Below are 144,179 nucleotides of genomic sequence, written 5' to 3'. Positions count from 1 at the left end.
AGATATTTCAATATCAAGCTAACAATTTTTCTATCACGAGGTTTCATCTATATACCAGTAGACTTACAGTAAAAGACCATTTTGTATCAAAGCGTCTATATAGTATATAAATGTATCTTAGTGATATAGGAAATTGACAGACTGTTATAGTCAAATGTCGTTATAGTATAGAACATTTTGCTTCATGATATATCTCTACCCCTAATAATACGATTATTGTTATCATAAGGCAGATGTTGCGCTCCATAACAAAATATATATTTCGGTCGCCGTAACTCATTTGCCGATCGAGATGTTATATATGTGCTGCTCAGTAAAAATACGGCATGATTTTACAGTCATATATATTTGAATGCTAGAGCAATCGTCTTATTTAAAAAATTACGGATTGTAAATGTATCAAGTTCCCGATTGTGACTTCTTGTCTGAGTTGGTTTAAATAGTGGGTGATGCATACATAGTATGAATTGGAATTCACCAACTCCAACTGACTCCATGATAGAAAATTGACATCGGTAACAAACATTAACTTTTAGCTACCTCTTTACAAGCAGAACCAAATACAATGAAAGTTCTAACTATGTACTGGCTTCCGAAGCTGCACAAACCCATTAAAAATATAGATTTATTTCGTATTCAAATCATTGTGCCACTACTTAATTTAAACTAACTCTTCTACTTACTAGTACATTTGGTAAAATTTAAAACCTGGTAATAAAGTGTTCAAATAAGGCCTCTGAAAATAGTATAATTAATAACTTTATGAGTGTCAAAAATTCGGTAGAAGTACTTGATAAATAACATGCTTTTATTGATGATTTCGAATCTGTTTAAAGTTTAGATTTTTCAACCCTATTTACCAGTTTGCCTCATAATCTAATTAAGAACAAATTCACACACCTGATTAAATAGGCATTTAAAAAGTTGCATTTTTAAGTAAAAACAAACAAAAAAACTATGTCAATTCACCTACTTTATACTATAACTGCCCTCGATTTTTTACTAGATAACATTTTTGTTCGCAATTAAGATTCTGTATATCGTAAGGTTATTGGAATTCCCATGGGGACTAACTGTTCACTATTTTATGCGGATCTGTTTCTGTATTGTTATGAGTTACAATTTATGACTAAAATCAGCAAAGACCCTTTGAAATAAAATATGATTCAAAAGTTTTATTACACTTTTAGATATTTAGACGATATATTGGCTTTCAATTATGACGACTTCAGTATGTACGTACACTAAAGAGATTTATCATGTCAAACTGACTTTGAATAAAGCTAATACTAACAATGAACACTGCCTATTCTGGATCTTGATATCTTTACCTTTAACGGGAAGCTTAATACCCAAATTTATCATAAAAGAGATGATTTTTCATTTCCTATTGTTTACTATCCATTTTTAGATGGTTACGTTCCCTTGTCACCATCTTATAGTGTTTATATATCTCAACTAGTTCGATTTGTCCGTGTATGTAACAACGTATTTGATTTCAACGTAAGAAATCTCTGTACTACTGAAAAATTATACACCAGGGTTTTCCCTATCACAAACTAATCAAAACATTTACTCAATTATATCATAGGTTCAAGTACATATTGGTAAATAAAAATCAACATGCAGACATCGTATTCGTTCATTAAGTCATTACGGATTGCATATTTTGGTATTGATATTGATTCACTCATAGGGTATTTGCATCGGAACTAAACACTTTTATTCTAAAACCAGTTGTTAACATTATACGGGTTATGTTTTTCTCATATATCTTATGATGGTATGATACTTAACGACTAACGGGAGGGATTGTACTTGATTAACATATGATAAAGACATAATCTTTCAATCAGTTTAATTGAGATCTGGGGCTGGCTTGTCAGTAACTGCTAGTAGCCTTGTTCATTTATGAATCATTGTCAGTTTGCTTAGTTTCTTTTGTTACCTATTCTGACATCGGACTTAAACTTCTTTTAAACTGAGTTTTACTGAGCGTTATCATACGTGTTTCTTTAGTATACATTGGCTAGAAGTACAGAAGAGGATTGAGATCTTACAAAACATGTTTAACCCCGCCGCATTTTTGTCAGGAGCCTCTGGCCTTTGTTAGTCTTGTATGTTTTTTTAATTTAAGTTCATCCATATGTTTTGGAGTTTAGTTTGACGTCCATTTTCACTGAACTAGTAAACAATTTTATAAAGAGACTAGCTGAGGACCACCTCCGGGTGAGTTATTTTCTCGCTGCGTTGTAGACCCATTGATAATGGTTAAACTATAGTTAAAACCCTTGATTGACCCTTTGAAGCCGTTTATGATTACATCAAAAATGAAAAAAACAAATGAAAGGTAATGTGTAAAAAATGCCTGTAAGAATAAACTATTTATAGCTTTGTTCTAAAATTAACCACAATGTATCGTAAATGGAACGTTAGTGAAGTAATCTCCTAATGTATCTAGTTTTTTTCATTCTAAATGAAAATTGTTTGTTTTTCGCTTATACATTTAGTTAACATTGAACTTAAAATGGAGGAGTACACATCTGACAAAGAGTGTTGGTGCTACTTGAAACTTCTGACATTCATCCTTGGAATCGGAATGGAGGTACTGCATATTTATTTTGAGCAGAAAATTTTAAATGGTCAGGAATTTTACCTATTTTTAGAAAACCATAAACATTACTTTTTTCACGAATGTTATCCCAAAGTTAAGTGTTGTCAGTGTACTGGAACTATGCTTCCTTCGACTTCAAAAGTTGGATGTTTGAATACAAGTCAGTTTACGTTATTGTTTGATGTTTCATCGACAAATGGAATGATTAATTGTCAAACAGAAAGACATATTGAAAAAGACCTGAAGTGTTTGTGCGGAATCGATGCAAAAAGAACCAATGACGTAGACTGTATGGATATAACCCTTATGTATGCAATTATGAAATGGTGTTTTGTAATCAAACAGAAATCCACACACGGGCAACCAACATATTTTGAACCTATCAAGAATACCAGAAATCTGTTGGCACATATACCTGACAAACGAATTTCGGAGCCCGATTTTAACAGCAAGTGGGATGAAACAGAGAACGCTATTTTAGGAATAGCTAACACTGTGGGAACTATTTTTGCAAAGAAGATCAAACGGGAGATAGATAAATTAAAAAAAGCTGAATTATCAATGGAAAAAATTGAAGAAATCATCAAAAGCAACGCTGATGATATTAAAAAGGTAGGGACAACACGAAGTATTTACAATAACGTATATATATATATATATATATATATATATCTTACATAATTTTGTAGGATCCATTACTATAGATAATTTAGCTGATCTGTAACAATAACATCTTCATGCCTTATATATCATGTACTGTAGTACGCCGCTAGATTAAAACTGACGTGGAAAGGTAACACATGACCAGCGAAAGCTCTTTTTTTGAGAGCCCAGGTGGTCGTGTGGTCTAGCGGGACGGCTGAAGTGCAGGCGATTTGATGTCACGATATCACAGTAGCATGGGTTCGAATCCCGGCGAGGGAAGAACCAAAAATTTGCAAAAGCAAATTTACAGATCTAACATTGTTGGATTGATGTTTAGACGAGTTGTATATACATTATGTACACAGCCATGTATCACCATCATTGATGGCGATCCGATCGATACATCTGTTGTAGGGTTGTCACTGACTCAGACGTACTTATATATATATATATAAATATAATTCTTACTCGAATCATAATTTTGCTGACTTGTTAATTGGTTTTAGTTCGTTTGATCTGAGTTTGTCATTGGTCATGAAATCGACAATAATGACGTCTAATTTTCTTGCTTGCCCCCAAAATTCCCAATTTGGCGTAATAGACATATGATTATTTAAGCAACCTTAATGCTGCATGTTTTTAACTTCGAAACGTACCAAGTCAGGACAATGGCAGTTGTTATCTTACAGTTCGTTTCAATGTATGTTGCATTGTCGTTTGGTTTAAAAGTTAAATTATTATCGACAAAAACAAAGAATTTTTGACGGTAGCTGGTACTGAATCAGTAAAATTCTTATTTCAAAAGTTCTGGTCCGATTACCTTTATCAACAAATTTGTTCACATACGTAAAAATCAAATTTGAACCATTCTTATGACTTTTAATTTGGTTTCATTTATATGTTTCGGAGTTAATTGTGCAGTCAATTTCGTTGAACTAGTATACATTTTTGTTAAGGGGTCAGCTGAAGCCAGCCTCCGGGTGCGCGATTTTCTAGTTGAGGGGAACCCATTAGTGGCTCCGGTTTTGGTCGGGTTGATGTCTCTTTGACACATTCCCCGTTTCCATAATCAATTATATTAATATTATAAAAAAAAAAACTTATGGCCAATGATACCTGGCCTTTCGGTCATAAAACTTTCGAGCATGATTTTTGTACTCACGACTCGAAAATCAACCAATCAAATTGCTGGATTTCATGTTTCGAGCATGATTTTTGTGCTTTGAGCACTGAGCAAAGTGTTATGCCTTCAAGGCCTGGTGAGGATAGGGCTATGGTCAGAACGTAATCGAAACTCCTTTTATATTTCAACACTATTTTTTTTTCTAAGAGTACGCACATTATTTGTGTAACAAGCACATGTGGGTTTCCTTTAAAAGTACAAAAATAAATGCTGACAGAAGTATTCATTATTAAACAAAAACATATTATCTTACATTGAGGATGTAGAAATAAAAAGATGTGGTATGATTGCCAAAAAGACAACTATCTACCAAAGTTTTAATGAAGTGGATGTAAGTAGTCAAATGTAACAATGAAAAAAACCGATACCGTAAAGTCGGCTATAAAAGGCTCTGACATGTACCATTTCTAGATAACTCTAAAGACATATTGTTATATACATATGCATTTTTATGGCTCTACAATCTGTCGACTCCTGTATCTTGGTATTGCACAAGGTATGTTTTTCTCTGACTGTTTATGACGTCTTTACACTAAACCCATTAGATGTTGGATGTGTATGATTGAAAATTTAGTTTCAGATGCATGATTTTTAATTATTTGTTGTTGGCTTTGAACTAGCTGCCAGTAACTGCGAGTACTATCAGGTCTGTACTTATTGTCTTTTTGTTGTTGGGAAATACAAGCACTCGTTCACGTCCTCTCTGTATTTTTGTTATATGTATTTCTATTTGTATCCATCTGATGAGTTAATCCTTTTTCAAATGAAGTTCATAGTTCGTTCAAATGTTGTACTGTTATACAACTGCTCCGGGTGAGGGGAAGGTTGGGACCCCGCTTTCATGTCTAACCCCGCGATATTCTGAATGTATGTGCCTGTCCCATGTCAGGAGCCTGTAATTCAGTGGTTGTTGTGTGTTGCTGTGTAACTTATTAATAATTTTTCGTTCATATGATAAATAAACTGTCAAACGGACACCCCACTTTGGCAAGCATTTACTGCCGGTCTGAAAAAGTCCAAGTGACCATATTTCTATTCCCCAGTGACCCTTGGGGTGTCGATTTCTTGAAGGTAGTCCTTTACATATTTGACCATAGTAGAAATTTTGTAGAATCATTGTTAGGAAAAGTGTTTCCAGGCCAAAACGGGGGCCAAGTAGTGCAGGCCGGAACTATTTATTGGTTTTTTTTATAGGGGGAGGGGGGGGGGTGTATCGTACCATTTACCACCATTGATGCTGAATTAAAAAAATGTGTACCATTTGGCTTGCTGGGGAATCGTAGCTCTTATATGTTTTTTATGACTCTATGATCCGTAAATTGTCAAAAATATATCACAAGGATAAGAGTTTCGGTTCCATAACTACCTTAACATCGGCTACATTTTTACATCTGTAATAAATTAGTATTTTGTATGTTTTTCCAGAGAAAAAAAAAACCAGTTAAGGGCACTTTATAGCTTGCTGTTCAGTGTGAGCCAAGGCTCCGTGTTGAAGTCCGTACTTTGACATATTATTGTTTACTCTTTACACATTGTGACTTGGTAGGCATCCATTCAAGATTTAATGAAAATTGAATTAACTGATGAAGATATTAATCGAGCAAAAATACATTTAAATGATTTGAAACTGTGGAAATATCCAACTGAAGAGTTGGAATATGTCCCGTGGTATTAAAACTCAGGAAAACGACCAGAACTTCTACAAAGAAAAGTGACCCGGTACGATACGCCTATTTCTTTTGTTGACATGTTTTACCTGAGCTACAAATAGTCGGTCCTTTAAATATTGCAAGGTGAACTATGTCACCAGGCTTTGATTGGCAGTTGACATTTAGTGACACACCTTTTCATTGACACATTGATATTTATGGAAATTATATGCAATCACATACACACATACACATAATCAAACAATATTTAATTTCAACTGTTCGCTTATTCACTTTATTCTTCTAATTATTAAAAAAACAATTTTTAAAACAAAACAAAAAAGATTTTGATAAATGTTTGTTTAACCCAATTTAACCTATATGATCCCAAAACATGTATGGTCAGCTCATACCGGACCGTATGTGTATACTCATACAGTTGGACCGTACGCGTATTGTCGGACCGTACGAGTATACGTATACGGTCCGAAGCGTACGTTCTAAATACTCATATGGGCTGGAAAATTAAACAAAAGAAAAATAACTTTAGTTCTTTATTATTTTTAGAATTTGCAGGTCCATTTTGAAACACAGAGAAAAGAATTCAAAAGAGACAATGATGAGATCGTTGAACGAGTAACAAAAGCTATGGGTAAATATATTGTTACTTGCTGCTATATTTAAATAAAAACAAAACAAAAAGGCTTGAGTACAAGTACATACATTAAAGTAAATGTCACCTGCTGCGTATGATTTTTATTTCTGTAAGGAATATTTTGACTCAACGATGTACATGATGTAGGCAGCTATATTTGTTCTCATATGCATAAATAATTACAAATAAAGAGTTTGCCAGCTGGGTTTGCACAATCTCATTTTTTTGTAGTCCTTTGCAGAATGTGTTCACTTTTTTTTCAACTATCTTCCCTATTGCCGTGTGTTAAATTTTCCCTTTAATAATTTCATATTGTTTTTATATTAAAAAGATGAGAACAAAACAAAATGAAATAATGTATGAACGATTGTTGTTCTTGAACCTGAAAATGTTATTGTTTTTATACAGGTGAATTATTATTAATCAATACATTTGGAAAAATGGAATTTCAAGTAAAGTCACCCAAAAAATTATTGTCCACTTATTCCCACCAGGAGATGTTTGATGCACAAGGTAATGTAGGAATTGTGTAAGGTTTTTTCTGATTAAATTTATAGAGCGAGCAACTTTTTGATAGCTTGTAGAAAAGCATGATTTTTATTGAATTCCTATTTACTGCCGGATAGGAAAAAACATTCCGATACCGAATACAACTTAAGATAACTTCCAGGATATACGAATGAACAGTAATGCTTAATGTCAACATTTGTTTTTATTGTGATTAAATCGAGTAAAAAGTATGGATACAGCAGTCTGCGTTTCCGATAGACATAACGGAAAACGATAAGAGTAAGTTAATTTATTCAAATTTATGAGCACGAAAATAAATAAGATATAACAAAATGATCTGAAAAAAAGTCCTGTCGTTCAGTTGTCAATTTAATTATTGTATGGAGTTATACTATTTCCATAAATATTATATAATTTTTCATGAAATGCTTAAATTTTAAAATCATCCGAATACAATATTTTTGTTTTACTAAACGTGTAACAAAGGCATTGAAATTAATTTATATTCATGACCCGTTATCGATTCAAAAATCAGATTCAGTGGATAGTAATGACGTCATGACTATTTACAAATAATGTCAGCTTGATACATCAGACATGTGAATCTGTATCAAAGTATCAATAAGTTAAGAAATTAAGACACTTTAGAAATCCACCAATAACTTCTGGAGAATATGATATGTCAATTGTTTTTCACTTAACATTAAAAACAGAATAAGTTAATTTTAATATATTGTTTTGAATATAATGCAGACACCAAGAAATGTCGTGTGGAATGGAGACTTGAAACACCAGATACATGGAACTTAAAAGAAATAAAAGAAACATTGACGAATTTGTCTCCAGTATCAGGAACATCTTTTGAAATAGAATTTGTTTATATTGGATCCTTGGTTATAAAAACATTAGTTCAGAAGGAAGTTCTGGTTAATCAAGATCAAATGCAAGAATCGGTGCATTCGTTTTTGGAAAAATTTGTTGAAGTTTGCAATATCAATACAGATGTACCAACAATCATCCAAGTAGATTTGATTATAGATCCCTGTGAATTTTATGACAAAAGTAAGAACAATTTGATAATTTCTCGATTTTTACTTATCTAATGTAAGTCAAATCAACATAACTAGATTTAAGAGGATGTGGTATGATTGCCAATGCGACTACTCCCATCCAAGTCACAATTTAAAATTGTAAAAAAGTAAACCGTTATAGGTCAGAGTACGGTCTTTAACACGGAGCCTTGGCTCACACCAAGCAAGCTATAAAGGGTCCAAAAGATTACAAGACGAAGTGTAAAACCATTTAATCGGGAAAACCAACGATCTAATCTATATAAAAACGATAAACGAGAACCGCTTATGAAAAACGTCAACAAACGACAACTACTGAACATCAGATTCCTGATTTAGGACAGATGCAAACAATGGCATCGGGTTGAAACGTTTTAATGGTACCAAACCTTCACCCTTATCTGAAACAATAGTGTAACATATATAATACGAAGCTCCCGATAACCAAATATGTTATAGGTTATGTATGTTTATGTGTGAGTGTCTTTTCTTGGTTTACACTATGTTGTTAGGTGTAATACCACCTATTGATTTTACTTTATTAGTCTTTGTTAAATTTGCTCTTTTCAAAATATTGTGCAGAATTTATCTTTGTTCCAAATAAAGAAATACCTGGCATTTGTAAAGTTTTATTCTGTCCACCACTATAGACAAAATTTCAAATAACGTTTTATCGCATATAATTAAGAAAATAACCATCACTGAAAGATAACTATTTAAATCTTAACCCCTTTTTAGCTAACCCGACCCAAAAGGGCCAAATGAACATTCACACCATTAGGCGTCCGTCGTCCATCATCGTCTGTCGTCGTCAGTTAACTCTGACAAAAAAAATCTGCTCCTATGAAACTACTTGGTCTAATGAAACAGAACTTGGCCTAAATAATCCTTAAAAATGTTTCAGATGACCCCACCGGTCGCTATGACTAAAGACTAAAAAAGGTCATAGGAGTAAAATGCAGTTTTTGTCTTAGAGCTCTGAAGCTGAAGCACTTAGAGTAAATCTGACACGAGGTAAAAATGTTTACCAGGTCATGATTTATCTGCCCTGCAATTTTCAGACGCATCAAACAATCGGTTGTTTAGTTGCTGTCCCTAAATTGGTAATTTTAGGGAAATGGTGGAGTTTTTGGTTATTATCTTGAATATTATAGTAGATAGAGATAAACTGTAAACAGCAAAATTGTTCAGCAAAATTAGATCTACAAATAAGTTAATAATCAGAATGATAAATTGACCCCAAAAAGAGTTATTTTCGTTTAAGGTCAAATTTTCACAATTTTTTCGTAAATATTTGTAAGTTGTTCCACAAAAATTATCCTCTACAAATACTGGGCCAAATTTAACCAAACTTTATCTAAATCATCCTTAGAGTATCTTGTTTTAAAAAAAATGTAACCGATGACCCTGTCCATAAACCAAGATGTCCGCCACAGCTAAGAATAGCACATAGGGGTAAAATGCAGTTTTTGGCTAATATCATTGAAACTTAAGCATTTACAGCAATCTGACATGGGATAAAAATGTTTATCAGGTGAAGATCTTTCTGCTCTGAAACTTTCAAACGCATCAGACAAATTTATATAAGAGGCATGGTCCATAAATGTCAAATAACAGTTTGTTTTCCATTTTTGTCTCTCATCATGAAAACTATGATATTAAGAGAGGAACAATGTTTTTCTGTAATGCCTCATTTGATTTAAATTATAATAGATAAATAAAAACTTTGAATCACAAAAATGATTGGCAAGGCAAGATCTATTAATAGGGCAAAGAAACTAATAAGACTAAAAGGTCAGTTTTACAAGATCAACACAATAGAGATTTTTGTCAAGAGTCTAATCGCATCTACAATGTCGGAGAGTGTGCTTAATGTTTGATATGCTCATAGACCAAGGTGAGCGACACAAGCTCTTTAGAGCTTATATATAACCTTTGTACAAGCTTTAGTAAATATGTAACTTCAAGTTTCCAAAATTTTCTATAGAAACACCAAATAAAAAAATGATGGTGCTTTGAAAAGCTTAGATATATGTTTATTACCAGATTTCTTTTTAACTGCATTAAATTTTAGGATTAAACATGACATGCACGACATCTGCCTACCCTTCCAGAGAACCTGAAATAAATCCCAGTTTTTTGGTGGGGTTCGTTTGTGGTTGTACCCCTATTTTTGACACTTTATTCACGCATCTTTGTCAATATTATGGAATTTGGTGCGACTGTCGTACAAGTGAGATGTTTAGTGCTATAAAACAAGGTTCAATCCACAATTTTTCTTCATTTGAAAATGCCTGTACCAAGTCAGGAACATGACAGTTGTTTTCCATTCGTTTGATGTGTTTTATCATTCGATTTTGTCATTGATTAGGGACTTTCAGTATTTTTAGTGATTTCACTTTTTTCCAACAACTATCAAATTCTAAGAATATTTTTTCCCTTTTTCGCATGCAACCGGATATGACGTACTGTGATTTGATGGTAATACCCCTACATATATTTGCCTATCTTTGACGCTGTTACATGATGTTAAAATAGACAAATTGATAAAATAGTGTTTTGTAACAGAATGTTTTTGATTCGAGTGTCACTGATGAGTCTGTTGTAGACGAAACGCGCGTCTGGAATAAATACAAAATTTCAATCCTGATATCTATTATTATTATGTTCCTTTGATGATCACGTGTTTCATTTTTACCTCTCAAATAATCAATTTTACTCCACAGTGTCTATGTCAACTAAAAATATAGATAAATACACTGATACCAGTTGATAGTTAGATGTATCAAATCGATATAGATAAATTATCAATTTTAAAGTCCCAGCCTTTGTGAGGACTTTTGAATTTATAATCTAACTATCGACATTGGATAAATTCGATAATCCACGAATAACTAGGTAAGAACTGATTATCTCATGATTATAAAATAATTTTTCATTTTTTGTTTAACGAAAAGCCTATTGAGTGCCTTCCGCATTCAACAAAGTTGTCAATTTCGTAAACACTTATTATTATGTTTTATTCATCTAGTGGTTTGATAAAGGTTATGACACCTAAATTCATCGAATCATCTTCTGAGATCATCGACAAACACAAGTTGATTAATTTATCTTAAACAATGGTTCGAAAAGGGTTAAATTGCCACAGAATTAGAGAAAAGTAAAATCACAAAAATACTGAACTCAGAGGAAAATCAATTTGGAAAGTCCATAATCACATGGCAAAATCAAAAAACAAAACGCATCAAAAACGAATGGACAAGAACTGTCATATTCCTGACTTGGTACAGGCATTTTCAAATGTAGAAAATGGTGGATTAAACCTGGTTCTATAGCGCTAACCCTCTCACTTTAATAACAGTCTCATCAAATTCCGTTACATTTACATGATGCGTTAAATAAACAGTCACAATTAATAAAATAGTCAAAATATGGGTACATCAGTCATCATCGTATAACAATTTAACAGGAAAGGTTTTATACACACATTGTAAATATACTGGTAAAAAAAAACGATACCCAATTTTTTTACATAATAATTCTTATTAATAAAACATAATGTATTGCGACTAGTTGTATATTCGAAAATAGTAATTCGTTCGTAGATTACGGCACTTTCGTTTTTGTTTTACCGGAAAATAACGTCATTTTAGCGTATTTTTGAATTTTGAGCGTATACGGGTTATAAATTTAATGAGGGTGATTAAATATCCGGTCGACACAGGTAAACAAAAGGTGATTGAAGGTGACCACCAAAAAGCTGGTTTCAAATGCCATGTCTACCGCACAAACACCTGGGAGACATAATCCAAGGATATCTGCCCAAACTGTACGCAATAGGCTAAGAGAGGCTAGTTTGCGTTCACGTCGTCCAGTAGAAGGAGCCATTCTAAAACAGCGTCATCGAACTGAACGGCTACGTTGGGCAAATGCACGTCTGTATTGGAACGGTGTTAAGTGGCAAAACGTCATTTTTAGTGATGAGTCCAGATTTACGTCGAAATGATGGAAGAATGAGAGTGTACGGACTGCAAAATGAACGTAATGCAGACACATGCGTATGAATGTGATCACTTTGGTGGTGGTGGTGTGATGGTATAGGCAGGAATCACGCATTGTGGGCGCACGAACTTGAAGTTCATAAACAAAAGTCTTACTAGAGTTCGTTATCTTGACGAAGTTCTTTCTCCAATCGTTCAGCCATTTATTGCAAGGCATGGGAATCGGCATACTTTTCAACAGGACAATGCTAGGAACCACGTGGCACGTGTATGCACACAATATATTGGGCAGAATAATATTGATATTCTTCTATGGCCAGCTTTATTGCCAAGTCTATTACCCATTGGACATTTATGGGTTGAACTTGACAAACGCATAGGCAAACATCATCAGCCACCCGAATCAGTCAACCAGCTACGAGCCGCCTTGGTGGAAGAGTGGAATAACACTCCACAAGCATTTATTCAGAGTTTGATTGGATCAATGAGCCGGAGATTGACTGCTGTTATCAACACAACAGGTGGCCATACGCGATGTTAACTTTTTAACTTTTGGTTTTGACAAAGACATCTTCAAACAGTCCGTGAAATAAGGAAAATGAACTGTTAACTGTTATCTTTGTTCAGTTTGTATGCTTTTATGTTATTGTTCCTTAAAATACAAAACTCAAAAAACATATTTGAAAATAAAATAGATATTTTTGTTAAATTCTGGGTATCGTTTCTTTTTGTGGCTAGTATATATTGATGTAACTTTTCAGAAACAGAGGCAGAAAATGAGTCGCCGAACGTCAAATTGATGAGGAAAGAACAACCAGCATGCGTTTATTGCAACCAAATTCTTGAATGTCAGAACTGTAAACAGACACCACCACCATTAGAGACGTTCAGACCTGGTTAGTATTTTGAACTGTTACGATCATACTATTAAAAAAAATTATATGACTCGCCAAATATGCCGCAGAGTATAACATACCGTTTTATAATTCTGATTTGTTTGTTTCGAACACTTATGTTAAAAATATAAATAAAAAAAACAAAAATAACCTGCATGATGGTAATGAGCTATGAAATTAGCGTTAGAGATTTTGGTCCATCTTGTGTTTGCCTTCACAGATAACTTTTTTAGCAACCAGATCATGTATATGGCACCGTATTTTTTAAATCATAAATCAATTCAATTGTCATCGGTGTAAATGTTAAAAAAAAAACCCACCGATAACCATTTAAAATTCAACATTAGCCACATGTTTACGACATACATATGTATTTTGCACTGATAAAATTGTATGTGTAATATCAACTAAAAATGGTATGAAAAATAGAACTTAATTTGGTATACCAGTGAAAATATAATTTTATTCGATTGTCAAACTTCTAACCAGTTTAACAGTTTTGGATTTTTAAAACAAATTGCAATATGGTCATCATGGTCATTATTTCAAATAAATTATACTAGGTGGAGAGTAACGCTTACAGTCAGGTCAAAGTAACAGGGTTGATTTTTTAAAATTTTCTTTGGTATAACGTCAATCTTCTCAATTTGATTTGTATAATACCTTGATGATGGTATGATACTAAACGGGAGGGAATGTGATGCAGACATTGAGGTCTAGAACTAGCATGTCAGTACTGCTAGAAGTCCTTTGTTAATGTATGTTGTAATGTCATTTTGGTTACTTTATTGTGTTACCTGTTCTGACCTCGAACTCAATCTTCTTTTTAACCGAGGTTTACTGTGCGTATTGCTATGTGTTTGGTTTTTTTTCTACATTGGCTAGAGGTATAGGTGAGGGTTGAGATTTCACAAAAACATGTTTAACCCCGCCGCATTTCTTTGGCATGTCCCAAGTACGGAGCCTTTGTAAGTCTTGTATGATTTTTAATTTTAGTTGATTTGTTTGATTTGGATTTAAGCATGATGTCTATTATCACTAAACAGTACACATTTTTGTTAAGGGGTCAGCTGAAGAACGCCTCCTGGTGCGGGATTTTGTCGCTGTGTTGAAGACCCATTGGTGGCCTTCGGATGTTGTCTGCTCTTTGGTCGGGATGTTGTCTCTTTGATGCCTTTCCTATTCTTTTCTCAATTTCATAGTATATTTATTATGACGTTAAATGTCAGAAAACCAACATTTCATATATATATATATATTTTAAATTTGGGCATATCTTTGTACATGTACATGTATTCTCTTCATTATTATGCCATGATATATACCCATGAATTTTACTTTGCAAGAAGTAAAAAGGGTGATTCATTTTAATGTTTAGCTTCCTATATTTATATCAGCTATTTCCCTTAAAAACTTGAATAAGAAAAAAGGTTTGCAAATGTTTCATTTTAACATTTGCGTTATAAAAAGAAATATATATATGTTCCGGACCATATGAGTATTTGAACCATACGCGTATGGTCATGACCATATGCGTATACTCATATGGTCCGACCGTACGCGTATGGTCGGACCATATGAGTATAATACTCGTTTGGTTATTAACGGGCTGGACCATATGAGTTTTTGGACCATGTAGGTTTTTTTTTTAAATTACATTATAAAAGTTTAAAATCTCCATCTTAACAAACAATGATGATCACATGACAATGTATTATTATTATAATTCAAATACTACGCAAAAATTGATATAGATGTTAGTTTTATCGCTAATTACATTCTTGCATGTAAGCTTGGTGTGACATTTACCCACACACGGTATCATAGCTTTTTTTGCATTTGCAAGTCTTGGTTGTGCACGATCCTTTTCATGTACGCGTATGGCGTATGGCGTACTAATTTATAATCCTGGTACCTTTGATAACTATTTCAATTACACCTTTTGTTTGCGAGTAAAAAGCTATCCTTTTTGTAGCTGCGTACAGTGATACCGAGGTCTTTGGCTATTCCGATATGTCTACGGTGTTTAAGAAGCTAAAGATCTCAATTATCATAACATAGATATAGGAAGATGTGGTGTGAGTGCCAATGAGACAACTCTCCATCCAAATAACAATTTAAAAATTAAACCATTATAGGTTAAAGTACGGCCTTCAACACGGAGCCTTGGCTCACACCGAACAACAAGCTATAAAGGGCCCCAAAATTACTAGTGTAAAACCATTCAAACGGGAAAACCAACGGTCTAATCTATATAAACAAAACGAGAAACGAGAAACACGTATATATTACATAAACAAACGACAACTACTGTACATCAGATTCCTGACTTAGGACAGGTGCAAACATGACTGCAATACACCATATTCACAAGACAACTTAAATAAACTATGTTACTTTCCAATGACTTCTTATGTAACATTTCATTAAGAAATTTTTGGAATTTAGTTTTTTAAGTCGACATATTGCCAATCACTCGCAAAAATGACCATCGGTAATGACCATCGGTAGAAAATGAGTTTATCATAGTTTTGACAAGTAAGTAAAATTTACAATTATAATATAATAATAAAATTACCTATATCATGTATATGATAGCGTCTTTTTAATAAACGAGTTATGAAAAGTTTACAAGTAATTGAAGAAAACTGACACAGAGTGTTTATTACCCCGACCATACGCGTATGGTCCGGAACGTATATAAAATAATGTCCCGATAATAGGTTTTGTTTCTATGTTTATTTTTTTAATATTGCTAGTCGTCAATCTTGTTACTTAGTTGGACGTTCATTAATTTCATAGACTACTCTTATGTTTTTGTGCTCCTTCCTGAACATTTTAAGATTAAGATATATAGATTCCACCTCTGCAACAAATGTCTTATGATATTTCTTCATTCGAGACAGTTAAATTTTAATATTGAAATCACGAGACTTGCCGAGCTTTTTTGAGACACACGAGTTACAGTGGAATCTGTTTCTCTGATTTTTATCTTTCCTGTTCAAAGATTTGCAGAAAGTTGTGTTCTTTATATGTGAGATCTTTTGGGCAACGTCAACTTTTTTCATGACGTCACAATGAGAAATTCAGAAGAAACAATAAATTGTGTCGTCATAATCAAATTTTGACCAACCAGTTGCCGAGAACAAATATGTTTCTAGTGAGGAGACATACTTTTCTCACACCAATCAAGAAAAGTGAAACACAAAAATTAGAGATTTTTCGGCTGTAAACTGGAAATTCTACAGACATAATTATTAAAAAGAGACCAATTCTAGTTCTCCTATTTTAATTTTAATTTTTTTGCCCCGCACCCCAACCCCCACCCCCCCACCACCCCCACCTTTACGATGTTTATTGTCCAATCTCTTTGGCCATGTCTGTTGTGATGTTTTGGATTTCAATGAACGTAATCTATGTATTACTGGGACGTAAATTATTCCAGGATTTCATTTCAACAAATTACATAAATAAAGGCAACAGTGTATTATTCCGCTGTTCAGAAGTCATAAATTGATTGTAGGAAAACTAATCCGGTTTACAACCTAAAATCGAGGGAAACACATCAACTATACTGAACGGCTTTAGAAACTCAACACTCGTTTTGTTGATTTTTTTTACCAAATCTTGTTTGATTCTCTGATAACTTCTGTCCTTGCTTATCATACTTCTTTCTCCTTACAAAAAATCAAAATCTGACTTACCTGTGGTTATTGAACATACCGAATTTTTAAGTCGCACGAATTTCTTAAAGCGAAATTTTGGACCCATGAAAGATTGTTTCAGTTTCTTTTGCTTTGTCAAACAGTTCCTTAAATCCTTTGCCTCACTTAATTCAGTTTAAAAATGTTGCATCCCCATTTTGCCAAGCCTGAGAAATAAAAAACTGAATTATCCCTTAAAAATACTGCAAACATGAAAACATAAACGTGCTGCAACCATACTTTATGACTTCAGAAACTCGTCTTACTCTCCTTCCGACAACGAAACAAGTAGACTAGATTTGTTTCTAGCCATCAATGAACAAATCAACGTGTAGTGACAATGAAACGTCAACAGAATTTGAATACGCAACGTCATTTGCAAGACATGTTTACGGCCGCAACGTCAACTGCTAATCAAATTGCCGAGTGTCATTGAGTACAGATTCATGCCATAAATGTTTCCCATAAACTGAATTACCAAAGAATCGACTGAAGGAAAACCTTTAAAGCCCTCAAGTTCTAACCGCATAATTGCCAAAAGCAATTAATGGGTCGAACAAATGTAAAATCAGAAGGTGTAAAACAGAACCTAAAACTTGTCAGACAGTATTTGTTGACCTTTCTGACAATCATTTTGGCGTTTGTAACAGGCAGTCATCGCTTTTGACGGTGACACATTCATTCAAAAACAACACAAAAATAATCTAGTGTTGCGTTTCTAAAGCCGGTCAGTATATAAGTGGAAAACAAAGAAACAACAGAAACACTGAAGTGAACAAAAACAACAATGCAACACACAGAGAAACGAACTATAAGATAACAACTGTCATATTCCTGAATTAGTACAGGACATTTTCAGAAAAAAATGGTGGGTTGAACTTGGTTTTGTGGATAGCCAAACATCGGACTTTTATGGCAATGTTAAATATAATTCTAAAATGACACCATTACATGAGAGGAATACAGTACAAATAAATGCAAGAACATTCAGGACAGAGAAATATACAAATACACAATACAATATACAATAGACATTTCGACATGTTAATTACAGACTAAAAACGAACACGTTAAACAACATAGGACAGCACAAGCAGCACAGCAGAACCGCGAACTGTCTTTCACACGACTGGGTTAACGCCACAAAAGTGACGTGACATGTAAATTTTAAAAAAAATTTGATACTGTTCAAGATCAGATTTGTAACTATATCATTTGATGTATTTGATTATAATTACAAGAATATTAATATAGAATAGTGTTAGAAATCAGATAATTAATTGTATTATCTAGCTATGTCGTAATATTTTCTTCCAAATCAAACTGTAGAACAAATAAATACATATATCATGTATAATTGCTTTAAACAAAAAGCTTCGAAATGAACTGGGTGATTCATTATCTTTAAGAATCTTTACTAAATGTTTTACATATAAATAAAGATTATTACATTGATACCAGTTGATTATCGGATTTATCCAATCGATATAGATAAATTATCAATTGTAAAGTCCCAGCCTCGGCGAGGACTTTTTAGTTTATAATTTAAATATCGTCATTGGATAAATCCGATAATTTACATCTAATGATTATAAAATAAATTTTCCTTTTTTGTTTAACGAAATCCCCAATTGAATGCCTTCCGCATTCAACAAAACTGTCCATTTCATTAACACTCGTTAATTTTTATTCATTCTGTAAGTTGATAAGGTTATGACCCTTATTTCGTCGAATCATCTCATGAGATCACCGACAAACACACGTTGATTAATTTATTTTATACAATTGATTTGGAAAGGGTTAAACTATTTTGATATAGTAAACGTTTTGGTGAGGTTCCAGTCTGAATTTTACGAAAAATTGTTTGATAACTATTGATCTTTCCTTCCTTCATTTGTACTTATAACCCATATTATATTGTATAACTACTAAAACCGTTTGTTAGTGCTATTGTGTAGCTTTGGATTTCACTACCACTTATCTTATGAAAGATATCATTTTGATGTTATCTATTCAAAATATGGTGACTGTTGTTTTTCAGAAAAAACATCTTATAGGTAAACAGTAAATATTTTGACCCAATTCAAAAGGAAATTGTCCAGTGAATTAATTTCCGAATGCTCAAATGTATTATTCAATTTTAGATCGTCCGATTTCTAAAACCCGAGTTTAAACTAGAAATCTAGAATTGTACAGTTTTGGTTTTGTATCACTTTGGCCTGTTTGCATTATAGCTCTTCATCTTTTCAAACAGCTTAAGTTTTTCATATACTTTGGCCACTAGCATCACTGACAAAACATTTACTGTCGAAAAGCGAATTAGGTGCAGACAAATTAATTCCGTAAATGTTATTAAACACATGTGGGATGTCGGTCACAATATTGACTATATAACACAAATATTCACAAATGAGTGTTGAAATAAAAAGTCACGTTAGCTTGATCATCTTCTTTCAGTCACAGAAACTTCGTCAATTTTGTCGACAGACTCTGAATTCGACGAAAAGTTGGAAGGTATTTATAATTTTTCTTTTCTATTATTTATCTCAAATATCAAAAACACAGACACCTTCAGTTAGTGCATTATCATAGTTTGCGGATATCAATGTCACGGAAGTTGATAATGATACATGCAGATATGTGGCAGTCTTATTCCTCATTGTGAATTGTTTTACTACTTATCTAGATAAAGACGAAAGATACCATGCGTATAGTAGAACAAATATGTAGATGAGCAACTGACATCATGGCAAGAAAATGAAAATAGTAACGGGTACAACACCAATCAGCATTACAAAAACAACAACAATGACCGAGAACTAAAAATCCCATCAAATCAACCATACAACATATGGCCTTAGCAAAATATTATTGAAAGGGGCACTAGACATCAAATTCATATTCACTTATTTGACTTAAATTCTCATCTTTGATTTATAACCATGCAAAACATTTATCATAATTATGAAAAGTCTAAATTAAACAATTTACAGGGCATGACCTCGATAATATGTAGCTTCGTTTCGTGTCTATTTAGTCTTAATGTCATCTTATTAACTATCGGGTTGACCTTTGAATACTTCCGATGGTCATATAAGCGATATTAACTTAAATATAGATATAAATAGAAAGTAAACTCGTGCAATTGGATTTTTCTAGGTCTGTTTATTTCATATTATAGATTAAAAATATACATTACTCATTTGATGATTTGTTGTGGATCGAATCAGTCAATCAAATGATTTACCTTTGTTTCACTTTCAATGTTGACATTCTATTCCTTTAAATAACCGAACACGCACAATTCAAGCGCTATCCAACTCTAGATCAGCGTTTAAATTGAAGTTCACACGAAAATGGGTTCAATAAGGTCAAGTTATTCTTTTGGAAGTAAATAATTCATCATCAATGTTTCTTAGAATAATTTGACAAAATTGAAGCATACTGGCTGCAAAATTCGAATTATTATATCCCTATTTCTCTTTCATTAATGATTGAAAACAAAAACAAATCATTCTTTACATTTTTATATATATATATATCGTAGCTAGTTCTTGTTTAATATTATTCATTTAAACAATGTCACCATTGACTTTTGTTCCTCAGATAAACCCGATACAATATTATAAGTTTTTTTCTGGTTTTCTGGTAATTATTAATCTTTTTTTTAGTTATTTTACTTATATAAAATGGTGCAATATTAAATCTTCGGATATCACCGCCATGAAAGAAATCGTTTATGAGATAGATAAAAAAAAAGATGAAAGTATTATTCCAGGTTTTGAATTATTGTAAACAGAGGCGAAAGATACTAAACGGATAATCCATAGTTAAGAAAAAAATAATAATCCAAATAAGGAAGAACATTTTATTATGCTTTAAATATCTAATTTAACTTCATTGCCATTCAATTTAGATCGTCCGATCTCTAAATTGCTAGTTTAAATTAATGCTCTAGAATTGTATTGGCTTGTTTTAGTTAGCGTTGTAATTGATGTTTTACCATCTCCTTTCAGTCGCAGAAACTTTGTCAAAATTGTCGGGAGAATCTGGATTCGTTGAAGTGTTGTCTGGTAATTATTTTATCTGCTTTTCCTATTAATTGTACTTATATCAAATATTTATATGTTATCTGTCGTTAAACGTTGTGTGGTAATTATTAATCAGCTTTTTTAAAATTATTTTTACTCATATAAAATATCATAATTCATAATGATCATTGATAATTACAGAAACCTTTAAGTATTGCAATATAAAATCTTCGGATATCACTACCACGAAAGCCATCGATTATGAGATAGTCTTATATAGCTGACAGTAGTATTCCTCTTTTTGAATATTTGTTTAATTTATGTAAAAGGAGGCGAAAGATACAAAAAATGGATAATCAATAGAAACTGATACTAATCAAAATTAAAAAGAAAATTTTACTATGCTTTAAAGATATAATTTTTACTTCATTGCCATTCAATATATATCGTCTTATTTCTAAATTACTTGCTTTAACTATACTCTCGAACTGTATAGGCTTGTTTTTAATTATCGTTGTTATTGATAGGCTTGTTTTAATTATCGTTGTAACTGATGTAACTATCATCTTCTTTTCAGTCGAAGAAACTTCAAAATTTTCAGAAGAATCTGGAGTTGTTAGAGGGTTGTCTGGTAAATATGGTATAAGCCTTTATAAAATCAAAAATAATATTTTATAATTACAGACCATTTTAGTTGGTACAATTTTGTAGTTTTCGGATATTCACAACATGGTTATATAGGCCTAACTGTATATTTAAAAAATAATTTACCTTTGCATGCTTTCATAGACAGTTTTATATATTGATGCACGTATTAAATTAAGTTAACAGTAGTTTATCGATGTTCAGTTATCGTAAATCGATTAGGATGAGATAAATCAAGGGCAGTACACATAAACCGGGGATATCACATGACCTCAAAAAGGAGCGACTCCGGTGAATCGACAGGATATGTATCTGCTCCTATGCACGCATCACGTTAATGATGTATTTTTATGTTTTACTATGAATTAAAGAAGGAGCGGAGTATATGCAAATGCCGAATATCAAAATAACCATACGACAACAGTTACTATAGAGCAACGTAAAGGTTTCAACATCAGTACAGTTTCCGAGTTTATTAGTATCACACAGTTTGTGAATATTGAATAAGAAGACCTATCTATAGCGCGTAAGGAAATCTGTGATATGCATTTTAAAGATACTTTTAACAAAATTCAAAGTCATATTAAACTGAGTACGATAGCATCATTCTTGATTCTTAGAATACGATCAATTCTTTTTTCAAACTTCAACATTAAACAATATTTAAAGATCACATAAATACATGTTACACTGATAACCAGAAGGAAATTTAAGTTTTACAAATTGAGTAAGCAAATGTCCGTTTTGCCGTAATAGTTGATCATGATATTGTTTATGAAATTTAGTACTTATATTTTTCTGTATATCTGATCTTAATTATTGACCGTCATTACCAATAAATTCTTCTATTTCACAATGAAAATATCGTAAACATTGCTGTTATTAATTTATAAATAGAATAAGATGACAGAAAGGAATTTTAAGGCAAAATTTCTACTTGTACAATATACAAGTATCTTAATTATTGCAATTATTATAAGAATTACATCTGCAAAAAAAGAAGCACTTAGATTTTAATACATAGTTATATATGACACTTGTCAAAGAACTGTAGCTAATGAAATTCATAAAATCATAGCTGTTGTACATGTATAATATTGTTTATAAGTGAAGATAATTTTCATTTTTATTGAGATGTGAATGTTCACTTTGATTCATTAGAAACATTTTAAAGTTTACAAGGTTAACCTTTTTTTACCATAAGTCCATTTCAATTAAAAGCTAAATTTTATGAAATAATAAAAGATAACTCTTGTCCAATTAAGATATGATTATATGCAGGATACTATGCTGAGGTCTGTACCATTGAAATGGTTATAATATGTATTAAAGTGTCAACAAGCATTTCTGTAAGTTCCTAGAATGTAAGATGGTTGATTTAGAAATATAAATAAACAAAGAACATGTAAATTGAGTGATAATAATATTAGTAAATATATGCAATCTGATATAGTATGCCTATCAGAAACACATGCAAAGATTTTTTTACAATATGAAGGATATAAATGTTTATTGAACTGTCATGTTAATGAATCTAAGAAACCAACTTTTATTAAAAGAAGTAGCATACATGGTACTCAATTGGTTGATTAATCAGTAAAAGATATAATTTGGTTCAAATTAGACAATAGGTTCTTCAAATTCAATAAAGATTTACATTTGTGTTTTGTGTATATTACTCTCAAAGAATTCTTCTTACACATTAAAGACAAATTGCGATAGAATATTTTTTGAAAAATTAGAGAGGAATATCTCAAAATTAAGTCAGATGGGAGATATTATTGTAATGGGGAATTTAATTGATCACATTAACGAATGAGATCATGATTGTATAGTAAATGACTCAAATTATGTTCTTGACCTAATTATGTGGCAGATAATATACAAAAATTTCGTTATACTGAACTACATCAAAACACAAATGAATATGGAAAGAATATTGTTGACTTCTCCATTGATGCACAACTGAAAATTGTAAATGGTAGAACCATTAGTGATTCAATAGGGAAACTAACATATCACAACTAAATTGGAGCTTCAATGGATGATTATTGTATTTGTAACTCAATTTTTTTACAAAACATTGTGAGTTTCAAAGTGGATGAATTCAATCCTTCACTTTCTGACCACTGTCATGTGCATGTAAAAATTAGATCTCATATGTCTGATACAATTTTACAAGATTGTTTAAAGAAAAGTAGGAGAAACATTAGATGGAATGATATTTAGGATTTTTTTTGCAAGTAAAACTTTTTAAATTTTGGTTTTAAAAAATTATGTAAATTATGTGAAGATTTAGAAAATATTAATAAAATACTTGATAAACAAAATTCTTGATTATGTGAGAGAAAATGAATTAATCAAACGTTTGAAAAAGTCGTGCTCAAGTTTTTTATGTTTCATAATTTATCCTATATAATTCAAACAAACACATATTAACTTTACACAAATAGACTTATTACCAGGTGAAACTTCTCACCATTAGTTCTTTGGGTATTTTTTGTCGGAAAAGTTCCAATGTTTACATATTTTCATTGTTTGTCAATCAAAAATCACTAACAAAAATAATGACCAACTGTACAAACCATAACAGAATCATTTCGCTAAACGCTCCATAAAATTTCAATGCTAGTGTCCGTGATGTTGTTAGATAATTGATGTTCACTTTTTGTTGTTTTATCATTTTTGTTTTTGTTGTGGTTTGAAAATTGTATTAACTTGATTCCTTCATTTTCAGATTTTCAAGAACAGTCAACACAGAAAACAAACAACTATTTCAAAATAATTTTATTGATAGCGAGTATGGCAACCATGGTTATGAAAAGATACATAACTGAAAAAATTCTAAACGGCAAACCGTTTGAATCATTCTTAAACGAAAGTACTACAAAACACTCACTATTTCATTGTAACGAAAAGAAACGATGTTGTGCTTGTCCACTGAATATCAAAAAACTTACAAAAAGCTTCAATCTAACTTTGAGACGCTTGATGAAATTGTATGATTATAACGACAAAAATAAAAATTCGTTTCATACACTCTATAAGGATAAAAAAATAATCCAAGTATGCATTTGCGGTTATACAGCAGTAAAAACAATTGAAGTGAAAGATTTAGACATAAAATCATCTATCTGTATAATGAATGCAGAGGCACCGTCTGAAATTGGTCATTGGATGAAACAAGTTTTAAATATTAGAAATGAGATGTTTAAAAACAACGATTCGCAAGAAATATCTTCAGGTCAGTTTGCAGCATATTGGAAAACGGTTGTAGTATCCGTTATGGGTATTTCTAACCGAATTGGAGTAGAATATGCTAAAGAGATGCGCTTCAAAATTCTAAAATTATTGAAGTATTCCTTGAAAGTCAATGCAGGATTTGAATACGAAAGATTATGTACTGTATACTGGGAGACCAAACGTACAGATTTGGAGGTACATTTTATTTTTAATGACATCTTTTACGATCAAATTTTGCGTTGCCTTGCTAGTAAAACACATATAATTTTCTTTTTATTAATAAGTGATTTTTAATGCATTGATCTCACTTCCCTTTTGAAAAGACAGTTAAAAACCTGTTGTTTTTTTATTTTATTTTGGTGAACATGAACAACTGACCAAAAAAAAAAAAGGGTAAATCACTAGGGAGGTCATAGTTTTTATACCCGTGAATGCCCCTAAAAAGAACAAGGTAAATTGTGTTGTATATAATGATATATGCTACTGATGAAGTATAGTCGCAACTAAGGATCGATCTCATTTAGTATTGTTTTTAGGGTGCCGAAAATGTTTAGCATGATCCCACAAGTTCCTGTTAGAACCCTATTTAAAATTCTATGTTAATTTTGCTTTCGCAAATTTACTTGTCAAAATGATTATATTCAGTCCTATACATCGAGTTTCGATTGGTTTAAAAGCATGTTTGTCAATGGAATCTTAAACTCTGTATTACCAATTCTCAAAAAGATTTTCTTATGTAAAAATCTGAAATGGCCCATTTCTAAACTCTATTGTACTGATTTCAACTCAACCTGTCTGAATTGGTCTCAAATATACTCGATATTACTCTAATGTAGTCTGAACCATACTTTTTGAACTTGTACTTATCCTTTACTCGACCAATACATAACCATCACATATGTGTTCGAACCATACCCGACAAAGTTTTAATCATTGACGACAAGTCTAAACCATACTCGACCAAGTCTAAACCATACTCGACCAAGTCTGAACCATACTCGCTCTAGTCTGAACCATACTAAACCTAGTCTGATCCATACTCGACCTAGTCTGAACCATACTCGACCAATTCTTAACTAACATATCCCTTTGTGTGTATATATGTATATTATATATTTCTGATTTATTTTAACAACACATTTTCCCTTGGCTACAAATTTGAATAACAATATCAAATCAAAATGTTGATGATTTTCATCTATTTATGATATTAACTTCTTAATCAATCAATTTATGTTTTTTAAACTGAACTTGTGTATCTATATTTATAGAATTTGTATCTCTTCAGATGATAGTACTTTTCTTCTTGAAACAATAAAGCGCTCAAACATACCGCTAGGGAGTTGAGACACAGGCATATCATATCGGTAAAATAATTTGTGATCCGACTGTATGATTTCAGTTGTTTATCTTTATAAACCAGTGGTGCACTTGTGTTATAAAAACATTTCTGTAAATTGAGTAAGGCCGTGTTCACACCAAACGCCGTGTAGAGTAAACATGTTTACAATTAGTTTAGTGTAGTGTACACTGGTTTCACATTACATTTGTTCACATCTATACACCTTGTTTAGCTACCTGTACATAAGATTTGTTCCCACTTGTAAACTATATGTCATTTAAATGTTCATTACGTAGAACTGAATTCAACATTTTTGGATAACTTTTCTAGCGGTAAGGGAATAACCATTTGACTTCAAAAGGAGGGTGGGGTGGGAATGGAAATATTCAGATCCCCAATTTGATAAAAAAAAAATGGTCATACAGATGATAAAAAAAATATTCTGAATCAAGAGTTTCCCCATACATTATATTGTTAAATATTGAAAAAAAAGTATTTGATCACCAGCATCGAAAAAAAGGAATAAAAACGCGCGAAAAAAAAATCTGACTCAGATAAAAAAAAAAATAACCCTCCCCCTTTTTTTAAGTGAAGTGGTTGCTACTTTATGAAAGCCATTTTTAAAATTTGCAGTAGTTTGAATATACGAGAGATGTCTCGATTACGCATTAGAAAACGTTAGCTGCAGCAGCGTGCTTACAGCCGAAAAAAAGGATTGATATATTAGGGATCACTACATTTTTATCTTTTCTGTTTGTTTTAAATGGTATTTCTTCGCCAATTAGTATTTGGTAAAGGAATAGGGTAACGGTTTTTTTTAAATTTATTTTAAGTGTTATTTAACGGATCTGAGATACTAGACACACATATCATTTACCTCACACTTTTTTTAGTCATGCATTTATGCGTGAATCGTTGTTTGAGTAAAGACCAGTGGCGAATATTTCTGTGTACGTCAAGTCGATTCGGGAAGACCTTTTCAAATGAATTAGGCAGCAACTATTTACTTCATTTTTTGGGGAGGGGAGGGGGAGCGGGTGGGGGGATAGGGGCTTGGGCTATTGATTTTTGTCAGGACAAATTTTGGTGACAAGTCGAAATCAATTTTAGCATTATATATAGTGGCAGCTGAGGGTGAAACAATTAAACAATTTTTTTCAGGGCCAAAAATTGGAAACATTTTTTGTTTCCAAAACAAAATCCAGAGCTCACCACCTCAACCCCCTTGCCTTTATGTTTTATACTCAACTATAACCCCCCCCCCCCCGCCCCGAAATTCAATTGGTTGCTGCCTTATGGGTTCGGCAATGATGCTGCTCTGAGTCTTGATCAGGGGTTAATAAAGTACGTTAATTTTTGTTAACAAAAAAGTCTGTAAAATTTAGACAACAATTGGTGTAGAGAACTATACTTATAATTATATTATTGTTATCTGTAAGTCTAATTAAAGAACGTGGCACGACACCTTTTTTGCTTGAACATAGCATCGGATATGTTCTTCGTAAGAACGGTGGTAAAATAAGTCATCACAAATTACCCATTTGAATACCGATTTTAGGAAGTGTCCCTCAACCTACATCTTAAATGTTGTCGAAGGAAGAACTTTAAACATTATTTATGTGAAATATAGATAGATAGATATATAGACAAATCCGTTTTCTACGTTTTTTTTCCAAGGATGTTTGTGAAAGTTTTGTATTCAGTATATGGTAGGAGAATTGTATCGTCCTTTTTATGTTAATACTAATGGAGAGATTTGTAATTTTCAAAAATTTCAACTTTCGGGGGTGATTTATGGTATATTTAAGATTTCAAGATTAGCTGAGAATTTCAAATTCTTGTTTCATCACATAGCGTCGTCGTCCGTCGTGCATCTTCCGTCGTCTTTTCAACTTAAACATTCTTCTAGGAACCAACTAGCCCTACAGTAACAATCAAACATTAACCACAATCATCATTGAAGAACGATTTGGGGGATTTTGTTTGTTTATTAACATGGCTGAAAGGGCTCAAAATAAAACAAAGAGGAAAAATGCAGCGTTGTATCTATTATCTTGAAGCTCGATTTAGACAGAAAACATATGACAAGAGCAAAACGAAAGATTGTTAAAATATGATTACTGTTCACGAACATTAAACTAGCAGATAACTTTAAGTAACAGTAATTGTCCTTAAATGACGATTTTTGCCATTTAAAAACAAATGCCTTTCTTCTTTAAGTGTCATCATGGTACTAAAGATACTCTACATGTCTAAAAATAGAAGCAAAAGAAGATCTCTAATAATAAGTCAAATAGTCGAAATCGTCAGTTGATTTATTTTAGGAGTAATGGTTCTTAAATGTCGATTTTAAGGCTTTTCCCCTGAAAATGAAGAAAATCTCATCAGAAAGAAATAATTCACAAAAAAGATCAACAAAAAAGAAATTTTGGTCACGAATTATATTAAAGTGTACAATGTTAAAGATTGACCAATGTTGAAGATGTACATTTATCAAGCTGATCCGATTATGCTATGTAGAGCCTCTCGTTTATGCATTTCCAGTAGATTTAGTAATAACAAAACAATATTGTTTCATGCTATGTCTGGTAGGGCAACAACAAATGTGTCGTGAAGAGATTGGGACATATCTACTACCTCAGGCATCTAGAAAAGGTTCTGGACTCGTGTATCATACGTTCAATGATTTTTAATGCATTTTTGATTGTATAACCGAGCAGTCTTAATTTAAACAATTCATTAGAAAGGTTGGTCTGTCGAAATCAATTGAATATTGCCTTATCTGTTATATATTTTTTTTGCTTTTGATGCCTGAAAACATAACTACATATGTATTCTAAATTGTTATGAAAACTTATGGATGTACATTTTGTCGATACTGTTGACGTATAATTTGTAAAGGTCACGCTGATCTCAGATTTTTCATGATGTCTAAAATTGGATGTGAACTGATTTAAACGTTGGTCTTGGAAAACATGATGTGTGGTAATTATCGTTGGTTGCTGTCGGTCATATTCCTGTTCCTTATTTAATATGAGAAAGGCGCTACCTTAAGGGGGTACCCAACACTATACCCCAAAAAAATCCTGTCGTTTAATTTTTCTTAATTTTTTTTCATTGATAAACTAGGCCAACCTAAACATCTTGTAAAAATTTTAAAAGATTTGAACCATAGGTTTAAAAGATTTGGCAATTCAAATATGGCATCTTTTGCATACTAGTATCGCCCAAAATTGGAATTTTCTGAAATATGGGTATAGGGTTGAATTTGTAAAAAAAAAAAAAAAATAATCCTAAATTGACAATAGCATAGCTAATAATGATAGCTGAGGAGAATATTAGTTCACTGATACCCCCTTCTTGTTAGTTTGTTATTCCGGTTTAAAACATTTGCCAGAACTTTAATAGGGGGTATCAGAATTAGCCCCGAAAAGTGAATACTGTGCTTCTAGTATTTGAAGAAGAATTTTTTTTTTGAAAAAAAATGTGTCGTTTAATTTTTTCATAAAACTAAGCATTTGGAGTGCTATACTAGTCGGTTGTTCTAGCAAATTTTTTTTAAAATTTAACCGTTAAAATTTTTGGAATTTTAGTTTAAATTAGGCCCCACCCTCAAATTGGTTCATTAAAATCTATTCAAAAAGTACATAATGGCCATAATTTTGTTTTTCTTTTGAACTAGGCCTTAGCTATTTGGCATGTGGATGTATCATCACAGGGTTAAGAGTCTGGCATCATGATGACCTTTGTGTGACCTTCAAATGTGACCTCAAGGTCAACTTTATGGGTGTTATTACCGTGAAAAACACAACCATGCAGGCCATAACTTCTTTGCCTTTTGACCTAGGCCTTACATCTTTGGCATGTGGATGTATCACCATGAGGTGGTGTGCCTTCTTAAAATTTTGACCTTCATATGACCTCGAACTTTGACCTCAAGAACGATATATGTGTTTTTTTGGTAAGAAACACTTGTACAGGCCATGACTTTCATGTAGTTATGAATTCATATTTATTTGAAAAAAATCATATAACAAAAGCTTTAATCGACCATACAACAATAAAGACACATTTTATGACATTTCAAGCCATTCAATGCACACGGAATACATAATGGACATGTAGTCACATAGAGTTGTTTGAAAAGGGAATCGTTTTTATTGAAGCGCAGTGTGCGTACTTATATACTCAACAGACAGCGAAGTGAAAACTTTCTAGGAATCAAACAATAGGAGGAGTTATGCCAAATAACTATATATATACCAATAAAGGGACAGACGGACAGGGGTAAAAAAAAATCCCCCCCCCCCAACCGACAATCAGTTGCAGGGTGGACAAAAGGATGCAATTGATTTTTGATTTGAGATACGAGCTGTTGAAATTAAAAGCATGACACACCAAAAGTACACATGATACATAGCCAAAAGCTTTAAAGTTGGCAGATGCTTTACATGATCAAGATTTCAATTTATTGGTCTTTTGGACAGATTAAAAAATATACGATTCAAAACATAACGTCAAAACCATTGGTGCAAAGAATTACAGCTTATGAGAGATGAAACAGAGCTGACTGTGCAAAATCCTTATACTGTTAAATCAAGTTCGTTAAACATAGACCATTTTTTAGTATTTCTGCAGAGGTTTATAAACATAACAATTAGATACAACTGATTTTTAGTTAAAAGCACGGCAGTTACAAGTTTTACATTATTTTTGGGCCCCTTATTATGATAGAGAATGATTACTCTATTCGGTAATAATCTTGAATTGAGACTTGAAAATAAACATTGTCACTTGTCATTTCAATAACATCACACTTTCTTTTTTATATTTATTTCAAAATTCCAATTGATAAAAAAAAATCGGAAAGATACACAAACATGACAATGGAACAACAAAAGAAAATAACAAATTTTGCTATCCCTTCGAAATTGAAGTTTGATAAAGCGAAAATAACATGTTCTATTTATATCATACATGTGTAGTTTCAGTTTCAACTATGATTCTAAATATAGACTTTACTTTCCTTAAAATTGCGGACGGAATAGAAGACACCCGTTAATTTTCTACACATGTCAAGATAAAGGTTGGAAAAAGATACTAGAAAGATAAAGTTTTTTTAGATGAATTAAGAAAGCAAAAATATGTGTAGTGTTTTTTGGACTGAATGAGATGTTTTTTTCTTCTTTTTGCCTTGGTCCGTGACATTTTAATGATGCACTGGTGGTTGAGTATCCCTCTGGGTACCTTCAAACTTTTTACATGAATATAAATCATTCAATAAAATATTCAATTGCACTTTAAATAATATGACAGCAATTATAAAATCATGAAGTATTCGTAATCTTTTTTTACATTACTACATGTACTACTAAGGCCATAGTGTATTTTATTTAAAAATACTAGTTTCGTTTAACCAAAAAAAGCATGGGAAGTCAATTCAGTTTAAATTTTGATTTAATCAAGTTGATAAGAAGATCTACGAACATAAGCAATGTGTTATTGTCCAGGGATTCTTATTTATTTGGTTAAAATTTTATTGTCAGAGAGAGCTACCATTTGAAGGGAGGATAGGAGGGGTCCTGATCCCGAAATCCGGGCTTAAAAACATGAAATCCCGAGGTCCTGAATTTAGATAAATTTAAATCCCGACATCCCGATATCCGAAAATAGAATTTCGGATCTTGAAAGGGTCAATCCCTAAATCTTAACATTAGAAACTCTCGACCCCAGAGTCCCGATAAAGGTCATATCCACCCTCATTTGAGGAGGGGGGCTTGGATGAAATTTGAGAAAAAGCAATACAGGCTTTGGAACAAACAAAGGCAGGATCAGTAATTTAGAATATCAGGATGACAATTTATGAAAACAATTTCAGTAAACTAATGAAAATTACAGGTCCGTAAAGAATGAAAAATAGAAAATGCAGGACAATATACTGATGAGTTCAACTATAAAAATAAAATGCAGGACAAAATTTTATAAATCCTAGCCCCCCCCCCCCCCCCCCCCCCCTCCTTAATATCAAATGGTAGCATCCTTAGACATTTTGCACCTTTATTTCATTTTATGTAAGATCTACATGTAGGCATTGCCAAGTAAAAAACGAAACAGTTATGGTCCCTTCTCTTTCTGTTTCCATCCTTTTCAAACGTCCTTCTTTTCTTTTGGTAAATTTATTTCACTTTGAAATTTCCCTATTATGTCTCATTGAAGGTTCATTTATTGAAAATGATTAACTTTAAATGATTTTTAAGGATTAAATGAATAACAAAGGGTGTACAGCTGGTCTTAGCAATAATGTAAACATTCTGATCATGATCTTTTAAAAGCTTGCATATCCCTTATGAAATTGAAAATGTTGCTGCAGCATTGCCGTAGCGTTGCGGCTTTATAGCTGCAACCTAATCAGGTTGCCAGAGGATTGTTGCCGGAGTAGTGCCGGATGATGCTACTAGCGGCATTGTTCTGGCATCATTGCGACACTATTTTTTTTAAAAATTAATGAGCACCACAATATAGCCAGAAAATTTGATGATGTCATTTCCTGCGTTTGTAGCTATTCCCTGTACTAATGTGTTAGAAATCAACCATGTTGCTTGTGATTATAACTGTATTGAAGAATTTTGTGTTCTAGCTGGGTTTTTTTTTTTGGAAGATTTGAAGACTTGTAAGTAAACACATATCAAGTAATTGCATGTATAGAAAAGATCAATCTTGCATTGTGTATTTCAATAACATGGCCTCATCTGAGTTCACTATACATGTATAGGTGAAATTTGTGGTGGTTTTTTTTGCAGCAGTTCAATTGCATACTTGTAGTTTGGTAAATAACACAATATTATATGCTAAACTAAGGGCACATTAAAAATTTTCATTATTTTTTATGCAGATACCGCTGACATTTATTTTATGTGCCTGTGCATAAAAATTTATAATGCATGAAGGCATGTCATATATATGCATTGACAACTTGTTTTTGCTGGCACAATTAATACATTTTATACAAAGCACGGCCTATTCACATGTTTTGTCACTAAAATGATGCAAGAATATAGCCGTATTAGCGCCGCAACAGCGCCACAATCATAATGCCAGAAAACTAATTTGCATACGAAATACGCTATAGCCGCATCAGTGCCGCAATATGATGCCAGAATATTGCCGCAACGGTGCCAGAATATAGCCGCAATTATGGTGCCAGAAAACTAATTTGCATACGAAATATGCTATCGCTGCATCGAAGCTGCAACAGTTTGCAGCAACAAAGCCGCAGCATAGCCATACTGCTGCCGCAACTATGTGCCAGAGGGCTTATATTTCCATAAGGGATTGCACATAATTTTAAAACGCAACAATGAATCAGACAATGAGTAAGAGTTATCTTTTCTTAGGTGTTCTGTACCCCCCTTAAATGCCAGCTTTATATACTAAGACAATGTCCTATGTATTGATGGTTGTTTGTTGTTTAACGTCCAGTGGCAAATATTTGATGCATGTTCAGAACGAATGTCGAAGGCTACATTAACGTATTGTTTATGTCTAAAAGAAAGTTCAGATGGAAAATGTTTACATGTAGGGAACAAACATAGAACTTGAAAAGGCATGAGGGGTTATGCTATTTTTCCTGAAAAAACATTCTGATTCCAAAATTGATGAATAAAAAATCTGTTCAAGCATAGGACAAAAAAAATATTTTGAATCCAGATCTTTACCAAAAATAATTTTATCTATCAGGTATGCAAAATAAATTTAACTTTTATATATCTAAAAACATAAAAACTTCCCAAACCGCACATATGTCAGTTTGTACACAGTATTTTTTTAGGTGATAATTATTATTAAGGTCATATTTGCCAATTTGACTGTTATGATAAACCTTAATACTAGTGTTAAATTTTGACTAAATAATTTTAATTGATATCGCTGAAGGGTTTCGGTAATAAAAATCTGACTCGAATAAAAACCATTTGTATTTTGATCATCTCAAGTTTGTGAGTTCTACATAAATATCATGTACTATTAAATTCTGAGTCGGTTTTAGGCCATAGTTATTACATTTTTAGTTTTACAAATTTTTTTGACAAAACCAATGGGTAGGAGGACGAAAAAAAACAACAACAAAAACTGCTGCTGCTGATTTTTTTTTTAATACCAACCGTCAATATCAAAAAAAAAAAAATTATTTCATCAGGAGATTTTCTACTAGGGTTACAACTATTTTTTCTTTTCTTGACAAAGTTTAAATTGAAAATCAATGTTCAACAGCTTACTAAATCACCAAGAGCATAAATTTAGATTCTTTCATGCAGTTATGAACTTTTTTTGCATGAAAAACACTGGGTCGGAGGAGAAAAAAAATTAAAAATCAATATTTTTAATTTTATTTTTTTTCCTATTTGGCAAAAATTAGGGTAGGAGGGTTCGTAAAACTAAAAATCAAAAAACTACGGCCCAACATGGTTTTATGTCCTTTCTTGCATATATTTGTTTTTGTTTATACATGTACATGATGTAGCTTACTTTTCAAGTTCTTATATGACAGCAAAATAAAATTGAGAATGGAAATGGGAAATACAAGCATGTCAAAAATTTGCTTTCCAGTAATGCTTAATCATGTCATAGTTGTTTTCAAGAAGACACATTTGGTTTTAGACAATAACTTGAGTATAAGATAATGGATCTCCATGAAATTTCACTAGGAGGTTCAATACACAAAAGGAAGATTAGAATTGATTTTTGGGTTATGGTACATTATTATTGGGGGTATTTTATTTTTTTATTTTGTGATTTTCTTCCAAAAATTACCTTATTTACATTGATTATACTTATCTAGTATATATATATATAGATACAACAAATACTGATTTGGCAGGAGATGCACTTAAAATAGGGTGTTTTTAATATTTTATCTGTAATTTGTGTATTTTTCCTATGATATGTACTTCTTGATAATGTCTCTGTGAGTATCAAGATAAAGAAAATATATTTGGTAAGTATATATTCACAATTGACATGCGCCAGTGCGAGGCAAAAAGGATCTTCTTTCCCTTTAATTCCAAATATTGCACAAGATTTTTTTCTCTCACAAAAACACATGAGTGGTAAATAAAACACTTGTCATTGTTTGACACTTTCAGCAATAAAAATTTAGTTTAGCCTGTTTAAATGTTTCACTGATTGTATGAAAATTATAACAGAAAATGTACAAAACTCTTGATAAAATTGCATTATCTGCAGATTTATTGATAACTTTCCTCAAGATATATTCACAAGGACATAGAACTAACATATTGTATTGAAATTGAAAGGGGGGGTTCCAGGGGTCAGAACCCCCTTTTTTTGGCCAATCAATGCATTTGAATGGGCCCCCTCCCCCTTTGTCCTGTGTTGGGAACCCCCCCTTTTTAAAAATTGCTGGATCCGCCCCTGTATTGTCCATGCTATTCTGATCTGAGTTTTTATTCATACATACATGTATACTGGCATGGCTGGTGCTGTTTCAAGTTGTCTTCTTTTTCGGTTTCTTCAGAAGTATTTGTTTAACCTGTTCGGTCACTATGAAGTGTTACAACTCTTATTTAGACGCAACACATAAATAGTGACCAAAAAGGTACTGCTTTCACATGAGAGAAGCTACAAAAAAAATTAAATGTACACATTTTCAATATTTTTGTAGGACTTATTATCTTATGAAATTAAGGAGATATGTAGTAAGAGACTTCTGCTGAATAGAAATATTTGGGTCTACCTGCTACCTGTTTTCAAATTAGTCCATATTGAAGTTTAAAGGATCCAAAATTAAAATATGTTTGATTTCAACTGACAAAAAAAATTGTGTTATTTAGGGACAAAATCAAAAGTTTAATGTAGGATAAAAAAACTTAATTCAGATAGTTTTATTTACTGACCCCCCATCCCCCCTCTTAACTTAATTTGGTAAAAATTGATTGACCCATATGGATATATGTAAAATCAATGTAAGTTAAACAAAACTTGCAGCAAGTTTAACCCCCACCCCCAAACTATTTGAATTCAGTTTTTTATCCTTCATTGATCTTTTGATGTCGACTCCCTTATATGCTCAATATACATCTGCGGTCGTATCAGGCTGTGCATGGCAAAGCATTTTATTGCCTTTAAGTTTGTACTTTTTTGTTTGTTTTGGTCATGAAAATAAATTTGCAGTTCTGTTGTGAAGTTGCTAACATGAAAGTACACAAATTGCATCTATATTGTGAGTTTTTTTCACCAACTTTTTCTATGAACCAGACAAAAGTTTATTTTGTGCTTATTTTTTTAGAATATCCTTGTTTACAATCTAGTTACACGGTCACCAATTTAATTTTGAGTTCATCCAGAGTCATAGAAAAATGGGTTTCAACTGACCTCCAAACATTCCATGATTCTGTAATGAGGTCAGTACCCAAATTTCATACATCATTACATTTTATTTCAAATCCTTAAAACTGGAATTAAACAAATATTTTGTTTTATTAATTTATTTCTTCAAATATTTCAATAAATTTGACATTATACCATGCTTAAACTTTATGTTTTGAAGAAAAGGATGCTGGTAACAAATTTAATTTACTCATTTTAAGAAGATGATAATTAGATAACTTCACATGGTGAAAGAAAACTTGAAAGATTTCCAGGTTTTTTTTGTTGAATAGGTGCAATTTTAGTTACTGAGACAGAGTACAGTTTTGGTACTGTAATGTTATATAACCATAAGTGTGTATTGCTAAATAGGTTCAAATGTGAACCTGATAGTGATATAGTGATAAAGTACTTGGTAGAGTGAAAATGTTTTTTGATCAGGTTTAAACTGATGCATAAAATATACAGGTGACTGTTGCAGCTTGAATGTTTAAGGATGTAGCCCACAAATATGATAATCTCCAAAGTAATGTATGCCCTGTACATGTATATACCTATCAAAGTCATGGTATTATCATGGGTTATATTATGAAACTAACTCCCATCTTCCCATAAATCTAATTTTGGACAATATGAGAGCATACAATATATAGTTTGTACTTAAATGTACTACTCAGACTGAAGTCTCCAAGTCTCCTTTTATGATTGAACTAAGAAAGAGAAAACAAAACAGTTTCCATCTCCTGGGACTGTATCTATTAAAGGGATCTACTGTGACATAATCATTGAAAAGATTTGTTGAGAGTTTGCCAAAGGAAGTTATGAAAATAAATTTGTAGCTGTGAAGTTGCTAACATGAGAGTACCCAAATTGCACATTTATTGTTAGTTTTTTAACCAACTTAAAAAAAAAACAGACAGATTGTGAATTATGGGAGGGGGTTATCCATTTAGGGGGGGGGGGGGGGGTAATCATTAGTTTTGAATTAGTCTGTGGGTTTCAATGACTTACCGTGATCAACAGTATAACCAACGTCATTATCACTGTTCTTTGGTATGGTGAATTATGTGACAGGTGAACATAAGTAGTCATGGTCAACCACAACCGGTGCACTGGAGTCTACCCCGCATGCCGCATGGCCATTATAAAAAAAAATCCGAAATGTATTACTTGCAGAGTTTTTTACTGTGTTCCCATGACTGGACGGAACTTTTACACTAAATATGTTATCGTTTACTATGATTTTGTGACTTTTAAATGCAGTACCTGTTATTATTTAGGTGATTTGTTTTGACCTCACTGATAATGGAATGTTGTAACAGACGAAACATGGCGTCAGATGTTGTTGTCCTAACTTCGGTAATTTCCGTGGTACGATAAAATTTAAATAAACTACAAAAGTTACCAAAATTTCTGAATTCTTGTTTTTGCAAACAAATAAAAATTCATGACGTAATTAACATCGAAATTATTCCGATCTGTCCCGTTTTTTCAAGATCGCGTTGAAACGAGAATTTTGGCAGCCATTTAAAAAAAATAATCGTACGAGATTTAACGAGAGTGACGAAACTTTTCAGATGGGTCGTCTAGCAAGAGTTATCGTTCTTTGTCCCAAAACGATGCTTCTACCATAAGTGCCAGCATAGCTGTCATATAAATCGGTTTGATTACTTTAGCTGTATTTGGCAAAACTTTTAGGAACTTTTGGTCCTCAATGCTCTTCAACTTCGTACTTTATTTGGCTTTTTAAACGTTTTTGATTCGAGCGTCACTGTCTTTTGTAGACGAAACGCGTGTCTGGCGTTACTACTAAATTTCAATCCTTGTATCTATGATGAGTTTATTTGTCATAAATTAGGGCGATGTTTCTGATCTGAATTGTTTTCAGATTTTTCATGTTGGGGCTTTTTACAGCTGATCGTATGAGTTTTTATGAATCTTGAAGGCCGTGAAATATTCTATATTGGCTTTCATTAACGTTACTTTAGCTCTGTTTGATCTTTGTTCGAATTGTATTTCTGTTTAAATTTTTTAGTCAGTTGTGTTGTATGTTTTTGTTGTATGTTTACGCAGTTGTTGCTGCTGGATCCAAAACTATTGTCAAATTAACCTAGTATGTTTGTTTGGGTTTTTCACAAAATTTTGTCAATGTTAGTCGTATTTGGAACCACATTTTGAAATTTTGGGTCCTCAATGCTCTTCAATTTTATACTTGTTATGCCTTCTACTCATTTAGATCTGAGCGTCCCGATATGTCTTATGTAGACGAAACGCGCCTCTGACGCATCAAATTATAAGTCTTGTACTTTTTATAACAATTATGTATTCGTTGTTATTCTGTGGTGAACATGTCGAAATGTCTTATTATATTATTTATTTTGTATTGCGCTGTCCTGAGTGTTCTTGCATTTATTTTGTACTGTATTTTGTCATGTTATGTTGTCATCTTAGCGGTATATTTAACATTGCCATTAAGCGCGAGGTTTGGCTAGCCAAAAAAACCCAGATTCAACCCACGATTTTTTTCTTTAAACGTCCTGTACAAATCATGAATATGGCAGTTGTTATCTTATAGTTCGTTTCTATATGTATGTTGCATTGTCGTTTGTGTTTTGTTGCTCTTCATTGTTTACTGGTTTTGTTGTTTGTCTCGGTTTTAGTTTGTAACCCGAATTTGTTTTCTCTAAATCGATTGATGACTTTTGAACACGGTATTCTACTGTTGCCTTTAATCAATAGTTTTTCATAAATATTGAATATTATGAAACATGTTTTGGTTGGAAACTGATATTGAGCGTAACAAAACACGAAAAAGAATAACGTGCTACCTTACGTTTTATGTCTAATGCCTGTCAACAAAATGACAGTTCTTATTTATATTAACAGCAAATATATAAAAAAGAAAGTACTAAGTACAAGGAATTACGAACGGCAATGTATATATTATCCACAAATGACCAACAGAAGGACAAATGGAAGTTCTTGCGTAAGTAAATATTTTGATCTTTTCATTTAAAATTACATTTATATTTTCGTATCATCATATATGACCAGAATGTACCCTATCTAACATCACTCAAACGTAGTAACAGCACTCAAACTTAGTAACAGCAATTGCAACATGACGTGATCAATCGCTACATCAGCAAAAAGAAAATGATTAAATGCATTTATTTAGAACCACGCAAAACAGTTCTGAACCAACATGTACATTAAAAAACACAATATGCAGATCACCGTAAACAATTGTGAACTATCTTTAAATCAACAACAGACATCATATCCCCTCTGTCTATAATATATTATCATGGGACAAGTATGTTAGTCGGAATTTTCTAGTCAGTTGTGATGTATACTTACACAATTTAAACTGAAAGATCTCAATATTGTCACATTTTCATGATACGCCTGTTAAGGTTGTTTCCCAATTTTGTTACTTAACAGAACTTTAAACAACTGTTATACTATAACTATAACCTTCCGTTTTCATCCGGAAATTCCCGTACTAAGTCAGAAATGTGTCATTTGTTTATTACTTGTTGATTGATATCGTATGATTTCGTATTTTTTATGAACTTTCCCTGATGAATATACCTTGGTGATCGATATTTTTGTTGTACTTAGTTTTAGATCTTTGAAAAGATACAAAGCATACATATTTTCTTTGATGAAAGTTTGACGTCTGTATCAAAATGTGTTTTCATTGATGATAAATCAATTCAGTTTTACGATTTTAGATTATGATTAGTAATCAATGAAATATTTTTATTTAAAGCAAAAATAGAGACGGAGATTAAAAAATACAAACATAAAGAGAAACAATGATCAGAACTAAGTCGGAATTAGAACAGGATAGTTTGCTAACATATATATGCTGATTGTTGTTAAAAGACATACATGTAAAACGATATTTAAACAATAAATTGTCTAAAAAAAATTATATTAAGCATTTTTTAAACTTTTGTTCACACATTGTTTTCAAATAAGATGAAATTTTATAAGACTGTCATACAAGTGGGAGGTTAAGCTAGCTATAAAACCCGGTTTAATTCACCATTCTCAACATAAGAAAATTTTGTACAAGAAATATGAAAGTTGTTTTCCATTCGTTTGGAGTTTAAGCTTTTGATTTTAACATTTGATAAGGGACTTTTCCGATTTGAACTCTCCTTTTAGTTCGGTATTTTTGTTATTTTACTTTTATCTACTCCTTAAATGTTATTTGTATTTTCAGATGTGACTCTTGTGTTCTATTTAACTGTTTAAAATGTGTATGTATAGTTCTCGTTGTTTACAGTTTACTTTGAAACACCTGTCATCAATGATTTATCATTATTTGCTTTTTTTTTGTTTATAAAGTGCCAAAACAGACAGTCAAGAACCAATCTTTACAATTCGAAAAGAAATTGAACATTGAACGATCTAGAAGTAGTTTGGCTGTTGATATGTCTCCTTGTCCATCCATCTATCCAGCAGTCGTCGATTGTATCCTTATCAATGGTCTGGTCGTCATTACAGATTATAACAACAGACAGCTTCTTATACACAACATTGATAAACACATGAACCGAACCATCCAACTTAAAGGACAACCACGATACTTGTCAATAATAAGAGATAACCAAATCGCTGTATCTTATTTTAAGCCTGTTGCATTGGCCAGCGGTAAGGTAGGAAACATAGATATTATTGATATTAACAATGGGCTAATAAACACTTTAGAAAATATTTGGGAAGCTGGATGCATGACTTACCAAGATGAACTGTTGTTTGTTATCATCGATGGAAGACAGATAAAGGTGATGAACCTGACAGGTGAAATTGTCAGGTGTTTTCCTTGTCCGTCATTACACATCAGTAATATTGCATCTTGTGAAAACTTGCTGTACTTGACTGATTCAGGAATAAACAAATTATTCTGCTGTGACTTGTTTGGGAACCTCAAATGGGAGTTTAAAGATGACAGCTTGAAAATGCCATCTAGTGTTACATTAGATCGAAATCACAACGTTTACGTGACCGGTGACCGTTCCAAGAATGTTATAATAGTATACCCCGACGGAAATTTTTGTACGGAACTTCTATCCAATGATATTGATGTGTTGTTTCCTATTATAATACGCTATGATACAGCAAACGACAATTTACTAGCGTACAATGTCTTTTGTGGCGATGCATTTATACTTGACATTAAAACATTTACTGGAGCCTGTGATGACAATATGTAAAAAAAAAAGACGCAGTTACCTTGCAATGTGCATCTCCAGCCCACGGTACATTTATAAATTCAAAATTTATGATATCAACTACAGTTTAATAATATCAGATTATTACATGTCATTTTTCATATCGCATGTATTATCAGCCCTATGTTCAATATCAGCCCAAGAGCCACATGGCTATATACCTACTGAATACTGTTTGGAAAAGTCAACTTTTTCAAAGTAACTTTCTAAATTATGTTTGAAACTTTTAAAAAATGCAATTATTTAATAATTTGTTTGTTTTTTATTTTTTATTTTTTATTATTATTTTACACAATATACTTTTCAATATCCAAATAATTGTTTTGTACACTACATTGCAATGTTTTTCTCTGAAAACGTAGCATTGAGGTGTATTTTCCGGAATATGCCGAGAATCACCGGTATGCCATGCCATAACGTTACGGAAAGGCATGTGATAACAATCGAAGAATGTGATAAACTTTTCATATCAGCCCGTTAAGCACCAATTCGAAAAATATGGAATTTACGTAAATGTAATGCTATTATCATACAGTAAAAATCATTTGTGTGGTTATGCAGTTGTAAACTTGAATTCTACTGGCTGCCTTGCCATCTGCTAAATAACCATGTTCGCCGTACACAACCCAATCAAATTGTCCCAATAGAAGAAACCTTCTTACAAAACATGTGCCTGTAGCCAATCAGAAATCGCGTTGTAATATGTTGACCTTTAACCAACGTGCTTAAACTATTAACCTGAAATCATGTGCTCTATAAAAAGAACAAAGTGAAGTACACGCTGTTTTGTGATAACTTTCGTGTAATGCCCTACATAAAGCCAGTTGACTTGTTAGCCTGTTCGCTTGTGGAATTTTCCACTGGTTGACATCTATACATGCATATGACGCAATCAATGGCTTTATTAATCTAGAGAAATTCAAATAAAATATATTTAATATACATCTGTGTATTATATTATACAAACTAAACAGTAATAACAGAGTTTAAAAAAAAGGTTTTCGTCCAGAAAACAATTAAAAATATAAATAAAAAAAATAAATAAGATGGAATGAAATAAAGTGAAATGCTCCCGATCACATTAAACAAAACGGTAAAAAAAATGTTCTAAAACTATCAGATCTGTTCTTCTTCTTCAAATAAAGTCATTCTTTTTTATAAACAATAGTTACGGAACAGTTGTTGAAAACTTGTGGACAAAGTGTAGTACGATTTATGTTTACGGCAGTTTCAGAAAAATCGTTAAACAGTTCATTTAGATTAACACCTTGCAATGATTCATTAAATGACTGTGTGCTGTTTCCTTGCTGGGTTGTACTTAAATGTTTTGGCTTAAACGTATTGCATGGCAAAGGTCCACTAAATGGCAACGGCGGCGCTTTGTGTTCCTTAGCAGATGTATACAGGGTCTTTTGTCCAACGTTGTAAGTAACGGAACTACGTTCTGTGCTCATAAGTGTGGTGCTGGCTGTTGTAATATTCGGTAGAGGAAGAAATGTGGAAGAAGGACCAATTTCTAAAGTTTTAGGAGGCACTGAGCTTGGTAAAGCACGAATATTTGATGATGTTTCACCAGCAGTTAAAGCTAATGCTTTAGAAGGTTCAGTGATGCTTTCTGTTAACGTCTGTCCCATACGTATCTTATTATCATTATCAACCCGCTGATACAAAGAAAGGGATGCTACTGACTTATGTCCAGTTACGGCCATGATCTGTGCATTGCAATATGAGTTTTTAGCTAGAACAGTAGCCCCGGTAGCACGGATTGAATGGTTAGTGTAAATTTCAGACAAGTTGCACTTCTTGCTCAGGTATGACATGAAATTGCCAAGCGTTTTTTCGCCCACAGGAATGTTATAATACCATGAAGGGTCCTCTTCCCAAAACTGATCTTTTGGTCTCTGCCATAGTTTGTCACACTCTGGATTTAATTTATTTACATACTTTTCAAAGGAGGATACGGGGCAATATTCAGAACCGGAATTTTCTGGCATTATCCCTGACGTTTTTTCTTTGTCACTGCTGCGATGGTTTTTTGTCAATTCATCTAAAGTTTTAACCACATATTTAAGCCCCGTCTTCGGATCTTTTTTTACAGAAAACGTGGATTTTGTCATTTGTGGCATATTTTCCATTCCCCGTCTACAAAAATACAGGCGAATATCAAACTGAACTTTATTTTGAAGTCCAAATGGAGTATTTGGTGATAAATATATTGAGGTATACATTTTTCTTCTGTCAGTTTCGTCAATAGACGGATAATGCTCGACGTCTCCTAATCCCATGCGTTTAAGTTCTGCCATTGCTGCTTTAAAATTTTCTCTGGAAGCGCTAAAACTTTCATCATTCACGATGTCAATTTTTTTATTGTACGGTGGAGCCTTTAAATATCTATTCAATGAGTATCTCAAGCATTGCAGTGAATTTGTTTTATAACGATTTCCATCAGCTTTACGCACATCCATATAAAAATGACCCAACACTTCATCTAGTTTTAAGGTGTCATACTGTTCAAATCCAGGATCCATTTTCTTTACTTTTAAATACTCCCTGAAAATAGTGGCTGCTGCTATATTCTGCTTTATTGTTTTGTCAGCACTCATTTTCAAACGTTTTTGTTCAATTTCTTTATCACTAGTATCAACAAATCGTCTTTTACCAGACTCCATTATCAGTTAACATAAAAACACATGAAGTATGCACTACATGGAAAATCAATAGATCATCAGGTTACACGATACACAATAAGAGTGAGGTCAGTGGGCGGAGTTAACATGTTGCGTAGTGAAATCAAGGACACTTGTGTATTAAACGTTTAATTAATTATATACCTAGTACGGTTAGCATAACCACACAAAAATGTTATCATGCTTTGACCCAACTAGCATGATTATTTATAACCATGTTAGTTGGATCAAAGCATGATAACTTATAATGTTATATGATAATAACATATATTAAACAATACACCACAAGTATATCACACATATAAGCTAGCTTTATAACAAGGTAGTCATGAAAATCAACCAAGGGAAAATAGGTTGTGTATAATTTGTAATACAAATGAAATAGAAGATGAATTCCACTTTGTACTAGTTTGTCCGATTTTGGCTGATATAAGTATATATATATATATATATATTTATTAATTTCCAAAATGTTTTAATAGACTTGTATTTGTAAAAAAATATTTATCAAGTATATTCATTTTCATAAAGTCATAGTGACAAAATTTCTTCTCTACAGCATTTAGCTTTTTCAAAAATACAGCAACATTTTTCAAAGTGATTAATTTTTGTTGTTCTAAAAAGAATAATTAATGTATGTCTGTTACAATTACTTTGACACCATAATGGTAAACAAATTCTCCTTATATCAGCCAAAATCGGACTAACTAGTACAAAATGGAATTCATCTTCTATTTCATTTGTATTACAAATTATACACAACCTATTTTCCCTTGGTTGATTTTCATGACTACCTTGTTATAAAGCTAGCTTATGTTTTGGACACATAATTGAGAAAAAATATAAGGTTATATGAAAGTTTCTGTATATTTTCATTTATACAAATATAGTCTTTAACTTTTGAGTAAAATACACATTTTGATGAGTTACCAATGTAATCTGACCAAGTTTGTATGTTTATATCTTTAAGTCTATGTTTAAATAAGTTCATTAACAGTTTAGTATCTCCCACACATTGATTTTCCAATACAACACCAAATCCATTTGAAAATAATAATCTTTGAACTTTAGCATGTTTAGAACACCAATTTATACGTCCATGTTAAGTCATCTTATACATCATACGGTAGCATAGTTTTGGAAGTCTGCTATCCTAAATATCTGCTAAATAGGTTTACACACATAATTTATGCATAGTTTATGACGGCTACAATCACCTCTTGCTATATGATTATTAGTCTTATGGCCCATTCCTAGGAGCCATTTACAAAATTTGTTTTGAACAGTTTTAATGTCTTTTACTTTCTCTGTACCCCATAATTCTGCACCATATTAAAGAATTGGTACAAACATGGAGTCAAATAATCTAAATCCAAGATTCATATCTCTAGTTCCAAGTCTACACATACAATGTTTTAGAGCTTTTTCACACTGCATTTTTAATGTTTTGCAACAGTAAGTCAATTTCAGTCTACTGGAAAATATATTCTTCATTACTTCTAATAACTGACAACTTTTAAAAGTTCATTTTTGAAGTACCACTTCTCGTTTTTAGAAAATTTACCTCCATTTTTAAATGCAACAATTTTTTATTTGTCCTTGTTTGTAGTCATATTCCACTTTTCACAATACTTTTTTAAATTGTTTAGTGTTCTCTGTAGGTCAATTGGTGTATCAGCTGTAAGTGCAAGGTCGTCCGCGAAGAGTAGAAGCATAACGTTCTGGAAGTTCTCATGTATAAAAATGTCATTTCCATCACTTTTCTCAATTTCATTTGCAAGTTCGTTTATATACATTGCAAATAGGTCCGTGTAACACTTATCAATTCAAAGTTTTAAAAAGTTTTGAAATTTTAGATTTTTGGAATTTTGATCAAAGTTTTAAAATATAAAAATTTCAAATTGTGTTAAAGTTTTGAAATTTTGAAATTTTAACCAAATTATTAAAATATCAAAATTCTAAATATCGTTTATAAATTTTATATTTTAGAAACTTGATCAAACTTTTAAAATACTAAACCTAACGTGCAATTTTGATTATTTCACTTTTTGAAAGTTTAATTTTTTAAATGTTTGCTTAAAATATCAAAAATATAAAGGGGCGAAAAGAGGGGTACCTGTAATCACTGATGTAAACACGGCTCTGATCAGAACTATTCTTAGTTATAAATAAATAGCATGAAATATATCAAATCATTCTTAATAACAAAATAAATAATGAAAAGAAATAGTGTTTTTTTTTATGAAACATATTACCTCATGATTACAGACATGACATGGGATAACAGTATCCTGAAATTTTAAGGTTGTGCATCTATCAAAAAAAATATAATTAAACCTATTAAAACCGGAATCAACTACGTTGATTTAAATCTCTTATATAAGGTTTAGCGTTTGAGATAAATAATTCAAAGCTATTTTGTGTTCCCAGTGCCCAACATTTAGGAGTATCAGTGAAAAATGACCAACTCGAAGTAAACCATATAGTATTATTCGCCTTTTTGACGTTCCTGATGAAGGTAGATCCAGAAAAAGCGCTTCGGTCGCATACAACTTAAAACGTTTTCCTTTCTTGTGTATTGATTGCAAAAGCCATGATGATAATATACTGTCTTTTATGATTTGTTTCAGTTCCAAGAAATGATACGGATCGAGGAATACTTAATATATAGCGTTGCAGTGAAAGTTGTGCTAGGTGTGTTTCCGCTGGCCCCTAGACAAAAAAATGTACTGGTTCAGTGATTATAGACGTAATACTAAACTCCGAAATATAACAATGAACTAAAATCAAAATCATACAAAGACTGAGAAGGACAGAGGCTCCTGGATTGGGACAGGCGCACAAATGCGGCGGGGTTTAACATGCTTCGTGAGATCACAACCCTCCCCCTATACCTCTAGCCAATAAAGAATGAAAAACACACAGTAATACGAACAGTAAAACGCACTTCAATAGGAAATACAAGTCCTATGTCAAAATAGGACACAAACTAAGAAACTAATCAACATGACAATGATAATAAAATAACAAAGGGCTACTATATATATAAGGCTAGCAGTTACTATCATACGCCAGCTTCAGACCTCAACTTATAAACTAATTGAACGGTTTTGTATGTCTTCATTATGCAAACTCTCTCCCTGTTGCATTTATTGCTAATTTGTTCCGGAACATTCATGAAATATTTCTCACTGGCAACAAAAAAAATCGATAATTTAAAATAGGTTGTTTACATACAAATTACGAAGAAACGTAAGATTCAACTTCCGAGGACAAAGTTTCCCTTTTATTAGTAGATGGATTTAAATATGTATTAACTTCACATTGATCAAACACCTCTTTAATTGTTTCGTTCTTATTTTTCTTGAATTTCAAATTTCAGTTTCAGCTTTCCGTAGGTGAATTCTTTACTTAAAATTCAGCGTTTTACATTGTACTGGTTTTTCGAGAGCAACATAAGTGTACGGCCAAAAATGGAAAAAAAATCCATCATGCAGCTGACAGTGTGGCTTCTCTTTGCACGCCCCATTCTGACTGGATGTACATGTGTACTTTTAGTTTGCTCAAAGTCGATTGTCGTGCGATAACTTAAAAATACCCAAATAACAAAATGCAAATACGGGACAATGATATCCCTTAATACAAAAAAATCTATTCCTTTTGTTTAAGAATTGAATGCTTCTTTTTGTAAATTTATGGGGGTGTAAAAGCGTTGACCGAAGTACATTTTGTATGAAGCGTGGAAGCGCTTCATATTCCGCGCTTCATACTAAAAATGTGCGCACGGTCAACGCTTTTACAACCCTATAAAGTTACAAAAAGAAGCATTCAATACTTATAATTACATTTTTTAGCTATGATCATGAAAATACGAATTTTATAAATTTTGTATATTATTCACCTGTGCACTATATTGTGGGACCACGTGCTATCATGAATGAAAAGTTTTATTGAGTGATGCAATTGCTTACGGAATAACAAGTGATGTGTCGTTATCCAATCAAAATAAAGTATTATAATGAAACATACATCTAATGTAATTATTTACTATTATAAAACAGGGGTTGATTTCGAACCTATAATGGAGCTACGTGTATGATAACCAGTCCAAACGTTGTCTTTAAGGGAGCAACCATTTAACTTTTAAAGTGGGTGAGGTTGTGTTGTCGAAGCACTAACAATTTTATTAAGTTTTTCATCGCTATTAATCAACTTGTCTGGTTCAAAATTTAACACTAAAAGGCATGAATAATTTTTCTTTTCTCCTCTGCTGGCACAGAATATTATATAATCAAATTAGGGATCAGAATATTTTAATGTACCATTATCGAAGCCCCTAGTGGTAATATCAAGTAAAAAAACAGAGACTATCAAAATATTGGTTCCCCAGAAGATTACCATTTATCGCTGATAGAAACTTTTGAACACAATTTTCAACTTTCAAAATGCCGGCACCTACAACTGGATAGATGGGTTCTTAATGTAGTACAGCGGCAACTATTACATAAACATGAATGCAAGTTGGGTGCTTAATGTAGTACAGCGGTAACTATTACATAAATATGAATGCTCGTGAAAATAATGTTTATGTATGGAACGCCAACACTGTCTTGCTATGACCATTTTCATTATATGATGTGCTTTTACCTTTATATGATGTGTATTTACCTTTATATGCTGTGCTTTTACCTTTATATGCTGTGCTTTTACCTTTTTATGATGTGCACTTGTCATTATATGATGTGCAAAAACCTTTATATGATGTGCAAATATCCTTATATGATGTTCAAATATCCTTATATGATGTGCAAACGTCATTATATTATGTGCAAACATACTTATATGATGTGTATATATACTTATATGATGTGCAAATATACTTATATGATGTGCAAACATTCTTATATGATGTGCAAACATTATTATATGATGTGCAAACATTATTATATGATGTGAAAATGTACTTATATTATGTGCAAATATCCTTATATGATGTGCAAATATACTTATATGATGTGCAAAGATCCTTATATGGTGTGTACATATCATTATATTATGTGCAGTTACCCTTATATTACGTGGAAACATCTTTATATGATGTGGTTGTGTCATTATATTATGTGCTTGTAATCTTATATTATGTGGTTAGGTTTACTTTATTATATGATGTCGAAACGTCATTATATGATGTGCTTTCATCGTCGATATGGTCAATGAACATGATTACGATTAGAATGCTTACTGTCTACGTCATATCTGATTCCGATCTGCTTCTGTAAACTATTAACCCGGCTCAAATATGTGTCAATCGCTAGCGATAGTGCAATTTATAGGGAAAATGAGACAAAGCAATTTAACAAAATCAATGTTTCAAAAATTTCGGTTGAAGATTAAGATCAGTTAATACAGGAGCTAGTTGAAGAAATTCCCGGCTGTGGAGAAAATGTTAACACATTTAAGAGCCTTTTATAGCTTGCTATTCGGTTTAAGCATATGCTCCGTGTTGAAGGTCGTACTCTGACCTATAATTGTTTCCTCTTACAAATTATGACTTGGATGGAGAGTTGTCTCAGTGGCTCTCATACCACATCTACTTATTTCTATTCATTGCAAAAGACACCATTGAAATCACAGTATGTTTCAAAAATATTTCATAACAATAACAATATAAAATTATCTACTTATGCATACTATGGCGAGATGGTTTGTTTTATGAAATGTTATTGAATACTAGTAATATTAATATGTAAATGGTAAGATGTATAATGTAGTATTGAATATGTACAATGATATTAAATCTAGTATATCATTTAATCTATGCTACTAAAGGAAGAGATCGATTTCATTGAGCCGCAACTCCTCTAATACCATATCAAGTCGGAAATATGTGTGATAGGACTTTTAATTTGTATTTGAACCAATCTTTTTTCCACAGAAAACGCTAATTATGTGAGAAAATACCACAACAATTTCGAAGACTGCAAGCTTAGTCGACGTAGTGCCCACGAAATGCGAAATGGCTATGTGGGTGATTATAACAAAAGAAAAGTGGTATCTTTGCTAATGAGACAACTCTCCACAATAGACCAAATGACACAGAAATTAATAACTATAGGTCACCATACGGTTTTTAACAATGAGCACATATTGGCATATACAGATTGTTTATTTTCAACTTATTTTAATGGAGATTTTTTAAATACTAATAAAATTCTGAAATATGAGTTCTCTTGAACTGAATTTTAATGTGCGTATTGTTATGCGTTTACTTTTCTACATTGGTTAAAAGTATAGGGGGAGGGTTGAGATCTCACAAACATGGTTAACCCCGCCGCATTTTTGCGCCTGTCCCAAGTCAGGAGCCTCTGGCCTTTGTTAGTCTTGTATTATTTTGATTTAAGTTTCTTGTGTACAATTTGGAAATTAGTATGGCGTTCATTATCACTGAACTAGTATATATTTGTTTAGGGGCCAGCTGAAGGACGCCTCCGGGTGCGGGAATTTCTCGCTACATTGAAGACCTGTTGGTGACCTTCCGCTGTTGTTTTTTTTGTTTGGTCGGGTTGTTGTCTCTTTGACACATTCCCCATTTCCATTCTCAATGTTAGTATGTCAACAGATTTGGAGTAGCGTCAACGATTTCTGAGATATGAAGGGTTGATTCCTTACGAAGTGTTTTAGATTTTTTTTTTCGTCCGATTAGAACGGATTTTACCGTTGTGGTTCTTACTTTGATCCTTTTCGGTAATGGCAACGGATTTTACGTAGACGATACAGTTATTGAGTTAAAAGGGAGAAAAAAAAACACTGAAAATCACACTTTGCCACACTTTTTCCAATTTAGGGTATTTAATATTTTTATTTTCCAACCGAGATGAATGGGGTGACGCCCGTCTTTTGCATTTTGTTTCACTTTTTCGTCTCTTTAAAAAAATAGAATTAAAAACATTAGGTTTGTCATTACTGTGTCCACCTTATTACTGTGTCATCACTTTTTGTTTCAACACTTGCCCGCTCGCTGGCATCTCCTTGTATCATCGGTACAGCGGATATAGGTACTAACCAAGGGGTCGTGATTGATTTTTCTTCTGACACGGTACGAAAATCTTTGTACTGTTAACATTATATCAATATGTACTTCAATCTTAAAATATTTGTTGTTTTAAGAAATGATTTGGTGGTAGGTTATTGATTAGAGAAGTCTCACTATTTGCCCAAAACAAGAATCCTTACTAAAAACATGTGCAAATACTTGTCAAAGAAGTTGGCGCTCGTCTCATCCGATATGATTCTATATTCATTGCATCTCTTTTTCTGATAGAAGGCCACTGTTGGCGTTGAAATATTTTGTACATATGTTATTTTTCGATATTTTATTCCGACAAGAAGCGTTGTGTATAGCTGACCACATGAATCCTTCTGTACGGTGCATAGTTAAATAAATGTACGGTATATAGCTTTTCACGTTTCGAAGTACCTATAAAGCTATATCCGCTGTACCGATGATACACGGTAGTAATTATAATTCGGAATACTTTGCTTGCTTGTGACAATGGTGTTCGACAAGGAGAAAACGTATCACCTCTCCTATTCTATTTACTTTTGATTGACTAAAATAATTTCGTAGTGACTAATAATATCACAGGACTTAACAGAGCTATACCAGAAGATCTGGAAAGAAAATTAAAAATATATCTTAAGTGTTTTGTTAAATTGTTTGCAGATGACACGGTGTTGAACTTGTTGGCTGAAACAGCACAGGACCTGCAGACTCAACTCAATGCTTCCCATGATTATTGTAAGGCTTGGAACTTGAAAGGAAAGTTGACAAAATTAAAGTCTTAGTGGGGTTTTTTTTTGGACGGAAGCCAAAAAATCTTCGATTTTCTCTCAATTATACTAACATTGAGATGATAAAACAATATAACTATATGGGAATTGTTGTTACTAAAACGGGAAATTTTAATATGACAAAAAATATTTATCCGATAAGACTTTAAGCCATGTACGAAAACTTGAAAACAGGAAGGGTGTGTAAGATTTCTGTAAAATGTCAACTTCAGCTTGTTCGTTTATAAAAAAAAATATATAAACACGTGCGTTTGTCCACCAGCTGGCTCAGTAATTTTGAAACCTGTCTCTCTCTCTTCTTTTGTATAGTAAACTGTAAATAGTTATTATTTTTATCTCTGTATACTGATGTCATAGATTGACTTTGTGATACTAAATATATAGATTTAGAGGACATAAGTATACCGGTATGGATGATTGATTGACTGTTATTTAGCGCCACTTTCAACACTTTCATGCTATTTCTTGGCGGTGAGTTTATATAAGTGGAGAGAGCAGAAGTGCCCAGAGAGACCCCCTGACCTTCCGAAGGAAGAATTGTATATCTTACCCGGACACATTTTTCCGATTCCGAGCCGACCAGCTTTTTCTCTTAATCCTTAATCCCGCGTGCTTATATAATTAGCTTGGAAGCAGCATGTAAATATGAATTTTAATGTCTTTGGTTTTGACCCGGCCGAGGTTCGAACCCACGACCTCTCTCTCTTGAGGCGAACATGCTACGACGAAAGTACCACCACTAGCTATATAGACATGCAGTAACCCGCAATATAAAAGGTTTCGTGGGAAGCCGCTCATATACTAGTATTCACCTCTTGACTAAATTAAACAGGGCTAACGTACCGACCATTGATATTTTTTATGTGAAGGGGGGAGTTGTTTTGTAAATGTTGGATTCTAAATTTCTTAAAAGAGATTTTGTCTATGTTTCCATTTAAGATGAGGAAAAAATAAAACAATGATGAAACTTAAAAAAAAGATAAACCATGTTTTTTTTGGTTTATATTTAATTTCGAACAAGGAAATACACGTGCTCCTTCCCTCAAACTAGAGTCGGTGTCTAACACATTTATTTATTAATATATAATGTACAGATTATCTGTTTAAGCTTTGGATACAAGGATTTGACAACACGTCATTTTATTTTCTGTCCTTGTATATATTACATCAGCCAATAACATTTCAGCCTTTAAATTTTTGAGGGTGTGTATCAATCCAACAAAACCATAGGATTGAGCGTTTTTAATCTGCTGTCTAAATGAACTTAAAACACTGCATTTATTTATTTTTTACTGAGACCTGTTGTTCTCTTACAGATGGAGAGTAGTGTTTTGAATTTTTCAAAGTGAAGATTTACGGCAACGGCTTTTAAATTTTGCGTTTATCCTGAAAACATAATATATTTAAAAAAAAAAACCAAATAGTGCAATGTGTCTGAATATACTCTATAGTAAAGGTACTTTTTGGGCTGTTTTGGCTTTTCAGAGTTTTGTTGTTTTATTGGCTATTATCTTGATAACTAATAATAGAGAAACCTTTTCTTGCAAGGTATAGACAAGAACATATATAATCAAAGTACTGAAGTATGAAAGTTGTTTGCGACTTTTCAGGTTTTAACAATTCAGGTGAGCAAAACGAGGCGTAAAGATTGATGCCTACGGTTGACGAAGAATTCGGCATAACATTATACCGCGGCAATTTATAACTTTATACAATTAAATGCCAGTTTTCCTATCCCCTCTTGTTTTTTTGGTAACAAATGACCGGTTCCTTATATGAGCAATCACTCTATCAGAGTCCGTTTTATTCCCAATTGTTTGTGTCTATCTTAAGAATATATAAAGAGAAACTCGAACGGCTAAAGTAATCAGAAAGGCAATATTTACTTAAATGAAAATACTAAACTTTGTGTATTATCTTCTTATAGAAAAATTACTAACGTTAGGTATACCGAAATTGACAAATATAATGCCTTCCCTCGTTAAAACGATCATAGAGCATGACATAAAAGAATTATTTATTAAATTTGATAACCTTAACCGTATTGTAGACTCCGTATGTTTATTATTAAAGACTTGCGATTTAAACAAAACTTTGCAATTCATTTATATTTTTACAATTTTCCAACAATACCAGATGTGATTTTTCGCATCTTAAAACGAGGTATTAACATGCCAAGGTTTATCTCAAAGCTCAACCATTTTCCAAACGGTAGCAACAGATTTGATCATAATTAGTAGTAACGGTTACTCCGCAGAAGCAGATCGGAATCAGTTATGACGTAGACAGTAATCATTCTAATCGTAATCATGTTCATTGACCATAACGACGATGAAAGCACATCATATAATGACGTTTCGACATCACATAATGAAGTAAATAAAACCACATAATATAAGATTACAAGCACATAATATAATGACACAAACACATCATATAAAGATGTTTGCACATAACATAAGGGAAACTGCACATCATATAATGATATGTACACATCATATAAGTATTTTTGCACAGCATATAAGTATATTTGCACATCATATAAGGATCTTTCAACATAATATAAGTATATTTTCACATCAAATAAGAATGTTTGCACATCATATAAGTACATTTGCACATCATATAAGTATATTTGCACATCATATAAGTATATTTGCACATCATATAAGTATATATGTGCATCATATAAGTATGTTTGCACATCATATAAGTATGTTTGCACATCATATAATGATGTTTGCACATCATATAATGATGTTTGCACATCATAAAATGATGTTTGCACATTAAAAAAGGATATTTGCACATCATATAAAGGTGTTTGCACATCATATGATGACAAGTGCACATCATATAAAGGTAAATGCACATCATATAAAGGTAAATACACAACAAATAAAGGTAAATGCACAACATGTAATGAAAAATGGGCATAATAAGACATTGTTGGCGTTCCATATTTATGGTATACGTTTATATATGATATGAAAGGTTTCAACTTTTACAAAACCAGAGCTATACGTTGGATTTAAAAGTTTTTACTTTATTTGGCCTTTTCAATTTTATTTGACTTTATTTGCCTTTTTAACTGCATTTGGTTCGAGTGTCAATGATAAGTCTTTTGTAGACGAAACGCGCGTCTGGCGCAAAAACCGGCAAAAATTATATTCTGGTATCCATCTATGATGAGTTTTTGTAGATACCTTGTAACAGTATCTTGGTTCCAATTTGCTGATATTGGATCTTAGTACCGTCTTAATTATAGCGTAAATAAGATTATATTAAAAACCTCCCACACTGTGGACTAGCACAACCTTAATTAGGACACCATGCATTCAGTATCATAAAACCAGCAGGTAAAATGGTCAATATCAGAGCCGTACGTCTGGTTTTTAAATAGATTATCTTCTTTTAAGAAATATTAATTTTGTCATCCAATTTTTCAACGCTTACAAATGTCCGTTTTATTTCATTCATAAACTTTTAAGTATCAGTATGTTTTTAATTCATATTGTTTCGTTTCGTTCCGCTTTTATTTCGTTTCGCTTTTTACAGGTATCCCTCTTATTGCCCCTTTTCTATTTTGATATTTTAAGCAAACATTTAAAAAATCAAACTTTCAAAAAGTGAAATAATCAAAATTGCGCGTTAGGTTTAGTATTTTAAAAGTTTGATCAAATTTCTAAACTATCAAATTTATAAACGATATTTAGAATTTTGATATTTTAATAATTTGGTTAAAATTTCAAAATTTCAAAACTTTAACACAATTTGAAATTTTGAACTTTGATCAAAATTCCAAAAATCTAAAATTTCAAAACTTTTTAAAACTTTGAATTGATAAGTGTTACACGGACCCAAATAACCATGGACTTACATTACAACCTTGTCTCACACCAGAGGTACATGTAAAAGTGTCTGATAATCCATCAGTTGTTTTTACTTTTGCTATGACATTGCCATAAATATTTTGTAATAGGTTTCTCATTCTACCATGTAAATTTTTACTTAACAATATATAAAAAACTATTGATGCCATCAAAGGCTTTGCTAAAATCAACAAATGAACAAAAAAGAACACCCTTTTTCTTTGGTAAATATTTCATAATAATACTACACAGAGTCAAATTTTTCATTAAATAATTTTAAAACACTGGCAGTAATGTTGAAGATAAACATTTTTAAAATTCCCCTGATAAACCTTCTTCACCTGGTGATTTATTATTTTAAAGCTTTTTTTATTTCTCTTGAAATTTCCCCACAAGTAATACATGTAACACTGTCTAAATATGAAAAATGTTCATCAATACATAAATCACATTCAGTATTGTGAGTCTGTACAAAAGTATCAACAAATTCAGCAAAATTTACATCTTTAAATTAACTAATACTTCAGGGTTCAAAAGGTCAGAAAAATAAGTCTTCGCTTCTTCATTGGAAATGTTTGACCTAGGTATATTAGATTTACTTATAACTGATTTTACCAATTTCCAAAATTTACAAGAATTACCAGTTTTAGCATCATAACATAATTCAGTTTTCTTATTCTCTTTGTGTTGTTTTTGTTTAGTATCACACAACTTGCTAAAATTTTGCTTTGTTTTAACATATTCTTGTATTATGTCAGCATCGCAAGTTGCTCGAAAATCATTTTAATAATTTACACGTTTTTCTTTTCATAGACACACATTTTGAGACACAATGTGCATGATATCTAGTTCGTTACATTAAATCCGATGTTTTTTGTTATATTGCTGTTTTTGTTGACAGAAACAAGTTTTTTGTATTAACTTGTAGTCTGAACGATTTCAAAGTAAGTTGGTAAAATCTTTAAAAATCTTGATTGTATATCAATCAATCACCATGTAAAGGCCTAAACAGAGCAACTATTGCAGAAAAGAAAATGTCAATGTATACAATCAATTGTTGTGCTCACTTTAGTTATCATTGATATGGTCATATTTATACATTAACGGTTTACAAAACGTTAGAATTTTTGAAATAGTAAGGCTTTTCTACCTCAGGAATAGATTACCTTAGCTGTGTTTGGCAAAATGTTTAGGAATTTTGGTCCTCTATGCTCTTCAACTTCGTACTTTATTTGGCCTTTTTAACTTTTTGAGTTCGAGCGTCACTGATGAGTCTTTAATAATCCTGGTATATGTGATGAGTTTATTGGCAAATAAATAAGATACACACATTTGATAATTTGCAAATAATTGAATATATGTATTCAGATAAAATTATGTAAATAAATAAATAATATTTAACATTATTTAACAGTTCAACATACCCAGCTTTATCTTCCACCGTATAGATATAAGGTATGCCTCAATGAAACAGAGACAATGACATTGTTCATATTTGTATACAAGACTTTTCATTTTAATGTTTTTGTCTGCAAGAGACAATACAACAAGGTTAAAGAAGCCAATGGAGTATAAAGGCAACAGTAGTATACCGCTGTTCAAAAGTCATAAACCGGTTGAGAGAAAACGATTCCGGGTTTCAAACCAAAACCGAGGGAAACACATCAACCATGAGTGGATATGAAATAACAGAACGCAGAAGTGCAGCATACATAGAAACGAACTATTAAATATCAGCTGCCATATTCCTGACTTGGTACAGTATCTTTGAGTTGATCACAAAGAAAGTTTTAATTCCGATATTATACACACCCAAGCTCAGCAGTGTTTGAATACGGTTAATTATTTTTTAAACATTTTACATAATTGAACTATAACAATAAATGTATCACTAATTATGTATTATGGTGATCAAAGATAATCTTATGTGAACACTCATGGAAAATGAATGTCATAAATGTATACAGTGGTTAGTGACCGGAAATTTAAATACACGTGTAGTGTCAGATTTAAAAACTCTTCAATCCATATGAATCTCCGAGATCATGATTTAACATATCTGTTGATAAAATGACTTTGAATGCCTTTCATAACCTTGGGACAGCAAATTTAATTCGCGTGACCCGAAATTTCGACTCATCCAATTTCGAGTCGCAAGGAGTCGAAATACATACATCTTTGTAGAGTAAAGTTCAGGACCACGAGAAAAAAAACAACTCATATGAAATTTCGAGTCAACCAAATTCGAGACAACGAGAATCGACTTTAGTTTTGTTTATAAGGAAATCCACATGTTTGCGTTAAATTTAAAGTACCCCTGTTATAACTACTGTGAACGACAGGTTTTAATTTTTTTTTGGCAAACGACATAACATGGCAAAGTACATGCCTAGTCGATTTAATTATCAGAACATAGCCGGAAAGTGTTGATCCGTATATGAACGAAAACGCGGACGTGGCTCATCAATGGTTTGCTTATGAACGAACGTATTAGATAAATATGAAAATTAAGTTATATCTACAAAAAAAGATGTCAGTTGACTTCATTGCACTGAACACTACGACTCTGCATGGTGCAGCAGTCGATTAATTATATTCTCAAATTTTATGTGTGTAACGATGTTGATGATATATGATTGTCAAGTGGCACGTTTGATGTTCATCTTAATGAATTGAAAAACATGGTCGTGTTTACACCACAAAATTTACTACGAGTTACAGACAAAATGATATAGCTTTGAAAAGTTGGAGGCATGGCAGGATCTCGATATATAAAAGTTATATGCAGTGTATTTTTCACAAAAATGAAATCTTGCCTTGATTTTGAAGTTCATTGTCGAGCCTTCGACTTAAGTCGAAAAAGCGAGACTAAGCGATCCTACTTTCCGTCGTCGTCGGTGTCGTCGTCGGCGGCGACCACAAATATTCACTCTGTGGTTAAAGTTTTTGAAATTTTAATAACTTTCTTAAACTATACTGGATTTCTACCAAACTTGGACAGAAGCTTGTTTATGATCATAAGATAGTATCCAGAATTAAATTTTGAAAAAACAAAATTCCATTTTTTTCCGTATTTTACTTATAAATGGACTTAGTTTTTTCTGCGGAGAAACATTACATTCACTCTGTGGTTAAAGTTTTTCGTATTTTAATAACTTTCTTAAATTATCCTTGGTTTGTACCAAACTTGAACAGAAGCTTGTTTATGATCATAAGAAAGTATCCAGAACTAAATTTTGTAAAAATAAAATTCCATTTTTTCGGTGTTTTACTTATAAATAGACTTAGTTTTTTCTGCGGAGAAACCTTACATTCACTCTGTGGTTAAAGTTTTTAGAATTTTAATAACTTTCTTAAATTATCCTTGGTTTGTACCAAACTTGAACAGAAGCTTGTTTATGATCATAAGAAAGTATCCAGAACTAAATTTTGTAAAAATAGAATTCCATTTTTTCGGTATTTTACTTATAAATAGACTTAGTTTTTTCTGCGGGGAAACATAACATTCACTCTCTGGTTAAAGTTTTTAGAATTTTAATAACTTTCTTTAACTATCCTTGGTAAGTACCAAACTTGGACAGAAGCTTGTTTATGATCATAAGATAGTATCCAGAAGTAAATTTTGTAAAAAGATAACTCCATTTTTTCTGTATTTTACTTTTAAATGGACTTAGATTTTCTTCCAGTTAACATTACATACAGTCTGCAGTTAAAGTTTTCAAAACATTTATTAGATTCATTAACTATCCTAGATTTTTACCAAACTTGGACAGAAGCTACTTACAATCAACAATCAAAAGATAATATTAAGAGAAATATTTTTATTGGTTTTTGTCCTCAATTTTGCTGAGCCTGCGATTTACAGCAATAGTAGGCGAGACACTGGGTTCCGCGGAACCCTTACAATTTTTTTTCTTCCAGTAAGCATGATATAGTAAATAGTTATAGATATCAAGCTTATAATAGTAAAATTAACAAACACTTTTTTCATTTGATACGGTCCTCTCAGTTACACAGTTTAAATCACCTATTGTTTGCTGACGTCTATTGTCCATCTACTGTCCATTTAAACAATACTACTCACAACATGTATTATACGAGGGGAGCTTCTCAAAGCTCTTTACTCAATTACTTTATTTTGGCACCCTCTGCTGGAATGAATAGCAAAATTGAGAAAAGTTTATAATTTTTTAAAACATAAAATGCATTTCAAATTCTATCATCTAGTTCCTGCTATTCCTTAACACGTGTCTATGACCACAGGTTTGTCTGTACTCAGAGTAAAATTTGAAATGTAAATTAGCCAAAAGATTATGATGATCCTTAATGCATATCAGGAAGAGAGCATATTAATATAATATGAATATAAACCCTGCTTTGTACTTAACCGAGAAGCTTGACTTGATTTTGGTTGTGCTATTTCATAATGTCGTGGTTCTACTTACTCCTACATGCCATGTCATAAGCGAAGAAGCAACACACACCAAGTTACAAGTCTCCAGTTTGACCCGATCCTTTTTAAATGAACGACCAACGACATTCGACGCATGCTCACTACCAAGAGACTCCTGACAGGGAAACGATGGGTAAGAATCTAACCGGGATAGTTTCATCATTGTTCAAAGATTTAAAAATGAAATACCTCGTGCATTCTTTCTGTATTTTTTGTTATTTTTGGATAACCATATAAAAGTATACCCTTTGCACATTCATATCATGAGTAAAGGTACCATGAGGAGAAACATTGAATGCTAGACTTTAGAGTTTATCCTTACGACCATTAAGGTTGCTTGTATGTCTTCCTCCATCTTGGATCTTGGAAAAGCAGATAACAATCGGTCTAGATCTTTAACAAAGTGTTCAAATTTCGAGAGAGGTAATTCATATACATGTAAAACTTTTATCAAAGATGCATATGTTTTAAAACATTTATTTGGATCTTTGCTTAATATAAGCTTGCCTATTAAATAGTGAAAAACACATAAAGAATTTAATTTCAATAAATCATTATATGTCTGATCAATTAGGAAAGACATAATAAATAAGCACAACAGTAGTATACCGCTGTTCCATAGTCATAAATCAATTTGACTGAACCAAATCCGGGTCACAAACCAAAACCGAAGGAAACACATCAACTACAAGAGGAAACCAACGTAACAACAGAAAATATTCATTCACTTATCATGCAAATGTAAGAGTTGTGAAGTATTCGTAAACAATCAGTCTAAACACAAACGCCAATAGACAGGTAGAGTATATCATAAGGTCCTCAACAATAGATAATAAATAAGTGTCTAGATATTTATATCGCTGCGATAATAGAACAGGTGAAACATTTTTAATATAGGTTATCGTAAATCTTCAGTCAAAACCGTAGAAAACAAACATAGTTAGATATAACTTCAGATTACGAATATAAACATTGGAAAGTGTTAAACAAGTTTTTTAAGCACCCAACATATTTTATCTGCTTTATAGAAATACTCGTAGCGAAAGGTACCTGACGCACATTGTCGAAATTACTTATACAAGATACAAGAGGTGAATTTGAAATCACCCCTAAGTAAATCAGATGTTATTTGACTGTTATGAAATAACTTTTTCACAGATGACCTTGGATATGTTTCAATTATCGAAAATAAAATCTCGTCTTGTCCACGAATATGACTTACCAAATGAGACTTATCACCGAGTTTATACAACTATGAGCAAAACGATAGGTGCCAAATGTGGAGCGGAATCTGCTTACCCTTCAGGACCACCTTAGGTCGACCCAAATGTTTGTATGTCGTGTTTAATTATATACTGTTGTTTGTCTGTCTGTCTGTTTGTTTGTCTTTTTCACTTTTTAGCCAAGGCGTTTTCCATATATTTTAAACTTATTGCTTTGCATGTCCCTTTATAATCTCTCCCCTCTCTTTTTCAGTGACTGCAAAAACTTTTAGTTTGGTGATTTGTATCAATTGTTTCTATGTTGGTCACTGAAGTGCCTGTAGTATTTGAATTAACCAAATTGCTGCTGGTTTTTTTCAGTTTTTTCTTGTGGTGTGTTGTTGCACAACTGTCCAATAGGTAGGGTAAGGTTGAGCTTTCATAGTTTTGTTTCCCGCTAAATTCTTTATGTACCTGTCCCCCTTGTCATCAGCCTGTAGTTCAGTAGTTGTCATTAGTTCATATCTATGATATTTATTTGACGTAAATCGTTAACTATAAATAAGGCCGTACGTTTTTTCGTTTGATTATTTAACGTTTTTGTGTTGAGGCATTTATATCAAATTTGGCTTTACGGGTTGGTTTTTTTTTCTCGTTGTTGAAGGCCATTTGAAGGATTCGAAAATAATAAAATCCTTCCATCTTTTTTCGTGTACTTAATTCTCGTTGATTATACATGTAACTGTTTAGAAGCATTTAAAGACAACTCTAGAAATATATTTCGGACGTGTCCTCTCAAGTTGTGTTGGGTTTAAGCCGGGCGAGGTTTAAATATATATATGGATAGAACGGTATCATATCATGCTTACAACGTTTCTCGGTGAATTTCTAACAATTTTGCCATTTTTGTGTTTTAACTTTTGAACTGACATCCAGGGTTTGGCCGTTAACTGGTGACGCTTAGCGCCCGTCGGCAACTGGAATGCAAATTTAAGAGTTTTCTATATTTACTGCTGAAATTTACACAAAGGAACTAACATGTATTTAATAAAATGTAGACGATAACAACTATGAGATTCTATATTAAGATATTCCACGGAAAACTCTACACTAAAATTAGCAATAAAAAGAACGATTTTTCGTTTTCGCGCGATCGTTCTCTAATGTCAAATTACCCTTTTTTAGGTGATGTTTCACTGGAACCATATAATGATGTTTTTATATCATACCTCGTTCGCTATCTCCGTGTGTGATTTTAATGAACTTGACCTTTGTATAACTGGTTAATTATCTAGTCAGGGAATGCGTTACCATAAATTATTTACACCCTTCACTAAATTCACCCATAGATTCAACTATTTGGGTTAGACATTTGGTTAGAAAAAAAAATTCAAACGGGATAACACGTCCTAATTTTTACGAAGATATTAACCAAGCCTGGTAATTTAGATAGGATCCCTTAAATAATACAAAACTATGAAATTGAGAATGGAAATTCGGGAGGTGTCAAAGAGACAACAACCCGACCATAGAGCAGAAAACAGCCGAAGGCCACCAAAGGGTAGTCAACACAGCGAATAATAATCTATATTATAAAGACATTTAGTATTTAGCTTCTCGTTATAGATATAGATATCAAGATCCCGGAAAGGGCAATGTTCATTGTTAGTATTAGCTTTATTTAAAGTCAGTTCAGCCGAATACATATTTCGTGTGTACATACTGAAGTCGTAAATATTGAAAGCCGATATACGGAATTTCCAAGCGAACAAAAATGTCATGTAGTAAAAACTCAAGAGCAGTTATAGTATCAGAGCAGGTCCAATTGACACATAGTTCTTTTGCTTGACGTTGTAACTAAATAATTACCTAAAAGAGTTTAAACTTATATATTCACATTCTAAATTTGTAAAATGCATGCTAATTTATCTTTTAAAAGGAACCTTACATGTAACCTTGTAAAATTGAACATAAAAAATAAATTGTTTTTTTGCTATTCTATTTTTAGAACTGTGTTATTGTTACTAATAATGGAAAAAGGAGAAAAGTCTAAAAATTGTCAATTTTATATCTTCACTAGTTCAAAAGTGAATATTTTAGCAGAGCATTAAAAAATGACATTTAAATTAACTTTACATATTGATCCATCCTAGAAAAAAAATTTGGAAACTTTTACCGTACCAATTTCGAGAAGTTTGGATTAAGAATGTCAAGGTCACAGTTCGTAAATGGAGACTTGTTATCCCTGTTCTGATGTTTTTTGGTATAATTTATGTTAATCTTTAGCAAAACTAACATAACTTCATATAATCTTATAATAAGAAAAAACTTTGATATTTATGACATATAAAGTTCAAAAGGTCAAAGGTCAAGGTCATTTTTTGGAGCTAAAATCATCAAAAATCTTCTTTTTTGCTAAATTTTCAAAAGTATATCTACCTATTGGTCCCATAATCTTCACAACCTTTGTCAATACAGACCATTTGATGATATTCAAAAGATCATGGTTTGGTTTCAACATTTAGGGGTCATCAGGTCAAAAGGTCAAGTAATTTTAGGAGCTAAAATTAGACAATGACCTCCTTTCTAGCTCAATTTTCTATAGAAAACTAACCTTTATGTACTATAATCTTTCATTTCATTTGTTAATTATGATAACTTTATGACATGCATTAGATAAAAGATTAACTTCAACCTTAAGGTCAAAAGGTCAAAGGTCAAGGTAATTTTAGGACCGGAAATATGAAAATTCTCTCCTTTTTGCTCATATTTCAAAAGTATATAATAAAAAGAAGATGTGGTATGATTGCCAATGAGACAACTCTCTATAGCTACAAGAGACCAAAATGACACAGAAATTAACAGTTATAGGTAACTGTATGACCTTCGACAATGAGCAAAAGCCTATACCGCATAGTCAGCTATAAAAGGCCCAAAATGACAATGTAAAACAATTCAAATGAGAAAACTCACGTCCTTATTAAAAAAAAATGACACATACATACATAATGTGGAGGGTTTAAAAATGATGGACAATATATATGGCTTTGCTTCATGTTTTCGATTTTGTCCAATGTGCAACACCCGACATCATATGACATCATTAGGGGTTCAGACTGAAGATGCATTGTCTTATATTTCACACCAGCATTTACTAGAGCTTATTAAAAATACCCCATCATTCCTGTTCAACATTGAACTCAGGTAAATTATCTGCCTTGAAATATTTCAAAAAGTATTCATCCTACTTCATGCACATAATAAATAATAGAAATAATCTTCTTCAATGATATAAATAAACTCTATAACATTTCAATATTTATTTGTACATTATCATGAAAGTATAACATGGTCATGATGGTTCGAGGGATACAAATAAATATTATCATATCTATATATACAATGTACAATCAATATCAAATCTTTTGAATATTAACATTGATCAATAAACCATGACAATGAGATCAAGATGAATCATAAGTATACCAAATTAAGCAGACCTATTGCTTTTTGAATCTGATACATGGACTTGACCATGGATACATAACTTTTTCACAGATCCATGAAATGTGGTCAATGTCAATGGAAAACAGTTTTACAGACATGAGGAACTTTCAATTCATGCTCATTGCAACAATAGATATCATATTATTCGCCATGGAGAGAATTTACATTAAAAACATTAATAAACAAGAGGCTCTCAAGAGCCTGAATCGCTCACCTGAATTTTTTTGGTTTAATCTCTCATCAATGATTATTTTGGCTTTTCAATTTATTTAAATGTTCTTTGAATCGTCCTATTTTCTTCAAAAGCAAAAAAAAATCATTTTCTCCTTTGTTCTATTTTAGCCATAGGAGCTATGTTTCTTGACATACAAGGAAATGAAATATAAAATTTATACTAGATACTCTGAAACTCTGAAACACATTTAGCCTAAGTTTGGCTGAAATTGATACAGCAGTTTCAAAAGAGAAGATTTTTTAAAGTAAGTCAACATGATGAACAAATTGTGAAAAAAAGTCTTTAAAGGGCAATAACTCCTAAAGAGGTCAATTGACAATTTTGGTCAAATTTGGTCTTATTTGTAGATCTTACTTTGCTGATCATTTTTGCTGTTTACAGTTTATCTTTATCTATAATAATATTCAAGATAATGACCAAAAACTGCAAAATTTCCTTAAAATTACCAATTAAGTGGCAGCAACCCAACAATTGGATGTTTGATTCATCTAAAAATTTCAGGGCTGATAGATATTGACCTAATGAACATTTTTTCTCCATGTCAGATTTGCTCTTAATGCTTTCGTTTTTGAGATATAAGCCAAAAACTGCATTTGACCCCTATGTTCTATTTTAAGTAACGGCGGCCATGTTTTTTGACGGATCAAAAATCAAAGCACACACTTTGTGCAGGATAATCTAAGGAACAACCATGCTAAGTTTTAACCAAATCCATTCAGTAGTTTCAGAGGAGAAGATTTTTTAAAGTTAGCATATATGATGAACAAATTGTGAAAAATTGTCATTAAAGGACAATAACCCCTTAAGGGGTCAATTGACAATTTTGGTCATATTAACTTATTTGTAGATCTTACTTTGCTGATCTTTTTTGCTGTTTACAGTTTATCTTTATCTATAATAATATTCAAGATAATGACCAAAAACTGCAAAATTTCCTTAAAATTACCAATTAAGTGGCAGAAACCCAACAATTGGATGTTTGATTCATCTAAAAATTTCAGGGCTGATAGATCTTGACCTAATAAAGATTTTTACCCCATGTCAGATTTGCTCTAAATGCTTTCGTTTTTGAGATATAAGCCAAAAACTGCATTTGACCCCTATGTTATATTTTAAGTAACGGCGGCCATGTTTTTTGACGGATCAAAAATCGAAGCGCAAATTTTGTGCAGGATATACTAAGGAACAATCATGTTAAGTTTCATTCAAATCCATTCAGTAGTTTCAGAGGAGAAGATGTTTGAAAAATTGTTAACGACGACAGACGACGACGGACGCCAAGTGATGAGAAAAGCTCACATGGCCTTTTTGTTTAATCAAAAGACTTGCAAGTACAATCAATTGGAAAAAAAAACAGATAAGCATTAGATATCAATATTTTAACAAAAAAGAGATTGTAGCTGGAGTGGGCTGGTGGAAAAAGCAAAATCCACCCAGGTTGTTGTGTAGCACTGATCAAACATAATTGAATAAATATTAGCTAACATACTCAATCAATTGTTTCAAAGTTCATTACAATGAAGAATGAAGATGTATTCATAGGTCCCTCAACATTTGAAAATGTCTGCTTTGGTGTGGTATTTGGTATCTGGTGGATATATCTGCATCTTGATCTCATAGGCTAATTTTTACAAGAAGCAAATTATAGTTTAACTAATATGTAAACAGCAGAGTAATTTGAGTTCACTTAGTAATAGGCATTTTTAGTTTGATAATGGGTAATTTTTTAATAAAGTTCAATCTAGTTCATCCCTGCCACTTTCTGTATGTGCCTGTCCCAAGTCAGGAATCAGTAATTCAGTAGTTGTATTTTAATGCTGTATAACCAATAATTCAGTAGCTGTATTTAGTCTTCTCCTTTGAATTGTATAAATTTATAGTTGATTATGTAGTATGGGTTTGTCTTTAAATTGTGTAAGGTTGCATGGTGACTTAAAAGGGTTCCTTTATATGGCATGTGAAGTACATGTATTGGGGAGAGTTTTCATATTGGCAATCATACCACATCTTCTTATTTTCAAAATGGCTTTGTACCAATGCAAGCATTGGGAATATTTTATCCAACTTTATAGATTTGATTTTCAACTCTACCCATTATAAGATAAACATGATAAATTATGGACAAATAGAGAAACAAATAGACTAAAATTCTGATAGTACTGAGTAGTTCAGATTTTAAACAGGTTAGATAACTCTCTAATACATGTAAACATGGAACATGTACATATGTGTTCATGTTTCATATATATCTTTTTTAAAGACAAGGCATAATATACATGATATTACAATAAACATGAACATGTATTTTAGAAAACTGCTCTATTTATTACCTTTGCCCATCTGTGTTTGTCTGTGTATTCATGGTATTAGGTAAATGTAGCATAAGTTCTCCACAGTCATATGCATTAACAAGGTTAACTAGCATCTCTGAAATTTAAAAAGTTCCTTGTCATCATTGATACATTGATCATATACATGCACATGTACAAAGTATCTATATATAAGTTCAGACATATGTTTCAAATAATTTTAGGTACAACCATTTATTTCATTCATTTTTCAATGACACTACAATTGACAACAAAATTGCTATCAATCTGAACACAAAAAAAACCTGTGTATTAGGTAATGAAAATACACATGATTAGTCTTTATACATGTATCATGTTTTGATTATTTACTGACCCCTAATGTACATTTGAATTAACAGTGACAGATGGCAGAAATACATATATACAACTGAACAAATTACAAGGTGCATGTATCTTCATGATCATATAAATGAAAGAAGAGTAAAACATGTATGCTACATTTCTTGGGATTATATAAATCAAAAATATCTCAGATAATCTGCAACTTACCTAATCAATTGTGTTTTGTAGGTTTGAAGGGATTAATGTCACATCTTAACAAGGATGGTTTCTCTAAAAAATCAAATATAAATTTCTGTTACAAAAATGTTTTTCATTTTGATAGCACATAGATAAGGAATGTATAAATGTAGCAGTACAATGTACATGTACATCCTTTGTACATGTATATATGTTTGTACAAATGATCTTATCGGGGCCTTTTATAGCCGACTATGGGGTATGCTCATTGTTGGAGGCCGTACGGTGACTTGTAGTTGTTAATGTTTGTGTCATTTTGGTCTTTTTGTGGGTAGTTGTCTCATTGGCAATCATACCACATCTTCTTTTTTATATTTGTTAGTGTGTTATACAAATTTTCTTACCAAATATAATAAAGTGAAAACTGGACATATGATATATCTATATTAAAAAAACACATACATGTTATAATAAAATAATCATTGTTGTAAATATGCTATTTGCCAATGTACATGTACATGATGTAATAAAAAGAATAAATAGTCAAAGAATTCAAATATTGACATGATTGAAAAGCTTTACAACTTGTGACTTTACAACGCTGAAAATTTACTCAGGAACAATGCACCTTGGTGAACTTGTGTCTTATTTGCTCAGTCGTTGAATATTTGCATGATTTGTCTGTATTTAAATTTTTCGACTAGTTATTGTATTAAAATAAATTAAGTACAATGTATAGTATGGATATCAGATTAAAATGGGAAGTACATGTACATTGGTTTGTTCATGTAAAGTATCAATTTCTTCTTACACATGTACATTCACAAAAATTAAACAGAAAAAAATCCCAGATAATGAGATATATATACATGTATGAACGGTCAATTGTTTGTTTGCTCTTCATTAATGTTTCTTTGTATCCAACATCATGTACATGAGCATTAAACTTTTTATAAAATACTGAGATATTATCAAATGCATTACTATAGTCATGGATATGGATAAACAGCTTTCTCACAAATCGAACAGCCAGATGTATGCTGAATAACTTCTTTGGAGAACAATTTGATACCAAAATCGGCTTGCCACAAGGGTCAGTACTATCACCCACCTTGTTTAACATATTCATAGCTGATATAATGGATAACACAAAAGGAGAAAATTGCAAGTTTGCAGATGATGGCACTTTATGGCATAATGGGAAAGACATAAAGGAAATGAAAGAAAGAACTTCAGAGGATGTCAAAACTATTTTAAAATGGACAGAAAAATGGAGAATTAATGTAAACCTGGAAAAGTGTGAAGTATGCCTATTCTCAAAAGGCAACACAGATGCAGAGCAGAAAACATTAAAAGTCAACTCCTTCTCCTATAGATATAGTCCAACACCGAAGCTACTTGGAGTAACTCTAGACGAGAAGCTTAAATTTGACACCCACATCAATCTGATGCAGAAGAGGGCAAATAATGCAATATATGTAATTAGAGATATTAAGGGCATGGGAGGAATATCAAGATCAAAACTACTCCAAATATACAACAGCATGGTTAGATCTATCATGGAGTATGCATGCCCAGTCTGGCAAATAACATCTGCAGAGAATATGAAGAAATTAGAAGCTGTACAAAGAAAAGGCTTGTCAATATGCCTAGGACTACCAGGAACATCAGGTAGAGAAGCAATGGAAGTTGAAGCCAACATACAACCCATAGATCTCAGAATAGAGGAAACATCAGTACGTGAACTGGCAAAAATACAATCAAAGAACATAGCAGAACCAATTACACAACAACTAGAACAGTATTTAACAAACAACGCAACTTATGAACAACAGGATTCTCCATTTGGTAAAGCTATAAACCAATCCATAGACATGTTCAAAGCCACGAAAGTTGACATCAAACTTATAGAACCAGAATTCACATACAAAGCTGGTGTAGATGTCATGCTAAGGAGATCACCAAGTTATTGGAGTCGTCTAGGTAGCTCAAAGAACAGAACAGCCGAACAAACTGTTGAAAGTAAACAGGTTGTAAAGGACCTATTAGGAGACAGCACAGACTCAACAGTAGTGGCATTCACTGATGGTTCATGTCAAGGTAACCCGGGACCATGTGGGGCAGGAGCAGTAGTATATTCTGGAAATAGCCAAGGCATAAGTCTAAAGAGGCCAGTAGCTAATAGAGGATCGATACTTCTTGCTGAACTAGTAGCCATACTAATGGTCCTGGAGCACTGTATAACGACTATAAAAGACCAGTTTTCTGAGCTTAAAATACTGTCAGATAGCCAGACTGCTGTAGGCATCTTGACTCTGAACTGGAAATCTTCTAACTACATCGACACAATTACTGATATCAAAGACTGCATGGGAACGCTCTTAAGACACGGCATACTAACAACCCTATCTTGGATCCCAGGCCATGCTAATATAGCCGGGAACGAGATAGCGGACCAGTTGGCAAAAGACGCTGCAAAAGAGGCCTCATCACTAAATGATCAGTATAATGTCATAACCATGTCAGATGTAAGATGTGCAGTCAAGATGTCTACAAAACTCAAATGGCAAAGCAGATGGACAATTAGTGAAACTGGAAGACAGCTTTTCAACCTAATTCCTATCGTTGGTAAGGACGCACAACTAGACAAGCCTAACAACCAAATAGGAAGAATATTGTCAGAAATAAGAACGGGCTACAGCAGACTTAACAAATACAGAAACCAAATCGGTCAATCCCTCACGCCATATTGTGAATGCGGAGAAGAAGAAACATCAGAACACTTCCTGCTATACTGCCCAAGATACCAACAAGAAAGAGAGGACATGCGAAGACAAATGGAACTACTTAACATCGATCCAACAAATATACAGTCAATACTAGCACCACCAAAAAGAGAAACCTACGAAGCAACATCGCAAATTGTAGGGGAATATATTACAAAATCAGGGAGATTCCAAGAACTTGCAATCCCTGATTCCCGATCCTGCGCCTAAACAAGTATACCAAAGTACCGCGAGATATTACCTCGAGCAACGGTGTACCATAAGAGGAGGAAGATAGCACACAGAGAACAGTAGTGTCAATTATTGACCTTAGGATCAGGATCAGGATTAGTCATGCTAGTATATATATACCATGTATACATGAATCAATTAATAAGTGTTGATTAGTGTCTGTGTCAATGTGACAAGTTAAAAAGCCATTGGTGGTTCATGCTACATGATAATCATACATGTACATTGTACATGTATGTGTACCATGGCAATTCAACTTTTGAACATGTTGAAGCAATTGTGTTGAAGGGTAGCCTTGGCTTGAATCCCTCAATTATCTGATAGCACTTTTGTTTATAGCTGCGGTATCGTAGCTCTTTAGGTCCTTTTGTTATTTTTTGACTATTTGCGGACCATAGAGCTACGGATTTTTCCTATTTCAAAACGTTCGGAATTGCGACCCAGGTTCAGGTCGCACTTATTTCCCTAAAATTTATTCTTTATAATCCATGCAAAGCTTGTCAATATATCTAGTTCGTTTTGTTAGATATTTTTCTATGATATGACGTACCTAATTATGTTTGAATATTCATTTCCTTAACACTATTATCTAATTATTTCCATTTGTATACATTCTCCGCCTATTTTGTTCGGCCATATTAAATCTCGTGGTGACGTCACGAAAATCAAGAAAAGATAACTCAAATATCCTCGATCTCCTATGTTGGACCTTTGTTCCGAATGGTCGATGTTGACGGATGTGTGTAGTTCGAAAGAGAGAAAAAAATCACCAATTGTTTATTATTTACTGCACCTGTTCACAGATTTACAGATTGATATGGTTTTGAACATTGTATTTATCCATGAGTGACCTATAGAAAACTTTTTTACATTTACATTTTACACAAAAGTAAGGTTTTTTGCCTGTGACACTTTTTCCCGCCATTGAGAATCTCGTTCAAAAAAAAAAAAAAAAAAACCAAACTTGTAAACAAAGGGAATAGCTTCATGTCTGCTGGCTTATTATAATCATCAATAACATTTGCTAGATAGCTCTATATATAGTCATATAACCTGCAGCAGCTTCATTATTATATTGTTTTCTGTGTGCTTTATTTTCCTGCATTTATGTCCGAGATAAAACTAGAAAAGTTTAGTAACAAACCTATTATTGAACCTGAAGGTGTAAAAACCTATACACCAATTATCTATTCGGATAGCAAAGGCACATTCCTGAGAGATAACATTTTCCATCCACTCCAAGAAAACATTGTATGAAACTGTTTTAAAGGCTCAAAATCTCGTGATTCAGTAAAGTGGCTGGAAAAGAACATTAAATCTTTAGTTCTCGAATACAATAAAATTTGGCTATATATTTGGATAGGTACTTGTGACATAACTACTTTGGACCGTTCTACATTCCTCATAAGCTTAACCTCTGAAGACACCACTGAGATCGTAGAGCAAGTTACAACAAATTTTCAATTAATAGCCCAAATTATATCTGCATATCCTCAGTGTAGAGTAACATTTCTTGAAATACCAATATATTCTATAAGGAAGTGGAATTACTCTCATGGGCATATGAACCCAATTGAATTTCTTCAACAGGACAAAATTCTTGACATACAAGTCTCATCTCTAAATTCAAGTATCAAAATTCTAAATACTTCTCTCAACAACTTTTCTCCAGACTTCTCATACGACCTATACAGGACTTCTAGATACAGTACACATACGGATAAAGGTAAAGGGTTACACAAAACCAGGAAATACTTAAACACAAATTTATATAAGGACGGCATCCACCCAACTCCTCTTTTGGCAAAAGTCTGGTTAAAGAAATTCACTCTGAGAATTATCAGAGACTGCTGGATCTAAACTAAAATCATAGACTTTCGGTAAGTGTGGTTGTTCCGCGCTATACCTAGAATCTAAAATATCTACTTGTAAATCTACAAACAAATACAACAGTTATCTACTAGGTCAGTGTGGTTGTACCGCGCTATACCTATCTTCAAATCAGATAACCAGCCATCAAAGATCCTACAAGAAAAATCCATGTTGTAACAAAAACTGTATGAGTCTGTATATATACACTTATGTATTAAAATAGTTTGTTTATACAATAAATGCTGAGCTAACAAGTTTACATTTTGTATCGTCTGGTAAGTGTGGTTGTACCGCGCTATACCCAGTAATCATAACCTTAGTAGCATACCTGCACATATTGGTCAATAAAGTTTATTTCCATTATTAACCTGATCTCTGGTAAGTGTGGTTGTGCCGCGCTATACCTAGTCACTTAAGCAGAGGGTAAGGAAACCGTAGCTGTCAAAGCATATTCCAGTAGTTAATTCTTCATTACGTAAGACCAAAACAAACAAACTTCTCCTGGTAAGTGTGGTTGTGCCGCGCTATACTCTATAAAAGTTGTGTTTTAACAAAACCTAGGGTTGCAAAGCATCTCTCAGTTTCTTTTCTGGTTTTTTGGTCGCGGGTTAGTGTGGTTGTACCTCGCTATACCGCATCAATTAAATAGTGAAGTAGCAAAATATTGGTGGAAAAAGCATCTCTTCTATTAATTACCTGAATAGCTAACAACATTTACTTGTCAAACTCCACCTGTGGTAAAGGTGGTTGATCTGTGCTAAAACTTATCATAAAAAGAAAAATACAAAATCTTGGGCTGAAATCTAAAGAGCAAACACGTACGAGTTCCCCGGGGTAAGTGTGGTTGTTCCGCGCTAAACCTTATATAAAAAATTAATAATAAAAATAGCACTACATTGTTTGTAGCATAACATGGCAGACAGTAGCACCATTAATGAGGTGGGCAATAGTCAGTCTCTATCACTGCGTCGCAGTCAAAGATCAAATACAAATCTAAGGAGATCAGATCCAACACCAAATCATGTCGATAATAAAATACCTTCCTTTCAGAAAGACTACCAACTCAATGTTAATAAAGCTATCAGCAAGAAATTATCAGGTTGCTCAGATTCTATGATCAGATATGAAATGAAACAAGAGAAAAATCTTTGTATTCAGCTTAACACATCATCATATCTTATCTTTAAACAAAAGCTTTTTGAAATACTAGAAGGGGATGACTTTTTAGAACACTTTTCAGTCTTAACAGAGAGAGTAAAAGATAAAAAAGGCCATGAAATAGAGATAAGGCTTAAGGTATCTGCCCAAAAGCATGATCATGCTAAGGCATACCAGAAATATACCATAAATTTATACCATTCACAATCATCTGCACTAGTTAATGGACCCAAGGCAGACTTATTTATGGAAACTATCCTCCCGCAAATAGAAAACCATCTATCACAATATGAAGTCACCATGGGTGATATGAACAACAAAATTACTCAGGCGATAAGTCACAGTAATATTGTCAGAAATCAAACTCAAGATGACGATGACCAAGCATACAAAAAGGGAGCTTCATTTATTGATTCCCCGTGTCACCGTTCTACATTCCTCATAAGCTTAACCTCTGAAGACACCACTGAGATCGTAGAGCAAGTTACAACAAATTTTCAATTAATAGCCCAAATTATATCCGCATATCCTCAGTGTAGAGTAACATTTCTTGAAATACCAATATATTCTATAAGGAAGTGGAATTACTCTCATGGGCATATGAACCCAATTGAATTTCTTCAACAGGACAAAATTCTTGACATACAAGTCTCATCTCTAAATTCAAGTATCAAAATTCTAAATACTTCTCTCAACAACTTTTCTCCAGACTTCTCATACGACCTATACAGGACTTCTAGATACAGTACACATACGGATAAAGGTAAAGGGTTACACAAAACCAGGAAATACTTAAACACAAATTTATATAAGGACGGCATCCACCCAACTCCTCTTTTGGCAAAAGTCTGGTTAAAGAAATTCACTCTGAGAATTATCAGAGACTGCTGGATCTAAACTAAAATCATAGACTTTCGGTAAGTGTGGTTGTTCCGCGCTATACCTAGAATCTAAAATATCTACTTGTAAATCTACAAACAAATACAACAGTTATCTACTAGGTCAGTGTGGTTGTACCGCGCTATACCTATCTTCAAATCAGATAACCAGCCATCAAAGATCCTACAAGAAAAATCCATGTTGTAACAAAAACTGTATGAGTCTGTATATATATACTTATGTATTAAAATAGTTTGTTTATACAATAAATGCTGAGCTAACAAGTTTACATTTTGTATCGTCTGGTAAGTGTGGTTGTACCGCGCTATACCCAGTAATCATAACCTTAGTAGCATACCTGCACATATTGGTCAATAAAGTTTATTTCCATTATTAACCTGATCTCTGGTAAGTGTGGTTGTGCCGCGCTATACCTAGTCACTTAAGCAGAGGGTAAGGAAACCGTAGCTGTCAAAGCATATTCCAGTAGTTAATTCTTCATTACGTAAGACCAAAACAAACAAACTTCTCCTGGTAAGTGTGGTTGTGCCGCGCTATACTCTATAAAAGTTGTGTTTTAACAAAACCTAGGGTTGCAAATTAAGCATCTCTCAGTTTCTTTTCTGGTTTTTTGGTCGCGGGTTAGTGTGGTTGTACCTCGCTATACCGCATCAATTAAATAGTGAAGTAGCAAAATATTGGTGGAAAAAGCATCTCTTCTATTAATTACCTGAATAGCTAACAACATTTACTTGTCAAACCCCACCTGTGGTAAAGGTGGTTGATCTGTGCTAAAACTTATCATAAAAAGAAATATACAAAATCTTGGGCTGAAATCTAAAGAGCAAACACGTACAAGTTCCCCGGGGTAAGTGTGGTTGTTCCGCGCTAAACCTTATATAAAAAATTAATAATAAAAATAGCACTACATTGTTTGTAGCATAACATGGCAGACAGTAGCACCATTAATGAGGTGGGCAATAGTCAGTCTCTATCACTGCGTCGCAGTCAAAGATCAAATACAAATCTAAGGAGATCAGATCCAACACCAAATCATGTCGATAATAAAATACCTACCTTTCAGAAAGACTACCAACTCAATGTTAATAAAGCTATCAGCAAGAAATTATCAGGTTGCTCAGATTCTATGATCAGATATGAAATGAAACAAGAGAAAAATCTTTGTATTCAGCTTAACACATCATCATATCTTATCTTTAAACAAAAGCTTTTTGAAATACTAGAAGGGGATGACTTTTTAGAACACTTTTCAGTCTTAACAGAGAGAGTAAAAGATAAAAAAGGCCATGAAATAGAGATAAGGCTTAAGGTATCTGCCCAAAAGCATGATCATGCTAAGGCATACCAGAAATATACCATAAATTTATACCATTCACAATCATCTGCACTAGTTAATGGACCCAAGGCAGACTTATTTATGGAAACTATCCTCCCGCAAATAGAAAACCATCTATCACAAAATGAAGTCACCATGGGTGATATGAACAACAAAATTACTCAGGCGATAAGTCACAGTAATATTGTCAGAAATCAAACTCAAGATGACGATGACCAAGCATACAAAAAGGGAGCTTCATTTATTGATTCCCCGTGTCACCCAATTACATCGAAATCTGATCTATATCAGGAACACGAATATTTATGTCCAGTATGCAATGGAAAAGCAGATAAAGACACCATAGAATGTGAAAGTTGTGATCACTGGTTCCACTATAGCTGTGTTGGTTTAACAAAAAGCAAGGTAAACAAGATTGACCCAAATGTACCTTACATATGCAATGGTTGTAATGAGAACGAACTATATAATGATGACCGTACAACGCATCTAAATCCTAGCATTTTACCTCCACTAGCAAACACCCATGAAAACCAACCTTCAGGCTCATTAATTAAAACATCAACCACTGAAGTTATCATACCAAATCCATCCACTATCAGAAAAAGAAATCCATACTTGTTGAACCACTCAAAACAAGCTGAAAATGTTAATGACCAAACGTCAACCAAAGAGTATAGCAAGAGTAAGAATGACCAAAATGCACCTGAGAATTGCATGTACCTCAACACTCCTATTGACCACTCTGTTGCAAAAGAAACAATCAATATTCCAATTGACCAAAGTCCTTTCGAAGAAACCACCAATATCCAGTATAATGTAACATCTATGAAGGAAACCAATACTACTCTGAACAGCAACAATAGTGTAACTATAAATAAGATAGCAAAAACTCCTAACTTGTCAACTTCAACAAAACCAAAAACCACTTCAAGACCAAAAACCGGTACAAATAACCGGGATATGGAGCTACATGGTTATGTAACAGAATTGGAACAAAAGCTAAAGGACCAAGAGAAAACAATTAAACTCCTTCAAAAGAAAGATTCTTTGACCAACAAAACACAAAATAGCAGTTATCATGGAGAAGGGCATATCCGGAACAGTATGGATCCCAACAACCAAAATCAACAAAGTAACCAGAATTTCAATAGAATAGATCCCTTTAACATATATGAAAGGATGCACCAAATGGAAATACAAGCCATGGAATCTCGAATCAGAGCAATTGAAGTCCAATCATCCCAAAATTTATCTATCTGCTCTGCGCTAACTACGCAAATGGCCCTACAGCTACAACAGAGTATGGCCACAATGAACCATCAAATTAGACAACTAAACCAACAACACCAATTTGCCAACCCCCAACCAACATGGAACCAACATACCAACGTGAACAATCCAGGTCCACACTTGTTTCAACAACAAAATCAATATCTCAATCCGCAACCAACATGGACCCCACATACCAACTTTAACAATCCAGGTCCATACTCGTTCCAACAACATCCAAATATTCATCTGTTTCCTCAACCTCCAGCTTACCAATTTACACGTCCGCCACCATATATTCAACATACAAGACAGCTGTTTCCTCCTTACTACAATGCCATGCATCATCCCCCTCAGGCTAACATAGTTAACAATTCAAATCCTCAAAGAAATGATCATAGTCGCTATATATGCAGCTTCATCAACGAAAACTCCTCATCCAAACTATAACAGGCAAATCAATCAAATACCGAAAAATCTATCAGATGATTCGCACTATCAAGAAAAACCTGTTCAAAAAGAATTGAACAAAGCGAAAACTGATTACAAATCTGACCATACAGAAAGAGCCGAGTACAACACCAACTCAATAATACTAGCAAAAAGTATGGACACGGAACTGGCAACCAATACAGATGTGGCGAAAAGTCCAAAGTTGCAAATGAAAACGAGAAATATAATTGCATCCACTGACAATTATGTGACTACTTCAACCAATATTCACCAATCACCATCCTGTGAAATAGAAATAAAACAGACAACAAAAGATACTGGAACTTCATGTAGTGTCGATAGCACACCTTATAATTTTTTAGAACTTCCCGGCCTAAGGAAACACCCACCAGACAACGAATACACGTTTCTTCCTTACAACCAAACCACGAGAGATTAAAAGTTACCACTTTCAATGTTGAAGGGGTCAAAACTAATAAAAACTATATTTTGAACCTACTAAAAGCACAGGATACAATCCTGTGTGCTCAAGAACATTGGCTTTGGGACTATGAGAAAGGAAAACTGGATGAATTATTTCCAAATTTTAATAATTACATAAGATGTCATGATACATTCGATCCTATTGTAAATTTCCAAGCACCAAGGGGACAAGCGGGTATAGCTATCTTATGGCCAAAAAATTGGAACGATTTAATAAGAAAATTGCCAGAAGGCAACGAAAGAGTCATTGCTATCTCTGTTCAAACCAGGGATCGACAAATTTGTATTATCAACTCATACCTACCAACTTTAAATACAAACTCAGTAATAAAATATAGGGAACATTTAGATATTATCAAATTTCTTATACAAAAGTATTGCTATATGGATTTCATAATCTGTTGGGACCTAAACGGAACCTTACTCAATTCAAGGCATAATCAACATGATAGAATATTAAAAGAGTTTGTCAAAGACTATAATCTACATCAACTAGATGATGATGATCACCTTCACTCTTTCTTTCATCATAATGGAAAATCTACATCTAAAATAGACTACATCCTGCCATCAAATAGCAACCTTATCCACTCTATTCAAACTTTCTCACAAGATGCAATAAATTTATCAGCCCATGTACCAGTCAAGGCTCTTTTAACACTTCAAGCCGACAAACAAAAAAAAAATATCATCAAATTTCAGCAACGAAGTACGGCATAAAACAGAATGGGAAAAGTGTGTACCAGCTATTTACAGTGAAGCAGTAAAAAAATCATTAGATCAAAATAAAAATCGAAAAGTAACAACAGAAGACCAAACAAATAATCTAATAGATGCAATTAAACAAGCTGCAAGGAAAACAATTCCGACAAAAACTTTGAAAATCCGCGGCCCAAGACTAAAAGTTTCACAACATGCAAAAAAGTTGCTTACGATTAGCAAACAGAAACACAGGATATGGGACCTTCATGGGAGAAAGAGAGCTGAGGACACTTGTTTTTTGGAACTGAAGGAAGCAAAAAGAAACGTAAGAAAAAGACTACGGCAAGAAAGAGCAACTGAATGTAAAGAATTTTATAAAAAACTGGAAAGTGAACCCAACTCTAAAAATTTCTTCAGATTAATACGCAGAAATACAAACAGCACTAAAGAACTTGCTACAACCATACTATATGATGATCATGAACTCACTGATCCTGAAGAACAAAGAGAGGCAATGGCAAAATATTTTCAAAATTTAGCAACACCTAAGGACGATCCTGATTTTGATGAAAATTTTCTAAATAACTGCCAATTCCGCTGTGAAATTATAAAAGAAATCTGTAGCTTATCTGATTCTAGTTCAGAAAAATTCAACCCCACCGAAATTTCTGAGGCAATATCAAATCTGAACAATGGAAAGGCATGCGATGAATATGGGCTATCTGCTGAACACTTCAAATCTGCTGAAGAGGTTGTTGTTCCGTATCTCGTTTCTCTATTTAACCAAATATTGGCTGAGAAAAAGGTACCAATCCAATTTAAAACCGGTATTCTTAATGCAGTATGTAAGAAAAATAAAGATGACAAAATTCTTGATAACTACAGAGGCATCACCGTATCATCAATTATAGGAAAAAATTTTGAACATGTTTTCCTTCAGAGAGTGCTTCTGAAATTAGATAAACACTCAGAGTTACAATTTGGCTTCACAAGTGGCCTCTCACCAGCAATGGCAGCACTGCTAGTCTCTGAATCGGAACTTATATCAAAAAAACAAAAATCTAAATAAATTTTCGGACTTCTGGATTCACAAAAGGCATTTGATGTTGTTCATCATGATATTCTTCTCGACAAGTTATTTGACCAAAATATTGATCCAGATATTTTGGAAATCATTTTTGATATGTACAACAACCTCACCTCTAAAGTTAAATGGAAAAACGGATTTAGTAACAGCTTCCCTGTACGACAAGGAGTCCGCCAAGGAGGAATTCTATCCACCCATTTGTACAAACTGTACATTAACGACCTACTTACAGAACTTGAAGAGAATGGTATGGGCCAGTACATCGGCACAAATTTTACGGGATGTCCAACCTGTGCAGATGACATTATACTACTGTCATCAACTGAAGAAGAAATGCAATCTATGCTAGATACATCTAAAAGATACTCAGACAAACATAGATATAAGATCCATCCAACCAAAAGCGTTACAATTAATAAGTATAGTAACTCAAAAACAACGAAGAGTGAAGTTCAATTCAAACTCGATGATAAAAACATGCCATCAGCTAAACAAGGTACACATTTGGGTATCATCAGAGCAATTAAGGACCAAAATAAAACAAACATCCAGGACAGAATAAGCTTAGCCAGAAGAACAGCTTACTCTCTTATGAACGTTGGAGTACATGGTACTAATGGACTAAACCCTAAAACTTCCTATATGATATATAGAGTATACGTTCTCTCAAGACTACTTTACAGCCTGGAAGTTCTGCCACTCAATAATGGGGACATTAAGTTGCTAAGAGATTTCCATGTGAATTTTTTGAGACAAATACAAGCTCTTCCTTCACGTACAGCAATTTCAGCAGTATACTTACTCGTGGGTGCTCTCCCCATAGAGGCAGAAATTCACAAAAGAGTTCTTAGCCTCTTCCACTCCATCTTTTCATCTAACAACGAGAATCTAAAAAAGGCTCTAGAGAGGCAATATGTTCTGCAAACACATGAATTAACCTTCCTTAACAGAGTAGCAGATATTTTATACATGTATAATCTTCCTCCATGGACTGATCTGAAAGATCAATTACCATCAAAGTTATCATGGAAATGCAAGGCAAAAGAAGCGATAAACAGCTACTGGAAAGTGAATCTTCAAAGGGACGCCAATAGCAAAACAACACTAAAATTTCTCTGCATCCCTAATTTAGGCATAGGAAAACCTCATTCTATCTGGAACAGTCTACCACCAAACATTGGCGAACTCAGCAAAGCAACAATAAAAGCAAGGTTATGCACAGGGACATATACATTTCAATCGCAGAAAGCTCGTTTCTCAAATATGAATCTTGATGCAACCTGCCCAATCTGTCAACTGGAAGAAGAAGATATCATCCATTTTCTCACTCGCTGTCCCGTTCTGGAAGGTATACGCAGAGAATCTCTTGGTGTTATCAAAAGAATTACCATCAATAAAATTGGGCTAGGCAACTGGAATTCTAACTGTCACGAGAGAACATGTATTGCCCAACTAATCTTGGATTGTCAGCAACTGGCTCTAAACAATATTCTCCCTCTGGATGACCTTTTTCTTAATTCAATAGAAGAACTAAGCAGGAACCTATGTTATAGACTCCATCTAAAGAGAGTATCCTTTCTTAATATCTAGTTCCTATAAGGTCAGTGTGGTTGTACCGCGCTATACCTTAATCAGCTATCTTCAATTTCACGAAATGAAATATGGCTTATTCTCTGGACAATCTAAGGAATAATCATTAATGATTTTTCGACAGTACAACTAGGTCAGTGTGGTTGTTCCGCGCTAAACCTTAATTACATCAATCTTATACACCGAATTTTTTAAATCTTCTTTAGGTTAATATGGCTGTCCCGCGCTATGCCTTCATTTGCTGTCTTAAACTCCGTAGTATGAAACATTGCTTATCTTTAATGTAAAGTCATCGCCAAGCCTTTTGTACAGAACAACTAGGTCAGTGTGGGTGTTCCGCGCTAAACCTATCAATCCTGTATGTAAAATTAAATGCTGAGAAAATCCATGAAATAGTAGAATAACTGGTCAGTGTGGTTGTGCCGCGCTATACCTATAAAGGGAATAAATATGCATGTTTAGCTTTAATACCCAGTAGCTACACACACATATATATATATAACAGATAGTTATACATGTTATAATGGCTATGCATAATCAGATCGCTTAGGACATATAAGCTTATATGCATGATTTTATTGATTTATATATCGCCTAGTAGTACACATAGACAGATGTAGTAGCTGTAGCAGGCAGAAATCTGAAAACTATTTATTTTTATATTTTCTTTTTACCTTTTAGTCATTTAGTAACACTGTTTTAGTGAATGTAAAGATTTTTTACTATAATGTATGTCCTGTAAATACTATTCAAAACTTTCTTAAAACTCTATTAATAACCTTTTAATTGTGACACATTTTTAATGTACATAGAAGTTATTATTATTATTTTTTCAGGGATTTAACTGTATATATTTTTTATAATGTTATTTTTAAATAGTTATGTTTTCACTGAATAATTAATTATTATAAGGGTTTAACCAACCTTAATTTAGTAAGGTTGGTGTACTCCAACTATTGGAGGAAGTTATAGAGGAAAGAAGAAGAAGAAGAAGGTGAGGAACGCCTACGAAAAACAAGAACAGATAACTCTTATAGACAAACACGTGTTGGTTTGTTTACTTATTTCTATGCGAGAATCGAGTGTTTAAAAGACTTTAAAACATTTATTCATACTCAATATTTAAATTCCATGAAAGAATTGTTATTTCCGTTAGTATCTAACCTTGGGTTGCACTAATGACAGGATGATTGCCCGGATAGTGACAAGACGGTTGACCGGACGACATACAAATAGTCATAACTTTTTTGTTATCCGATAGATTTGTTTAATAATTGTAAACCTGAAAGAAATTAAACTATATTTTATGAAAATAAAAAAAAAAGAGGGAAAATAATTATTTTTGAGCAAAAAAAGTTGACCGGACGGTATTCACACTCTCCAATATACGCTATATATATATTCAACTGGTCGACGACAAGTGTTAATATCTCTTTTGTTTTACAATATTTGTCCATGAAACTCAGGAATCTGTGAGATTTATAAATATATTATACGAAAATATAAACTTGATTGCAAAAAAACGTATTTTTCTCAAAAAAAAGTTGACCGGACGGTATTCACCCTCGCCGATATACGCCATACATATATTCAACTGGTCGACGACAAGTGTTAATATCTCTTTTGTTTTACAATATTTGTCCATGAAACTCAGGAATCTGTGAGATTGAATAATATATTACACGAAAATATAAACTTTAAAGTAAAAAAGAAAAAAAATCTGCAAAAAAAGTTGACCGGACGGTATACGCATTCGACGATGTACGCGTTGATTATATTGAACAGAGCGACAAAAAATGTAAATATTTTTTTTTGTAAACAATATTTTTCATAAAGCTGAGATATTTGCGAGATAAATAAATATATGATATGAAAATATAAACTTTATGATAAAAAAAATATTTGTCTTCAAGAAAAAGTTGACCGGACGGAACTAACATTCGCCGATATATGCTTTGATAATATTAAATTGATTGACACAAGTGTTAATATTATTCTGTTTTACCATGAAATTTATGAACATTGGAGATGAAAAAATATATTAAACGAAAAATTAAACTCAATATTTAAATAATAAAAAAAAAATAAAAAAATTGACCGGACGGATTTTACATTCAATCGATATATGCCTTAAATATATTGAACTGATCGACACAAGACTTAATATCTCTTCTTTGGTAATCATATTTTTAATAGCAATAATTTATGAAAAAATAACCTTTATAGCAAGGATTTGTATAGTTAGAAGTCCTTGTTTATAGTTAATAGTTTATATTACTCTCGCATAAAATGAATTTGTTTCAATTTGTTCAAATGGTAAAAATTGTCGGCAACAAATTGTTCACCGACCCCTTCCGTCTGCAAGAATAATTCTGCTAGTGAGGTGCCAGAGGAGGCTCAATTAATTGAGCTTCCTCATAATCTTGAGCTGGTAGTATCTCTATATCACCATCATTCGGTCTTGGTTTTTTGTCTACCAGACTTTTTTATCATTTCTCTTTAAGTTTCTCTTCGAAAGCGCTTTGAGGTTGCCTACAGGTTTTGTTATATATCATTTTATTCTGGTATCACCTAAGTTGGACAAAGGTATACAGAAAAACACATTAGTTTACATTACATTACATATAAGTACATTTGTTGAGGAAGCATTAAATAATATTATGAGGTTTTTTTTACAACGGTATGATCAGTATAGTCGACAGGTTAACATCAGAGAGAATCCAGTTTGTCATATATAATTCTGATAAATTTGCACAATTTTTGGAGTTTAGATTTCTGTTTTTGGTTCATAATAGCATTAAATTTTATAACATTACAGTTCGTTAGGTATTTATTGTCAATTAGCAGTGTTCTATCTGTCAGGAGACTGCTGCATTCCATAACATAGTGGTATTCATCACCTATAGCAGCTCTGCATAACGGACACTTTCTCTGTTCACGGGGAATGTTTTGCCATCTGCCATTTTCAATCGGCAGTTTATGGTTCATGGTCCTAAACCGCGACATTGTTATCACATCTTTATCGTCGAGTACATTAAGGTAGTGTTCGATATTGTGTAATGTCTTGTATAGGCGATAATTCAGGGCTTTCGGCGAATCGTTTACCTTTCCTGTCCATAACTGTGTAAACTGATCTTCTAGTCTTTGTTTAATTGTCGATTTAATGTTAGGTGGTGTATTTTGGAATGACCATAAGTAAGAAAATCCACAATTGTCTAGAATACTCTTCACCTTGTCTAATGATCGCGATCGAAATGTTGTTTCTTGTGATAACTTCAAAAGGTATCTAAACATGACAGCAGCGAGCTTACTTTCTTTACCGGTAATTAACTTTGTCCAATAAGATACAATTCTAATGTTTATATCTATTTCTACGGGATACCGACCCAATTCTCCGTAAATAAATTCGTTTTGAGTAGATGGCTTAAGATGTAAAAGTAGCTTAAAAAATTTAGTTTGAACTCTTTCTAGTATATCTATGTTTTCGTAACCCCATATTTCGCATCCATATAGCAGAATAGGTTTTACCAGTATGTCAAATAAATCTACGTGGCATTTAATTGATAAATTGTGAATTCTTCCCTTCCTTAAAACTTCGTACATTGCACTTATAGCTTTGTCCTTTAAATTTTGTTTGCATTGTTTAAAGCTGCCTGTTTTGCTGAAAATAATTCCTAGGTAGTTAAAGTGTTTTACAGTTTCAATATGATGATTGTTGAATCGGAGAAGTGGAGGGTTTGTCGTTCTTCCTTTTGAAAAAATTAAGATTTTAGTTTTAGCAACATTTACTCGCATCTTCCAGGTTTCGCAATACTTTTTAAATTTGTTAAGTGCATGTTGTAGTTGTTCAGGTGATTCTGCCAGGATTACAGTGTCATCCGCGTAGAGAATTATGAATAATTTCATTAAAGTTCCAAGTTTTTCTTCTATATCTTTACTTATTGTCTTCATGCCTAAAACATTTTCTGAGATGAGATAGTCTTCTAGGTCATTCAAATATAAAGCAAATAAAAACGGTGACAGATTTTCTCCTTGTCTGACACCGATTTCACAAGCGAACGGCTCACAAATTTGACCATAGTTCAAGCTGGATTTAATATTCTGGTACATGCTGAAAATAGTATTAAACATTTTCCCCTTTATATTGCTGTTCAACATTTTAAACCATAGGAAATTACGATTAACCGTATCGAAGGCCTTTTCAAAGTCTACAAATGCGCAAAATAGTTTCTTTTTTGAGTGTTGTAAAACTTCAATTAGACAGTTCAGAAGAAACGCGCAATCAATTGTTGAGTATTTTTCTCGGAAACCATTTTGATTTTCTTTAAGAAGAGATGTTTGTTCTGAGAATTTTTTAAGGCGTTCATTTAATACCGCTGTAAAGACTTTTCCGAAACAGCTCACAATAGTTATTGGTCTGTAATTTTTGGGGTTGCGTTTGTTACCTTTGTTCTTGTAGACAGGTTTTATCATTCCTTGGACCCATTATTTTTGGGATTTTTCCGGAGTCGAAAACTAGGTTGAAAATTTTCAAATATATGTCTATAAGAACATGAGCTGATTTTTTTAAATATTCATTAATCAGTTTGTCTTCGGCGCATGCTTTGTTATTTTTCAGATTTTTCAGCGCTTTAAGAATTTCATGTTTTGTAATTCTGCTATTTAACTCATCGTTTATTTCTTCATGGGAAATATTACTTTCAATTTGTTGATTTTCTGTATCATCTCTCAGATCACTGTTTAATTCTTTGAAATATGAGACTAATTTGTCGAAATCGATCTTGGGCTGAGCTGTACTTTTGTTTCCATTTAGAAGTTGCCAAAATTCCTTACCATCCTTTTGCTTTAGATCATCCATTTTCTTTCTGAAATCGCTTCTGTATTTCTTATGTGCTTTGTTCATTGTATTTTTATATCTATTCTCGGCATCTAACACAAGTGCTCTGTGGAACGGTGAATTATTTTTATTTCGTTTCATCTTACGGAATTCTGACCTAGCGGTTTTGCAGTCATGGTCAAACCATGGTTTATTTTTTCTATGTTCTGACTTCTTTCCTGCACTGATTTTAAACCCAAAAGTGTTTCTTGCTGAATTTATTAACACTTTGCCTATTTTACCTATTATCGTATCTACTGTTTCTTGCGTCACTACTCTCGTGCCATCAATTTCAGAATTAATATTTTCTATTTCTGTAAGGTTCAAGCATTCTAAGAATTTGTGTGATTTTTCATTAGTCCAATTATTTATTTTTTGTTCATTTGTTCTAGTATCATCGCTTTATTTGGTGCTAACTTCTTGATCTGTTTGTTTCAGCGATATCTCGATTGGGGAATGAACATCTGAATAGAGACTTGAAAAATCAAGTACTTTAAAATCATTAAAATTTTGAATAAGTTCTGCGCTGCATAGGCAATAATCAACAACGCTTGAATTTCGGCATGTGAACTTTCCATCTATGTCACCTAGAGTTCTACCGTTCATGATGAAGAAGTTATTTCCCTTGCAAAATTCTAGTAGTTGATTTCCAAACCTGTTCTTGATTTTATCTCTACTGTTCCTTTTGCGAGAGAAGTCATACTGGTCTAAATTGCAAACAGCATTTATTTGCATATTTTCGATATCTACGACATGAGATTCACTGTCTGGAACAATTATAAAATCATCCTCTGACCCGGTTCTTGCGTTAAAATCACCAACAAGTAAACATTTTGAAAACCTATGTGATAGTTCGAATAATTCCATCTCAATTTCGTTTATTGCTTTCAGAACTTTGACCATCTGTGTCAGATTCTGATCGGGAGTCACTAGACATTCTAGACCTTCTAGGACTTGAACGACTACGGTGTAATGGAAAACTCCTTACACTTCTTAAAGGTGAGAAATCATGCTGTTGATTCTTATGAGGTCTGTTGTACTCAGGTTCTGACCTTCGCTTTGTTCTGGACTGGCGGTATGCTGAAACATTTGACATGTCAGAATCACCTATATATTTATGTCTAGGATCACTTCTTTCTTGTCTCCCATAGTAATCACTATTATATTCCTTCTGTCTTGCTGAAGGTTGGTTGTAATGCAGCTTAGGTGCCCCTGATGGTGGAGGTTGCTGCTGTGTGCCAGGTATAGGTAACTGAGGCACATGTAATGGTTGTGACTGACCCAAACTTGGGTACGTTAAACCAGGTATGTATTGTTGGTTGTAAGGTGGTAAATTTGTTGATGCTTGTGATTGTGGTTCACCTCTAGGAGGTTGAAACATAGAAGTTGGGTGACCAATCATCTTATGTTGAATTCTTGATACAGAACTTGGTGGTTGAAACCTTGGTTCTGGATAATTTGGTTGTTGATGAACAACTTCACTAACCTGTTGTTGTAGCCGCTGTTGAGGTATAGAAACCGGCGCTGCAGCTAGATGTTGTTGTTGCACAGGCTGTGCATAGTTAATGACCCCTTGATGAAGCTGGTCTAGCCGTTGTTGTAGGCATTGTACTTTATGTTGCATTTGCACTCTTTGTTGACTCTTGTTGACTTCCAGTCGGTGAAGACTATTGAAGCCATGTTGATATTGGTCGACATAGTGGTGCTCATGTTGTACACTTGGTGAAAAGTGAACATGGTCAGATGTAGGTGTATGTAAGAACCTTGGTTGTTGGTCATAATCAGAGCTATTATATCTAGGCGGAGTCTGTTGCACCTCTTGTTGATGGTTGCAATCTTCCTGTTGATCAACTACATGGTTTTGAATATGCCAGTTCTGGCTAAGCGGTATGAACATTCTGTCATATGGGACATCACCGTCCTGTTGACTGTCTGGTTGAGGGTGTGCAACCATGTTGATCCTTGGTGGTTGAGTATGATACTCATTGCTACAAACACTCAGGTCTGAGTTCAAACTCTCTGAAGAAAGGCTCTCCTGTGATGGTTCACAATGTAACTGCTCTAACATAGTTAAATATTCAGAACGACTTTGTATTTGTTCCAGGCGATGTTTGTCCCATTCAAGACTGGAGCAGGCTCCATCCTCTGAGCTAGATGATTCTACCTCATCTTGAGTACCTGTATCCTTAAAACTTGAACAAGGATACTCCTCTGGTTCCATATCAACAATCACATGATCAGGCTTTCGAGGCAACATACTCACAGAACAGGCTCCGTCACGGACAGCTTCCCTGAGCTCAGCTCTTGGTCTTCGTGAAAAATCAATTATGCCTAGAATACCTTCTGTCACTCTCAAGTGTGGAATTTGGAATAAAACATCTCTATCAATGTGGATACCTTTTGCCCTAATATCCATGATCCTTCCTGCTATGGCCTCCCCTATGCCAGGTATGCAGGTAAGTATTACCTTAGGACAGGTGTTAATATTGATCATGTACCCCTGTATAGTGACTTTGTACTTTACAAAGTTATAAAAAATCATTTGACTTTATTCACTATAATTCACAAAATTATATATATACACAGATCAACAATATTTTTTTATTCAATAAAAACTCAAGTCAAAAATAAATATACACGGAACACTATAAAAGCAAACTGCTCTTGTGTTTGTTTACATCCGTTTGTTTACATCTGTAAACAGAATCCAAGATGGCGACCAAATCTCGCCGCTGACGTGACCTCGCTATCACTAAAGCAAACTTTTCAAAAAGTTTTTCCTCAGCCCAAAAACTATGCAAAAACGATGTATTTCTACTGACTTTCAACTAGAAAGTATACCATCGGACCTGGTTTGTCTCCCTTAGACAAAAAACTTATTTTTAGATTTGACTGAAGGCACTCAAAATTTTGGAGTGATGCCAAAATGGCGTCCAATCCCCTGCAGGACCAAAATTTAAACCACCCGCAACTACCAGTAAAGTGTTATTTGGCCTGTCTCGCTGAGCTCTATGGTTACCCGAGGGGTTGATACAAGCTATGCTTAGTGTAAGAGTGCCCTTACCTTCCTACAAGGTGTCAGTCCCAGCTAACCTCGTCTAGCCCCAGATATCAGGCGCATTGCCTTGCTCGTTCCGTGGTCAGAGAGAGATGTCATCGAGGAAGAGGCTGGAAGTACCCAATGGTTACGTCATGTCATGTGTCCCTTCGGATCCCTCTGTGATGTACCAGTACCCTTGTGACAGGTAGGGGAAACCCCCTAGGACTACGGGGCAATTACACTACAAAACCATATAAAAGTTAAAACGGATGCGGTAACGTCTTACAGTTATGCTGGGGAAGTACGGATTATGATACTTATTATTGCTTCTATAAGACATTTATGGTCCCACGGTCTTAATTTATTAGTTATATAAGAAGGCTAAAAAACCTAATAAATTTCTTATATTATAAGCTAAAAGGTATAGGATTGGGTGATTTTGAAGAAAAACTAAGTTGGATTTTAAAGGTTTCTAATGTAAATTTCTGAAAATTAATTGTATGGTTACCATGCATGGCAATGAACATTACAATATTTTTTAATTATGACCAATATGGTTTTACATCACGAATAATTCTTTTAAAAAAGTTTTATGAAAATCTGTGACCGAAGTTTTCCATCATATTTTGATGCTTACAGAGAATGGCTTTTAATAATTTTTTGATGTGTGTTGGCGATTCAAACAGACTAGTTTTAGTAAGTTAATTGATTGCTAAAACATCATAGATGTAAAGTTGGTATTCACATTTTTCAAATTTTCATCAACTTTAATGAAAGTACGGTATTAATATGGATGAATACATGTCTGTTCCAAACTTCAGCAGAAGCTTGTTTATAATCGAAAGCACATGTAGTATCTAGAAGGAAATTTTGATTATATGTGAATATTTTATATGATCTAAGTATTCGTTTTTTGCATTGTTTGTCGATTTTATCTAAAAACCATGTTTTTTTAAATTTACGCTACATTTTAAAACCGATCAGAACTTAATAATAAAAGCAGTGAAACTTATATCGTTGTTTATTACCGTGACGGAGGCCAAATCGGCAACGCGTGTACGCGCAGACACAACCTCTACAGAAAGGCAGATCATGGCTTAATTTATATTACAAGCAAAGTTTAATGCATACTTTATTTACAAATACATGAATATCTGTATTGTTTTTATGATCATGATCACGGAAGTCTTAATTTCATATCTTAATAATTTTGTAGTCGTTGAAATTTAATTGCATTATGGGTAATTTCGGATCGTGTAGATAGAATGGGGAATGGTGTATGGTGTAAAGTGTAAGGTGTATGGTGCAAAGGTGTAACGTGTCTGGTGTAATGGTACAAGGTGTATGGTGTAATAGTGTATGGTGTATGGTGTAATGGTGTATGGTGTAAGTGGGAAGTTTACACCATCCAAGGACTGTATTAGGGTTCATTTTTGTGTTTTATCGATGTAGACAAGGGTCACGTTCGAATTTTCTAGAACTACAGTACCGCACAGTTTTAACGTGTGCCAATTTTCCATCGTGCACGATATGAAAACTACAGTCAATGACATATGCAACCTGTCATTTTTTATTGCATATATAGATATTTACGTGTATCTATTTTCTGATAAATTGATGTTGTTTTTCGAAGTGTAGTGTACAAGAGTTACTTGTATCGAACTATGTAACCATTTTCTTTGTGAATGTACTACTTTTTGACATTTATTGACTCAATAGTATGCTTATATGTTTGTTATTTTGTATTTTCAGTTTTTTACCCTCTCCGGGGTCTATACCAATAAACAGTTGAACTCTCAACGACTTATCAGTTTCCTTTACATCCTTTATTTTCATGATTTTCGTTAACATTTCTAGAAGTTTTAAAACAACCCAACTAGGATATGTTGTTCAATTGGTCAACGATATGTGCATCTAGACACTTGACCAATTGACGACTTGCATATATATTTAATTGCACATTTATTTTCAAGTTCGACTGAATTATTTTTTTAATTGGCTTTGTAATAATGTCAGATTTGATAAAAATACATGTGAAGTATATGTAACAAATCGTTTTGTTAAAAACAGAACATTAAAATACAAATGCAAAAGAAAGTGATGATCAATTTAAGTTTGTAAGCTTTTTTTAAATAGTTAAAAAATAAGCTATAAAATATTACAAAAATGTATGTGTACAATAAATTTGCCAAATTTGAAACTCCGTGTGAAGGGCATGCATATAACCGTTCGGCCAAAAATAAAGAAATAAAATAAAGATTTAATATTTTTATAATGAAATTGCGTGTCCGTAATTAAATGACAGTGCTAGTGGGATGAGTATCACCAGCACAATAGTCAGAACTTCTGTGTTGGCGCCATAGTGGAGGGGTATAAAGTGTTACCCTAATCCGTCCGACCTGAACGTCCCAAAACATTGATTCCGTTCTCCAAACTTTAGTTTGCCTCAACCAAATACTACAAAACTTATACACAATATAAAGAGAAGATTTGCCAATGAGTACTCTCCACGAGAGACAAAATGACACGGAAATTAACAACTGTAGAGGTCACCATACGGCCTTAAACAATGAGCAAAGTCCATACCGCATATTCAGGGATAAAAGGCATCGAAATGACAATGTAAAACAATTCAAACGAGAAAACTAACGGCCCAATTTATGTACAAAAACTACACGAAAAACAAATATGTAACACAAACAAACGACACCCACTAAATTACAGGATCCTGACTTGGGACAGGCACTTACATACAGAAAAAGGCGGGGTTAAACTTGTTAGCAGAATCCCCACCCTCCACCTAATGTGGCATGAGTGCCAAAGATAACACTCCACAAGAGACCAGATGACACAAAAATTAACAGCTATAAGTGATCATACGGCCTTCAACAATGAGCAAAGTCCGTACCGCATAGTCAGCTATCAAAGGCTATGTAAAACAATTCAAACGAGAATTAAATAAGTAATCATGTCCCTTTAAAAACATAGAAAATGCTGAATTTTTCGTTTCCGTTCTCTTAAATAAGTTTGACTCAATCAAATGTTATAAACCTTATATGCAATGCTTATTACCCCAAAACACAGCTCTATCAAGTTCGATATTGGTTGGAGTCACTGTTCATGAGTTATTAGATGTAAGAAGATGTGGTGTGAGTATCAATGATACACATGTCAACTCGGGGCCTTAAGATAGGAAAAATGCTAAATCTGTTGTTTCCATTCATTCACTTTAGTTTACCTCCCCAAATGTTTTAAAACTTATACAAAATGCTTATGGTAAAAAAACGGTCAAAATTACGTGAATCCTGCATCTATATGTGGAAGTATTCTCATGGTTTTTTTCACCAGCAGGGGCATCTGTGGCAAGTAGACATATTATACATTTATTTCAGTGAACAGCTTATGTACTTCCATTTAATTCTACTTCTAATAAAATTAACTTGCATATTTTTTTTCAGGATCTGTGTGCCGTTAGGTAACAGACAGTGATGTTTCAAGTACATGTGACCATCATAACAAAGTGTTTCATTAGATTGAGCTCTCTGTCCAAGTGTACTTTAAAGGTTTTTAGCATTGAGCTCATTTTATTGATATGCGTATACCTTCTGTGTGCAAGATGTAAAAAATAGACTACCATACCTACATGTCCATGAAATGAAATATAAGGTAAAATAATTGAAACATTTTGCATTATCTATCACAACTGGCAGCACATGGAGCTACTGACGCAGTAAATGTTTTTTTTCTCTAATTTTTCACGGAAATTACAGAATTTAGTTTTAATTTGAATCAAACATTCTTCAAAATTGAGAATGTAAATGTGGAATGTGTAAAAGAGACAGTAACATGACAAACGAGCAGAAAACAGTCGAAGGCGACCAATGGGCGTTCAATAAAGCGAAAAAATCCCTCGCCCGGGGGTGGGCTTCAGATGGCCCATTTACAAAATCTGTACTAGTTCAAACTCCAGAATATAAAAATTACCTTACGATTAAAAACATACAAGACTAACAAAACTAGATACTCCTGACTTGACGTCAGGGTAATCATACTCAGAGACACACCAAATATGCATAGTATAATGATGGAAAATTGTATGTTGGAAAAGGAAAATAAAATAAAATAAACTTAGATAAATAAACTAACAAATAAATAAGATTGAATTAAATCGCATTGTTAAAGCTCCAAGACAAAGTAGGTGACGTAAGATTAAGTTATAAATAGTTTCGTCTTTTTGTAAATAGTATAGTTAATCTAATTTCTAGAGTTCGTTTGATCATAGCTAATAATATGACGTTGAGATATAAATTAAATAAACTGTCATCTTTTAAAAGAATAAACATGTTTGTAATTTGCCGTAGGAAAATAACCCTTAAAGTGTTTCTATTGTCCACTTAATAATTCTTTAAAGTAAGTAAAGATTTTGATAATCCTTTAATTGCTTTTACGTAACTAAATAAAATACATGTCAATCATATAAATCTATAACATAAAAAGAGAATAGTTGACCAATAAAAAAGTAACTTCATAATATTCAAAATTGACGCTCAAAGGAGTATGTTCGATAAGGTCCTAAAATGGTCCCCTTTTTTAGCGTAATTTTCAAATTCGGATTAATCGATTAATAGCATGATAAATTATAGCTAATACATTGACTAGCTAGAATATAAACCACTTTGTTGAAAATTTTACTTTTCTGCGATTCATTATGACGTCACAAGTTGTACTGATACTGATTTTTCATGAAAAAATCAATGAAAACGGGTAAATTTCCATAGATTATTGGACAGGAAACATAGAGCGCATACGTCGACAACAAAGATCTTTTAAAATAGTGTTTGTGAAGGCATTTCACATGTCTTATTTGAATCTTAAGCTTGTCGACGCTTGCGCTCTATGTTTCCTTATCATTTATTTGGTTGAAATCTAGCTGATTTTGTCAAATTTCACAAAAATCCTTTATCTTAACCTTTTTTGAATGTAAAAATCTACGTGTAAGAATTTAACTTTGACAGAAACAGTTCTGTTTAACTTTCTAACATGTCTTTAAGGCAACTTAAAACATTTATTGTCTTTTAACTATGAACTTTATAATTGGGGCCAAATATGGCCTTTACTGAACTTACTCCTTTCATTGGTGAATAAAATAATTCCAATCAGCACGTGATGTTGGGGTTAAAAAGGGAACACCGCAAACTCCCAACATCACAGATCACATATCACACTTTAATGTAGATTGCTGTTTGGAATAAATATTTGAAACATCATTATATTTTATTCACCCGGTATGTAAATTGTTAAAGTATAAACTATTTTCAAATGCATTTCAAAAGTAAGAATTTAGCTTTTGATTTAGGACTTAGTTTCGTATTTAAACTTAACTTGAATTTATAAAAGGTTTTCATTAACAGAAATAAGTTAAAACAAAGATAAGTTAACTATTTGATCACAGATCACATATCACACTTTAATGTAGATTGTTGTTTGGAATAAACAATTGAAACATCATTATATTTTATTCACCAGCGCCAGGCCTCGAAAGTGCAAGTGTCCGATATGAAGGACACGCCAGAAGAAGGTATAACCTAGACCAGACTGAGCTAGAGTATTCCCCAGATTCTCCGAAAGAAGCTAGAATCCCCGTATAAATATAAGCGAGTCACAGTAGTCCATAGTGAAAGACCTCAGTCCCTCGACATCTAAGTTATAATCGTTTTGGAGGGAAAGGGGAGACAACCCGACAGTGCAGCGATTCTTCCCCCTTTTCCTGCATTACAATAGGTCAAGAGTCAGAAAGTTATAGTCTGGTCAAGAGTTCCTTGTAAAAAAAACATAAAGCAGATTTTGAGGAAAGGGTCATCATGGTACACAATACTAACACATATTTCTATATATCTAATATAGATATAAGAAGATGTGGTATGAGTGCCAATCAGGCAATTCTCCATTTTATTCAAATTTTGGCCAATATAAAAAAATATGTGTCTTCCATTAAGAAACAAGATTAAGCAGACTAAAAAAATACTAAAATAAATCAATAAAGTGAAAATAAGAGATTTATTGTATTTCAATGTCCTACATTGTATAAAGAGTTATGCAAATAATTTTAAAAATATCTTACTGTTACTGTAAGTAATGTTTCTCTATGATGTACCCACTCCTTCTTTTATTCATTAAATAGTAAGATGGTATTATTAGTTACATAGTGTGCTATTGACCTAATAAGGTATATATGGGCCAGGATCCCTAATTGACCTTGAGATGAGGAACTCAGATGACGTAATTAAAAAATAATATTAGTCCGCGATACAATTGTGGATGCTGTGATTTTAAAAATGGACATAAATGAACAATAAGAACTGTTTTATTGCCGTATTTGGCGAAACCTTTTCAACTTTTGATCTTCAGTGCTGTACAACTTTGTACTTTTTTCACTTTCGATCTTTTATATCTGGGCGTCATTTTTGTTTGATTTGTTTTGTTTGTTTGTTGATTTTTGTGTGGACAAGGCGCGTTTTTGGCGTATTGAATTTTAAACCTGATGCTTTTTGTTATCTATTAATCATGTTTTTCTTTGTCTAATATGTTCTCCTATTTATTTGTATTGTAGTCCTGTAATATTATGTTGTCATCTCAATGTTATATTTAACTTTGCCATTAAAGTGCGAGGTTTGGCATGCCACAAAACCAGGTTCAACCCACCACTTTTATTTCCCTTTAAAAGTGTCCTGTACCAAGTTAGGAAGATGGCCATTGTTATATTATTGTTCGTTTAAGTGTGTGTTGCATTTTAACGTTGAGTCGTTTGTGTTTTCTTTTTTTTTTTTTTAGATAAGACGTGGCACGGTACTTGTCTATCCCAAATTCATGTATTTGGTTGTCATGTTATATTTGTTATTCTCGTGGTGTTTTGTCTGATGCTTGGTCCGTTTCTGTGTGTTTTACGTTTCGGTGTTATGTCGTTGTTCTCCTCTTATATTTAATGCGTTTCCCTCGGTTTTAGTTTGTTACCCCGATTTTGTTTTTTGTCCATGGATTTATGAGTTTTGAACAGCGGTATACAACTGTTGCCTTTATTTATAGAGCTGATGTGATGAGAAAAGAAATATGTAGATTTGACCTGAAAAAAATTATTAGAAAGGACATTTTTTAATTGAGTTTTATGATCAGAATTTTGGAATTATTTCATGTGGAGAGTGACATTTTTCACCATCTTCCGGGGTCAGCATTTTTTTTATAAATATACAAATTGTATACTTATAAACAGTGAAGAGGCAGAAAATGGGGCATGCATTATTTGGACTGGGGCCACTCAGAGGAGAAATAATTATATTCTAAGGATGATCAATGTCACATTCCCAAATGCCAAACGTACTAAAATGAATGTTGCACGTTAAGGAAAAATGTTGCAATTGAAATCTACTGATTAAGCCAAAAATTTGGATGCTTCACACCGTTGTCATAATGCATTGTGTGTGAATACAGACCATAATGTTTTAGAACCTTCGGAGGTTAACAATCAAAGAAAAATATGTGTAGCTGCACATCAATGCACCACACATATTGTGCATGGCACAAACTTTACTAACTGCGTGCTTAATCTGAAATTGTTGTTTGTTATGATTTTGTAGTAAACATGCACCTTGCACATTTTACCTCCACATTAATCATCTCTGAATATACAAGTTTTTAACACAAGTAAAAAACGAAAATGGGAAAAAAAAGCCCACCCTCATACCCCCAAGACACTGAAACAAACATGGCAAACATGTTTATGCAAGATTATAAGCTCAGTCAAACATTTATTTGTTTTTTTTCGCCAGTGTTTACTAATTTTTACAGTCCAAGGGGAGTAACTCTTGGTGGTTTCATTACTGTGTCAGAAAACTGGGTCATTCAATCAACAGGTGATCACAGGAAGTAAACATGCGATAGAGAACTAAATGAAAGTGAAACATAGAGACACATCAATGAACAAAGTATGACAGTCATTAATTAAATAAGTTAACACAAAAACAAAACAAAAAATAACAGAAAGAAAAAAATCCAAATATGACATCGAGTTACAAAGGCAAACTGTGAATGACTTAATGTTGTAATACTCATTTTACATGGTTTTGATTTTGTTTATAATTTTGTTTCAAGGTATGTGTTTTCCAGTAACATGTACTGTGGCTGGATATGAAGTGGTCTTTTTGTCTGATACAAAGTTTAATTCAGTGTCTTGGACCATTATCCCATTTTCATAACAAACTTAAAATAAACAAACTTTTTAATTTAAAAAAACACAACTAACTCATATCATGCTCATATATTCCTGAAAAGTGTTTGTTTTAATATAATATAAGATGTTTAGTATTCTCTGTAAATAAATAAATAACTACATATTGTTCCTGAAAGGCTGAAAGAAAACCATATTGTGTATAACCTTTTAATATAAATGTTAATCTGGCCATGAACTACAACCTGGCTGTGGAACGAATTCTTTCGGACTTGAATTTTGACATAGCTTTGATTCTAACTAATGTTTTTTTTATATCCACTAATCAACCTGTTTTGCACTCTCTTGTTTAACAAAAAATCGATAGCCTGTTTTTTACGAGCTTTTAACCTGTTTAATTTGACACGTAAACTTTTTTGATATGCACAATCATATATATTTCACGTTTACGTATTTTTGTTAGAGCCACTACAGCAAGAGACTTTCTACCCAGACCACAACCTACAGCTTTTAGGGTCTTAGCCAATGCAACATCCCGTTTATTATTGACTTTCAAGACTGCTGCAGATGCACGGCCTAATGCATTGCGAGAAAAATTCTTATTCTTCGGTAGGTATGTAGAAATTGTCCTATTGACGGACTCACACTTATTTGTATTGCTGAAAAGTTGCATCTGATTTAATGCGGTCTGAGACAGTTTCATTTCTAGCAATGATTCTATTAATAATTTGTCAGTCTTATTTGGTTTCAAAGACCCATTTTGTAAACCATGACTGCTAAGGTTAATAGATTTGTACCACCAACTCCAAATTATCTCCCCTTGGTGAAAAAATGTCATTTAAAAAAACAAAACTGAAATAACTTTTAACTCATCGGTGACCTTTATTTTTTATTATTGTTTTCAAATTAACTGTACTTATACTAAACTATTGAAAAATTTAAGCGATTTCTGTTATTTCTTTCTTTTTTTCTTTTGATTTTACCTTTTTTTCTCCTATTACCGGGTAGTTCAACAGAAAAAAAGTACCTTAACAGAAATACATGCTTCTTTCAAATGCAGATTATGAGCTTAAATAAACGGGGACCACATATTTTTATTTAAATTTTCTTTTAAGATTAGGATAGAGTTTATTTATAGAAAAGAATAGCGAAATCCTATATTTAAAAAAATGATTGATTCAGACCTGTGAGCCCCCTTTATATTATAATAAAAGCTATAATAGAAGAGAAGCGAAAGGTACCAATGAAAAATTTAAAAGACCAACAGACAACCAATATTGCATAAAACATGTAACACTAAAGCTGACCCTAATAAAAAAAAGAGGTGATCTAGAAGGGTAGGCAGATCCTGCTCCACATATGACACCTGTATAGATGTAATGAAAATTTAAATATGAAAAATGGTCTAGTTTCTGGTGTCAAAATTTATGAAACTTGAAACTGTATTAAATGTTTCTCTTTGTTTGGGACAGAATTAGGTATGTGTTTATGTGAATCACTAACTTATGCAAGACAGGTCCTACACCTGACAACCTCACATTTTTGTCGAGCCTTCGACTTTAGTCCAAAATGCAAGACTAAGCGATCCTACTTTCAAGCGTCGGCGGCGGCGTCCACAAAAATTCACTCTGTGGTTAAAGTTTTTGAAAATTTAATAACTTTCTTAAACTATACTGGATTTCTACAAAACTTGAACAGAAGCTTGTTTATGATCATAAGATAGTATCCATAAAGAAATTTAGTAAAATTAAAATTCTATTTTTTCTGTATTTTATTTATAAATGGTTTGCAAAAATAAAATTCCATTTATTCTGTTTTTTACCTATAAATGGACTTAGTTTTTCTGCGGGGAAACATTACATTCACTCTGTGGTTAAATTTTTTGAAATTTTAATAACTTTCTTTAACTATCCTGGGTTTGTACCAGTGTATCTGTATTTTACCTATAAATGGACTTAGTTTTTCTTCCAGTTAACATTACATACAGTCTGCAGTTACAGTTTTTAAAACATTAATTCGATTCATAAACTATCCTGAAATTTTTACCAAACTTGGACAATAGCTTCTTACAATCAAAAGATAGTATCAAGAGGAATATTTTTTTTCCTCATTTTTGTTGAACCTGGGAGTTACAGCAAAAGTAGGCGAGACACTGGGTTCCGCGGAACCCTTACACATTTTTTTAGTTTCTTTGTTCATTTCATAAGTATAAGGACACCATGAAACTAAATATCAAACAAAGTAAAAAATATCTTGTCATCTGGTCACCGCGATATAGCCTTTCTGTGCTAATACGGCGTAAAGCAACAAACAATCAAGCTTGTCATCCGGTGGGTTTTTGGTGCATCACATATAATATCTGTTATCCCTCTTAAAAGCAAGTTTCTAACCTTGACAATATTCTTCTTCACAAAATAAATTAAAAACTACAGCAATCAAAAAATATTTTTGAAATTTTACAGATTTTTAAATTCCTACTTTGACAAATATATTCTAAGTCTTGTACGAGACAACACTATTTTTAACATTTGACCTTTGTTTTTAATTTTGTTGAAGCATAACATTTTAATTATCACATATATCCTGAAATTGTAATACAATGATATCATACATATTAAAGTTTTATTTTGATATGAAAGTATAATGCATAATACAACCACCCACATATTTTTTTTCTTAAATACATAATTTTTTTTAATAACCTTCCCTGGAGGGGGCATAATATTTTCTGGAACAGCCTTTATATGTTTTCTTGGGGGACGGGACATAGTATTTTCTAGAGCAGCCCTTTATGTTTTTATATAAAAAAAAAATCTATTTCAAGTTGATATTAAAACACAAAAAACCCTGTGATAGAATCTATATTACTCCAATCCAGGTTTTACCCTTGTGCTATGTGTATGGTACAGACAAACGTATCAAAAAGAAAAGATGTGGTGTTAAGTTTGCCAATGAGACAATTCTCCACCAGAGACCTAATGATGTAGATGTTAATGATAAACCACACATTGAAATGCCTACCTGTTTATTCTGGATATGACATGACATTTCATTATTGGAACGAAAACAAATGTTAAGTTAAGTATGACGTCCATTATCACTGAACTAGTAAATATTTTTGTTTAAGAAACAGCTATTAACGGCACGTTTCAGGTTGTGGGATTTTCTTGTTGTATTGAAGATCCATTGGTGGCCTTTGGCTGCTTTCTGCTCTTTGGTCAGGTTGTTGTTACTTTAAAAAAATCCCCATTTTCAATTTTACATTTTACTATCTGTATAGGTAACATTATTTTTGTATACTCTTCATAGATAAGTTTTTGCAAATTTAACTTTCTATTGCAGATGGATTCTATAGTCAGAGGGGAGATGTGAAAAAATCTTTATTAAAGTCAAGTTACATTAAATGGGCTATGTCACAGATTTCAGTCAAATTTTGCATATATAGAACTCTGGCTCTAGTGGAAACCGAAAAAGTTATGCATTTATCTCATTTATCATTTGAAATATTTACTGATTGAAATCTTTCAATATGAGTGAACATTTGTATAGAAAGCCCTTAAAATCGGCAAAAATCATCCAAAATCTGTCTTAAAATTCATCAAATCTCTAATTCTTCTCCATAGATTTTTTTTTAAAACTATATGACGTTGATACATAAATTTCAGTTTTGATGTTGCAAAACAAATATAAATAAGGTCACGGAACAAAAAAACAAATACCGGTATGTAACACATAAACAAATGACAACCACTGAATTACAGGCACCTGACTTGGGACAGGCAACTACAAAGAGAATGTGGAGGGGTTAAACATGTTAGCAGAATTAAAACCCTCCACTAATCTGGGACAGTGGTGTAATAGTCCATTTACTGTTCCTTGACCTTAAATTAGATTGATAATTCAAATTGAAAACTCAATTTTAGCACTGACCTTAAAATAGATTGATAATTCAAATTGAAAAACTCAATTTTAGCACTAACAGGTTGTTTTGCATTTTATTTATTAAAAATGTTATAATAGCCATGAAACAATGATTTTATTTTCAGGTCATTTAAGAAGAAAATTGATAGAGGAAAGATACAGATATGCAAGAATTTAATATTTGAAATGCACTTAATATTTCTTTTGTATATGACCATTAAATTTTGGCAGTCATTGTTATCTCTGCTATACAAACAAATATATCTTGTAAAATTTATTCATAAGAGGAAGCTTTAATAACAAATATCTAACCACTTTAGATATTGTTTATGCCCCAACTACAATAGTAGAGGGGCATTATGTTTTCTGGTCTATGTGTCCATTCGTCCGCCCCTTTGTCCGTCTGTCCCTCTCCAGGTGAAAGTTTTTGGTCAAGGTATTTTTTGATAAAGTTGAAGTGAAATCAACTTAGAACACATATTCCCTATGATATTATCTTTCTAACTTTAATGCCAAATTAGATTTTTGATCCCATTTCACTGTCCACTGAACATAAAATAATAGTGTGAGTGGGGCATCCTTGTACTTAATGGACACATTCATGTTTGCCAATTTTTTAATTAGTCTAAAACAAATCTAATTTTTTTATTCTGTGGGATTCAAAAGATTTTGTCATTTGTGATAATTATTTATTTTGAAGTCTGAGAACATTTCATACAAATTTCAAATTCTAAATAAGACATCTATACAGCACATACTCCATCATAAATTGTGTTAATGATAATGTTGACTATATATCATTTTTATTAAAGAAAAAAAATAATGTATCGCTTATTATGTGCATTCCTATGACTATCCATACTCTTGACTTACTTAATATCCATGTGTTTACATTAATTACATATATTTAAGTAAAACATTTCAATGTATGTCTTCGTAACAATATCACAGGTATGAAATGTTTTTTTTTTTTTTTTTTAGCTGTATATTCTCTGTGAGGGTTATTCCATTAAAATGTATCAGGGAGGGAAGTTAAATTATTGAACTTGGGTCATGGGTCTTAATTATACCCCCGCTTTCCTTTTAAAAAAAAGGGGGGTATACTGTTTTACCTCTGTCTGTCAGTCCGTCCGTCCTTCTGTCCCATGAATATTTTTCGTCGCATTTTTCTCAGGAACTACAATACAAGGATTTCTGAAATTTAATTTCAGGGTTTATATAAGTCAGCTATACCGTGTGATGCGTTTTCAGATTGATCACTTGACAATTTCCTGTTTACCTAACACTTGTATGATTTGACACATGATAGCCAAGTTGAAAATTTTCGTCACATTTTTCTCAGGAACTACAATACAAGGATTTCTGAAATTTGATTTCAGTGTTTATCTAAGTCAGCTATACCGTGTGATGCGTTTTCAGATTCATCACTCGACAACTCCCTGTTTACCGAACACTTGCATATTTTAACACTATTAATATTATCCACTTGTGGCGGGGATATCATCAGTGAGCAGTAGCTCGCATTTTCACTAGTTCAGTATGCATCTTTTATCATTATGTAGAATTATCTAAAATATTGTTCTTAATTGTAGGGATATTTTGAAAGTCCCTACCTACTCTCAGTTCAATGGAAAAGCCCTCACAAACTTTCTTTGCTTTTTATCATAGATGCAATAAGAACATTAACTGAATGTTTTATTATTTGTAATGTTTGTGACTCATGTTGTTTGAAATGACATTGAATGAAATAAAGTTTGTACCAAAAAATATTATTACTACTTTGAACCCAGAATTATATGCAAGTTATTAGGCTCTTAGTTAGACAGTCAAAGGGGACTATAGGTTTGCACACTTTTTGTCTGTGTATCATATTAAGTTGGTGTATTAAATGATTACAAATCAGTCTGATAGCTACATGAACTTGACCACATTTTTTTTTCTGGGACGTTGTAAGCAGCAAGTCAACAGTATTTGATGTATGGATGTATGGAATGATTATTCCATTACAGGCAGGCTGTACATTATGGTTTACCTGACATTGACCTCTTTTTTTATGGTTTTATTGGTCAATGATTAATTTTCATACTAGCCAGCAATTCAGTTTCTCAGATGTTATCAACTTTCAGATCTGGTGTGTGGAACTATTGTTTGTTGTAAATGACCTTGATCAAACCGAGATCGTGGATTTAAGCAAGTATTGATAATCTGACCTTCAAAAATGAACAATGGTTACAAAGATACAACTCTCCAACAAATCATGCATTTAAGCAATTATGGGTAATCTGACCTTCAACAATAAACAATTGTTACAATAAGACAACCATCCAACAGTGATCATGAATTTAAGCAACTATTGGTAATCTGACCTTCAACAATAAACAATCGTTACAATAAGAAAGCTCTCCAACAGAGATCATGAATTTTATCGTTAAGGGTAATTTGACCTTTAACAATAAACAAATCGTTACAATAAGACAACTCTCAAACAGTTATCATTGATTTACGCAATTATGGGTAATCTGACATTCAACAATGACAATCTTTACAATAAGACAACTCTCCAACAGTGATCATGGATTTAAGCAACTATGGGTACTCTGACCTTCAACAATAAACAATCGTTACAATAAGACAACTCTCCAATAGTGATCATGGATTTAAGCAATTATGGGTAATCTGACCTTCAACAATAAACAATCGTTACAATAAGACAACTCTCCAATAGTGATCATGGATTTAAGAAATTAAGGGTAATCTGACCTTCAACAATAAACAATCGTTACAATAATACAACTCTCCAATAGTGATCATGGATTTAAGCAATTATGGGTAATCTGACCTTCAACAATAAACAATCGTTACAATAAGACAACTCTCCAATAGTGATCATGGATTTAAGCAATTATGGGTAATCTGACCTTCAACAATAAACAATCGTTACAATAAGACAACTCTCCAATAGTGATCATGGATTTAAGAAATTATGGGTAATCTGACCTTCAACAATAAACAATCGTTACAATAAGACAACTCTCCAATAATGATCATGTATTTAAGCAATAATGGGTAATCTGACCTTCAACAATAAACAATCGTTTTTACAATAAGACAACCCATTGAATAACTCTGTTTAATTGGTGTATGCATGTTGTATAAGGTATATATCCACCAAATAATTATGTTTCATTGGTGTATGCTATATACAAATCGACTAACGTTGTCTCATTGGTGTACGAACAATGTAGAAGTTTTAGACCCATCGAATAACTGTCTCATTGGTGTTTTACCGTTGTATAGGATTTAAACCCATGGACTAGCTTTGTCTCATTGGTGAATAAACATAAATAGGGTAAATATCCATCGAATTACTCTGTCTCATTGATGTATGACAGTTGTTTAAGGTATATATCAACCGGCTCATTATGTTTCATTGGTGTATGAACATTGTATAGGGTATATACCCATCGGATAACTTTGTCTTATTGGTGAATGAACGTTTTATAGGGTCCATAACCATCGAAAAGTGAATGAACGTTATATAGGGTCCATACTCATCGATTAAATTCTGTCTCATTAGTGTATAAACGTTATATAGGGTCCATACCCATCGAATAACTCTGTCTCATTAATGCATGAACGTTATATAGGGTTCATACCCATCGAAAAACTCTGTCTCTTTAGTGTATCAACGTTATATAGGCGTCATACCCATCGAATAACTCTGTCTCATTAGTGTATGAACGTTATATAGGGTTCATACCCATCGAATAACTCTGTCTCATCAATGTATGAACGTTATATAGGTTCATACCCATCGAATAACTCTGTCTCATCAGTGTATGAACGTTATATAGGGTTCATACCCATCGAAAAACTCTGTATCAATAGTGTATGAACGTTATATAGGGTTCATTCCCATCGAAAAACTCTGTATCAATAGTGTATGAACGTTATATAGGGTTCATACCCATCGAAAAACTCTGTATCAATAGTGTATGAACGTTATATAGGGTTCATTTCCATCGAAAAACTCTGTCTCATTAGTGTGTGCACGTTATATAGGGTTCATACCCATCGAATAACTCTGTCTCGTCAGTGTATGAACATGATATAGGGTCCATACCCATCGAAACACTTTGTATCATTAGTGTATGAACGTTTTATAGGGTTCATACACATGGAAAAACTCTGTCTCATCAGTGTGTGCACGTTATATAGGGTTCATACCCATCGAAAAACTGTGTATCAATAGTGTATGAACGTTATATAGGGTTCATTCCCATCGAAAAACTCTGTATCAATAGTGTATGAACGTTATATAGGGTTCATACCCATCGAAAAACTCTGTATCAATAGTGTATGATTGTTATATAGGGTTCATTCCCATCGAAAAACTCTGTCTCATTAGTGTGTGCACGTTATATAGGGTTCATACCCATCGAATAACTCTGTCTCGTCAGTGTATGAACATGATATAGGGTCCATACCCATCGAAACACTTTGTATCATTAGTGTATGAACGTTTTATAGGGTTCATACCCATGGAAAAACTCTGTCTCATCAGTGTGTGCACGTTATATAGGGTTCATACCCATCGAAAAACTCTGTATCAATAGTGTATGAACGTTATATAGGGTTCATTCCCATCGAAAAACTCTGTATCAATAGTGTATGAACGTTATATAGGGTTCATACCCATCGAAAAACTCTGTATCAATAGTGTATGATTGTTATATAGGGTTCATTCCCATCGAAAAACTCTGTCTCATTAGTGTGTGCACGTTATATAGGGTTCATACCCATCGAATAACTCTGTCTCGTCAGTGTATGAACATGATATAGGGTCCATACCCATCGAAACACTTTGTATCATTAGTGTATGAACGTTTTATAGGGTTCATACCCATCGAAAAACTCTGTCTCATCAGTGTATGAACGTTATACTAGTATAGGGTTCATACCCATCGAAAAACTCTGTCTTATTAGTGTATAAACGTTATATAGGGTCCATACCCATCGAAAAACTTTCTATCATTAGTGTATGAACGTTTTATAGCCGGGTCCATTTCCATCGACAAAATCTGTCATATCAGTGTATGAACATTATATATGGTTCATACCCATCGAAAAACTCTGTCTCATCAGTGATTGAACATTATATAGGGGTCATACCCATCGCAAAACTTTGTATTATTAGTGTATGAACTTTATATAGGGTTCATACCCATCGAAAAACTCTTTCTCTATAGTGTGTGCACGTTATATAGGGTTCATACCCATCGAATAACTCTGTTTCATTAGTGTATGAACGTTATATAGGGTTCATACCCATCGAAAAACTCTGTCTCATTAGTGTGTGCACGTTATATAGGGTCAATACCCATCGAATAACTCTGTCTCATCAGTGTATGAACGTTATATAGGGTCCATACCTATCGACAAAATCTGTCTAATTAGTGTACAAACGTTATGCAGGGTCCATACCCATCGAAAAACTTTGTATCATTAGTGTATGAACGTTTTATAGGGTCCATATCCATCGACAAAATCTGTCATATCAGTGTATGAACGTTATATAGGGTTCATACCCATCGAAAAACTCTGTCTCACCAGTGTATGAACGTTATATAGGGTCCATACCCATCGACAAAATCTGTCTCATCAGTGTATGACCGTTATATAGGGTTCATACCCATCAAATAACTCTGTCTCATCAGTGATTGAACATTATATAGGGGTCATACCCATCGCAAAACTCTGTCTCACCAGTGTATGAACGTTATATAGGGTCCATACCCATCGAAAAACTTTGTATCATTAATGTATGAACGTTTTATAGGGTTCATAACCATCGACAAAATCTGTCTTATCAGTGATTGAACATTATATATGGTTCATACCCATCGAAAAACTCTGTCTCACCAGTGTATGAACGTTATATAGGGTCCATACCCATCGAAAAACTTTGTATCATTAGTGTATGAACGTTTTATAGGGTTCATACCCATCGACAAAATCTGTCTCATCAGTGTATGACCGTTATATAGGGTTGATACCCATCAAATAACTCTGTCTTATCAGTGATTGAACATTATATAGGGGTCATACCCATCGCAAAATTTTGTATCATTAGTGTATGAACTTTATATAGGGTTCATACCAATCGAAAAACTCTTTCTCATTAGTATGTGCACGTTATATAGGGTTCATACCCATCGAAAAACTCTTTCTCTATAGTGTGTGCACGTTATATAGGGTTCATACCCAACCCATAACTTTGTTTCATTAGTGTATGAACGTTAAATAGGGATCATACCCATCGAAAAACTCTGTCTCATATGAACGTTATATAGGGTTCATACCCATCGAATAACTCTGTCTCATTAGTGTATGAACGTTATATAGGGTCCATACCCATCGAAAAACTTTGTATCATTAGTGTATGAACTTTATATAGGGTTCATACCCATCGAATAACTCTGTCTCATCAGTGTATGAACGTTATATAGGGTCCATACCTATCATGTGTGAACGTTGTTATAGTGTTTATGTATTTTGTATAACTGTGTCTCATTGGTTTTTTATCATTGTAGGGTCTACATATCCATCTTATAACTCTGTCTCATGTTTGTTTTACGTCCAGTGACAAATATTTCATTCATGTTCAGGACGAGATCATATTATCGATGAATACAATAGTTAGGTTATTCAACCGCTAGTCTCTGTCCGTTCAATAAACGATTTAAATCCAGTGGCAAATATTCCAATCATGCATATAAACTGTGTTTAAGAACCATTATGTATACATCTATGAACCACAGGCAATACTTACAGAATGTATATGAGAACCACAGAGTAAACTTACAGACTGTATCTAAGAACCACAGACAATACTTACAGACTATATCTAAGAACCACAGACAATACATACAGACTGTACCTAAGAACCATAGACTATACTTACAGACTGTATATAAGAACCACAGACAATACTTACAGACTACATATAAGAACCACAGACAATACATTCAGACTGTACCCAAGAAACATAGACTATACTTACAGACTGTATCTAAGAACCACAGACAATACATACAGACTGTACCTAAGAACCACAGACAATGCTTACAGACTGTATCCAAGGACCACATACAATACCTACAGACTACATATAAGAACCACATACAATACATACAGAGGGTACCTTAGAACCACAGACAATGCTTACAGACTATATCTCAGAACCATGCACAGTACTTACAGACTATATCTAAGAACCAGACTATACTTACAGACTGTATCTCAGAACCATAGACTTACAGACTGTTCATAAGAACCACAGACAATACTTACAGACTACATCCAAGAACCACAGACAATGCTTAGACTATATCTAAGAACCATGGACTATACTTACAGACTGTATCTTAGAATCACAGTTTATACTTACAGACTGTACCTAAGAACCACAGACAATGCTTACAGACTGTATCTAAGAACCATAGACTATACTTACAGACTGTATCTAAGAAACCACAGACAATACATACAGACTGTACCTAAGAACCACAGACAATGCTTACAGACTGTATCTAAGGACCACATACAATACTTACAGACTACATCTAAGAACCACATACATTACATACAGAGGGTACCTTAGAACCACAGACAATGCTTACAGACTATATCTCAGAACCATGCACAGTACTTACAGACTATATTTCTGAACCAGACTATACTTACAGACTGTACCTAAGAACCACATACAATACTTATAGACTACAACTTAGAACCACATACAATACATACAGAGGGTACCTTAGAACCACAGACAATGCTTACAGACTATATCTCAGAACCATGCACAGTACTTACAGACTAAATCTAAGAACCAGACTATACTTACAGACTGTATCTCAGAACCACAGACTTACAGAATGTACATAAGAACCACAGACAATACTTATAGACTACATCCAAGAACCACAGACAATGCTTAGACTATATCTAAGAACCATGGACTATACTTACAGACTTTATCTTAGAACCACAGACTATACTTACAGACTGTACCTAAGAACCACAGACAATGCTTACAGACTGTATCTAAGAACCATAGACTATACTTACAGACTGTACCTAAGGACCACATACAATACTTACAGACTACATCTAAGAACCACATACAATACATACAGAGGGTACCTTAGAACCACAGACAATGCTTACAGACTATACCTAAGAACCACAGACAATGCTTACAGGCTATATATCAGAACCATAGTCTTTACTTACAGACTGTATCTAAGAACAATACACAGTACTTACAGACTACATCTAAGAACCACAGACAATACAAACAGACTATTTAAGAACCACAGATAATATGTACAGACTGTATATAAGAACCATAGACTATACGTACAGACTGTACCTAAGAACCACAGAAAATACTTACAGATTACATCGAAGAACCACAGACAATACTTACAGACTATATATAAGAACTGCAGACAGTACCTACAGACTGTTTCTAGAAATCTCATTTGTCTTATATATTTTAACATCTAAAGTTAACTAATTGTCTTATGTACATGCCTTAAATATTTCATTATCTATATTTTACTAATGGTCTATGTACATTTGTCTTACATTGTCCATCTGTAACTAACCATTGATTTTATGAGTTTTATAGATTAAGGTTTCACTGCAAGTATCACAGACAATTCACATTTCAGATAAATCCTTACCGACATTCATGAATCATGAAAATTAGACCAAGGTTAGATGAAACCTGCCAGACTGATACATGTATGTACCCCTTTCAATCATTACATATACATCATATAGTTGACCTACTACTTCCAGTATTTTAGAAATGGAACTAATCACATAACTTTCAACATAAAATGAGGTAAAGGTCAGAAAAAAACCCTGTATAACTGAAATGTATACATAGCCAGGAATCAATATACCAAATATAGTTATCCATCCTATTATTCATAGTATATACTAAATTTAAATGACAAACATATAAGCAGATGCTGAACCATTAAAATGAGGTTGAGGACATGGACATGGACATGGACATTTAACAGAGAAAAAAATCTTAACATATGGTATCTGCAGCATCCAAGCCTTCTAACTTTTGAGATATAAAATTTATATTTCAGAAAAATTATCCTGTAACATGAAAAATTTATGGTCATTTATCATAATTTAAAACCATTACATATTGCTTGGAATGTATCTAATAACCACAGAAACAGCATACACACTGTATGTTTGAATATTGGAAAATACATTCAGACAAGATCTTTGAAAAAGACATAACATACTGACGATATCTAAGAATCACAGACAATTCATACATGTATACATGTAGATCATTTCTAAGAAACCCATATAATTCACACAGATTGTATCCTGATCTAGTTTTACTTGGTGGGAATAGTAAAGTTATCATTTAATAATAAAATCATTTCACATATGCTAAGTCTAATTCAGGCATTTTATTACACTCAATTGAGTCAATTCTTTGTGTAAACTTTGATTATGACAGTATAATCCTGTTGAAGCAATTGTCTCTCTCGTTTTCTTTCTTTTCCTCCATTATTTTCTTTAAGATGCAAATTATATTTCAAAGCCATATCAATTATTGGAACAGGTTTCCTTTTTGAAGAAGACGTTTCTAAGTTGAAAAACTTGTGGCTAATCCATTTGTAATTTTTGAACAATAAAATACTAGCTTTTCTTTTAATATACATATTGGATAAAATCAAATCAATCAAAACAAGTTTAATTAATTTTTTTTTTATTATCATAAAACTTTCAATTTCTCCTCATTTGCATACAGTTAATATATTTTTCATGCATAACATTAAAGTATATAACAAAATAGACAAACATGTAACCAATTGAATCATATATAAAAAGAGGTCACAATGTGGTTTGGAGAGATTTTTTTTTATAGAAAGACTAATTCAATCGACATTTTTAGAAACATTCTATTCTATTATAGAGCAAACAAATTTATTATCAATTGATAAATTGTGACTTTTGGACTTTCTGTCTTGTAATTCTTTTGACTTATTTCTGTTTTTCAACACATAATGTCAACAATCAATGAGCATAACATGTGAATAGTCAATTCCAGTTTAAATATTCATTATATTTGAAGTAAAATTATTTGTTAACTTATCATAATCATTATGTCTGTCTTTCTGTATTCCCAACATTTAACACTTGCATTGTTAGGTATAATAAAACAGATGATAAAGCATCCTCTATGCAATGAAGAAAGTTCCCAATGAAAACTGAGAATTAGAGCATACCTGAATTTTACCAGAAGAATCACTGGAGTGATACTTTCCAAAGTAGTTTTGTATGGAGTCTTCATTCATATTTTTTTCTTTTGAAATTCATATTTAATGTGTGCCAAGATTATTTAACCTTTATCTAGAGAGGCATCCATTGTTGACAGGCCTTATGGAAAATATATTTTACAAAACTAAATATAATTGGAGGGGGGAGAATAATACTACACATATCAAAGAATCAAGAAGTAAAATACACAGTTCATAACTACAAGGTATTCAAGTATGACATCTTAATATTATAAAATACAAAACCCAAAGAAAGTAACCTTACTAAAAACTTAAAATAGTTGTCAATGCTACTCAAGTAGGAAAAGGTATAAAAAAAACCGTCTCAAACGTATTTAAAAATGAGTAAAACGTAATTACAAAACAGATATATCAGAAAAATACAATTCCTGAATTTAACATTAGTCTATCATAGTGGTAAAATATAAAACAAAAACTCAAAACTAAGTGCTATAATAGTCTTCTCTGTTCTTTAAAATTGTTGACACTTATATGGCAAGCTCTAAGAAGTCTTCATAAACCTAAAATAAAATTACTTTCATGTAAAATTCACAAAATCTGGTTTAATTTTTGAAATAAACATTTTGAAAGAAAAAAAAAGTTTGAACTATTTATATTACATTTCCACAAGATGACTGGCTTTCCCAGTGATATATCAAACTCAAGTTGGTATGGTGTCTTTTTCTAATCTTCTGGTTTGGACATGTCGCAAAAAATACCTTTTTTTGGTTTAAAAATATTTTACCAAATATAATTTATTATACGACTGGAAAATCTTTGGCTTGCAAGGTAGATCCAACTATCAAAACATTTAAGTGTAATCAAGCATATTTAAATTTAATTAAAAAAATACCCTTTTATAATAAAGGGCAGATAATTACATTGATTTGATAGGACAATTTGTGTTTAGTTCTAATGGACAGACAGACTGACAGGGTGAGATCTATATTCACCTCAAAAACTCAATAAGTTGGATACGGACACGATTATATCAAGGCAAGAGGTTTAAAACAATAATCTTCAATAAATTTAGTATACAGTACAATGTAACAATTATATCAGAATTATTTATTTTTGATTTTGTATCTGGAAAATTAAAACTATACCAGTAAAGTCTCTTCTCGTTTTGAAATTTAAAGGAAACCAAACTAAAAAATACTGTGAGAAGGCAGTAAAGGTATATTTTTTGTTCATGTCCATTTTGAATTGATCAAATGTTTTATTAATCCCAGGGAAACTGTTTGGAGCAGCATATCCAGTCTGCCTTACTTCACCAGAGTACTAAGCAGATTTTCCATTGGTCAATAAAACATTAAATCTCCATAAAAATATGTAAAAAAAAAAGTAAAAATACAAAAATACTGAACTCCGAGGAAAATTCAAAAAGGAAAATCAAAAATCAAAAGACAAAATCAAAAGTCCAAACACATCAAACGAATGGATAACAACTGTCATATTCCTGACTTGGTACAGGCATTTTCTAATGTAGAAAATGGTGGATTGAACCTGGTTTTATAGCTAGCTAAACTTCTCACTTGTATGACAGTCACAAGATGAATTGAAACATTTTCCAATATGCCTTAATAAAATGGATTTTAATGAAGTTGTTATATGCATATGTCTCATATTGAAAGTTTTTTTTCAGATCAAATAATCCTAGATAAATTTCAGTTTTAAAAAATATTTTTTTGGGGTGATTGATACCATTGTAGGTCCTGGATTTCTTTCAATATCACCATACAGCAACTGGTCGCTTTAATCTTCACTGTTGTTAGGGTAGATGTTCTTTTGGTTAAAATACTACTCACAACTTCATTACACTCTGAAACAATATACACATAGATATATATTTATATCAATATATAAAGAAAAGAGATAAAGAGTTTTAAGTTGCAATATATACACACTCTTCAACTTGATTGACTTTCTCAGATCTTTTTTTTTTTAAAACTTAACTTTGCTTTAACAAGTTAAAAGTACATAAAGAGTGGATGATGAACTGCAATAATTTATATAACATGCACTTCAATCACCATGTTTGAGATTTTTTTTATAGGTCCGGTTAGGGCCGATTTTGGCCTCAAATTTCAGATTCATCTGACGAAAGATTTTTACCACTTTTTAAAAACTATTTCATTTGAATAAATAGTTTTTGTGAAAGATTTCTACTGATTTACGGTAGTCATTAAAAACGTTCCAATTCAAGCTCAAACATGAAAAATCTACCAAATATGCTGAAAAATGTCACCTTTTCAGATGTTTTTTGTCAAAAATGAAAGTGGCCGCATCCGTGTTCATCCTCAACCTTTATATATGTTTTGTATTATCATAAAATACAACTTACATTTTAATATAAAGGATGAACACGAATGCGGCCACTTTCGCTTTACATGAAAACCGTCTAAAATTTGACTAAGATGCTAGAATTGTTAAGCTTTCAGTGGTGCTAGTACCTGATGTATGTGCATTGTATTGTCAAGAACAGCCAGTATTTATGTTGCAGATGCATTCTACTGTCCAATAAATAACTGAAAGTTTACATTTCAACAATTTTGTAAAACTGCTATAGTTTGGGGCCAAAAAGGGGTCTTAAACTATCAACAAATTTTGTTTGTGCAAATGTGAATAATTCCTCAAACTGAATTTAAAATATAAGTCTGTTGTCAGATTAAAAATGGTGACATTTTGTTTTAAAAAAATATTGTTATTTACCAGGGCTTCCAAAAAATATTTGAGCCAGCCGGACATTTTGTGTCTTATACCATGTATACAGATCTCTTAAGACTATGTAACAAAAGACAACCATGGTAATCAGTTGGCCATCATATAACCAATGATTGACAATTAAAAAAAACCAGATATCAAACTTTACTTTGAAATAAATTCAATGTTCTGGCGTAAAGTGCTAAACTGACAGTTCATCATTTGAAGTGAGCAACATCAGTGTACTATATTCTGCCTTAGACTCTTTATTTGTGCAAAATAACATTATCAACCAGATGCTCCGCAGGGCGTAGCTTTATACGACCGCAGAGGTTGAACCCTGAACGGTTGGGGCAAGTATGGACACAACATTCAAGCTGGATTCCACTCTAAATTTGGATTGTGATTAAATAGTTGACACAGCATAGGTTTCTGCCACAGAATGAATGTATTCAAATGAACTTAAAATTTTTGTTTTCTCTTAGAGCAATTCACTATGCTGTTGAATATTAATCCTCTCAAAAAAATGTTTCAAGAAATTTTCTTTTTATTTATGAAATTTCAAATGAGAAAAATTGAACCCAATTTTTTATTCACATCCCCCTTTCCCTTATTCCAAAACTAATTTCAATTAAAATATTCTAATGGAGTTTGCAACAATTACTACTCATTTAAATACATCATAAAATATTAAGATGTAAAAAAAATGCTTGTTATCACTGAATGGTAAAGATTATTTAAATTTACCAGTTGGTAGTAAAAAGTGAATATATATTGTATATTGTATATAACAAAGATTTAAGTTGATTCTGGACAAAGAAAGATAACTCCAATTAAAAAAAATTCTTGCAGATATTTCTTGCTTACTATACTGGACAAAGAAAGATAACTCTTAATTAAAAAAAAAATTGCTATTTCACAATATTGTGAAATTAGATATTTCTTGCCATTGCACAATACTGTGCAATTGAAAAGACTTGCTATTGCACAATACTTAATATAATAATTTTAGATCCTGATTTGGACCAACTTGAAAACTGGGCCCATAATCAAAAATCTAAGTACATGTTTAGATTCAGCATATCAAAGAGGCCCAAGAATTTAATTTTTGTTAAAATCAAACTTAGTTTAATTTTGGACCCTTTGCACTTTAATTTAGACCAATTTTAAAACTGGGCCAAAAATTAAGAATCTACATACACAGTTAGATTTGGCATATCAAAGAACCCCAATTATTCAATTTTTGATGAAATCAAACAATGTTTAATTTTGGACCTCGATTTGGGCCAACTTGAAAACTGGGCCAGTAATCAAAAATCTAAGTACATTTTTAGATTCAGCATATCAAAGAACCCCAAGGTTTCAATTTTTGTTAAAATCAAACTAAGTTTAATTTTGGACCCTTTGGACCTTAATGTAGACCAATTTGAAAATGGGACCAAAAATTAAGAATCTACATACACAGTTAGATTCGGCATATTAAAGAACCCCAATTATTCAATTTTGATGAAATCAAACAAAGTTTAATTTTGGACCCTTTGGGCCCCTTTTTCCTTAACTGATGGGACCAAAACTCCCAAAATCAATACCAACCTTCCTTTTATAGTCATAAACCTTATGTTTAAATTTCATAGATTTCTATTTACTTATACTAACGCTATGGTGCGAAAACCAAGAAAAATGCTTATTTGGGTCCCTTTTTGGCCCCTTATTCCTAAACTGTTGGGACCGAAACTCCCAAAATCAATACCAACCTTCCTTTTGTGGTCATAAACATTGTGTTTAAATTTCATTGATTTCTATTCACTTTTACTAAAGTTAGAGTGCGAAAACTAAAAGTATTCGGACGACGACGACGACGACGACGACGACGACGACGACGACGACGACGACGCCAACGTGATAGCAATATACGACGAAAATTTTTTTAAAGTTATTGTGCGAAAACCAAGAATAATGCTTATTTGGGCCCTTTTTTGGCCCCTAATTCCTAAACTGTTGAAACCAAAACTCCCAAAATCAATCCCAACCTTTCTTTTGTGGTCATAAACCTTGTGTCAAAATTTCATAGATTTCTATTAACTTAAACTAAAGTTATAGTGCGAAAACCAAGAAAATGCTTATTTGGGCCCTTTTTGGCCCCTAATTCCTAAAATGTTGGGACCAAAACTCCCAAAATCAATACCAGCCTTCCTTTTATGGTCATAAACCTTGTGTTAAAATTTTATAGATTTCTATTCACTTTTACTAAAGTTAGAGTGCGAAAACTAAAAGTATTCGGACGACGACGACGACGACGCCAACGTGATAGCAATATACGACGAAAATTTTTTCAAAATTTGCGGTCGTATAAAAACTATATTTTCATTTTGAAAAACATATTTTGGTAACACATTAACCAGATGTTGACTTGACAATGATAAAACATGGACCAGATATGGATACGTAAAATCCATGTGCATTTTTAAAGCACGATTGAGTAAAAGTAGCTCTTTCCACATTATTTCATCATCAAAATACTAGAAATGAAAGTTAGATAAACGTACAAATGTATCAATGATAATTTTAATAGCATTTTTTATGAGCATTGATAGATTATTAAATTTCCCACCTGCACACATACTGACAAGATCAAACGTTGTTTTAATGACCTTTTAAATTTTTGTTATCAAATCATATTTATAAAACATTTACTAACATAGTTCTAATAACTTTAATCTTTTTGAAAAAAGAAATTAGATGTAAACAGCTGACATGTAGGAACTTCCAAATGTTTTGGTGAATTGTATTAATATGACCGTCTCTTGAGAAAGCTGAAAAGTAGATGAAGGTATCATGCTTATCCCAGACATACTGTCATTTGTAAGGAATATATGACCGTTTTAGAAGCCATGTAATTTATTGTTTCCAATTAAGAAAAAATGTTAACTTGTTATTATACACTACCAAATGCTCTATGTGTATCAATCTCGTCACAGAAACTCCTCTCTTGCTCAACAGCAATTTCTTTATTCCGTATCTGATAAAAAGAAAATCGTATTGAATTAACCACCCACTCTACATAATTTTTTTATATGATGTATTGAAAACAAATGAATTAAATGCTTGTTGAAAACTGTATGTATTTTTGTTCCACAGTTCAAATTCACATTAGGCAAATAAAGATCCAAAGTTTCATTCTTTTGATCAAAATGTTTTTGTAATTTTCTTAAACAGCAAATATAGGCAAGTAGATTGGGTGCAACAAACTACCTATGGGATAGTTTTAATCCGTAAATGGAAGGTCATGGACTTAGAACCAACCTAAATTTGAACCCCTGTATTCTAGTGTATATCAATTTTCCTTAAGTTCAAATTTAAATAACACCATACAGCAGAATTAAATCCATATTAATCAAAGATGTTCACTAGTCAAGTTTTTAAATTTTGTCAGATTTCGTAATTCCTCTATAGTTCTATCCAATTGAAGACAAAAATGCAACATTCATTTTTCTTTTCAGAATCTTTAACATTCTGGAAAGAAGTCATTTGTACAAATTTTGAATTCTTGTAATTTTAGCTTCCTAGCATTTTGTAATTATTATAGTGTTTGGAAAGTAAGACTTGTCAATGATTAAGATATCGAAATTCAAGAGATAATTTTCCCCACAAATTTTCAATAGCCTATATCTCATGATATATCTCAAACAAACAAAAAAAGCACAAACAAGACAGTTATTACTTGTTTTTTGCTCTTTTGTTCTTTATTAATCACATATCAATATTTACCAGTTTGATGAAAAGCTTGATATTTTGAAAAGGAGATGAAAACATCCTTTAAGTAATTTACCATATTTTCAAATGGTGTGATGAATTCTGAATGTGTATATATATAACTAACCCGAAATGTAGAATATCTGACTGTTTGAATGTTGCCTACAAAAAAAAATGAAGGCATAAGCATATAAATTCTTATTTATTTTTTGCTTATAAGAATAAAAAATGCACATTGAAGACCTATTGGTGGCCTTGGGCTGTTTTCTTCTCTTTGGTTGGGTTGTTGTCTCGTTGACACATTACCCCTTTCCATTCTTTATTGTAAGTTGATCATTCAATAAATGTGATAAGCCTCAGAAAATTAAATCTGTTTTTTCATGTTTGTAGCTGTCTGTTTCTCACATTAAGAAATATGTCTTGCATTACACTGCATATATAGTTAAATAAATGCATTCAAGATACATTGTAATGGAGTCTAAATATATTCTTTATGTGATTTTGGAAGCAACACTATTAATGGATGGAAATGCAGAGAGCTGATATTTATGCAGTTCAATATATATATTCATATATATCAGCCATATACAACAATACCTGATAAATACTATGTAAACCTTTGTTTGTTAGGATGACAGCCACACGCTAACTTTTGGTTACTTTCTGTGGGAAATATTATATTGCTATACAATAATAGTTCTTCTTGTGGAAATAATATTCCAGAATAGTTTTACCATTGGGAACTTATATATTCTGTAACAACACTCCTCCTTTTGGCAGGGGCTCCCATTGATTTCTTCATTTCTATACACTGTAAACAAAATTCCAATAAAATGAATTTTATTAACCAATAACAAAAATATGATATATTTTATTTTTAAGATATAATTATTCATTCATGTGATATGTGGGGAAAACTATTTTTATATTTTTTGGGTGTATCTCTTTAACATTTTTGAAGGATGATTGCTTATAGAATTTTTACAGTATTGTTGATTCGATCATCTTTATGTTGTTCATCTGTGTCTGAGTGTCATGTAATAAAAATGTAATCTCTACACAAAGTATGTTTATTTTCCATAGAAACAGATAGCCTTTTGAAATACTGAGGATGGCTTGTAATTTAATTATCATCATGATCATTAAATTCATAGACAACACTGTGAGTGCCATTTTAACCTTAAAGAGAGATAGTAACTAAAACTATAGCACTTATATGTAAAAGACCTCTTCTGCTGCAAATTTCATTAAGAGTGGTCTTTTTGGGGCAGCTGTAGAGGCAATATTTGTTCTGGCAATTTGCAAGTTTATTTTATTTGTCTACATGATTAATTTTCTTATGCTTGATTTGTTCAGAACAGTATACATTTTGTCTTGTATCTACAGTGTATCCAGTTTTATTTTAGAAAAATGAACACTGTCACTCTCATGAAAGAATTTTATGTGTGCATGACTTTCCAACATACATGTATATGGCCTCTTATAAATAATTATCACATAACTTTTTCAAATTCTGCAATCAAAATACCGGGACCCTTCCTGATGCAATGTATAACTAAGTTTGGGTACATCTATGCTTTGTTTATTAAATGTAAAGTAAATGTTAAAATTTTGATTACAAAATCAGACGCCACAACCATTTTAAGACTCACTCACTGTATATATATATTATATATATATGACTGTATATATAATTCTTAAGAAATTAGAGAAAAATGTTATTTTTGTTACTTGCAATTGGTCTTTCATATCTTGCCCTTCATAACTCGACTATCCTAACTCGCCTATACACCTCGCTGATAAGGAGCCCTATGTTTTACTGTGTAATGTCATCAATTTCAGCAGATCTGAGGGGTTGCACTTGCAAAAATTACAGATGGATGATATAGGGATTTCTATGTATCTCCCAAAACTTTGTTTGTAGGGACTAGGAAATATAAAAAAAAAGTCACATTCAACTGGAATATATTCCATTCATTCTTATAATAATAGACATCATTTTCATACCTTTATATCAAAGGTGGTCTCAGTTTGGTCTCCTGTTACATGCATAGCAAGTCTCACCACTTCAGCAAAGGTCATCTTTGATTAAGTTTTAGCCCCAGGTATGCACAGTATTCTAACAGGGTCATCCATCATTAACATTGGTACAACTTGCTTCAGGTTGGAATATCCTCAAATTAAAATGCTTTTCAACCTTTTCTGAAGTTTGTAAATCATATATATAAATAAATATAATCCGTAAAAAAAAGTTTTTTAGATCCACCATAGATTTGGATATTTTTCCATTTTATAATAATGGAGCATAAATAATTGTAACTCAAGACCAGAAACAGTGAAAAAAGTCAAATTTGAACTTAATCTGTGTTTTGTTGTTATAAGCAGTGTATAAGTTTTATAACATTTGTTGAGACAAATTAAAGTTAGAGACTAGAAAAGAGGTTTAGCAATTGGTGCGAGGACACAGTTATTGTCCTTTGATTTTCATTGTCCACATATATATATTCCCTAGTGTAAACAGTGTATTAGTTGCCAATTTTTTTCGTACCCTTTTCTAATTTATTTCTTGACATTTTATGCATGAAATATTAAGTAAGGGGATGAAATTACATGATAAAAAATTTGGGTGCTGAATTTTTATGTTAAGTAGTGATTTGGTCCAGTGGAAAAGGGAAAAAATTAGTATGTCTGAAGCTGTCAAACTGAATTTTAGACACCCTTAACACAGAATTGTCAATATTTTGAGTTAGAGAGCTGGTAGAAGTTTCTATAATTTTGCTTTATTTGTCCCAATAGTAGTACACTACACTGTAAAATCTTTTTGAGATTGAACAAGTGCCATTTTTTTTTAATTTGAATGTACAATGTATTGTCTAAAAGAAATGCACTACGAAATAACTCTTCTCTGGCCTAAGAGATGAAATCAGTAAATGTAGATTCTGTACTTTGGCAACTTCCCTGAATGGTTTACTGGTCTCAATAAAAGTAAAGGATTTAAATCTGTGTTTGATAGAAATTCTGTCATTTAACGGCTAAATAAGCAGTTTAAAGCAGTTTCCATGTTTATGGGTTACAGGCATGCTGACTTTTTATTTGAAGGCTTTTTATGTTTTGATATTTGTGTTTCTGTGCTCAATTCAAATTCTATTACCCATTAGGTGAACTCCGAATCTAGAGAAAAGTAGATTATCACAGAAAAATGTGCAAAATATGTTTTATTCATGGCCCTGGTTAAACGGCCTGTTTCATGTACATTGTATGTGAAATGTGAAGAGCTTTGTACATAAAATATGTAGTCCATCATAAATATTTCACTAAATCTATAAAAAAGCAGTCTTCTTTAGAATAGTTAGTGGTTCAAATATATATGCCAATTTAGACTAAAACTGCGTGCAAGTTTTCCTTGAAAAGTGAAAAAAAAAATGTGCATTAGACCATGCTGTCTGCAAAAAAGTTGAATGCAAGAGTATTTGTGCAATTAGACTTCTTGTATCATAACATCCTAGCATAGAAATGAACAAAAAATAACAAATTTCAATTTCTCATAGCTTCTGTATGAATTTTTATATGTATTAAAATATGTGCTACCGCCTAAATCGACTCTAAATAATCTTTAATCTTACATTTTATACTCATAATCATGTGGAATGCTTTTTGTAACTTTTCTTTACATTTAAAGTACATTTAATACATATGGAAGAATAATTTATGGTAAAAAAACTTCAAAAACTTGAAATTGGGTAAAAAAATTGCATGTTTATGTGACAACAGTAAAAGTTAGAGACCACTTTTACCAGCAGGCAGCTGCAGTGGTCTGGGAACAATGTATTTTAATAGGAAATGAATCGGATAGACTCTTTGGTATAATGTTGACAAAATCTTGGACTCCACGGTCCACGAGACTTCCAAGACTTGGAGATTAATGGATTTTGGTGGCGTAATCTTATAGAAAAAAATGTTGGAACTGCTGAGGCTATACATTGACCACATAGTTCTAAAGTTTTATCATAAAATTAATTAGATATATTTTGTCATATAAAATGTCCAAAATAAGTGTGATTTATAAAAAGTTCTATAATGTTTTTGAATTTGGACTGCAATCAGCGCCGTTTTTTAATTACCCTGTTTGCATTCTGTGATAAAATGAATGTGATAATAACAAATTTAAAGTGACATACTATAAGTTTGATACGCTGGCATCACTAGTTTGAAAGACATTTTATTGATATTATCGGAAATTATTAAGACACATGTAAGATAATAGTGAATATGTTTTTTAACAAATGTTTGGTACCATATTGTATCTTTATTACCTATGTATGAAACGACAATAAAATCACTGATTATCAGCTACAATTAGTTAGTGTCTAGTCCCGCCAATATATATGTATTTTTATGGGATGCATAAAAAAGTTATATTTATATTTATTTATTCATTCTGTCTTTGGATTCAGGTTCCAGATATTTTTTTCAAATTCAATCCATTTATATGAGAGGGGGTAGAAGGGGTCCTGATCCTGAAATCCCGGGCTAAAATATACCTCATCCCGAAATCCGGGGCTTAAAAACACGAAATCCCGAGGTCCCGAAATTCGAAAAAGGAATTCCCGGATCCTGAAAGGGTCAATCCCAAAATCCCGAGGTTAAAAACATCCGATCCCGGAGTCCTGATAAAGGTCCTATCCCCCCTCTTATACATATGGTTTGATTGGTGATTAATTCAGTGGTAAAAAAAAATCACACCAGACACATAATCTAATTCATGAATAGACTAATAAAATACAAAATTGTGGCAAAATATTTTTTATAGACCAGATCACGGCACTTGTTTCTATCCATGCGAAGACCCACTATCAAACGATATATTTACGTAAATATATTTGACAGTGGGTCTTCCCATGGATAGAAACAAGTGCCTGTGGACCAGATACATAACCCAAGACGGAAATAGATTGCCACTAAATACTGACCTCTATAGAGAAACGATTCAGTTCTTAAACTTCTTCTGTAATGAAAAATCTAGTGCTCTAGCAGGTCCGTGGTGATTTTAGTTGACAAGCCGAAGTCCCTGTAGTTTAATTTAATCTATTAATTCTAGAACTGAATTTGCTTACTTTTTTATGTAACAATTTTTAAAAATATTGCAATCTTGCAATAGGTATTACATATCTGCATGTTTATATATTTTAACAGCGTATATTACCATTTCAAAAGAGAGAAAAAAAAACTTTTTTTCGTTTTTGTATTCATGTGTATACCTTTGCTACCTCAAACGTAGAGAGCTCAAATAAAAATATAAAATGGAGTCAAAAGCGGAATAATTCCGGAGTACACCTTTTCAATGAAAATCTCTATGTACACGTTGGCGTTTATGTAAGTTGTTTTTTTACTTTTGCAAGCACATCATACACCGTTCAAGTTTATGTTCGCTTGATGTCTTCAATGAAATTGAAGGATACGGCGTTGCAAACAACACTGATGTAAAACCCGGAGTACATCGGGAAAACTTGTGTCGTTTACTGAACATTTCTAAAAATGATTTCATTACCCTCAATATAATTTCCAGCTGATTACTATGACCAATCTGAATGTCATCTGAATGTCATCTGGATATTTCTGTTTTGTTTCATGGACTTATAAAAATAAATAAGATCTTTGAAAATAATTTTCTGTAACAAAGATGGCGAAGATAGCAATGATGTCAGGAGGATCAATAATGATCAGCGATTGGTTTATTTTTTTTAAATTTGTTATCAGTACTAAAAGATTTTGTTAGACCGTACTTGCTAGACTTCAAAGCACTATGGTATTATATGTTAACGTTAGCGATTGGTTGATCGCACTGTTAAGTTTTTGTTAACGATATTATCAGAAATTTGTTAGACCGCACGGTCTCACGGTCTTACTTTGTTAGTTATATAAGAAGACTAAAAAACATAATATATTTCTTATATTAAAAGATAAAAAGTATAGGATCGATAAAGAAATTAACAGAATACAAAGTTCTCACCTAATAGTTTTTATATGCCAAAAATCAGATATGTGTTATTTCAAATAAGAAAAAAATAATTTACCTTGGTCATATATAAATTTGCTATGAGGAGTGCAAAATTCTACTAGAGTTATTTCCCTTAGTACAACTCTTATTATTATTCTCATTATTGTTTATGTTGAAAATAAAAGTAGCTTCAGCAGGAGACACACGAAATGGTTTGCAATTTTAACACAAATTGATGATGTAACTGATATCAACACATGTGATTGCAATGACAAAAATATATTTTTAACTGAATCTGGTCTTTTGCCAAAGAATTTTACTGATATTTATATATGCTCAACCCATTTTAACCAATTATTGAAAAGATACTCGGATTTGAGAAGGAGAAAAGTATGTCAGATTCCTACTTTAATAAGTGATCATCCTCAGGTAGCATCACATTCTATTGTTGGTGGTTTTAAGAAGCCATTTTAGCCTAGCCGCAATATCACCATCAATGATGTAGAGAAGATTCAGAAGTGTTATGGCCTCACACTTCCTATTGCATGTATTGGAAAGGACAGTTATTACCGAAAAAAAATTGATTTATTTAAAGTAAGTTCCTTGGGGTAAATTTCAGCAGTATATTGAGAAAATTCTTGATTATTTAACGAAAAAATATCATCAAGATAACGGTATGTGTTGTTGAATTTATCAATTAAATGCAATTTCGACGGGTCTTTACTGAGTTTAGTGATAAACTGAGATTTGTAACAGTACAAAAACAAGTCTATTGTTAAAGGGGCACAATGGGGATACCTACAACCTGTCGATAAACTTTGTTGCCGAAACTTACATGAATATTATCAAAGAGAAAAATAACAGCTTCAATCATCTCATCACACCTCCAGTAAGTATATCTAGCATACATTGTATTTACCTTTCTCATTAGAGAAGAAAGCTTTAAATGAGTTGCAGCAAATATATTTGCATTCAGCTTTACCAAACGACCATTTAAGTAAATATGAAAACTTTTGTTTAATAAGATAGTGTGGAGGGGTAGTGTAAAGAGTAGAAAAATCAGAACTGTCAACAGAATCAAAAGGACCATCAAAAGTACGTAATTTATCTAAAATATTCATAGAACTTTTTACACTCCGAAAATGGTTTATACCACTATGTTCATACATTTTATTACAATAGTTTATGATATTAAGCTCTTTAATAGTAGTTAATGAACTAGTTAAGAGTACTGAAAGATTAGTTGTAGAACACTTACTAGAGGCCGAGATGAAACGATATTTAATTTTTTTTGTGTGTAGTTTAGGTAGCCAATATATAGTGGGGACCTTCAAATGTTCAGAAGAAGCCTTAAGCTTTGATGTGGTTGTGATATGTTTGTTTACTATATGACTCTCTGTGGAGCGGATGGACTTGAATGTAGATGAATTTAAAATTTCATTCTTAAGAACGTCCGTGTAGTATTTACGGCATACCACCACCACATTGGTGGCTGCTTTGTCGGCCGGTACAAACACAAACCACTTTGAAAGTTTTTGAAGTTTATTTCTTATTCTGGAAATAGGTGTATTATGTACTTTATTATTTACTTTAAATTATTTTCAAAATGTGATATTCTCTTATCTACCAAATTCATACATTTATTTAAATAAGAATGAAGATTGTTCCCTTTTACACCACTTTTTACCAAACAAGGAAAGGGCATCTTTGGTGACTTGACGACACTCTTTCCAATCTTTTTTAGATGGAGGACGATATTTTGGTCCTTTTTTCAAAACGTTTTAACCTCTCTATCCTGGACGATATTGAGGTCCCCTGTAATAACATGGCCATAGGGAACATATCTAAACTTAGACGATTCACAGTTTCAAGTTAAGGGGGTATTAATATATATATTCACGTCTGATGTAAAGGACGTATAATTCAAAATTAAACTTCTGCTGTTTTTGTTGTATGGGTATGAAATTATAGGTGGTTCTATATTATCAAAATAGGGAGGTATAAAGTTTTTAACGGTAGAGTCATTAAATATACTAAATAAGTTGATAAAATCAATACCTCTGCTAATATATTTAATTTTCCGAAAATGACGTTTGTGATCTTCAGGTTTTTCGGCAAAAAGCTGTAATTATACGAGAATATTCATACAGTGGGTTGAAGAATGACAGGGTGTTACGCTCTATGAAAATATCGTGTAATTTACTAATTGGTATTTGACCCAGTTCACATAATAATTGATGCCTGCCATTGTACGTTTTTAAATATAGATAGGTGATTACCAAGTGTATAGTTTATATGATGTTTAACTCGTTGATTTCGATTAATACGTTCTCCCACGAGACCTATTATTTCATTGTTTTTTTTTATCATTACTGTTTAGCTCATTACTGTTCTGGACAACATTTTTTTTTAAACAACAACAAAAAAGTTTAGTCATAAACTAGCCTTTGTCACCTAAAGCATCTCTGAATATAGTTTTCCATAAATAAAACGAGCTTGTTAGATTTTATCTAATGATAACTAGTTTCATGACTATCAATTGATCTTAAACATCCTTTTCTTGGCATTCTCTTTAGCTGTTTGCAACTAAATTAAATACAAATACAATGTCATATTTGTAGAGATCAAAGCAGTTGACATGTCTAAAGCCATGCAAAGGCGAACATTGCAATTTACAAGGGAAGCTTTTGTAGAATATTCTAGAGTGAAAAGTAAAATCACAAAAATACTGAACTCAGAGGAAAATCAATACGGAAAGTCCATAATCACATGGCAAAATCAAATAACAAAACGTATCAAAAACGAATAGACAAGAACTGTCATATTCCTGACTTGGTACAGGCATTTTCAACTGTAGAAAATGGTGGATTAAACCTGGTTCTATAGCGCTAACCCTCTCTCTTTAATAACAGTCTCATCAAATTCCGTTATATTTACATGATGCGTTAAATAAACAGTCACAATAAATAAAATAGTCAAAATATGGGTACATCAGTCATCATCGCATAACAATTTTAAAAGGGCCAATTTAACAGAACACAAAAACACATGGATTGACTTGAGTGTCTGACGTCATAAAATTTGTATACGTCACATAAATTTGTCGTTCAATGTGCATACAAACAGTTTTAAAATTTACATAGGCAATGTAAGCATACAGAGTTAAAAAAATCAAAAGTATGTAAGAACAAATTACAGAAATAGACCGATATTTAAACTAGTCCAAAAGTTATATGTAGAATTTATGAGAATCCAAAAATAGTCAATTCCACTACTCGATTGAATGATTTTGACGTTTGTGGTTCAACGTATACAACAGAAATATATCATAATGACATATAATATACCAAAATAGTACTGACGGGATTTGTTAAAGTACAGAGTCACATAATAAGAACAAGAGAAATACAAAGAGTCGCATATACAAAACAAACCACCAAAAACTTAAAGCCAATACACACACATTGACTAGATGTATATTACCGAACCACGTCAAACGGATATCACATAAAACCTAACCCGAATAATACAGTCGTTATATTACGCTCCCTATCGATCACTACACATACCATGCATACAGTTGTACGTATCTTTTTCTGAGCATTAAAAATTGAACATCTACAGACATGTAGATTACACGATAAAAAAAAATAGAACTTGGATGAGTTTATGAAATCCCACACATACCATGCATACAGTTGTACGTATCTTTATCTGAGCATTTAAAGTTGAACATCCACAGACCTGTAGGTTTACACGATAAAACAAAATTGAACTTGGTTGAGTTTATGAAAGTACATTGTAAATATTGTATGTCGCATTTCAAAAACAAAATTCATGCAATATTTTGACACAAAAAATTCTAGAACTTTTGAAAATACATTGTACATATTATATGACCCTACATCACTGTATGTACTTAGACTTCTTCAATAAGTGTTAAAATATCTGCAGCAAGCTCAGGGCTAACAAGTCCTAGAGATATCACATCATCTTCACATAACAAATATGGTGCATTTTTTACAATGTGGTCTAAAGCAAAGTCCTCTAACTCACATGAAAGTTCACTTTCTTCCTCAATAAGACATTCTTTGTAGTCTAATAAGTTTTCACGAAGTAATCGTTGTTGTTCAAGAGTAAGATCTCTTTTTATACCAGTGTTCGTGCCGGAATACTTTTGTCTGTTTGCTTTTCCCCAAGGAATGTAGCACTAACACCATTGTTTTCAAGTTTGGTAACCTGGTCAATCATTAGGGCTTGGATAGGTGATATAACAAGCACTGTCCCTTTGGCATGGGTTACAAGTTCGTACAATTCTGGCAAATGTGAGTAAATTTTGGACTTGCCGTAAGCAGTTGGCAGAACAATGAAGGTATCCTGACAGTTAAATATGGATGTAATAGCGAGCTTTTGTTTTTCTTTAAATATAAAGTCATATTTAGCTTCTAAATCTTGTAAGGCTTCAAAGATGTCCATGTTTTTGTTTTGAATTCAACAACCGGAAACTACGGAAGTGAGTTCTGCGCAAAATCATGCATAATTATAATGACCTGCGATCTGATTGGGCCCTCTCAGAGACAGGGCTGCTGACGCGTCCAATGATCATGAAGAATTCAAGCCCTAAGGGCTTGAATTATTCGAGTTACATAAAACCATTCAAAAGTAAAAGTAATATTAATAATAAAACAAAGACAAATGAAGGAACAGTAAAACATGTTGTTAAGATGATAAACAACATCAGTACGCAGAATCTATACATCAAGACCATCGTGTATTATTTGAGAAGTTGACACGAAATATTTATCAACAAGGTCTTGGTACTTTCCGATGAACTTTTTAGAAAAAGGACGAGACGTTCTTTGACATACCCCTGGTTCATCAAATTTCTACTCAGACACTGATGACGTTTTACAAAGTCTGAGTAGGAGCTGCAAGCTCTTGAATATCGAATAAGTTGGGAAATATATATCCCATATGCAAGTGAAGTTGGTATGTTGCTACTAAGGTGGGGGAAATTTATAATTTCAAAATTAAAATCGTCTCGTTTGTCATAGATTCTGGTACTAAGATGACTGTGTAAGTCAAATTCGAGATATAAGTCTAAAAATGAGGCGGAGGAAGCGGTGTCTGTTGTTTCTTTAATCTCTAGTTCTGGGGGATATATCAATGGAACCCAATCAGAAATGTTCAGATTGTTTATGGAAAGAACATCATCAATATATCTGAAAGTGAAACTGAATAATCTGGCTTCTTTGATCCTCTTGTTTTTGACAAACTGAAGGACATAACGGATCACATTAAAGATGAACTTGATGACACTTATGGAAGGCGATATCACTGCATAGTTGGAACATCATTTAGCTTTTCCATTATCTATGATCTGCGATATTATTTCCATTTCAAATTGAATGATTATACCATCTTGGTTTTCAGACATTGATAGGTGCCACAAAGAAGTTAGGCTGTAATACTATAGGAAAAACTGTAGATCTATTTATTAATGATAAATTTTAGCTTATCACTTATAATAATAAATACGCAAATATATCTTAGTGTTAATGTAATTTTGTTAATGCGTGTACGTATACTCTTTTTATTATTCTATCGCCGGGTGAAATGGCTATTCGACTATATGTAAATCAAGAAGGAAGATTCGCTCCTAAAACTTTTATTTCAGCAGTCCGGCAGGACCGAACAACAAACTCCAAACTAAATGTAATGTAACATACAAACAATAACAATATATATAAGCACAAGCAATTAAGGATTAAGAAGATTAACAGATGACAAATTAGAAATAACAATAGATTAAAAGAGTAATTAGTGTCCGACACGTATTTGTAAATTATAGTCAAAACTGTCACAGAGAATGAATAATGAGATAAATAGAGTAAATGCATTTAAGACCTTTGTCCAAGATTATGACACATAATCCGTGTAAAACACTTATGCCTAAATTTACGACAAAGTCTAGAATAATTAAATACATGCAAAACCTAAATATATTAAAACAATTGTGATACCCAAATGTTGTTTAAAAACTAATTTCATTGCACTGTCCAAATAGTCCGGTCATATATTCCCGCGGCCTCTGAAGACACGTCCCGGGTCTTAATATCATATTCAATTGAAATTGTTCCTGAAGTTTCTTCCGTGATTGTAGCGTCCTCTGTAACGATAGTTTTGGTTTGGATGATTATCTTCTCTTGTATTTTTCCGAATATTGTCCAGTTCATCTTCTAGTGTTGTGATTCGATTCAACATACGTTCTTTGTCGCGCTGTAATTGATATTGCTGGTCGATGGCTTTACATCTTTGATCGTATATCCGAGAATGAACTGCTTTAAGATCCGTATTGCGTTCCTGTAATTTTTCTATTTCTTTTTTATCATCTGCACCTTGTTTTTGAAATTTTTCTAAATTGCGAATTACACTGTTATGCTCTTGTTTCAGCTCTTTGAATTTCTTTTCGTAATGAACACTTTTGATTTCAAACTTCACTCTCTCTGAATGCACTCGGTCGTGCCTGAGTGTAACGCTATCAATGAATTCTCTATCATAATTAAAGGCGGGAAAGAAATCCATCAGTTCAATAGTAGTAAGTTCCGCACAAGGAAATATTGACATAGCTTTGTTTTCTTTGAATATCCTCATCCTTTCTGCGTCACGGCGTAATTTTGATTTCGATTTAACTTTGACAACTTTCACGTCCGGTTGTCTATGAAAACTACACATTCTGGCGTAATGTCCAAAACTTCTGCACTTATAGCAAAAAGACGTTTTTGCTATGCATTGTTCAAAATGAAATTGGTTGTTAACAGTTTTTCCACAAAACTTACATAGGCAGTTGTCCATATGTTGTGTTGAATTTCTGATCTGAAAGGTAGTTCCATTATCAGACATCTGGTATCTCCAGTTTCGACTAAAATTTCTGGTTCTCTGCGTATCCATTTTTCTGTATGCTGGGGGATCAGCTTCACAGGTAGAACAAGGTATCCGAAAGATCCGTTGCCCGTTCGTCCTAACACCAGATATCGCCGGGTGAAATGGCTATTCGACTATATGTAAATCAAGAAGGAAGATTCGCTCCTAAAACTTTTATTTCAGCAGTCCGGCAGGACCGAACAACAAACTCCAAACTAAATGTAATGTAACATACAAACAATAACAATATATATGATCGTGGACATCAAAATGGCAACAAACTTCGAACGTACAGGTTATTTAAAACTAACAATTTTGCCGAGACATACGTTCTCCAAATTATACCACGCTCGTACAGACGCACTCTAGCCTTGTTCCGCGCCGGCTCGCTCCCGTTAGCCATCGAGACTGGCAGGTACACCAGGCCGCCTACAGCTTTAGAAAATAGACTTTGTAAATGTTGTTCCTTAGATAGTGTTGAATCTGAAAAACATTTTCTTTTGCAATGTTCCTTATATGATGACATTAGGTTTGAATTGTTGTTCGAATGTTCAAAATATATTGACAATTTCTCAATGTTAAATGATGATGTCAAACTTGTTGAAATAATGAAATGTTCTGATATTCAAAAATGTTTAAGCAAATGTTTACATAAGAGTTTTATGAGACGAAAATTATTTTCTTAATTATTACTAATAACATACTAGTTGTAAAAGTCTATTTTATAATTTTAAAGTCACTGCAATTAATTTTTTATAAGATAATTAAATATGTAATCGTTATTATTTAGATGAAATTATTTTAAAACTAAGAATATATATTTTATTCTTTTTAACTTATTCCCATACTTTTTTTTAACAATATTCATTTCGGTTTTTTTTTTTTTTTTTTGCTCAAGTATATATGCTTTTAAATGCATAAACACGTTTTAACTTTTTTGATGATAATTTTATAAATTTAACCGTTAAACTATATTAATAATGTATATAACATGTGTTAAGTGTCTCATAAGTCAAATTTATGACTGGGTATTGATTGTTTTATTGTATACTGTGATTTGTAAATATTGTCAATCAATATGTGACACTATAATAAAATATATATTTATTTTATATAAGCACAAGCAATTAAGGATTAAGAAGATTAACAGATGACAAATTAGAAATAACAATAGATTAAAAGAGTAATTAGTGTCCGACACGTATTTGTAAATTATAGTCAAAACTGTCACAGAGAATGAATAATGAGATAAATAGAGTAAATGCATTTAAGACCTTTGTCCAAGATTATGACACATAATCCGTGTAAAACACTTATGCCTAAATTTACGACAAAGTCTAGAATAATTAAATACATGCAAAACCTAAATATATTAAAACAATTGTGATACGCAAATGTTGTTTAAAAACTAATTTCATTGCACTGTCCAAATAGTCCGGTCATAATTCCTTCCTTCTGTGAAATTGTGCTGAAATTTCGATTTTCTGATAGGCCTATACCATTCTTCTTTTGTTGGGCCGACTTAAAAAAAAAGGTTCTGCAAACTATGTTTTTCAATAACATATAGGGATATTGGAAAACACAATGCTAAATTTTATTTCCATACTTTCATGTTTAAATACTGTGGATTCATTATTATTCGTCGGATATCAATTTTCGTGGATTTCGTGGCTACAGGAAAACCACGAAATTAAATGTTCAACGTATGGCAAACTTTCTATAGGCTTGTATTCAGACCTCGGCAAACCCACGAAATTAAATATCCACAAACATACAAGTGTTCCTTGATCCACAAAAATTGGTACCCACGAAAATCAATAAATCCACAGTTAATGAAAAAAAAAACACTTTTCGTTTAAAATCCGAAACATAATATATGTTTAAAAGTAATTTAGTATCGATCAATATAAATTGATTCCTTCCACAAAAATCAAATGATTGGCTTCTTGGCATTTCTTTCTGTATATTCTGTGTTTAAATCAACCGACAAACTGAAATCACTGTTTCATGTGTATTCTAAGAATTCATTAACATTTTTTTCCTATATCTTTTTCACATGTTGTCAAACACAAGAACGTACTCTTGATTGATTACCACATCTTTAAAAAAAACTATTCTTCGATATCAGTGTTATAATTACGAAGATGCATTATCTACGATTTGAAAAAAAACCACCAAAAACACGTAAACTATAATTTTAGCAAAGCAGAATATGATTATTATTATATTCGATTTTAGCTGTCAGTTTGGTTCATTTTGGTTAAATTATGTTACGGGTTGCACATCAAAACTCAATTTCGTCCGTATTCATTCATGAAAACTAACGGCTTCATAGCAAAATATAAAACGAAAAACAAATAGCATATACAGCAACAAATGACAATCAATGAATAACATGCTCCTGACTTTACTTTTCTACATGAATTGGTTAGAGGTATAGGGGGAGGGTTGAGATCTCACAAACATGTTTAACCCCGCCGCATGTTTGCGCCTGTCCCAAGTCAGGAGCCTCTGGCCTTTGTTAGTCTTGTATTGTATGAATTTTAGTTTCTTGTGTACAATTTGGAAATTAGTATGGCGTTCATTATCACTGAACTAGTATATATTTGTTTAGGGGCCAGCTGAAGGACGCCTCCGGGTGCGGGAATTTCTCGCTACATTGAAGACCAGTTGGTGACCTTCTGCTGTTGTTTTTTTTTATTTGGTCGGGTTGTTGTCTCTTTGACATATTCCCCATTTCCATTCTCAATTTTACATATAGAATTTTGCGGTGTAAAACTAGAATGATAGCGCAATCTCTCCCCTAACCATAAGAACAAACTATAAAAATCAGTTGAAAAGCTCACCTCATCAGATCGATTCAAACCAGAAATACATCTTACAAAAACAAAACACAAACCGGACATTACAGGGTGCTTATAAATCCTCGCAACAACAAAACAGACATGAAGTACAAATCTGAGATTATAAGAAGCTTATTGAAAACTAGTGTAAAGCCAATAAGAACTTAATTAAAATATACAAAAATCAAGCATCGAAGACTAAAATTTAAATCATGACACATCTCCAAAACTTAATGATTTGTGTGTAAAGAAATCCATAGTTATATTGCTTAACTGTCTATTCTACTTACTAGTATACTTACTGAACGTATTGTTGTGTGTTTGATTTTTCTACATTGGTTAGAGGTATAGAGGAGGTTCGAGATCTCAAAAAACATCTTTAACCCCGCCGCATTGTTGCGGCTGTCCCAAGTCAGGAGCCTTTAGCCTTTGTTAGTCTTATATGATTTTTAATTTTAGTTTCTTTAATATACCGGTATTCCGGAATTTAGTATGACATCCATTATCACGGAACTAGTATACATTTAAGTTTAGGGGCCAGCTGAAGTACGCATCCGGTTGTGGGATTTTCTCGCTGTATTTGAGACCAAATGGTTGCCTTCGGCTGTTATTTGCTCTTTGGTCGGGTTGTTGTCTCTTTTACACATACCCATTTCAAACCAAACTAGGTTCAATCCACCATTTTCTACATGAGAAAATTCCTGTACCAAGTCAGGAATATGACAGTTGTTATCGATTCGTTTGATGTTATTGAGCTTTTAATTTTGTCATTTTATTAGGGACTTTCCGTTTTGAATATTCCTCGGATTCAGTATTTTTGAGATTTAACTTTTTTCCATCTTCAATTGTATTGATTCATTCAAACACCTAGTAATAAATTTTTCAAATAACGCCTTTAAAAATGGTGTCAAATTTGCGCAGGCAGTGCTATATAAATTGCATTCTTATACTGGTGAATTCAAATCTTTTAAATATTAAGATTTTTCTACTTTATAAACCACTTTTCCTCATAACCATAGTAAGGTATCCGACCCATAATAAAGATTTACGGAAAATTTTCCGGAGTTTACCGAGGTGTCAATTTTTTCAACACCTCGGTATTTTCCGCCTAGTAAGCGAAAGTATAATAATTATTTTTAAAATGACGATTAAAATATCAGAAAGTCTTAATTGAAGTATATTTTCATTAACTATAGAGTAAACGCTCATTTTTTCTATAAATTGTCCAATTTTGATAATCCGGAAACAGAAGTTATGGTAAACAAATATGGACGACTCGGTCGGCCGCCAAGACAGACGAAGGCGTTTTACCAAAAAAGGTACGCCGATTAAAGTCTCTTCGTCTTATCGTGATGCGGAAATAATGTGTGCAGTTTGGATGCAACTGGTTGTCAAATATGTTGTACCGGTGTCCTATAGCCATTCTTCCCCCATGCCAATTTTTCCTGGGGGAAAAACTGGATCGATCCAATATTTCCCCCCGGAAAAATTGGGATGATCCAACTTTTCCCCCTCAACGTTATAGGGGGAAAATGAGGATCAGGCCAAATTTTCCCCTTTGCGGCATGATAAGCTAGTTTTTCCCCTTTTTAAATTCATAACGTCGGCGACGTCAGTTAGAAACTTTAATCCTAAAAAAAGAATACTAACCTTTTTTGATTAGTTTAGCAGTACCAGAGCTTCATTCGTGAACCCTTGGTATCATTGACCTACTGAATATTACTACTTAAACCACTTCTGGTCAGTTTGAATATTTTGACTTAACATCGCCTTAAAGCTTTCATTCAGGAGAAGAAGTTCGATAAGGGTGAAACTTCATCAAACCTAGGGGAGATATGTACCCTTCTACAACCAGAAGGGGAGACGTGCAGTGGAAACGTAGAAGCACAGGAATTAACTCGCCGTACAAGATCTACAAAAATATTCCACCTGCCCTAATGGTGTATATATTGGGTCGACCACGATCTAGCACTAATGATACAAATATCCATCGGAGTTACACGGACCTGGTTGTAAGTAATAAAAGGCCACCGTACGGCCTTCAAAAATGAAAAAAAAAACATATATAGTCGGCTGTAAAAAGCTTCGACCATAAAATTTAGGGAACAATACAAATAAAACTAACATTGATTACAAACTAATTTACCAAAAAAAAACAAATCAAACGACAGGAACCAACAACAACCACTGTACCCGGTACTACATGTTCCTGGCTTTAGAATGGTCATTGGTACATAGAGAATGTGGGGGCCATAAACTCAACCCTCCCCAATGAACCCAACCTAGGACAACACACCGCAAGGAAAAAAGTATCAGTTGCAATTGGCTTCACTAAAAGTGTTGATACGTTGCACAATAATCACATACACAAAAACAATAGAAACAAAGCACCGAAATAAAAGTACTCGTAGTTACTGAAAGCTATTTCAAAGCTAGTGAATATGTAGACGGACTAGTGGGCATAGACAGACTGGTAAACATGTGAACAGACGGGTGAATATGTAGACAAGACTGGTAAATATGTGAAAAGACGGGTGAATATGTAGACAAGACTGGTAAATATGTGAAAAGACGGGTGAATATGTAGACAGACATGCAGTTGAGAATGAAGAAAGACTAGGGGACACAAAGAAAGACAGATTAATTGAAACATAGACAGACTGATAAACCTGTAGACAGGACTTGTGTTAATGTAAAAGAACTAAAAATGTGTATCTATAAACCATTTTCTAACACAGTTCGATTTAATTTTCAGACGTGTACATATATGCAGTAATATCGATAATATAGGGGGGAAAGATTGGCATGAGGGAAAAGTGACTATATGTATACGTATTGTCAAATTTCCGCGGGGGAAGAATGGCAATGATCCAAAATTTCCAGGGGGGAAATATTGGCTCATGCCAGTCTTTCCCCCGGGGGAAAAATTGGCATGGGGGAAGGATGGCTATATAACACCGGCATAGGAAAATTAGTTGATAGAATGAATGTAAACACACCACGCACTTGTCCTTTCATCTGGCGATCTGACGATTTGAATGGATCGTTTACTTTTATGTTTTTAAGTTCTGTATTCATATGATAAGTGTATATCTGGATGGAATTGAACCGACTTCCTTATGGTCCCTAACATGGAGGACGTAGTAAACCAAAGGCCAAGCTGATGCCAAGCTTCAGTGTAAAACTTTGAGCAGGTGCCAGGTAATTTTCATTTACAAATCCAAACATTTTAAAACTTGAGTTGTTTATTATGCCCCACGACACCAGCATGTCTGGTAAAACAGCCGTTAGATGTCATAGTAATCTAAACTAGATACATGTATGAAAAAAATGATTATTTACCAAAAAATCCAGGTGGTCAGTTTATGTTTGTAATAATTTAGGAACAAACACCCAAGTCAAGGCAAAAAACAAATACAAACATATTGATAACAATTGCAAGAAAGCAATAAACAAAATAGCTGCGGTATCGTAGCTCTTTAGGTCCTTTTGTTATTTTTTGACTATTTGCGGACCATAGAGCTACGGATTTTTCCTATTTCAAAACGTTCGGAATTGCGACCCAGGTTCAGGCTGCACTTATTTCCCTAAAATTTATTCTTTATAATCCATGCAAAGCTTGTCAATATATCTAGTTCGTTTCGTTAGATATTTTTCTATGATATGACGTACCTAATTATGTTTGAATATTCATTTCCTTAACACTATTATCTAATTATTTCCATTTGTATACATTCTCCGCCTATTTTGTTCGGCCATATTAAATCTCGTGGTGACGTCACGAAAATCAAGAAAAGATAACTCTTATAGGAAAGCACGTGCTAGTTTGTTTACGTTGTCTTTTATTTTATTTTCATGACATTTTGAATGAAAGTACGTTTAATTAAGGTTAGAGGGAAGCACTAATGACAGGACGATTGCCCGGATAGTGACAGGACGGTTGACCGGACGACAAATAAATAGTCATAACTTTTTTGTTATCCGATAGATTTGTTTAAAATTTGTAAACCTGAAGGCATATTAAACTATATTTTATGAAAATAAAAAAAAAGAGGGAAACTAATTATTTTTGAGCAAAAAAAGTTGACCGGACGGTATTCACACTCTCCAATATAGGCTATATATATATATATATTCAACTAGTCGACGACAAGTGTTAATATCTGTTTTGTTTTACAATGTTTGTCCATGAAACTCAGGAATCTGTGAGATTTATAAATATATTACACGAAAATATAAACTTTAAAGTAAAAAAGAAAAAAAATCTGCAAAAAAAGTTGACCAGACGGTATCCACCCTCACCGATATATGCTTTATATATATTCAACTGATCGACGACAAGTATTGATATCTCTTTTGTTTTACAATATTTTATCATGAAATTCAGGAATCTGTGAGAATAAAAATTATTGGATACGACAATATAATCTTCATAGTGAAAAAAAAGTTTGTCTCCAAAAAAAACTGACCGGACGGTGTTCACATTCGCCGATGTACGCGTTAATTGTATTGAACTGATAAAAATAAGTGTCAATATCTTATTTGTTTTACAATATTTTTACACGAAACTAAGAAATCTACGAGATCAATAAATACTTGATATGAAAATATAAACCTTATGGTAAATAAAAATGTTTTATCTTCAAAAAAAGTTGACCGGACGGAACAAACATTCGCCGTTATATGCCTTAAATGTAATAAGTTGGTAGACACAAGTGTTTATATCTCTTTTATTTTATCAAATTTATGAAATCTGAGAGATCAATAGTACTTGATATGAAAATATAAACTTTATATCAAATATGTTAAATGTTGTTCTTCAACGATTATTTTTATAATATATCTGTTCATGAAATGAATTAATTTGTATGATTAATAAATATTTTATAAGAAAAATAAACTTTAAAGTAAAAACAATGAGCCCAAAATGTTTATGTGAACGAGTTCACCAATGCATATTAGAAGTAATGATATTTAATCAAATTAATCTAATTTTGACACTTGTTGTAATCACCAATCAAGCCAAATAACATTGTCATTAAAGTTTTCACACCTGAGACATCAAATACATTTAATTGAATTACCTTATAATTAGTTGGTAATTAGTATCCAATTAAAGAAGAAATGTTATGAAGGTTTATGCTGTAACCCTCCTTCCTAAAGAAACTTGCCAGTGTCCAGCAAGTTCACAATATGCTACCACATGTCTCAGGTGTGAAAACTTTAATGACAATGTTATTTGGCTTGATTGGTGATTACAACAAGTGTCAAAATTAGATTAATTTGATTAAATATCATTACTTCTAATATGCATTGGTGAACTCGTTCACATAAACATTTTGGGCTCATTGTTTTTACTTTAAAGTTTATTTTTCTTATAAAATATTTATTAATCATACAAATTAATTCATTTCATGAACAGATATATTATAAAAATAATCGTTGAAGAACAACATTTAACATATTTGATATAAAGTTTATATTTTCATATCAAGTACTATTGATCTCTCAGATTTCATAAATTTGATAAAATAAAAGAGATATAAACACTTGTGTCTACCAACTTATTACATTTAAGGCATATAACGGCGAATGTTTGTTCCGTCCGGTCAACTTTTTTTGAAGATAAAACATTTTTATTTACCATAAGGTTTATATTTTCATATCAAGTATTTATTGATCTCGTAGATTTCTTAGTTTCGTGTAAAAATATTGTAAAACAAATAAGATATTGACACTTATTTTTATCAGTTCAATACAATTAACGCGTACATCGGCGAATGTGAACACCGTCCGGTCAGTTTTTTTTGGAGACAAACTTTTTTTTCACTATGAAGATTATATTGTCGTATCCAATAATTTTTATTCTCACAGATTCCTGAATTTCATGATAAAATATTGTAAAACAAAAGAGATATCAATACTTATCGTCGATCAGTTGAATATATATAAAGCATATATCGGTGAGGGTGGATACCGTCTGGTCAACTTTTTTTGCAGATTTTTTTTCTTTTTTACTTTAAAGTTTATATTTTCGTGTAATATATTTATAAATCTCACAGATTCCTGAGTTTCATGGACAAACATTGTAAAACAAAAGAGATATTAACACTTGTCGTCGACTTGTTAAATATATATATATAGCGTATATTGGAGAGTGTGAATACCGTCCGGTCAACTTTTTTTGCTCAAAAATAATTATTTTCCCTCTTTTTTTATTTTCATAAAATATAGTTTAATATACCTTCAGGTTTACAAATTTTAAACAAATCTATCGGATAACAAAAAAGTTATGACTATTTATTTGTCGTCCGGTCAACCGTCCTGTCACTATCCGGGCAATCGTCCTGTCATTAGTGCTTCCCTCTAACCTTAATTAAACGTACTTTCATTCAAAATGTCATGAAAATAGAATAAAAGACAACGTAAACAAACTAGCACGTGCTTTCCTATAAGAGTTATCTTTTCTTGATTTTCGTGACGTCACCACGAGATTTAATATGGCCGAACAAAATAGGCGGAGAATGTATACAAATGGAAATAATTAGATAATAGTGTTAAGGAAATGAATATTCAAACATAATTAGGTACGTCATATCATAGAAAAATATCTAACGAAACGAACTAGATATATTGACAAGCTTTGCATGGATTATAAAGAATAAATTTTAGGGAAATAAGTGCAGCCTGAACCTGGGTCGCAATTCCGAACGTTTTGAAATAGGAAAAATCCGTAGCTCTATGGTCCGCAAATAGTCAAAAAATAACAAAAGGACCTAAAGAGCTACGATACCGCAGCTATTTTGTTTATTGCTTTCTTGCAATTGTTATCAATATGTTTGTATTTGTTTTTTGCCTTGACTTGGGTGTTTGTTCCTAAATTATTACAAACATAAACTGACCACCTGGATTTTTTGGTAAATAATCATTTTTTTCATACATGTATCTAGTTTAGATTACTATGACATCTAACGGCTGTTTTACCAGACATGCTGGTGTCGTGGGGCATAATAAACAACTCAAGTTTTAAAATGTTTGGATTTGTAAATGCAAATTACCTGGCACCTGCTCAAAGTTTTACACTGAAGCTTGGCATCAGCTTGGCCTTTGGTTTACTACGTCCTGCATGTTAGGGACCATAAGGAAGTCGGTTCAATTCCATCCAGATATACACTTATCATATGAATACAGAACTTAAAAACATAAAAGTAAACGATCCATTCAAATCGTCAGATCGCCAGATGAAAGGACAAGTGCGTGGTGTGTTTACATTCATTCTATCAACTAATTTTCCTATGCCGGTGTTATATAGCCATCCGTCCCCCATGCCAATTTTTCCCCCGGGGGAAAGACTGGCATGAGCCAATATTTCCCCCCTGGAAATTTTGGATCATTGCCATTCTTCCCCCGCGGAAATTTGACAATACGTATACATATAGTCACTTTTCCCTCATGCCAATCTTTCCCCCCTATATTATCGATATTACTGCATATATGTACACGTCTGAAAATTAAACCGAACTGTGTTAGAAAATGGTTTATAGATACAAATTTTTAGTTCTTTTACATTAACACAAGTCCTGTCTACAGGTTTATCAGTCTGTCTATGTTTCAATTAATCTGTCTTTCTTTGTGTCCCCTAGTCTTTCTTCATTCTCAACTGCATGTCTGTCTACATATTCACCCGTCTTTTCACATATTTACCAGTCTTGTCTACATATTCACCCGTCTTTTCACATATTTACCAGTCTTGTCTACATATTCACCCGTCTGTTCACATGTTTACCAGTCTGTCTATGCCCACTAGTCCGTCTACATATTCACTAGCTTTGAAATAGCTTTCAGTAACTACGAGTACTTTTATTTCGGTGCTTTGTTTCTATTGTTTTTGTGTATGTGATTATTGTGCAACGTATCAACACTTTTAGTGAAGCCAATTGCAACTGATACTTTTTTCCTTGCGGTGTGTTGTCCTAGGTTGGGTTCATTGGGGAGGGTTGAGTTTATGGCCCCCACATTCTCTATGTACCAATGACCATTCTAAAGCCAGGAACATGTAGTACCGGGTACAGTGGTTGTTGTTGGTTCCTGTCGTTTGATTTGTTTTTTTTTGGTAAATTAGTTTGTAATCAATGTTAGTTTTATTTGTATTGTTCCCTAAATTTTATGGTCGAAGCTTTTTACAGCCGACTATATATGTTTTTTTTTCATTTTTGAAGGCCGTACGGTGGCCTTTTATTACTTACAACCAGGTCCGTGTAACTCCGATGGATATTTGTATCATTAGTGCTAGATCGTGGTCGACCCAATATATACACCATTAGGGCAGGTGGAATATTTTTGTAGATCTTGTACGGCGAGTTAATTCCTGTGCTTCTACGTTTCCACTGCACGTCTCCCCTTCTGGTTGTAGAAGGGTACATATCTCCCCTAGGTTTGATGAAGTTTCACCCTTATCGAACTTCTTCTCCTGAATGAAAGCTTTAAGGCGATGTTAAGTCAAAATATTCAAACTGACCAGAAGTGGTTTAAGTAGTAATATTCAGTAGGTCAATGATACCAAGGGTTCACGAATGAAGCTCTGGTACTGCTAAACTAATCAAAAAAGGTTAGTATTCTTTTTTTAGGATTAAAGTTTCTAACTGACGTCGCCGACGTTATGAATTTAAAAAGGGGAAAAACTAGCTTATCATGCCGCAAAGGGGAAAATTTGGCCTGATCCTCATTTTCCCCCTATAACGTTGAGGGGGAAAAGTTGGATCATCCCAATTTTTCCGGGGGGAAATATTGGATCGATCCAGTTTTTCCCCCAGGAAAAATTGGCATGGGGGAAGAATGGCTATAGGACACCGGTACAACATATTTGACAACCAGTTGCATCCAAACTGCACACATTATTTCCGCATCACGATAAGACGAAGAGACTTTAATCGGCGTACCTTTTTTGGTAAAACGCCTTCGTCTGTCTTGGCGGCCGACCGAGTCGTCCATATTTGTTTACCATAACTTCTGTTTCCGGATTATCAAAATTGGACAATTTATAGAAAAAATGAGCGTTTACTCTATAGTTAATGAAAATATACTTCAATTAAGACTTTCTGATATTTTAATCGTCATTTTAAAAATAATTATTATACTTTCGCTTACTAGGCGGAAAATACCGAGGTGTTGAAAAAATTGACACCTC

At 32.8% G+C, this 144,179-nt stretch overlaps 3 long non-coding RNA genes across 3 annotated transcripts; all 3 read right to left on the bottom strand.

Annotated features, from left to right (window-relative positions):
* Nucleotides 1-67,987: 67,987 nt before the first annotated feature.
* Nucleotides 67,988-142,280, bottom strand: LOC134693761 (uncharacterized). The gene is made up of 3 exons (XR_010102466.1): nt 142,051-142,280; nt 68,486-68,548; nt 67,988-68,051 (listed from the first exon to the last, which is right to left on the bottom strand). It is a non-coding gene; the product is annotated as an uncharacterized LOC134693761 (long non-coding RNA).
* LOC134692904 (uncharacterized) lies at nt 112,330-118,510 on the bottom strand. Its single transcript, XR_010102289.1, has 3 exons — nt 118,421-118,510; nt 114,476-114,593; nt 112,330-113,292 (listed from the first exon to the last, which is right to left on the bottom strand). It is a non-coding gene; the product is annotated as an uncharacterized LOC134692904 (long non-coding RNA).
* LOC134693757 (uncharacterized) lies at nt 119,976-125,121 on the bottom strand. Its single transcript, XR_010102464.1, has 4 exons — nt 124,776-125,121; nt 124,198-124,295; nt 121,235-121,429; nt 119,976-120,038 (listed from the first exon to the last, which is right to left on the bottom strand). It is a non-coding gene; the product is annotated as an uncharacterized LOC134693757 (long non-coding RNA).
* Nucleotides 142,281-144,179: the final 1,899 nt, after the last annotated feature.

This window comes from Mytilus trossulus, chromosome 12, assembly GCF_036588685.1.
Source record: "Mytilus trossulus isolate FHL-02 chromosome 12, PNRI_Mtr1.1.1.hap1, whole genome shotgun sequence".
Classification (NCBI taxonomy): Eukaryota; Metazoa; Mollusca; class Bivalvia; order Mytilida; family Mytilidae; genus Mytilus; species Mytilus trossulus.
This window is presented reverse-complemented; position numbering and strand designations above follow the sequence as displayed.